Here is a 144,179-nt window from a genome sequence, read left to right as displayed (position 1 = left end):
GACTGAGGCTATGAGGGACGCGGTAGTGAAGGGCTCCGGAAATTTCGACCACCTGGGGTTCTTTAACGTGCACTGACATCGCACAGTACACGGGCCTCTAGAATTTTGTCTCCATCGAAATTCGACCGCCGCGGCCGGGATCGAACGCGCGTCTTTCGGGTCAGCAGCCGAGCACCATGATCCCTGAGCCACCGCGACGGCTGGAAGAAGGAATGAAGAGACAGGCTCAGCCTCACCGGTATGGTGGAAACAACACCCCTATTTAAAGGTTTGGTTTGTGGGGGTTTAACGTCCCAAAGCGACTCAGGCTATGAGGGACGCCGTAGTGAAGGGCTACGGAAATTTCGACCACCTGGGCTTCTTTAACGTGCACTGACATGGCACAGTACACGGGCCTCTAGAATTTTGCCTCCATCGAAATTCGACCGCCGCGGCCGGGATCGAACGCGCGTCTTTCGGGTCAGCAGCCGAGCACCATGATCCCTGAGCCACCGCGACGGCTGGAAGAAGGAATGAAGAGACAGGCTCAGCCTCACCGGTATGGTGGAAACAACACCCCTATTTAAAGGTTTGGTTTGTGGGGGTTTAACGTCCCAAAGCGACTGAGGCTATGAGGGACGCGGTAGTGAAGGGCTCCGGAAATTTCGACCACCTGGGCTTCTTTAACGTGCACTGACATGGCACAGTACACGGGCCTCTAGAATTTTGCCTCCATCGAAATTCGACCGCCGCGGCCGGGATCGAACGCGCGTCTTTCGGGTCAGCAGCCGAGCACCATGATCCCTGAGCCACCGCGACGGCTGGAAGAAGGAATGAAGAGACAGGCTCAGCCTCACCGGTATGGTGGAAACAACACCCCTATTTAAAGGTTTGGTTTGTGGGGGTTTAACGTCCCAAAGCGACTCAGGCTATGAGGGACGCCGTAGTGAAGGGCTACGGAAATTTCGACCACCTGGGCTTCTTTAACGTGCACTGACATGGCACAGTACACGGGCCTCTAGAATTTTGCCTCCATCGAAATTCGACCGCCGCGGCCGGGATCCAACGCGCGTCTTTCGGGTCAGCAGCCGAGCACCATGACCACTGAGCCACCGCGGCGGCTGGAAGAAGGAATAAAGAGACAGGCTCATCCTCACCGGTATGGTGGAAAAAAACACCCCTATTTAAAGGTTTAGTTTGTGGGGGTTTAACGTCCCAAAGCGACTGAGGCTATGAGGGACGCGGTAGTGAAGGGCTCCGGAAATTTCGACCACCTGGGGTTCTTTAACGTGTACTGACATGGCACAGTACACGGGCCTCTAGAATTTTGCCTCCATCGAAATTCGACCGCCGCGGCCGGGATCGAACGCGCGTCTTTCGGGTCAGCAGCCGAGCACCATGATCCCTGAGCCACCGCGACGGCTGGAAGAAGGAATGAAGAGACAGGCTCATCCTCACCGGTATGGTGGAAAAAAACACCCCTATTTAAAGGTTTAGTTTGTGGGGGTTTAACGTCCCAAAGCGACTGAGGCTATGAGGGACGCGGTAGTGAAGGGCTCCGGAAATTTCGACCACCTGGGCTTCTTTAACGTGCACTGACATGGCACAGTACACGGGCCTCTAGAATTTTGCCTCCATCGAAATTCGACCGCCGCGGCCGGGATCGAACCCGCGTCTTTCGGGTCAGCAGCCGAGCACCATGACCACTGAGCCACCGCGGCGGCTGGAAGAAGGAATGAAGAGACAGGCTCATCCTCACCGGTATGGTGGAAAAAAACACCCCTATTTAAAGGTTTAGTTTGTGGGGGTTTAACGTCCCAAAGCGACTGAGGCTATGAGGGACGCGGTAGTGAAGGGCTCCGGAAATTTCGACCACCTGGGGTTCTTTAACGTGCACTGACATCGCACAGTACACGGGCCTCTAGAATTTTGTCTCCATCGAAATTCGACCGCCGCGGCCGGGATCGAACGCGCGTCTTTCGGGTCAGCAGCCGAGCGCCGTAACCACTGAGCCACCGCGGCGGCTGGAAGAAGGAATAAAGAGACAGGCTCATCCTCACCGGTATGGTGGAAAAAAACACCCCTATTTAAAGGTTTAGTTTGTGGGGGTTTAACGTCCCAAAGCGACTGAGGCTATGAGGGACGCGGTAGTGAAGGGCTCCGGAAATTTCGACCACCTGGGGTTCTTTAACGTGCACTGACATCGCACAGTACACGGGCCTCTAGAATTTTGTCTCCATCGAAATTCGACCGCCGCGGCCGGGATCGAACGCGCGTCTTTCGGGTCAGCAGCCGAGCGCCGTAACCACTGAGCCACCGCGGCGGCTACCCCTATTTCAAGCTGCTGTGGTTGCCAACAGAAATGGAAGACTTTCGCCTTCATGCTCAGAAGCTTACAGAAAAATTGCCGTTTACATTGAACCATCACAAAGGTCGCGCAACACGAGGGCCAATGGGGTCATCAGCGCCGGCAGTGTCAAATGCATAAGCTGACGCATTCCTTCCGTTTGTAAGAGCAATGCTACAACAAGCCTTAGTTCTCAAGACGCATTAGTGAACTTGAGTTTCTTAACTATACCTCGAGGATCCTCCAGTCGACGTGGTTATGCTTCTCTCTTATTCGTTGATAACAGGTGCCTTCATAAAATACAACACGGCAACGTGCTCGTGTGGCTCCTGTAAACAGGCTTTTTTCAATTGCTTCGCTTAAAGCTCTGCCGCATCGTGGGACTCTTTCCGACCGGCGGCTTGAGTAAATGCTGTCACTTTCTACCACCCTGTAAAAAAAAAAGATTATCTTAATTACATCTAAGTCTAGAGATTAGAAAATTATGTTTTGCCTAATAAAAATTTTTAGCCGTTTTACTGTTCACTGTTTTCCTTCTAGCTTTTAAGGAAGAATGTTTAACTTCAAGCGTCTCTTAAACATTGTGCAGGTGAAATGCCTGTTCGGATTTCACATGTGCGCGGCGCTTTCCTTCCTGAGCACAGGGCAAAAACAGAGGCAACCGGTAAATACTGCAGTAACAAACGAAGAGAATCAGAAACATTCAAGTTTAACCCTAAGAAGTCAAGTGCTCAGAGACCGGTTCGCATGAAGATCGTTGCTTTAAAACGGTTTTTGCTAGGCTGCTTATGGCAGCAATCGATTCAAAATCTCCATGACTTCATTCCAATGCTATAATTTTAACGAAGCCAGCTCCGCTGATACTGGAGCTTAAGGAAATATTCTTGCGCCCGGATTCGTTCAAACCGTTTTAAATACAGTGCGCTATGTCATACGCGCTCGAAATTCCCGAAACCATGGAGAAATTACTTAAACTAGCAGGTCACATTACCAGCTTTATAAATATTTGTGATTTCTGTGGTGTATCGTAGTATCGACGATACAGTACCGAGTATCTCCATCGGGAATCAATTTTGGTTCGGTGTCTTGTATCGATACCGCAGTCGATACCGCAGTATCGATACCCGAATAATATTTTTGAGAATATCGGGTATCGGTATGGAAGATACTTTCTTCAAGTATCGCGCCCAGCCCTGGCGTGCAAATATCTATGTAACAGCGCTCGTAAGGTACTCGCATATCATAAACCCTGACAACAACGCCTGAATATGCCAGCGAGCCGCTCAGGACACGGAGCAAGCGGCTCGGTTACGCGGGCGCCGATCCTCCTTGGATTGGTTCGTGGCACCGCCGCAACGTGGCGTCAGTTTCGTGAAATTCGTCTATCGGGCCCGCCAGGCCCGATGTACTATACACAAATGCACAACCGAGCGTTGTGCATAGTCACAAATACACAACCGAGAGTGCCGATCGAGCTCTTTAGACAGGTATGTGGACGTCTGTACACCACTGTATGCGAAATACTTCTCTGAAATGCAATACTTTTCAATTTTTGGTTTGAAATTCCAGCAGTTGGAGTATGCTGTCTAGGAAGGGCAATGAAATATGGCAGACCATGTGGTGATGGCGCAGTCATGGGAACATTGCACATTGCCTGCGGCTCACCTTAAATGCCACACCGTAACGATAACTTGCATTAAGGCGGATACTTGGGCAAGTTGGTACATCTTTAAGAAGGAAAAACAGGCACAGAAAGCACCTGCAATGATTTCACCTTCTGTACCGGGATTCTCTATAATCTTTTGTTTTTGTTGTTGTTGTTTAAGTGTTTTATAAGCTGTACGTGTTTGGCATCTGGAAAAATAAGTGTTGCTAGTGAGGGCGCTGTGCCGACGTGTTCTTTCTCGTCCCATGTTTCTGTGCTGTTTTTCCTTCTTAAAGAAAACTTGTATGATTGACTTCGAAAGTGCCAGGTGGGGCCTCAGCGAACAGAGGAATAGCACCTGCTGGTACAACAGGACTTCGAAATCGAGGCCATCTACTAGTCCATGTGATCACCAAGGTTTTCCCCAAAAACGGTTCAAAAATACAGCAACGATTTTCAAGTTTTTAGAAACTCAGATGAACCGCAAAACTCGCATTTCGAATTTACCGCATTTACCGAGCAAGCTTTTGGGTTCATAACTATGCGATGTTTCCTTCAGTTGAGACGAATTCGAAGCATGCTCGCCTCTCATGCCTTCATAAACTCTAGAATTGACTGGAAATGCGAGACCTCGAGCCGGTGGTACGATCCCCCTTCCCCATTCCTTGCCACCCCCCCCCCCCCTTCTTTTCCATCAGAGCCTATCTGCTTCCAAACCATGTTCCAATACCCATCAAGGTCAGCTAACCACAGAAGGCACACCACCTGAAGCGCCCTCTCCCGTCATCCTTAGGGCTCATGGGCAATGTTCTGGCAGCAGATGAAAGCGGGAGTTTAGGGTCGCGACATATTACGACACGACGCCGTTTACTCTTGAGCGAATTCTCAATTTAGCTTTACACGCAGTAAAATGGGCTTCAAGCATACCTTGGGTACATCTTCTTCAATGAGATTACCGATTGTCAATAAAACAAAGCTGCCGCTACTGGTAGTTCCGACAGAGAGAGGGCAGACAGATCGCTTCCTTCACGACAAGGGAGGGGAAAGACTCAGGGTGCTTAGCCAACGTTTCGACAAGAGGACTTGTCTTCGTCTGGGGTTTCAATATGGCCTTCACTGCGGGGAGGACGGCCCGGTGAGGAGTAGAAGGGCGAGAAGTGGGAAGGGTGTTAGAATAGAGGTATTTAAACAAAGCAAGAAAGTGTATGTGAGGGCAATGGGCATTGTTTTGAGACTTTTTTTTTTATTTCAACGCCAGTCACAAGGTGTGCTGACAAAGACGAAATACCTGTACAGCTCTCATCTGAAAACAAGCCATATATTTCGAGTATTTTCTCCCACCATCAAACTTGCAAGGAAAAGAAGCTTCCGAGGCACACATATCAATAACAACTGCGTTCTTTCCACACACACACACACACGCACAAAAAGAGAAACAGCAATAGCTCTTACCGCAGCCTACTTTTAGCAGGCATGTTGCAATTGGAAAGGTTGCGATCCCCTGAGACAGGAACCCGTTATTCGTTGCCGCGAGTAGCGGCTGTCAAGTCCCAACACCATCTCTGGTATTACACCGGTGTAAAGGACATCGATACACGTTTTCTGAGTGCTCCGTATCATCAGAGCTGTTGCAGTCACCCTTCCTTGCCACTGATTAGGAAATTGCGTACCCGCCTGGTCGCTCGCCGCTCACGTGACGTAAATACAGCGATGGCAGCTTCAGACGCTGGTGAACGCGCAACGATGAAAGGCGAGTGGTTCAGCCAACGAGACGTTGACAGGTGAGTTCAGAATGAAAAAGCGAAAAGACTGTGCCCGCACTTCCTTGTCGCTGCCCGACTTCCGCATGGCCTACATGAAGCATTTAACATCGAAGGGTGCCTCTGTTTTGTTTTCCAACGCGTATGCGGAAAATGAATAACGCCTCGTCCGAGTATCACGAGACCTTAGAGCAGCTTCGGCCGCCTAAACGGCGTCGCTCCCCTTCCGACTGAAGTGCCAGCGAAGACCTGCGGGAATCCGGTTCGAATTTTAAATGCATCGTCACGCTTTGAAACACTTGACCCGAGCAGAACGGGCGTTGATGCCACGTGCTTTCTACGGCACGCTTACGCTTCGTACTGACGATATTATTTTGCTGCTGTGAGCTCTTGTACCGGAACTCTTCGGTCGAACCAAGCTGACCTAAAAAGAATGCAAGTTTGGCGTACGTGGCGCGGAAACGTGCCCCTGTACTAAAGCGCAGCTCTATGGTTGGTTAGTTCTTTTCTTGTCCAAAGTGCAGTGCTTGCGTAACTTCTTGGGCACGGATACGCGTGTGGAATGTGCCACTTTATTCGGTACGCTGAGGCGGGGTTCCTGAGCGTAATATGAATACCTGAAGTGCGTGCTTGCACGTTGAGCAGATTTTTCGTCTCAGAGGAAAACGCCTCACATGCAAGGATGTCGTGAAAAATGTTTACAGCCAAAGGATAGATAGTTGGATGACAGCAGTGTCCCCTTTCGTAACAGGATGACAGGATATATATATATATCATAGCGATTGCTCGCAAATATAGCTCAGAATTATTCTGTTAAACGCCCGCAGTGTAGCAAACAAAACAACTGATTTAGAACATTTGCTAATTTTCGAGAACCCTGACTTATTGTTAATAACCGAGACCTGGTTACATGAGGGAATTAGTAACGATAGCATTTTTCCACCAGGCTACCATGTTTTTAGATGGGATAGAAATTCTAAAGGAGGGGGGGTGGCTATTGTTATGAAAAGCACAGTATCTGCAGTCGCTCTTAACTGCAGCCTTTCTGAAATGATATGGTGCAAGGTTTCTTGTGGGAACCTTGTACATTTAGTAGGTGTTGTGTACAGGCCGCTTTCTACATCTCCTGAATTTTTGGATGAATTGCTATTGTTCCTTAACTCTCATGTAAATAAGAACACCAGACTGATAATGGCTGGCGACTTCAATTTGCCACATATTAAGTGGGAAACTTTGTCAACAGGTAATGTAGAAATAAGTAGTGCGAATAAAGTAATGGAAATTATGTTTACTCATAGCCTTAAGCAAATAGTAAAGGATTTTACAAGGGTTACATCAAGGTCCCAGTCATTGTTGGACTTGGTTTTCTTATCTCCTAAAGTGGCAGACCACACTATATCTGTCGAGCCGGGTTTATCTGACCACAAGATGATCTGTTTGAATGTGCGGTTGAACACACAAGTCCGCAAAAAATCGCATGTTTTAATACGGGTCAAAGATTACAGCCGGGCAGACGATACGTCTATCTTAGACGTCTTAGAAGAAAACTTGAATCAGTTTGCAACTGCATCACACCATGAAAGTGTCGAGGAATTGTGGCAACGTTTTAAGGGCACACTAAAATATTGCATTGATAGGTTTGTTCCCACTCGCTCAAAGAAATCGAAGCAGCTCAATCCTTGGATCACTAGAGAGGTCCTTCGTGCCGGACTAACCGTAAGCACGAAGGAGTGAGAGAGAAACCCTTTAATGAAGAGCAGAGGTTTTAGCCAGCGTGAAAAATTCGCGAACATGCCACTCTGCGTGGGAAACGAAATCGGGGGTAGAAAGACGGAAGGAGAGAGGCGCACAAAATTATGAAGTAAATGAGAAAGACTGATAAAAAAAACAAAGAATTAAAGGAATAAAAAATAATTGGCCATTTTACTTGGGCGTAGGTGCATCAACGAGTAACGCTACAAGATAGTAAATGGTGAAGCGCAATGTTATACAAAGGGGCTGACAAAGTTCTTAGCATGAAGAGTGCATAATAATGAGATGTACGGAGATATTGGAGTTTGTCGATGACACCAACGTCGTCTAAACAGACAAATAAAGAGTTTATTGCATGTTTCGGCTGCGTAAAGCAAGCTAAGGGGCCTAACACACAGTTCACTATAGAGGCACTTGGGTGAGGCCATGACAAAGCTAATGCGTTGCAAGGATACGGAATTATTTTTGCCAGCTAGCGAAGTTTACTGTATATTACTTGCTTTTCACGCATCAATTTCGGTTGGTCTCCATCTGAAACTCACTTAAGCGCCTGAATAAGTCCTATCTCTGGTATAGCATATTGCCCACCGGCTAACTTTTATTTCTTTACGGCTTTTAGCACGCGGAATCATTTTGTAAGTCGACACGCACACGGGCGCTTTCTTTCATAATTATTCCTTTTCCCTCTTTTATGTTTGTTTTCTCTTTGTTTTTCAATTCCCCATCGCAGATATATGCAGTCGCCGCGGCGAGGCATCGAACCTGCGACTCCGTGCTCGGCCTTGGGACGATACAGTCGCTCTATAAGCCTTCGCCGTAGGTACGTCTACTCTTCGCATCTTTGTACAGCGATGTGACTCGGGGCGCAACAAAGGGCGCGACACGCTTCTTCCCGGGCCTCGCCGCCGTCGTGCCCGCGCGCCGTCACCGAACAACGGTTTCGTCACGCCTCGGCCGAAGCGATGCGCGCTTCCCCTATACGCGGTGGCATCCTAATAGCACCTTTGGCGCACGTCAACCGCCGGTTGCGTTCGCGCTGTCCGGGCCCGTGTATGCATACGGTGGAAGCGATGCGCACGCAGCCGGTTACAAAACTTGCGCAACAGGCCCGTGCAGCCTGCGCGCGGAGACCAGATTCGTGGGCAAGATTGCAGAACCGACGGCGCGTGCTCATGACCGCCGACCGGCCCGCGCCGCGCTTATAAAGTTGCCGATCCCAAATCACCGTCGCTCACGCACGCGAGCACGCTTGCCGCGCGTGGTCATTAGGAAAGGGAAATATTCCTCAATATGCGCAGAACGGCTTCATGCGTGCGTCGTTTGCAAACGAAAAGCCAATAAACAAACAAAGGGCACTGGCTATTCCCCCGCAAAGAGCTGCTCTTCGATAGCTTCTAAGACCCCACTTAGAAATCACGGACCGATTTCATTCGTTTTCTTTTTTTTTTTCTAAGTTCATCGGAGGAGAAACGACTCACCTACCTGGCGTGGCTTAATGTAACCTAACCTCTATCTGCTGTCATCAAGCTCAGGGCACATCACGAAAGACATGCGCCCCTCTTTGTAGAGGGTTTTATCGGACCACCCGTCCTGCGGTTGTGGGTAGCCTGCGGCGTCTACTGGTCTGCTCGAAGCCATTTAGGTTATGTCAGTCTAGCTTCTCAACGTCCGCGCATCAAAATGTCAGACTCAGGTTAACAGTTCTGCAGCTTGGAGCTCCTCGTGGGATAGGGAGGGTATTTATCTATAATGCAAAAGCTGAGGAACCGGTCTGATGTCTTCACTGCAAGGTATGCGTTGTACTTAACAGTCAGGCTGGAGTGAAATAAATGCTTCTCTAAGCTCTTAGTGATATTTCTCCAACAGTGCAAAATGCAAACGTAAGCCGCAAAAGTAGCGGAAAAATTCACGGGCACTTTGTTTACCTAAAGTGCGGTGAGGCGAAAGCCTTAGGCGCGGTGTTGCTGCTTGTGTCACTGATGTGTTAAGATCAGGGGTGTGCGAATATCGAATTGTTCGAATACGAATTGAATACGAATACTTGATTCCGAATATCGAATCGAATATCGAATAATCAAGGACAGACGCATTTAACCACTACAAAACATTTATTTGAGCACCCAAGAACATCACAGTTCAACTATCGATGCTTAAATGAACACAAAAGGTGAGTGTGGCTGCACAAAAGGTATCAAAGTCTCGAACATTATTCTTAGAAGAGTGGAAATATCAGAAAGGATGGCTAGTACACATCATTGATTAAGGCTAGCTTGCCATCAGCACAAAAGCGCGTTGCTGGGATGAACATAAAAGGTTGTCGTGAAGGAAAACAAGCGACTCCACATGGTCAGGCAGAAGTAGTTCCCTTCTAGCTGAAACGACTCCTCCATCCACAGAAAATGCCCTCTCACGTGGCACTGACCTGGCAAGTATTGCGAGGTGTTTAGTGCACAGCTCTGACTATAGCAGCTGCGCTAGTATAGCCACAAAAAAGCGCACCAGCGCAGTCAGCTACGGCATGGCCCTTGGAGGAAGGAAAAATTTTCCTTCATCCATGCGCATTGCTCTGGGCGCCGCCATGTGGTTATGTCTCTGTCGATAGGGCTTGTGGACCAAAATGAACGCCGGTGCTCACAATGAATATTCGGCTAGATACGAATATTCGCGTCAGGTCGAATATTCGAATGAACACGAATACTAGAATTTCGAATCGAATACGAATACGAATACTGAAAATATAATATTCGAAATATATTCGTAAATTTCGAATATTCGCACACCCCTAGTTAAGATGTAAAGCTTCGCCTCTAAGAGTGAAACGCGACAGCGTCTTGCAACGCTGCCAGGGAGTCCACAGAACGCCATCGCCCGTTCGGTTCTACGCCTTGCTCGTCGGCAAATTGGTTTTTGAGGAAAGGAAATGTATCTCTCTCGCATATCTCGGTGAACACCCGAACGTGGAAGGGAGGAAGATGGGAGTGAACGAAGACAGCGTATTCAGTAGACGCGCATTTGTTCATTCCAAACCATCGAGCTGACATGGCTCTAAACTTGACTAAACAGTTTCGCGATGTATCAGGCGCGGCTCTTAATTTAGAGAAATCCAAAGGCTTTTGGTTGGGTTATTGGGGAACTAAGCCAAGCCAGTTCGGTGGCATATGCTGGGACTGTAGCCCTCTTGAGTACCTAGGCGTTCCGCTGCACCAAGTTCGCAACAGTACAGCCTACTGGGATTCACAAATTGTAACTCTACGGCGGCAAACACAGGCTTGGATGGGTAGGGAACTCTCAGTGTTTGCGAGGGCACAGGTCTGTAACATATTTTTGTTTGCAAAGCTCGCGTATGTCCTTCAAGTCCTGCATTGTGCGAGGAGGAAGGTGCAAGCAATACACAGAATATTTGCAACTTTCGTTTGGCGCTCTCAATGGGAGCCCATGAGGCGTGACAACTTGTTCCTTCCCTTAGAGGGTGGTGGTGTGGGCCTTGTTCACCTGTTCGTGCATCAACTTGTTTCCCGTTTTTTCTTTTTCAAATCGGCAAGCCACCCGTTTCTGGTAGCTGTGCTCATTAGGCGGCTTAGTTTTCATTTGCCTTACTTATTCGCACCGACTGTGCAGGCTCGTGAGGGGACTTTGTGGGGATTCCTTAAGGAGGTTGCTGACACCTTCAATTTCCTCACTGTGCGCTTCTCTTTAGATTACCTGTATAGCCTCTCGAGAAAACAGATGACCAAGGCTCTAACTGAGTCTTTGTTCCCTACTCCATTGTATCGGCAGCCTTATCTGGGGTCTTTGGACATCAGTGTTGTAAAGCGTGTTAGGCGAATGTGCATTCAGGCAGCCGCTAAAACTTTCTTTTTCAAACTACATACAGCGACGCTGCCTGTCAAGACATTTCTTAATGACAAGGGGATGTTTGTACCCTGGAATGTGAATTGCCGTCTGTGTAACGTGCCTGAGACAATTGATCATTGCTTCATCCTATGCCGTGATGTCATGTTCTTTTGGGACATACTACAACGAACTCTTAAGAAGGACATTGAAATTACACCATACACTATTAGATTTCTGCCTGTTGACAAAAACTCTGTCGTGCCTTATGATCTGTTTATGTTGATGGGACTATTCAGTCTTTGGAAAATCCGTATGATGGACAGACATGCCGAGCCACCAAGATCGTCCAAATCTGTGTTTCGTGAACAGTGTGCTTTGGTGAGGAGTGTATATGCTGCACGCGAAGAACCTCCAAGCTGGCTGCCGTGCCTAGATGCATGTGTGTGCCTCCCTGAATTTTGATGTTTTGATGGGGATGCAGTGTTGAGTTAGGGCTATGGCGGGCTCCTATTAAGCAGCCCGGTAACTTGAGACGCGAACCAGTCTGATTGAAGTTTTCCTCCTTTCTACGGAAGTTCTTCCATGCAATAAAGAAAAAAAAGAGCTGACATGGCGGAGTGGTTAGCATGCTCGACTCGCACTCCGGAGACCGGGGTGCGATTCCCGACCTCGACCAATTAGCGATTTTATTTATTTAACTGGCCTGACTATAAGGGTTAATTAGGCTAATTGGGTAATTGAGCAATGTAGTAAACTCATTCCCACTTACTTGGAGCATCACTATACGATGCCTTTAATTGGTTGCATGGTTACTAGCCAAAGTACAATTGGCCGTGTTTGAAATTAGCGCACTGTGACGTCACGACCGTTTAGACCAATTGAAAAGCGTGACATTTCTGTCGACAACTTCTGCTTACAATGATGAGGCATTAAAGGCTTCCGTCTTAAAAACAATTGCTGGGACTAAATACAGGAGTGTATCAAAGAGGACGCAATTGCCTTATGTCTCGCACCCCTAGAACTCTGTGGAACATTAAGCTTGCTTTATCAATTTCTTTTTCTCGCGCTGTGAGCCACACGAGCGTTTCTTGAAGGAGAAGCACCCAATTTGAACCGTCAGTATAGGGTTTTGAGAGGCACGAACAGCATCGTCACGTCCCTTACAGCTTTTGTTTGCATTAGGCGCAGCTCGAGTTACTGCATTTACGAAGCCATTATTCTATGTATCTCTTTCCGGGCGCAGCTAACTACTGCGAGGATTCAAACTGCTCGCGAAAGGTGAGCTATAAACCGAACCATTTGCTTTCGGACACAGCTAATCATATAGTGTGACGCCAACAACTGACACTGAAAGTGAAAGACGAGCGAAAAGTGCTGCACCGCGCAATGTCGCTGCATTGAAACATTTTGGCAACCTGTATGGGAACTGAGGAATGCCATCCTGATTAAAAATATTACAGGCTGGGACCATGAGAGATAAACTAAGAATTTTCAAATTAAGTCCCACACGGGCCACCATTCAACAGCGCCAGGCAGATGGCTGTGAAGGACAGGTGTCCAAGGCTGCTGGAAATATGGCTGGGAAGTGACTCACCACCTCCCGACACACCCACAATGCGGTTATACATGCCTCCCAAGCACACACCAAGCGGTAGCGCTGTTTCTATCACCACAATCAGCTGCGTGAGGAGCATCCGATCGCACTCCCGCCTGGTGCTTTGTTCGCGCACGTGTCTCTGTCGCCAAGCTCTTCCGCCTGGTCCGGTATGTGAGCTTACTGTGAGCGGCCATCCGCCAACAGTCGGTTTACGAGACCGAGTCACCTAGTTCTGGGACCGCAATACCGAATAATCCGCATCTTGTGTCCGCATCGAAAGGGCGGCACTCATGTGCGCTAAATGAACATCTCGATGAAACGGCAAGTCTCGTTTGAAACCGTTGAAGTAAAATCCTAATCAATCACGAATGTTCAGGAATGTCTTTATTAGGAGGTATATACTACAGAGTCGATTTCGCCGCGCTGGTTCTTTTTCTTTTTTTGACGTATACGCTAAGTGTTGCGTCCATACCGGGTCATGTGCAAACCGTGGTAGTCAAAGGGAAAGATGCGGACATAAAAAAAAAAGAGTGGCTGACGTAAACTCACTGTCTAGCTTTCGTCACGCAGCGTGCGATGCAAAACGTGGCGCATGAACAAAGGGCAACTGCCATGGGTTCGTCTGTGCGCAAGGACGACACCCAGTGGTAGTGCCCCCCCCCCCCTCCCCCAGCCCCACGCGTTGCATTCGCATATGAAGAAGTCAGACACCGTTACCAGTAGTAAACATCCTCCAACGGCTTCCAAGGCCAAGGGGCGCCCGAGCCATGCATATATTACATACATCGTCCTGTCGCGTATTTTGACTTATTAGAGGGTAAGCAGTTTTTCGCATTGCTGAGGATATCTATGGGCTAAGTTCACCGTGCATTCTGCGAAAATCAAGAAAATAAGCAAACATACAAACAAACAGCTACTAGATGCGATTTCATACGGCTTCCTTTCTTTTTTTGTTTCTCGTGGAAAAACACGAAACAGTTCGGAGGTGTCATGAAAACGGCATTTGCGCCCACGTCTGGCTAACCAGGCGGGCACCCTCGAGCGCAGTGCGCACCTCGCCTCCCACGCACTCAACCCGCTCCGTACACAGTTACGGCGGCCGTTTTTCTGCCCGCAGCCGGCACGCTCGTTCGTGCTCATTACACGGCGCCATTGTTCTTCCTCCCGCGGGCGCGCTTTTTTATTCTCCGCCGCATTCCTGGCGTTTTCTGGTACGCGGAGAAAGCTCGCAAAGGCGGCCGCCGTTTAGCAGGGAATGAGACAAAACGCGACACGCACGACGACCCCAAAAGCGAACCGCACGAGGAACCCGCACCGCACGGCACACAGCCTTCCCCCCGCGGACGCCCTTGGCGCCCCCGCGCGGGAGAAAGGCGCACACGAGCCCGCGTACGCGTCTTCCGACAAGCGGTTGTATGGTTGGCCGTCAGAGTTCGAGGGTCCAGTGTTTACGCCCGGCCCACGTTCCGGCGACTGAACTTGCCTTTGCAAAGCGCCCTGACGAAAAGGGCTCCGCTCGTGCGCAGAAACGGAAGCCGCGGCATAGCAGTGGTTAGTTGAGGTTATGCCCGTTTGTGGGCGCTCTCTCCCCACACTTGGAAGCCATCTTATCCCCTCATCTTCTCTGGTCGCGGTTTACATTGGGAGGAAACAAAATGGACACGGAAGCAGGATAGGCCGCCGTGCGAGTCGACGCGTACGGCTTCATCTTGCGGGAGCAGCACAAACAGCGACAAAAAAAAAAAAGCCCGAGGAGCAAGAAGAGGTTGCGTACGAGAGGCTCCTATCACGCCGACTGTACTGGTCGTTCTGTTGAAGGAATCAGACTATTCTCTGACAAGCTCGCCGAGCCGCATTTGCAAAAACATTTCGGCGCGTACGCCTGCTTGCGTAACCTTTACTTGTTCAAGGCTCTGCAGCGTGAACTGGCATTAAGGAAGAAAAGCGAAAAGGTGCAGAAACACGAACACTCTGCTGCGAAAGAAAGAAGAAACGAGCGAGACAAGTGACAAACATAACTCTTCCGCGTTAATCGCAACTCTATAAAGTTGCGATTCAAAACCGTATGGAGTGTCCTACGGAACTTGAGCCCGGGTTTGAAGAAATAAAAAAAAAACTCCTTATTTTTTTCCCACTCTGTGGAGCAAGTCAGATTATTTTCTTTATTCCAAATTACGTCGCAGTGCGTAAGTTATCTGCTTTTTCACCAATAACAGCATATCCCGAAGCAATAGACACCACGGTCATCGTCGATCAGACTACGTCATTTGCAGGAGAAAAGCATCGCTTACTGATCTCCCATTCTCAGTCATGTCCGACACGCCAGCCGCGGCCACCTCCCTAGCTCGTTCCCTGTCGCTTCCCCTGCGTTTTACTTCCCTTCGTATCCGCTCTGTTACTTGTAACCGACCATTGCTTACCTGTTCTGCGCACCTTGCATGTTCCGCCTGTCTCAATTCCTTCCTAATCAATTCCGTTCGAGTGCCATTTGCTATAATTTATTCTATAATTATCCACGTTTCTGCCTTAGTACCTCTCAACGTTAACGTTATGTAACTACGTAAGGCTAAAATGACGGAAGCCAACAGACACTGAAGCCAAGGAGCATAGGGGATGTCTTTTTATTTTTGTAGTTTTTATTAATGGGAGATTATAATAAAAGCAGAAGAAAAACAACCACATGCCGCCGGTGGGATCCGAACCACGACCTCCGAATTTCGCGCCCGGTGCTCTACCAACTGAGCTAAGGCGACGGCTGGTCAGTCTTCTGCTTTCGGGGGTATTTATGTGTAGTGCGACTGAACCTTGAGAGTAGAGTTACTGTATATGCTAGCAAAGGTAGCATATACTGTACATGCTACCTGCGGCAGCATATACAGGAACTCTACTTGAGAGTATTCACCAGCGCCACCCTCGTCCATAGCGGCGGACGTAGTACGTCCTGCATTACCGCGAGTACTACGTAGGAACGTGGTCGAACGGTGCGAGAGGAAGGTGTGCGAGAAGCCTCTCATGCTACCTATGGCATCAAGACTGCCAGGTTCGAGGCCATCGGTGAAATATTCACCAGACAATGGAATGGAAACAGCTGCTCGTTATGACATAGGTGTCGGATCGTGGGTTCGGATCCCACCGGCGGCATGTGGTTTTTTCTTCTGCTTTTATTAGTAAAAAATAAAACATAAATAAAGAAGACATTCTCTACGCTCCTTGGTTTCGGTGACTGTTGGTGTCCGTCATATATGTCATAACGAGCACCTCTAAAAAGTTGTATTTTTCAGTTTTTCCTAATAATTCAATTAAACAAAATACAAAAACACTTTGAGTAACTATACAGAATGGTGGAAAACACAGCTGAAGAAGATTCCACCTATCTTACTTCAGAATATTTTTTTTTAATCTTTGGCTAAAGACACTTGGGACACCTTGTATCCCCCTTCGTAAAACAAGGAGACCAGGACTATTAACACTAAATTTTTGGTTACGTGTTTTCACCTTAGTAATGATGCGTAACTCATTACTATACATAGATCACCATGTGGTATTCGCCCACGACTGATAATAACCTCAAACCGAATTTTTTCAACCACCTGTGTCGGTGTCGGCTTCAAGAACCGAAGGATGGCTGTGACGTTAAAGACCGATATAAGTCACATGAGGCATGAAATAAACCGTGATGTAAGCGTTGCTTCGTTGTTTTAATTTACTACAACGCTAAAGCCAGTCTGCCTCAACAGCTTTGCAGGAATCGCAACGAATGAAGAAGAAGCAATTGTATGCAGATTTTTTTTTCTTGCCACACGTGACCAATACTCAGCTTTGAAGTGATTGTCATCATTCGGCCGTTGAAACCGAAAGCCAAACAAATGAGTGAAGAAATTAAATTATAAATTATTTAGTGGTTGTAGGCGCATACCACGTGGTGATCTATGTATTTTAATGCTTTACGCATCGTTACAAAGAAGAAAACATGCAACTGAAACTTTGTGTCTACACAGTCGAACCCGGATATACCGAACTCGAGCGGGATCGCGAAATAGTTCGATATTATACATAATTCTATACATGAAAAATGGCATAAGAGACGCTTACGTGTAACCTAGAAGAAAGAATGCATTGGAGACACCCCACATTTGCCTCCTCACGCGGTTTCACAGCGCTAGCGCTGTCGGCAGGTGCTAAAGGCCGCGCCGGCGACCCGTCTCCGCACGCGAAAAGTGATCGAATTGCGCTGTTAGGAGAAGCGCCACTTTCCGGGGCGCGGCGCGCATTTCGATATATCGAATGGCCGGCGAAATTGTAGTTCGATATACAGCGCAACTTTCATATACTTTTACACAGGATTTCCAAGGAGATAATCTGTATGTTCGATATAGCCAATAATTCGAAACATCCGGGTTTGATATATTCGGGATCGACTGTACTCCTTTCATATCCAGAATATTCAACGGCCAGCTGCAGAAGCACAACCAATAATTAGTCGCAGTTTTTATTTCTTGTCTAAAGGAAAACGAACGCAGACCAAAGGCTGTTATTAAATGTCAGACGTTTCGGCCTCCGCACGGAAGCTTTGTTCACTAAACGGAAAGTGTGAAGCGTGAGGCTTAAGTGCGTCGCAGTAATCGGCGCAGGAATCTTGCGTACGTAAGAAGATTACTGTATTTGCGAATAATCGGGCCAGGCATCTTGCGTACGTAAGCAGAAGATTACCGTCGTTGCGATTTACGCCCTAAACACCCTAAATCGCAAAGACAGTAATCTTGTGCTCACGTACGCAGGATGCCTGGGCCGATTATTGCAACGCATTTAAGCTTCACGCTTTCCGTTTAGTGAACAATGCTTCCGTGCGGAAGCCGAAACCTCTAACATTTTAACAACAATCTTAGGTCGGCGTTCCTTTTGCTTTCGACTAGATGAGATGTCTTCAAACTTTAGATTTCAATTTGCATTTCTTCTGTTTTTCTTTTCGAATAAAACTGATACCCACGTCTACATCAATTCCAGGCAGTTCTTGCGAACTTTTTTCTTACCAGTACACGTCATTGCATGTTTGGTCAAAAAATGAACATTCCACCAAGGGCGTCCGCAGAATTTTTTGCAGGGGGGGGCTCCATTGGTTCTTGGCGCCAGAGGGGGGGGGGTATGTTCGTAGCAAAAAGGCACTATTTGCGGAGTAAATTCATTTATTTATATATAAATAAAAAAGAAGGGAAATACGCACATGAAAGAAAAATTACAAACAGCAAATTAAAGCGTGGCTAGGAGAGATATATTGGAGTTTATCAACGAAGAAACAATTAAAATTACTAAAAAATGCAAAAAGATACTGTCACTTCGTGGAGAAGAGTGCTCAGTCTTGCTGCATACGGGTTCTCGACTCACCCGGATTGATGACCAGCACACAGCACAATATGTTCACAAACACGCAACTACAGTCACTCGTCAGTCTTCCTTGAACAGCAACTGTAGGCGCCTCGGATTTTTCTGGGCGAATTGCGTAATTACACGGGTGATAAATTCATTTCCGTGCTTCATTACACGCTCTCTTTGCACACTCATCATACACATTGATTGGAAAAACGGTTGAACTCGTACGTTGAAAACAAAAGACGACTATATATACAACGGAAACTTATTTACAAGATAAATGCACGCTCGCCGCTTCATACACCTCGCTCCATCTTGCTCGCGCATCCGCGCAGTCGAGCAACCGCACACACACTGCTCGCCGCTCGTCGTTTTCTCGTCCGCTGTTGTGGTTGTTCTCACCTTCGTTGACAACCGGCCACTAAAGACACCGAAGCACAAACACAGAGGCGCGCACACGTGCAAGGTAATATCCCCGAATGCGCACTTTGGGGGTGAAAGGAACGCCGCGCGACTTCCGAGGGGAAGGGACACTCGCCACTCCGGTCGGAAATTTTTTTTGTGTGTTTTTACGGGGTTCAGAGCCCCAAAACGACTCGGGCTATGAGGGGCGGAGTAGTACAGAGTTCCGGATAATGTCGACCACCTGGATCTCTTTACCATGCACTGACATCGCACATGGGCGCTGTTGGGATTTGAGGCCCAGCCAGTGGTGACAGGCGAGCCAGGCAGGCGCCATCGGGCTGCGTTCACCAAAGGCGCTGGTTTTCGGAGAAGACGCAAGGAACGCTGGTGTGGGGGCGCCTCCGGAGACTGCGTCGCCGTGAACAAAAGCAGCTAATCCCCTTTGCCGAAGATTCTGAAAGCGGCGCTTCTACCGAACTGCGCTCTCCCGTGTATCGGAGGAGACAGTGAGCGGCGGCGGCGCCAACTCATCGCCCGCTTGCCCCTGAGCAGCCCGACAAAGCGGGGGTGGACACGGCTGATTTGTCTTTCCCTCCTGAAGAATTCATCGGTGGCCGGCGTACGAACGTATCCGAAGGCGAAAACGACATGCCCTGTGCACTGTTTGCCTCCGTGTCGCTATCTCTCTAGAGATCAAAGAAACAGACACCCATCTCAAGACGGCTCGAAATACATGCTCGCCGGTGCCGCTGCATGTCTGCAACAGGTCGCCCTTTTGTAGAACTAATGATGGCGTGGTTTGACAACGGCGGGACGGCGCGCGCCCGGACGCGGCATTTCGCAGATGTGCCCCAAAGCGTGGAAGCGGGGCTGATTTTACCCTTTTGGCTGAGCTCACCACCGCCCCTGGCGTGCGGCCATCACTCACGGTTCGAGTGAGTGATTTTCCAGGGGGGTGCAGCCGCCCCCCCTTGCCCCCCCCTCCGGACGCCCATGCATTCCACTATTCCGCAGACATATGATTCATGGTATGTGAGGTAGCGTAAAACGGGACAAGGGACAGAGAAAGACGCACACAACACAGGCGCTAACTTCCGACTGACAGAAACCTGGGTGGCCAAGACGAACGTGAACCATGAGGCAAACAGGCGCAAGCGCCCGGAAAAAAATAATTAAAATCAGGTGAAACAGGAACAACGAACAAACGACTCAGCGGTTATTTAAGAAGGCCAGCTCTCTTTTGGACAGGGAGATAGACGGCTTGCTGACACATTTATCAACCAAGGCAGCGATACGCGCTGCTTCAATAATTTCACGAGTTAACTGATCCCGGTGTCTGGGCACGATCGAGCACTTATCCAAAAATGGCACACAACCACACTCCTTACAGTGCAAAGCCACATTGCTGCCAGTAAAAGTTTTCAAGATGTTTTTGTGTTCACGAAGCCTATCATTCAAGCAACAACGAGACTGACCAACATACCTCTTGCCACAGGAGACTGGGATGTCATAAACGATGCCTTCAGTACATTGCGAACTTTTTTCTGTGATTAATGGTGCACTGCAGCTTTTGGGGACGCTTATTGGCGGGCAAAGTTTTTTTGCATAGCGCGCTTAGTTTTTCAGGGGCTGAAAAAACCACGCGAACATTCGCTCTCGTCCCAATTTTCTTGAGACTGTGGGACAGGCAGTGAATGTAAGAAATGACGGAAATTTTGCCTTTCTTTCTGAAGGCACAGGCGGTAGTTGCTCTTCCTGGCGCTTCTTCTTCAGTATGCTTTCAGCGACAGACACACAGATATCAGCTGGGTAGCCTGCTTCGTGGAACCTTGCGAGTTGTTCGTGAAAGCTCTGGCTGATGAGGTATTTTTCAAACATGATGAGGGCATTTTTCAAACATAAATTAATAATGCCTCGTTTTACGAGTTTAGAATGTGCGGATGTGTAGGGGAGTAGAGGTTTGTTAGAGCGAGGTGAATAGCTCCAACACACGTGGTTGTCCTGGAATTTAAAACGGATATCAAGAAAGCGGATCTCGTTGTCAGTTGGAATTTCGTTAGTCAATAGTATCGGTGGAAAACACTCTTGTACAATGGCTAAAATAGCGGATGCAACCTGCTTTAAGCGCGACGGCGTACACTCAACCAGAAAGAGGAAATCGTCCACAAAACAAAGGATTCTCACCACATGTGGGCTGGCAAGCCGCTCTTGGAGGCTCCTGTCAAGAGATGTCAGATGCAGGTCGCTAAGTACACGGGCCAGACAAGACCCAATGCATATTTCCTGTTTCTGGATGTGTGCAGCGCCTTGTCAATTAATGAAGGTGGAACAGAGATAAAAGTGTAACAATTCTAAAAAACTGCTGACGGACAAACCGGATTCATTCTGAAATGACACAGCACCAAAATGATGGATGGAATCTTCGACTATGGTGAGCAGGTTATGATGGGGCAATGAGTAATAAAGATCTTTCACATCGATGGAGAAACCAAGAAGGCTCTTGTCAGAAAGCGATTTCACAGCATTTAACGCTTCCTCTGAACTACGTACTAGATATGGGTCATTAATCGTCAACAAATTTAGTTTTTCTTTTAGAAACACGGCGATTGACTTCTGCCAAGTGTCCTGTTCGGAAATGATTAACTTTAAGGGTACGCCAGCCTTATGCGTTTTTGCGCTGAAAAACCTTATGCGTTTTTGCGCCTGTTTGCCTCACGGAGTCTTGGTCACCTAGGTTTCTGTCAGTCGGAAGTTAGCGCCTGTGTTGTGTGCGTCTTTCTCCGTCCCTTGTCCCGTTTTGCGCTACCTCACGTACCATGGATCACAGTTACCGACTCGCCCAAGTTTCTACCCTCGCAGACATATTCTTCCAGATTATGTCTGCTGAATCATGTAGTGCGTCTTCTGCTTAATTCGAGACCTCTTGAAAGTGAGACCTTTCGCCTTAACTACCAGGAGCTTCTGTTCTCTAAGGGCGCCACAAAAGTCTTGAGTGTCGATCAAGAGCTGCAAATCACACAGATGCAAATCTTGTACGTATACGGCCGCCGAAGCGATTGTCTATTTCGAATGTGAACCTGATGTGTGTTATTCTCTGCAGTGCAGGTAGACATCGGTGGAAACGTATTGGTGCCACGAACCGTGATAAATTCTGGGCTGCCCTCCACGGTTTGCCCGGTCATTGAGCCGGGCAGTGTTTTTTCCGGGGTCAAATGAAAGGGCGCATGCTCTGCTCAGATGCTGTAGTCAGACGCTCACCTCAACGCTCCTCACCGCAGACAAGGGCAAAATCGACGTTGTCGCAGGTCCTTGTAGCTACAGACGCGTAAACTTGTAGGTGTGTCCGGTGCATAAAGAGCTTTCAATTCGAGGCACATCCAGTTTCCTGGTGTTTGTATATTGCGTGGAAAATGACGTCCTAAGTAGACATCGCAGTCTAGCGTACCGCATGCAAGTGACACACAGGACCGTGTAATTTAGAGCTCCACCCTTTTTTGGCCTCGTAATAAACAACGTCTGAAGTTTAAGGCCAGACAACATAGTTGAGCCCTAAAAGATTCCATGACGCATCTTTGGCGCATGCGCGCAAAGCTGAAAGGTTTTACTGGAAGCTGGGAAATCACGCGAATAATTAATAGCACTCCTCAAGTTTCCGTTCAAGTAAAAAAGAGAGAGATATATACAAATATCTAGGAATTACAATATCTAAGAACAGTACAAATATCTAGGAATTACTCTTAACAATCACCTGGGGCACTCATATTTCTGAGATCTGTTCAGCCGCTTTCTCTGAGCTTTGTTTCTTGAGACGTAAATTAAAACATACTCCTAGAAGTATTAAGCTTTTGGCTTACAAAACTTTTGTCAGGTCCAAACTTGAATACTCTTCTGAAATTTGGGACCAGCACACCAAGAAAGATATCTATCAACTTGAGCTCATCCAGAGGAAGGCAGTACGTTTCATTTTTAATAAATATAAAAGGTCTGACTCCCCAACACAGCTCATGAAAGACAATAGCATTCCGTTGCTTCGTACGCGCAGAAAACTTAACCGTATTTCCTTCCTTCATAAAATTATCTCAGGCAAGCTTAGCATTTCTCCCCCTTCATTCATCAAGCCCTCCACTGCTCGAAGGACCCGCCATACTCGGGAGCACTCCTCACAGCCTCTTTTCGCTAAAACAAACTCATTTAAGCACAGTTTCTTCCCTCAAACAATAGCAGGTTGGAACGCACTCCCTGAATCGATTTTTAGCTCTCCTAACATAGAACAGGCGCTAAAAACATTTTTCCTTCAGTAAAAAGGAAGTGACTCTCCTGCATTCAATTTTCAGCATGTATTTCTCTTTGTCGTTGCTATTTTCATATTTTAAGTTCCATTTTTGCTGTGTGTCACATGAAATGTTTTCACGTGGTGCTGTGATTTGTGTTTTCTCATACCCCTCCTGCTTGGGCCAAAGCTGGCCTGCAGTATTTTGAAATAAATAAATAAATAAATAAATAAATAAATAAATAAATAAATAAATAAATAAATAAATAAAAAAGGCGCTTTGTATTCGAGGTTTAACCATCGTCTGTTTTATGCAAAAAAGTGCAAGCAATCGCATGTTTCGCAGAGCTTGGTTGCCTAATATATTCAGCACGGCATTGTAAGGCGCACGTTGATAAGTCCTCCAGTCCTGCACATTCGATTTAAAGCACCACAACTACCGTAGATTTAACCGGTGTGACATATGTCGCATTCCTTCAAAAATGGACCATATATCATGTTTATAACATGTTGGTGGTTCATGGTTCAATTCATTTTGGAAAGGTGTGATGACCTTAATAACTGTTCACCAGGTGACCGATTGTTCTTGTTCAAGTATATCTAACACTGCACTGCAGCTTTTTCGGGCAGGGAGGAAGCGTATTTGTTCTCTTGAACTTTGTGCGCACTTGGGAACCGAAATTCAGTGACGCTTGGATTGGAACATCTACCAGGTGTTTAAGGGAAGCCGGCCACTAATTTTTAGAAATAGGCTTTTTAAGTAATGAAGACGGCTTCTGCGGCAGAATAACACTTGTGTAGGCGGACATCAGAAAACTAGTCAATAAAGTTAACTAGTTAGTCAGTTAACTAATTTCTGATAATTAACTTTTTAACTGTCACAGGAAGTTGGTTACATCTGGAGACTTGTAGCCTGTCGTTAGTAATAGCCATACCAGTTTTTATAATTTCGAAAACGTGACTACCCACGGCGCTGCGGTACAAATTTTGGCGACAATCGTGACAAAATACATGCGCTTTCGAAAAGCATGCAGGCAAAGCAATCCCTCCAGTGCATGTAACTAGTCGAAATAGTCAAATATGTCGAGCCACAGCGCAGAGGATAACTGCATTTTCGAGATTCTAAACTAACGATCGGCCGAAAATCTCAAACTTGAACCAGGTGTCTAACTGAATTAATTTAAACGTTAATTATCAGAAATTAGTTAGCCGGGTAACTAGTTAACTTGATTCACGTGTTCTCTGATGCCAGCCGCAGAAGCCGTCTTCATACCTCAAAAGCCTATTCTTAATAATTAGTGTACGGCTTCCCTGAAACGCTTTTTCTTTGGTGTCTCCCATAAAATGGGCGGACATCGCCGACATATTACACCCTGAACGAAACCGCGGCAGTACGAGGCCATGCAAGTACGAGGCCATGCTGGCCAGTACGAGGCAGTACGAGGCCATGCTCATCACCTCATCACGCACTGGCGTGCCAAACACTAGGCCCCCGCGCTTGCACAAGTGTCGCTACGTAACTCTGCCAGAGTACATACGCGCACGTTTCCTTTCCTCAAACTGCACATGCGCTGTCCGTGCGCTTCACGAAGCGATCACTTCTCGACACGTCCCGCGCGGGTCTCCCGTCGATAGATCAGAAGGAATACTTTCCTACAAGTGGCCCAGTTGATCTTAATCCGCCCACGGATACACTCACATCGGGCCGACCTTAATCTCGCCGTTGGGGGACGACGGCGCAGCGCGGTTTCCTGCTTTCAGCCCAGGCGGCGGCCGACTCGAGCAGCGTTCCGAAGTCACTACCCCGCTTACGCCCGTTTCCCTTCCATCGGCGGCCAGGTGCGCTATGGCGGCCGTCACCGCCGATCCCGCAGCCGTCGACACTTTCGTCGCCGCACTGACGAATGACCCGTGGCTTCCCTGCACGTCGCCTCCCTGCAGCACTGAAGGGTCACCGCACTTTGCAGACGGCGCTCGGGTCGCTTTCCCTCGCGCAAAATTAAAACAAGAAATGCCTTTCTGTTTCTCTTCCTTTCGCTAAGAGGTCCTAATTTTTCTTCTACGTACGGTTTACTTCTTTCGAAAAAATATGGTTCTCTCTTCGTTAGCAGATACTCGTAAAGACCTAGAAACTATCGCCACATATTATCCAGACATTTCGTACGAACTCAATGACGTATTAGACGGTCAGTCTGCATCTTCGACGGAAATAGGTCTAAAGCGTGTCAGACCTGCAAGCCGAGGCTTAAAGGACGCACTGTGGATGGTCATATCACCGCGCAACTTCGTGTTCGGTATCGTGGAATTCGCCGTTGTCTTCATCGCCCGTCCGCAACACTAGCTACCCCGAGCGGCATCGGCTAGCGATGTGTTGGCGGCCCAGTGAGCGAGCGGAGTGTTCTTAATATCAGTCGAGGATCTGCATGTTTAGAACTGGCTGAAGTGCAAGGTTCAGTCCCGCGTTTTCTTATGGGCCGGAAGAAGATGGACGGAAATTCGCTAAGGTTTTGACTCATTTTCGCCTGAGTTCTGGCACTGAATTTCAACGTGCAACACAAGTAAAAAAAGTAACATCGTTTCGTGCTTTAAAAAAAATCCCACTGCAGGCTTAAAGTTCTCGCCATGGATTAAACGGTGCTAATTTAACGGACAAATTTCCGCACAATGACGCTTAGCGCTCGTCTCTCTACGGCATTCGTCGGCAGGGGAAAGAGAATAAAGAAAAAAAAAGCGTTAATAAAAAGCTGGAGATGAACAAAATGAAAAAGACTGCTAATAGCGTTACAAGAAATATGGCAGCGATATTAGTTCAGAAGTCGCGCGAAATGCGAAGCAAAATAGAATAAAGTACGAGACGTGCTGAAGCAGCACAGGCGTTTTTGGCCACCACGCTGATTTTCACGAGCGGCATAAAAAGTGCCGACGCAAAAGCAGCAAAATGATGGAAGAATATATGTAGCCCGCCCGTTCCGATTAAAGCAAATTACTAGTTAGTTCTTCCATATTTCATGGGAGACGTAAGAAAGAAAGAAAGAAAGGAAGAAGGAAAGAAAGAAAGAAAGAAAGAAAGAAAGAAAGAAAGAAAGAAAGAAAGAAAGAAAGAAAGAAAGAAAGGAAGAAAGAAAGAAAGGAAGAAGGAAAGGAAGAAAGAAAGAAGGAAGGAAGGAAGGAAAGAAAGAAAGAAAGAAGGAAAGAAAGAAAGAAAGAAAGAAAGAAAGAAAGGAAGAAAGAAAGAAAGGAAGAAGGAAAGGAAGAAAGAAAGAAGGAAGGAAGGAAGGAAAGAAAGAAAGAAAGAAGGAAAGAAAGAAAGAAAGAAAGAAAGAAAGGAAGAAAGAAAGAAAGGAAGAAGGAAAGGAAGAAAGAAAGAAGGAAGGAAGGAAGGAAAGAAAGAAAGAAAGAAGGAAAGAAAGAAAGAAAGAAAGAAAGGAAGAAAGAAAGAAAGAAAGAAAGAAAGGAAGAAAGAAAGGAAGAAAGAAAGAAGGAAGGAAGGAAGGAAGGAAGGAAAGAAAGAAAGAAAGAAAGAAAGAAGGAAGGAAAGAAAGAAAGAAGGAAAGAAAGAAAGAAAGAAAGGAAGAAAGAAAGGAAGAAAGAAAGAAGGAAGGAAGGAAGGAAGGAAGGAAAGAAAGAAAGAAAGAAAGAAAGAAAGAAAGAAAGAAAAAAAGAAGGAAAGAAAGAAAGAAAGAAAGAAAGAAGGAAAGAAAGAAAGAAAGAAAGAAAGAAAGAAAGAAAGAAAGAAAGAAAGAAAGAAAGAAAGAAAGAAAGAAAGAAAGAAAGAAAGAACATCGAGATTGAACCTCTCCCCGCATAAAGGAAAAGAAGAATCGGATGCTAGCTGGGAGACGATCTCCACATAGCCTGCCAACCAAAGTGATTTGCAGTGGGCTGACGCGGTTGCATGAGAATGGGTCCACCTACGACGGGCGTAATCGCGTCTTCTTTCGAACTCTCTACCGCTGCGGCATCGAATATCGAGGAGCGGACGACAGAGCCGTCCTGTCGAACGAACGCGTAGCCGGAAGAACGGCGCAGCGCGTCCCGGAAGCGGCGAGCAAAAACCAAAGAGAAGAAAGCCCTGCGCTCCGTCCTTTATCGTCTTCCCTTTATTTCACTCTCTCCCCTGCTCCACCTTCAAAAACGGAGCACGAAAGAGCAAGACAAAAGGAGGAAAGTGCTACACAAAGGCAGGGTAAAAAAAAAAAGAGAAGTGAAAAAACACCATCGACAAAAAAGGAGAGCAAACAGTTACGGCGAAAGGCGAGCGACCGGCGAAACGCAGCCGTTTTTTCCGGTAGAGCGCCGCGCAGTCGTCAGCTTCGCCGTTTCTCCACGCGACGATTGTTATAGCTGGCCCGCGGAGAAAAAGCGTGTGTCCGGTCGCCTCAGCCGGTCGCAGACAAACGAGGCAAGCGGAGGCTCCGTGAGCGATCGCCGCTCTCGGTCGGGAGAGCGGGCCCGGCGGAAGGGACGTCCCAGCGACGTGTGCGCCACCCGCTGCGTGGACGACGATCAGGACGATGGGCTGCGCGCACGCGATCGAGGAGCAGTGAGCCGGGATATGCTAACAGGGCCTGCAGCAGTAGGCGCAGTTGCGTGCGCCGGCTCGAAGGGCCCATTCTTTTTGCAGGATGCCTCCAGGCTCGATGACTTCGTTGAGAATTCATGCTTCATGATAACGGAAAGTAGGGACGTGTCGCTGTGAAATGGCGGCCTAAAAATGTTCCAGTATTGTGTCGGCCAAGTGGCCGCCCAGTGGATGCATGGGGCAGCTGCTGAACGGAGGCGGTGACCACTGCGGTCTTACTGTGTGTAGCCATAGGTTTCTTTATCAGCAGCTGGATAGAATCCTTTCAATGGAACGCTCCCGGGTATGAATACGCATTTCCGCATTCCATGCAACGTCCCATATGTGTAGCGCCTTAGGAAATGCCTGTAATGAAGCTCAGTATCAGAAAACTTTCTTAGAAACAATATAAATTAAATTCTATTCCATGTAAAGGCAGTATTTTTCTTTTCTAATTTCGAGGACTTGCTACGTGGAAGATGGGGCTGTCAATATGCTATAGATGGCAGTGGTGGTTATTTGCATCCAGAAACCTCAGCAGGCTCCGGCTCTTGAAGAGAAAAACGTAGGTGGTAAATGCGCCGAAGACTCAGTGCAAGTAAAACACGCTAGTTCACTTCGCACGGATTAACCATGCAGCGAAAGAGCGAAGAAGTCGTTGCGAATGATAAGCGACATAGCAACATTTCAACCAGATGTTCAGAATTCCGAGCAGTTTTGATGTACTGAACGCGATTGTCGAGAACGCATTACGACGCCTGCCCCGGTCGCTCGCGGCGTAGACCACACTCAGTGCCGATACCTGTGTCAGAAGTGTCACCGTGCGAATCCCATAAGCTGTCTTCTAGAGAATTTTCACGGCGTCGGTCAGAGCCACCGGGGTCTTGGACTGAAGACTCCACTATTCTTTGCTTCTACCACCTTCTTTCTTCCCTCTCAATAAGTGTTTATTCCTTCCTTCCTTCCTTCCTTCCTTCCTTCCTTTCTTCCTTTCTTTCTTTCTTTCTTTCTTTCTTTCTTTCTTTCTTTCTTTCTTTCTTTCTTTCTTTCTTCCTTCCTTTCTTTCTTTCTTCCTTTCTTTCTTTCTTTCTTTCTTTCTTACTTTCTTTCTTTCTTGCTTGCTTTCTTTCCTTCTTTCTTGCTTTCCTTCTTTTGCTTTCTTTCTTTCTTTCTTTCTTTCTTTCTTTCTTTCTTGCTTTCTTTCTTTCTTTCTTTCTTTCTTTCTTCCTTCCTTTCTTTCTTTCTTTCTTCCTTTCTTTCTTTCTTTCTTTCTTCCTTCCTTTCTTTCTTTCTTTCTTCCTTTCTTTCTTTCTTTCTTTCTTACTTTCTTTCTTTCTTGCTTGCTTTCTTTCCTTCTTTCTTGCTTTCCTTCTTTTGCTTTCTTTCTTTCTTTCTTTCTTGCTTTCTTTCTTTCTTTCTTTCATTCTTTCATTCTTTCTTTCTTTCTTTCTTTCTTTCTTTCTTTCTTTCTTTCTTTCTTGCTTTCTTTCTTCCTTTCGAACCACCGTCTGTACCTTCCGAGCAGTGTCAGCGGCAGGAAGGACAAAAGTCTCCACCGGCATCAGCGAACGCGAAAGAGTCAACTTCAGCGGCTGCACAAGACACTGCAATAAAAGTTCGGGCAAGTGTTTCTACCTCTGAGATGAAGACTTCTGCGCGACGGCTCAACGACTGCGACCCTGGCGGTGCCAAAACCTTGAACTAAACGACTGGCAAATGCGCAGGCGAGAAGCCAGTTGGCCCTCTGCGCAGACCATGACTGACCGCCGCTGCTTATATAAACATCAAACAATCAATTCGAAATGCAGCCCTTGTTGTCGAAACCATCTGGGATGTCTAATCGAGCCTAATTTGTAAACAGTGATGCAGCGCACTGCGCACAGAATTAAATGCATTGGAAGGCGCACAAAGAAAAACCGAAGAGGTTGGTTTTGCCTTCACGGAAAAAAGCTTGTGTCTTCTTTCTGCGTGCTCAATGGCATCGTAGTTTCGGGAATTTAGGAGCAAAAAGAGGGGAAAAAAAGAAACGAGCCTGCCAGGATTCGAACCTGGAATCTTCTGATCCGTAGTCAGACGCGTTATCCGTTGCGCCACAGGCCCGACTTGGCAGAGCAGTACGAGTAATCGATGCAATGACCAATGTCCCTGGTTACTCCACCCATGTTAGTCTGTGAAAATGAACTTTCGAACTTTTTGCACTTTTCACTGAGGTAGCTCAGGAATTGCACAGACGGAGCTGGCAGCCTGCATGCACTGGTGATGAAGTCTTTAATTTGTGCTAGACCAACCCAAGAAATTGAGCCAAGGCCACAAGGTCAAAGCACCATTCATATGCAGAAATGGGGCTTTCACAGAACGCCCTTATACGCAGTAGAGAACCGGTTGGAAGCGCTCTACCCAATCGAATGACCCACTATACTTGCTCTCTGTCCGAAAAAGCTTGGTAAACAATGTGCAAGTACCATCTCGAGGTCAGAATATCCCTCTAACACTTCTATCGTACAGTCAGCTTCTTTGAAGTGCTTACTAGCAGAAACTAAGCCTAGTGTAGAACTTGGTGTTCCTTGCAGACAAGTAGGCTCCCCAACAGTTCGTACAAATTCAAGCGCAAACAAGAAATTAAGCGTAGCCTTACTTTTTGCTCCACCTGGTCTTTAAAAAATTCCAGTTGATATCTGGGCAGCTCTAGGAAACGTGCCTATGTACTCGTATGTAGTCAAATAAGAGAGTCTAGATACAGAGTTTCTGCATTTGGGGAACAGAACCCACAATGACACAACTGTGTTTGAACTGTATTTTGCACCATTGCTTCCACACTTGAAACATTGGGCAATTTTCGAATAAGATAAGTCTTCTTTTAAGAGCAAAGCCACATACCCCACCTCTAGTCTCTGTATCTTTGCGAACGACCACATAGCCCGGAGGGACAATTTCGAGATCTGAAACGACTGAATGCAACCAAGTCTCGGTGAAAATAATCATATCCGGTTTTAATGCAAGGAGGAAAGATTCCAACTGATGGGCTTTATTGAGAAAGCTAAGTAAGTTTGTCCAAGAGGGTTACCGGCGGCGTCTGCGCGTGGGTTGTTTCGGTGGCTTGAGTTCGTTTTTTTTTTTTGCCACTTCACCTCATCTCATTTTTTTAAAAAACTAGCCATTAACGCTTACTGTACCGTAAGTTAGGTAAACCTTCCCTTCTCGATTCACGGTCCTCTTTAGTCATGGCCCAAAGCTTCTAATTTCCCTGAGAGGACATGAGAAATCACCAATAAAGAATCCGGAACCTTTCAACTTTTAGCAGCATTTAAAAATGCTTGCCTTATCTCGACAGTCGAGAAGCTTCAAAATTGCTAACCTCTTGTGAATTCCTTACTCCTCCAAGGCGGTGAATCCTTACAATGCCTGCAACTTCAAGCTGTAATACATCTTTAAATATTTCCTTGGTTACGATTGTTTTTAGACTTTCAGCCGATTCATTTTCTTGCTCATCCAATCCATAGGCTATATTAGACCTACGAATTCTGTGTTTGAGCTCGTCTACCTTATTTGACAAATATGGGACGTTCTGTTCGAGAGCTATTTTTTCATTGCACTCGGACACCTGCTTCTCAAGCAATCTGATTCCCTCCTTCTTTTTGTGGATTGAGGCTAAGTTTTGATTAGGCGTCGCTTTACCTTTCTTTATTTATTGAATACCTTCTGCGGTAGCCTTTGACTGCTCCGCAGTCGTCCATCATCTGCGCCAAGATTCGTTTCGGCGTCACCGCCCAGTAGTAAAAGAGACCGTATGAAAACGTGCACTGAGTATAGCAGATCGATCAATGGCCGTGGGCACGACCGCGATAGAAAGAAGATATTGTGACTGCGGAAAACACTGCCATATCGTTTTCTCACCTGTACAAGGTAAAGAAACTGGTTGAACTGCATCCCAATACAGCCGCTGAGCCCATTCCCATTTTTAGCTCTGAAGGAAACCACGTGTTTTCTCTGGTTCCATGCTACAAAACAGAAATTAGCTGGACTGAACTTTTACCTGGTACTATTGCTTGGATTTCCAACTTCTTTCCAAAAGTTCTGAAACTGCTGTAGTTGAAAACGGCTAGAGTGGAAGCTTGGGCGAGTTGATTGCCACAAAGATCAGCTTACTAGGGAAATTATACAGGCGTTCAATATACATTCGCAAAAAGAAGATACGTGTGTCAGTGCTGCACCAGTGTTTCTATCTGACAATGAAATGCTTTTCATGTCTGCTAATCCGTAAATGGTGTTCGACGATCACGCTGTTTGAGTGCTTCCTTTTTTCAAGGTTTATTCCTCTTCTCTGTTAAGAAAGAGCATATATTGCCTGGTGTCATGCAATAAACTTCAGTTGTAAGTTAGCGCCCGCCCTGTGTGTTGCCCTGTGTCCCTGTCTGTTTACCGCTATGTGGCAAGTGAAAAAAGCTGCTTTCTTCCAGCCTCAGTCAAGTCCAGCCAGGGTTCGGCTCAAGGAACATTTCTTGGTCCTATAGCGTTTCTTACGTCAGTTAATGATCTGCCTTGCAACGTCACGTCATGCGCTCTTACCAAGAAACGTCCCGTACTTCACACACTGCGTGATTCATGAATCCAACGAAATCTATGTCACATGTATATTAAATACCCCCCCCCCCCTTCCCCGCGGTGGATCAGTGGTTTTGGCATTCGGCTATTAACCCCAAGTTCGCGGGATTGCGTTCCGGTCGCAACAGCCGCATTTTCGTGCAGGCAAAATTCAAAGACGCCCGTGTGCTGTACGATGTCAGCGCATATCCAAGAACCCCAGCTGGTCTAAATTAGTCCGGAAGCCTCCCCTACGGCGTCCCTCATAGCTAATTTGTCCCTTCGGGACGAACAAACCACCCATACCGCATACCACCATCGATTAAATCGGTCTTCGCCTAACCTTTAATCGTGCATGCAACCTTCACATCTATAGCATGCTAAAGCGCCTAGCACTTCTGGCTTCCCTGAACAATTGACGTTAGAGGCGAACTCCTTCCGAAGCTTCTAGCGAGCCTGTGAGGTGAGGTCACAGAGCAAGCTTCATCAGCTTGGCATTCTCAGCAAGCTCATCTTACTCATTTTACGGAACTCCTAGAAAATAAGGCCTTTATAGGCCTTCAGACTGAATAGGCCCGATCTACCCTGGTTTCACCACTTCAGCCATTTAGGAACGCCCTTCTAACTGTCTAATACAGGAAGACGTCGCGCGCATCTTCCACTATACAACAACCTTCACCCCTGTTCCTCCCCTTTCAAGAAAGACTCTTGCTTGCCATGCATCTCGCTCGAACCGCGTTTTTAAAATAAACTGCGCTTTGTGCGCGAACAACCAGTAGTTATACACTTCATTCGGGCAGCGCATTAGGCGCCCAGCAGGTCGCAGGCTTCACGGACCATGATCTTCCGGTGCGGAAGACTGCAGCCAGGCGAGACAAGAGGCAGGGGGAGGGTGGGGGTAATGGGGGCTACATTCTCCGCTGCTTGCTACGCCCAAGCGGAACAGCCGTCGGTGGGAGCGGCTATGCATCCTTTCGCATTTCCTTGAGAATACTACTTTAGACAGCGCATATATGCTCGTGAAGCAGTGCGTCCTGCGGTGTTGTTATGCATCGTGTATTTTTTTTTATCCGAGTTTTTGCACGTTGCGCATAAAAGTGTTTGCGAATCAGTATTCATTTTGTCCTCCCCTCTTCTAATGCCCGACATATGATTCATTAATGGGTGAAATGGGAAGTATTGTAGCATTTAAGAAAGACGTGCTGATTTCAAGTTCCTTTGAGGGAAAAATGATGGGTTAAAAAAAAAACTCATTTTCTTGAATTCAGTTTTTCATCCGGAGCCGAAGGATGCGTGGAACTAGTGCAGTTTTGAAAGAGTGAGTGGGGAAGCCATACGTAAACCTGACACGTTCGAGAACTTACTGCTCGAGGCCTGCACCCTAAATGTATTGATAAAGCGGTGCATGCAGATCACTTTTTAAGGTATCTAGAAATCTTCCTACTTGCCTGTACGCGCCTATCTAGTCGGTCAGAGCAGGAAAAATGGGTGCTGTGGTGGAATTGGCTTGCAACGATTAATCCGCGGAAGAAATGCCTTGAGGACACGACAAGGTCGGTCAGCGTACTTCCGAGTCTAACCTGGCATCGAGGGTTCGAAACCAAGCACTCGTCTTCCTCCCAACCTTCCTGACAGTCCCCCCCCCCCCCCCCAACCTTCCCCCCTCCCCGCTTATCAATACCACAAACTAACTTCGCCCCCTTCCCGGAAATAAAAAAAAAATAAATCTGGTTACGCGCGTGGCATGATGCCAAAGAACGAATTTGAAACCATGATATTCTCAAAAAGTTAAAATTTTTATGTGAGAAACATTTCGGTGTGCGGTGTTTCAGCGTGGACAATTCATTTCAGAGATTTGTTAAGCTACAACTGAGTCTGGAATAATCTGCTCTTTTGGCGCGTATGTGAGAATGCTGTGGTTATTTTTTTAATGCGCGTGTTCGGTTCAGTTTCTTTAACAATGGTATCATTTTTTAGCCTTCATAACATGCTCATTTCAAAGCATTTAATTACAGCAACGATTCAGCGTTTTGGCAAAGGGTTTACGTCTTTACCCTCTATTCCCATTGATCTTTTTTTTTTATTGAACTGCCGCCGCGGTGGCTCAGTGGTTATGGTGCTCGGCTACTGACCCGAAAGACGCGGGTTCGATCCCGGCCGCGGAGGCTGGAATTTCTTTGGAGGAGAAATTCTAGAGGCCCGTGTACTGGGCGATGTCAGTGCACGTTAAAGAACCCCAGGTGGTCGATATTTCCGGAGCCCTCCACTACGGCGTCTCTCATAGCCTTAGTCGCTTTGGGACGTTAAACCCCATAAACCAACCAACCATAGACAAACCTTTTTTTTTTTTTACTTGACAGCGTAAGGGTCCCATTCTGTAGAGCAGCTGAAGTCGATATTCCCGTCGTCGTTGTTTTGACCGAAAAATCCGGATTGGTGGAAAAGGTGGATGCGTCACACGTAGCGCGGTGGATTTGAAAATGATTAAAACATTAGAAAACTCGGGTTAGAAGCTCGCAACATGACTCAAACGCCATTCGGACACGTAAGTATATAAAGTAAATGAATTGCGCTGAAGAAAAAAAATTGGTAGACGATGTCGATTGCGAGTCAGACACGCTACCGCTAGGCCACGCAGGTTTTTTAACTCTTTAGTGCCTTTATTTATCAAAACAAAATACATGCTGCAAGAACCGAAAAGATGGGCCGGCTTACGGAAAACTGGTCTCGTTATAAATGAATTAAGTTTCTGCACATATCCACTCAGATACACACGGCTGAGTTTCCAAAACGGCAATGATTGGTGCTCAAGACGCGCCAAATACACGCAGACAAACGAGGCTCGAACATACGTTGTTGTAATGAAGTATTTCTCTATCTCTAAGATTTGGTTTATTGGTTTATTACGTTTTAATATCCCAAAACGACTCAGGCTATGAGGGACGCCGTAGTGAAGGGCTCCGGAATAATTTCAACCACCTGGGGTTCTTTAACGTGCACTGACATCGCACAGTACACGGGCCTCTAGAATTTCGCCTCCATCGAAATTCGACCGCCGCGGCCGGGATCGAACCCGTGTCTTTTAGGTCAGCGGCCGAGCGCCATAACCACTGAGCCACCGCGGCGGGGCTCTAAAATTTGAAGAACGGAATCACCAAAATACTGACGAATATCTCTGACATGAAAATCACTGAGCTTTGAGCCGGAATCCTCAAAGTACTTTGTTCACATTTAGCCTAGTTCTGCACTTGTACACCATGCGCACGCACTCCAAAATGACCGGTACGTCTCTGTTATCTAGTATTGCTCTGGTACGGTTCTGGTATCGCAAATAGAACTCCATGTGAGACCTGATCAAATGTGAGGCCAGGGCGAATTCTCGCGGAACTCACAAAAGCAGCGCACGCGGAACCCAGTTTGAGAACCCTTGCAGTCTATTAATTATCCTGGCTGTCTTTCAGCTGCATCTGGCGTTTCGCAGGAGTCGTCTGCTTTTTCTTTTAGCTACCAATAGTGCATATTCGGCTATTCAATTCAATTCAATTTTATTTCGTTGGATGCGGTCAGTAAAACATACTTGAGAAACACCTGAGCCCTTAGCCCACGAACTCCACGAAGAATTCGATTTCTTCACATAAACTGCAAGGAACAACAACCACAACGACCTCAACGACACTACACTCTGAGCAATGTATTCAGCAGTAGGAGCGGAGTTCTTATACTAACAAAGGCGTTTTTGTCCCAATAACCCAGAGAGAGTTACGAATAAATTACGAACTCACAGTAGGGTCATTAACACTTGACTAAGTTTCCAATTAAAATGCTCAGGTATAACTACATAACCAGGAATATACCGCGGATTGCTGGTCGCGCCGGCTGCGTTTCTGGTGAGGCGAAATGCAAAAGCGCCCCATGCACTGAGATTTCAGTGCGCGTGAAAGATGATGATGAAAATAGTTATTGTAGTACATGTAGAAGGGTGAGGAAGAGGAGGGCGGTGTCCTTAGTCAGGGACTCCATAGGTGTAAGCTGCTGCCCTTGCTCGTTCGATAAGATGACGTTGATTTCCTTCTTCCGAGCGAGAAAGTGCCTTCTCCCACCCTTCCCGCGTTGGCTGAGCTATAATATTAATGACTCGTTTTTTTTTTGGCAGGCCCATACCATATGGTACCGGTCCGCCTTCTCCCCGCAAAATCTGCATTTTGATTCGATCGAATCCGGTTTTATGGCGCGTAATACATAACGGCTGTGGAATTTCTCAGTTTTTAGTCTGCGAGATAAATCAAATAGTACCAATTAGTCAAAATTAACCCGAAGTTCTCAATTACAGCGCTGACTTGGCGCGGCCACATACACACATATGCAGCCCAACTAGGGGTGCGCGAATTACAATGTTCAACGATAAGCATGGGGCAATGCGTCCCGGGAAGCAAATAATTATTTTTTCTCGTCAATGCCGCGTTAGCATTAAGGCCATTTTACATGTTTCATTACCTAGACGTAAACTGGAATATGCGCCCATAGTATGGAACCTGCATACTCAACGTATCATTAACCAAATAAAGATTACTTCCTTTTTTTTTGCACCCATGCCTTTGCGCTTTGGGTAAAACAAATACTGTATAGTTCACGAAAATCTTTTGTATAGCTTGTCTCCATACGTAGTGCGCGCTCTGCTGTCGGAACAGTAAAAATTGCCAAATGAAGTGATAACTCGAACACACCAGGTCGAAATTGAATACTAATACTGAATACTAAATAAGCGCAGATTGACAGCTCGAGGCAAATAAGGTAGATACACATTCTTGTTTCTCTCTCTCTCTATCTCTTTTTTGTTGGACAAGGCAATAGAAGCGTCGCTGACATACGCTGCGCCGTGGCAATCTAGAGCAAGTACCTGTAGACACCACGTTGTTGTTTCCTACGATGTTGTATTATGGATGTTGATATCAAGGAGTTCGGCGCTGCGCGTGCAGGGTCTGCAATCTGACATCAGGTGGCCAGAACGGATGCTTTTTTTTTACCTAAGATTGATGTAACAAGGGGGGGGGGGGGGAATGCTTTTGAGAGCTGCCACGCACTTCGGTGTCAACAAAGAAGTGGACTACTTGGTGGCCCAAACGATCTCTTAAGTCCATTTTTTTTTAAATCTCGTCCTAATCTCCTTCCATTCCTTTGCTCGTTTTCACAGTCATTACAGTCAGTCAGCAGTGTCCTTACCCGTTTGCTGCCATCCTGTTCAAATCAGCTACACTGACCCCATCCAGAGAGCAGTGTATTGAAAAGCGCAATCCAAACGAGTCGACCATTGCACGTGCGCGCGAACGATGTGCTTCCCGATGGCGTTATGTTAAACGCAAGCGTCTTGCAAATGAAAGGAAAAAAATAAAAAAGACAGCCGAGCCTGCCAGGATTCGAACCTGGAATCTTCTGATCCGTAGTCAGACGCGTTATCCGTTGCGCCACAGGCCCCGACCGTTAGCGGCCTGCAATGGGACGTTGCCAACAACAAAGGTTTACTGCGGTGCCCTTGAATACTGCATTATCGGCGCTAGCCTGCACGCGCAACCTCGAAAGCAAGGGAGACTGCCATATCCAAAGGCGGCTGTGAGTGCCCACGTGCATTTACTAATTACGTACACCCACCATTTCTTTCGCCTGCACATATCTTCTGCGCCATGCAGAGGATTCTCTCGGCGCAGTTGCTGCCACTTCTTTGCGACCCATGCTTGACCTTCGCCTTTTTATGCGAAGCATACTAGCCGCACAACCGAGCTCTTCCTTGCTGCGCCGCGCGCGGCCGCGTAGCTACCACTTGACCTACATCGGCGCACCACGTGATATGACGTCACAACAGCTGTGAAAGCTGGGGCTCAACTCGTGCGCTCGCTTGCGGACGCGCAGCCTCCACCGGCGGCCTAACTCCCGCTCCTTCCGCTAGGGGCGCTGACGTCACAACAGCTGTGAAGATGACACGTCCCATTGCAGGCCGCTAACGGTCGGGGCCTGTGGCGCAACGGATAACGCGTCTGACTACGGATCAGAAGATTCCAGGTCAATTCAATGGAAAAGAAACATAGTGTAGAACTATATCGATTCTGGAAAAGGCAGATCAGGAAAGAATTTTTCTATGATAACTCAAGAGGCAGTGCCCTACTTTTTGAAGCTAGATCAGGGTGCCTTAGAACGCGCAGCTACAAAAAGAAATTTAACGAAGAAGATGACACATGTGCAGTGTGTGGTAGATCTGTGGAAACAATTTAACACCTCATAATCAAATGTGATGGTATCCATCCGGATGTCGATGCAGGCACAGTCACTCTTTCTGAGGCCCTAGGGTTTAAAGATAACAATGGTCATGTAAATAAATCTGCAGTGGAAGTCAGCAAAAAGCGATTGGAGGATTGGTGGCTGAAAAGCAGAGATGTGGCATAAGGTTAGAATAGTAGGAAACCGTAGGCAAAGTTGATGGAGAATCTTAATGAGAATTGCCAACACAGTAAACAAAAAATAATAATAAATAAAGAAAAGCTGAGCATGGTGGCAATTGCCACCACCCCGTTTCAAAGGGGGCGCTCCTATCCATCCATCCTGTGAAAGCTGGGGCTCAACTCGTGCGCTCGCTTGCGGACGTGCAGCCTCCGCCGGCGGTATGCTTCGCATCCTAGGCTTAACCATAAGCTAAGCCAGGCCATTTTTTTTTCCCCAACTGTACGTGCTCCGTATCGTCACAAATGACGAGGAAAACAACAGACAGCGGTCCCACGGGAGCGGTCTTCGTGCATCCTGAGGGGGCCTCAATTCTAAATGTATTTCAGCCGAGATTGGACCTACAGCGATCGCTCACGCCATGACCGGATCGAGATAGAGGCGTCGCAGGTCGTCGATGGCCGAGCGGCGATATCGGCTGACCAGGAAACGTCGGCCGAAAGAGAGCGCGACGCCGGCGCAGTGGACGAGGCCACAAAGCCTCCGCCGCCGAGCATCGGGGACGCGCCAGCGCCTTCGGGCCCGGCCGCGGGTCGGCGGCCCGCTTCCTGAGGCGCCCACGCTGGGGGCTCGGCGCGCGCTTTGGAGAATCCCGTCCGCGGCCACCGTTATTAGGGGGAGGAGAAAGTCCAGCCGGCGTGGCAGGGGGGACCCCCTCGGTGCCGGCGGCTGCGCTTCCGACCGGAGAGGGAGAAAGGCCGTGTTTGGCTTTCTACCGGCGTGCCGGAGGCTCTCAGGTGAGCACGCGAGCGACGAGCAGGACCCGTTCTGGAGGGGGCCAGTTTGCGCGCGCTAGGATGCTCCCAATTGGTGCGGTTTCACTGGCGATTCCACTTTAACCCTGTTTTCGCTTAGGCAGCGCCGCGTCGGCGCTGGAGTCGCCTTGTTTGATTGCACAGTGACGTAACCACAAGTACCATTTTCGGTAGCCTCTCGACACCCGGTTGTTTCTGTGGTAAACAAACGAACAGGCGAGCAAGCCTTACATGCCCCGTAGAATTATCCTGTCTGAAAGAAAAGGAAGAAAAACGGTAAGTTAAAACTGAGAGAAGTCCGCTCAAACTATGTTGTATCGGGCTGAAAGGCGATGAGATCTAGTCGAGCGCACTTATGACGAACCTAACGGTCACGCGGACTGCATTCGTTGCATCCGATGTTTGTAGTATGTGTACTTAAGTACAGTTTCTATGCCGCCTTAGTTATTGCTTTTTTGAGCCTTCACGTTCTTTCCGGGATGGTGTCGCGAGGCTGAGAAACGCTTTTCAAAGGTCTCCTCGTGAGCGTCGATGGCCCTGAGCGAAAAATGCACGAAGAATCCCCTCAGAAGCAACCTAGGTGCCAGGTGGGCTACCTAGGTCAAGTGATCTTGTGACGTCATCACAACCTGCCCACCAGATTGTGAGCAAACTGCCCACCGTAGTCTCACAAGCCCCACCGGTGGCAGCACCTGCCATCGCATGGCAGTGGTGCATCGCTTAAGCACATTACCACTACGCCAGGAGTGATACAGGGACTCCCAGAGATCTATGAACCAATTCTTCATATGTGGGCATTAACTCCTTAACGCTATAGCCACCGCGGTGGCTCGATGGTAATGGTGCTCGGCCGCTGACACCAAAGACGCGGATACGATCCCGGCCGCGGCGGTTGAATTTCTATGGAGGCGAAATCCTAGAGGCCCGTGTGCTGTGCGATGTCAGTGCGCGTTAAAGAACCCCAGGTGGTCGAAATTTCCGGAGCCCGTCACTACAGCGTCCCTCATAGCATAGTCTGTGCTCATAGCCTGAGTCGCTTTGGGACGCTAAACCCCATAAACCAACTAAACCAACCAACCATTAACGCTACCGCGTGATACTCTGAATGCGGAACTTGTGTCCCGTCCAGTTTCTATTTTTATCTTTCTCAGTAATTTTCTCCTTGTCTATGAAATCCACGTACATTTACGTCTCCATGCGCAGCTCGCGCTCGTCCTGGCCGTGGAGTACGGACCTGCACTCACATGAACAAATCGCGCACTGCCGGATATATCCAAGGAGTCTTTACTCCAGCACCTATAATGATGAGAAACGAAATACTTTCTTTTCACACGCCTCCGGAATTATCAGGAAAGAGACAGGTTTTGTGGGATTTGACCCTTCGCACGCACTTGAGCGCTAACATCAAACCGCACCCCGAGGCGCGCGCATTCGATGTAAGTTGTCCCCCATTCGGTAACACTTGTGCTCGTGGTGCAGTTATACAGTGTCCGTGTCGCACACGTTTCTTCCTGCGCCCGCGTTCATTTTCTCGCAGTTTGAACGTCGTGTAGTCTCAAACAAACAGCAAGGGCACCTTATTCCACTCTCACTGATGCATTAAATACAGCAGTCAGGTACCAGCAAGCATCGACTCTGTATACATTCAGGAAACAAGGGCTGCATATCGGAAATTGTGAACCGAAACATCTGCGTCCCGAAAAATAAACAACTTGTGTTATTTTCCAAATTAAAAAAAAATATCAGTGGGATATATTTGTGCCCGTCTACCCGAGGAAAAAGACCCAATCAGAGCAAACTTCAAAATGTGGGCTCCTGATTCTAGCTGTATACGACACGCTCGACACCGCGGTTGTGTCTGTGGCGAGCTCAGTATGCGTTACCGCCGCTGCTATCAGCACGCGAGAACACCCGTTTAATCGCGCACTCGGGCTTTCCGCGAACTTTCTTTAGACGTCGGAAAGAAACGGCAAAAATGATAAAATCTTTTCGCAAACATAGGCATTATGCTGGAGACGTATGCTCTCAACTTCCTCGTTGTTATTTCGGCAAGTTTTACACTTTTAGCAATTACCTCTAAACAGAGAAATGTGAAGTTCTCGATGCTATCCACAAAGTTTGGCATGCAATTTCAGGCATAAACTGACGCATTCGCAACTTACGACCGCTTCGCAGCGCGCGCTGAAACGATGGGGAATTGAAATCTAAGACCTCAGAAATACGGCCCAGTTGGTGAGACATTTAGCGCAACACGAACAGTACAAAGAGAGAGAGAGAGAGCGAAAGGGGCACCGCGAGCGTTGATCCGAACGCAGTGTCTGCGATCTTATGGATCTGTTCGATTCGACCGCATTTGCTGCGCCATGCAGTTCAAGGAGCGAAGCACCTTCGCATTCATTTTGCCAACGCAGCGCGCGTCAGCTGTACTTCCGTATTCGTTTTGCTAAAGTGCACGCTTGGTGCAGCACGAGTTCTCGCCTGGTGTGCACACTCCGATGCGGAAGTGCAGCAGCAATACGGCGGTGCCCATGCGTAGACAGCAGATGTGACCGCACTGCCAATGAAATGGTGGCGGTTCTTTCTTGAAATGAGGAGGTGGGCAGCTGTCCATGGCGTCAGGATTGTACATCTAAACATTCAAGTCGGGCCCCGTAGGCAACATTTGAACGCACAATCGTAAATCCTGCTGAACCTAACGAAACCAGTCAATGATTGCTGAACCTAACGAAACCAGTTAACGATTGTCGTTTAACCTTTTACGAGACGTAAAATTGTATTATGGCTTACATGCATGCATACAGATGGTAAAATTGTACTCAAAATGACTCTAGAAATTGAATCAGATCCTTTTCAAGCCGCTTCGACCACTGGTATTTAGAAAAAAGTTGTACAGATTTAAACCAATGACTTCGTAACAAAAACTCAAATATCGTATGTGCGAAGGTTGCACCGAAAGTAATGCAAAAGGTCGCACAACTTCTTTTTTACCTGACATACACTGTTCAAATACTACATATTTGTAGAGTAACTCTTCTTTTACAATAACATTCGTTTTCTTTTGCACGCAACTAATGGATCTTTTGCAGGAACCAACGGATATTTTCCACTGCATGCAGCTCATGGATCCCAAAGGGAAGCAACGGGCCGTCATTGAGTTTTTGACGAAGAAATCATGCAGGCTGTCCGATATCCACAGAAGGCTACTAAATATTTACGGAAATGGCGCCACTCACAAGAGCAATGTGCTTAGATGAATTAAGAAGGTCGAACAAAGAATACCAGCGCTGAATACAAACCGTATTGTGGGAAAACATCAACTGTGACCACTGTCACGAATCGTCAGCTAGAAGACCAACTGACGTCGGCCCACATGCATCGCTTGTGGTGGAGAATGTATACATTGATTAATAGTTTTTTATTGCGAAAGAGTTGCTTTACAAGCAGGTAGAATTTAAATGACGTATGTCAGGCAACAAAAATGTGCATTGCTTTCGGTACAACCTTCGTATTTATACCACTGTCTTTTCGACCTATAAAAAAATTTGCATAACAACTGAAAACTGCTTCAAGAACTATTATGAGTTCAAAGGCTCTTTTTCGCGCCAAAATGGGCCGAGTCGAACTGCACAAATGCGCTTGCAAAACACACACAGACCACTAAGAACACCTGCTAGCGAGATAAAAAAATACACTGATTGGTTTGTTTGATAGTTCGGTGTATGGCAGCGCGCTAAAATATGGTGCATAGGCGCACCGTTGTCCGTTTGCCGGCATTTGAAGCACGGCGAACAAGTGGTACACATGAGTACCACTGTACGTGGTGCAGGCAGGGGCTTATTATTTTTATTTCCTTTTCGGTTGCCCCAACCTATTCTTTGTCGTATGATGAGAAGAACGTTGTGCTCTAAGCGGTGCGGGCCGGGCGCTATTATTTTTCATTCCTTTTACTCGCCCACCCTAATTTTTGTCGCATGATGGGTTAACATCACCAGCCGGTTTTCAGATACTCTTCAGATGGACTGACCACGAGTCGAGAGGTGCCTCGGGCTTGGCATAGATATGCAGATGGTCGCGTCGGACGACCGCAACCTCCACCAAATGAAAGGGGGGTTTCTGCACAGGTAGCACGGGGACGGAGTTCACGGCGAGCGACACAAAATGGGCGAGCAAAACGGCGGGCAGCGCAGATGATGGCCTGTTATAATGAAACTTCAGGTTTTTTAGTGAGAAGGCCCAAGTTTTGAAAAATCAGTACAAGCTTAAAGACCTATAGGCTGTCGAATACCGAAAGACTTTTCTGCCCACGTACGTAGCATTCGTAAAAAAAAAAAATGGAAGCGTCTGCTTACCTTAGAAACAATGGGTCGAGCGTACGTCTTCGATTCGACCATGCATTTATTGATAATGTCAGGTATGACTGGAATCCTGTATCTCATGGCCTAGTCAAGGCCGCCGGTCGCATAACAGTGGTTACGCTACTTCCTCACGTTGACTATACCCTCCAGTTATGATAACAAACTGAGCGTTTTGAAATTCATTGCGAGGAGCCTCGCTAACAAGTTTCCTGACTTCGTTTCGCTAGTATCTTCTCATCGCGCACACATTGTTGGGGTTACTGAAACATAGTTTACGACAGAAGCAAACTACGCGTAGGACCAGCATCACAAAACATGCATCCAGAGCACCACAAGGCCAGAAGAATAGCGCGGGCCAGGTATACAGAAGTGCAATACAGAGAATCAGAACCACGGATGCGGCGGCCTGCCAGGATAGAGAAGTCATGACAGCAGTCACAGCAACAGAGGGAAAGGTAACAAGAAGCTTGACCATCAAGACCAAGGACGCGATCATAGCCCAAGAAGTTGATACAGCATTAGCATAATAACCCAAGATATCATCGACACGGCACAACAAGCAGCCAGGAATTATGGCGACGTCAGAATCTCGAAAGCAGCGACCAAGATTATTTAAGCCCAGAAGATTAAAAACAGAAGCAAATCATATGAATCCCCGCAAACTGCTCCACCGGGGGGAATACAGCAGCCCACACTGCGGCCCGAGAGCTGGCCGACGGGGCCCTATCAAACGGAAAGCCAGACTAGAACGAAACAGCCCCTAAGCACGTACTTACAGGAACATCGTGAAGCATTACAGACTGGGAAGAAGAGGATATCCACACGGAAGCAAACAAATGAACATTGAAGGGAAAACAACACTACAGAGGCTCCCTACCATGTTTCCCAACCCTAGCATAAGAGCAGGATCAACCGAGACCAATATCCAACCACATGCAAGAACTACCGCCACGAACATCGGGACCTGTACCACACGGTATGGGCATGCCAAGATAACCCGAACATCGCCAAGGTAGACGACCCGAGACCTGAATAGTGGGAGGACACGCTGACCAGCTCTGACCTGGAAACACAGCGACAGATGGTATACGGCCACGCGGGCAGCAAAATCCAATGCGGTCCTGGACTGAAGGTACCGACCACGACGAAAGCCCGTTAATTTAATAAACCTTTGTTCCTCGTTCTGCTCTGGCTTGCATCAAACAGTTTATGACAGCATGAGACAAAGCGCTGTCTTGGATTTCGTTTTTCTCCCCATCCCTATTTTTGAAAATGGTGTTGCTAGTTACCTCATAGATAGTACCTCAGGCCATAAGGAAGTGATTTTCGCAATTTCATCCAGTGTCCCCAAACCCAGTTATGTATACTTTATATATTATGATTTTCCACGCTCGAATGATGCAGCCATGACTGATGCTCTGAGCGACTCTTTTGAGATGTTTTAGCAGCTAACTCTTGTCGGTGATGTGCATGCACTTGTTAATTTCTTCGAAAATATTGCTAAATATTGTATACGGTGTCCCGTTCCCCTCAAAACTAAAAGAAAAATGTTCGTATTCCCTGGATTACAAGATAAATATAGCAACTGTGGCATCGTGTCGCAAGGTTACGCCGTTCCAGGTGGAGCGGTAATCCCGGCAAAACTGAATTATTCTTGGAAGCTAAGGAGAAACTTGAGATTCAAACCAAGACCAGAAAAGATTTCTATTACAGTCCGACCTTGAGCAGATTGCTTTAAAGCAACCGTCGTAAGTTTTGGAAATCTGCACTGCCCGGTAACTGGACTTCGAATACCTTCCTGATTAGCGAGGTACCCAACTATGACCCTTTGTCTGTTGAGTCTGCATGCAATACCTACTTTCAATTATTTACTACAAACATTCTCGAAACTCCTTCCTTTACTTGTAATCCATATTCCTCAGTTGACGATGTTCATGTTTCCAATGAAGGTGTTCTCATATTTTAAACTAAAAAGAGCTGTGGGCTCAAAAAGATTCCCGACTCATTTCTAGATGCCTACGCATTCCTCGATGCAAATGACGCATATGACGCTTTTCTTTTAACTGTTGAGGGCTACATACACAGAATGTTTTCCACGGGTTACTAGACAGCAATCCTCAAAAATGCTCAAGCCATGGCTAACGTGGGAATGCTAAAAAGCGATACATGTAAGTATAAGCTTTACAAGCGTTTCGTGGAAACAAAGAAAATCTAAAAAGCTTTAAAATTATAAGAATAAAATAAATAGCCTTAAAATGGAAGCCAGGAGAGATCATATAAATAATTTGTTTAACGTATACGCAATTAGAAGAACTGAAATTGGCTTAAAACATTTAGGCTCTTTATTAAACACAAACCAAAAGCCCACAATAGATGAGCGAAACAGTGATGGTAAAATATTATACAGTATTGAGCTGGCGAACATATTCAGCAACTTTTCCGCTAATGCCACTGTGGACGCCAATTCAGAGGACTTTTTAAGGTACTTGGGATCTACAGTGTATGAAAGAGCATTTCTAGTCCCAGTGGTAGCGATCGAAGAACGTTGAGAAAACTCCCCAGTCGTTTAAGAATAACGAAAGTTGTGATGTAGATGGATTACAAATTCTTCCAATAAAGCACGTATCTAGCCTAATCTCGCAACCCCTGGCACACGTTATAAATAACGCGTTTACTTCTGACGTGTTTCCCTCTAAACTACAAATTTTAAATTTCAAAAGTAACTTTAGTATTAAAGATTGGAAGAAGGATGAGTTATCCAATTAGTGACGTACGCGTATATCTATTTTGCCTGTATTTTTCCAGTGCATATAAAGGTTAATAAATGAGCACATGATTAGTTTCGTTCAACAGTATAATATTTAAAAAGATTCCCAGTTCGGTTTCGTCAAAAACTGCTCAACTGAAGCAGCTTCACCAACCCAAAAATAAATTATTTTAGAATAATTTGAAAGACAGCGGTATCAGCTTGTCATTTACATTGACTTTTCCAGAGCTTTTGATAACATTATAACCATAAAATTTTACTGCAGAAACTTTATCGTTATGGTTTCAAAGGTAATTTCAAAGAGAGGAGGCGGAGGGTAGCGGCATCCCAGCAGACGCGCGCGCCGCCGCGGAGATGAGGAGGAGTTTCACTTTGCTGTGCTCAACGGAACGCTGGTTGTGTTCGATTAAACGCCCGGTCGCCCACAGCGAAAGCTCCCGGCCGGACTAGGCTAATAATAATGTGACATTGAAACCAGCGTTGTGTCTTATATCACCGGAGCTATCACTCGACATTCGGTTCAGCAGCGTTGAACTCCTCGTAACTTTTTTTCGTGCACCTCTGTTTATTTATCTCTGTGTATATAAACCCTTCACACCCGCTCCATTCCTTCCCCCGGTTCAGGTGGTCGCCCACAGCGAGACAGTTACCACGCCTTTCCGTTGCGATCGTCTCTTCGAAGCAAGGAAAGCCTGCGCCCTTCGATTTTCCCGGTCAGTTCAATCGAAGAGCCAGAATATTTAATTTGAGCGCAAGTCAATTTAATCCGGAAGCCAATGATGTTAACCCACGTGCCAGAAATTAAATGTTTAGCATTAGTAACGGATGTCCGGTGTAGCTTCGGCATAGATGTCCATATCAGCCATGGCACAAAGGGCTGCTTTCACGAACGGCGTGCCTCGGCGGCACAGTGGCTATGGCGTTTAGTGCTAAGCCCAAGGTTGCGGGATCGAATTCCAGCCGCACAGCTCGCATTTCGCAAAAAAACAACGTCCGTGTGCTGTGTTCTGGCAACGCACTTTAAAGAAGCCTGCAGTAATAAACTTTACTGCTTAAATGAGCAGGTGAGAGTCTTCGCCCTAGGCGTGCGGCGTCCTTAGTCCAGGAGGCCGTGGGCCCTGGATGTTTGCCGCATGCTTTCCACCAGCATGAGCTGGACCTCATGGTCGGAGCTGGTTAGCCGGGCCCCCCACTGCTGTTCGTATGGTTGTTGCGCGGGTCGTACAACGGTGTCATCGCACTCCCACACCATGTGGCGCAGGGTATTGGGCACCTTGCAATGGAATTCGTAGCACGTTGGGTACATCCTATATGAGGGCGTTGATGAAGGAGTTCGCCTGTAGTTGCCAGTGAATGATCGCTTCTTCCCTGCACAGACTGGGGTGCAGGTTGGGTAGAGTCGCCTGTTCGGTCTCAGGTGCTGTGGATGCCCGGAGAACGTGTTCTCGGGCCGGGGCGCCGGCCACCACGTTCCACGTCAGGGAATCGTGCCCCCGGATCCAAACAACGTAGATGTCTGGGGGTTACTGGTAGGTGGCCGAAATTAAGAGGGAACCCTCCATTAGTGTGTCTCCCTCTCCGATTCCTTTCGCTCCCTCCTTCATCCCTTCCCTCACGGCGCGATTCCGGTGTCCGCCGAGAGATTACTGCAGCTTTTCATTCCTCGGAAAAGATCTGCATCTGTAGTGGTCGGCAGCGTGTTTCACTATTTTTACCATCGTCGTTTCCTCGCTGCCATTGATCTGAAAGCCTAATTACGCCCCACGCCCTATAATTTAATTCTCGTCTTCATCTTTTGGATATTTTTCGGCCATGTTACCTTCTTCAAGGGCCGTTGTACCTGGGTTGCACATATCGGGCGACCTTGTTGTTGTTGTTGTTGCCTTAGTGGCATGGCACATACCCACGACGGGGGATTGGCCAGGATTCAGTGAGGAGAGCCCAAAGAAGGTAAATTGGTGCCAAGTGTAATCTTCGTCTTCTGCGTCCATTACGGTTCTTTTCTTCCTCTTCTGCTTATGCCTTCCTATGTTTTGTGACGGTAGTTTCACTTCCTAGCAGGGACTCCGGGGCTTTTTTTTAGTGATGGGGCAGTACTTCGAGTCTCTTTTATTATTTTTATCGAATGTTTTCATTCAAATGTTAGTTCAACTTTTCCTTTCTTTATATTTTTCTTATTTTGCATTCCTTAAAGGTGTATTTGTTTTATGTATATATAAATTCAAAATGAAATGGGCAGTTTTATAAAGATGTACCATTAGCATCAAATGAAACACGACCGAAGAAGATAGCTGAAACGTGAACACAAGAGCACACAAATATAAGGTTCTCCAGAAAATACAGAGTGGATTCAATAAAACTTCATGTTATGGTCTTCGCGTCAGACAAGTGAAAACCAAGTGCACTATAGTGTTCATTCTCCTTCAGCTAAAATCTTCTCATTTTGCTATTTTCATTTTCATCGTCTTGTTCGCTTTTCATTTGACGCTAACTGCATATGCATGGCGATGTGTGACGGCATTAAAAAAGTTTCCGCATAGTCTGGTTCAATTTTGCTAATCATGCTAATTAATATCGGTCAGTCACTAAAGAAATTCTGTTGGGACATGATATTGGTTTAGGTTATTCAAACAAAAACTTTAAGGCTGGCTACAAAGCCAACTCAGCCAGACTGCACTTTACATTAATAACGCCCTAGGATTGAAGCGTTCAGCAAAAATCTGGTCCGAGCGCAAACAGTTGGAGACTGACGGGGCGCTGCCCCTCTGGGGAAGAAGGGGCGACCCCCTCCCCCTCCCCCCCGCTCCGGAGTCCCTGCTTCCTAGTAATTTCACGCGATCGGGCCCCGCGGTGTCGATTCTCCATTTGTTTATTCACTTGTTCATTCACTTGTTTATGCATTTATGCAAAAGGTGCATATTACATACTCAGGAATCGCGTGAAAAAGCTGGCTGATCTCTTTGTTTTCGCTATTTTCAATGCCATTTCTTATCAACGTTTTCTGGCTTACGATGCAAGCGCACTCACACATAAAAATGTAGGGATCGTAAGTAGGGCTACAGTAGACTGCCAGGCGGGCTAACGTAGAGGCACCGTGAGTGTGCATGAATTACGCAAGAGCTTCCGCCAATCGGGCCTGTGGCGCAACGGATAACGCGTCTGACTACGGATCAGAAGATTCCAGGTTCGAATCCTGGCAGGCTCGCGTGTAACTTTTTTGCATCCAAAGAGCTCAACGCTTGGAATGTGTTCTCTTTTCTTTTTTGTACACGTACACTAACACACTCGCTTTAAAGATAAAGCCTCGTTGAGCTCCTTTACGCTGTATATCTCCTGCATATATTGACTCGCAGCGGAAGCTATTAACTTACCCCACACTAAACGTAAATTATAAGAGCCTGGTTTCGTACCCGGTTACCGCGACTGAACTGTGTAATTTACGAACATAATGAATATTTCCATTCGAATCCAAAAATATTTAAATATTGCGCAGCCTCATGAAAAAGCGCCGCAAGATTGTTCGCGCCCACATAAAATGTTTGCTATTCCATTTGCATGAATCCACGAAGAGAATAATGAAGGTCATGGTATTCGTGTGCCTCTAGGCAGAGAGAATTGGTGCCAGCGTTCTTCAATCGAAACCACGTTCGGCAATCAGTGAGAAAGAGAAGGGGAGCGAGGAGGGTCGTAGCAAGGAGGAGTTATAACTTGCCGTTGGGCTGAAACGCTAAGGTTGTGTTATGCCCAGAAGAGAAGGATGTGAGAATACCGCACAGCTAGAGAGAATTCCTCGTTCTGTTTCGAAAGCAGTTATTCTTCTCCAAAGGTGCCTTGATATCAACAAAGTAAGACATGAGATAAGATGGACAACGAGGCCTGCGGTACTGGAGCTTTATAAGCTTGCGATTATTACATTGATAGGTATAGCCGGCCAAATATTTAGCTGGCGTGCGCGACGGCCGCTTTTTCTGCGCTCGTGCGCTTTGTGAGGAAGCAAACTTGGGGAAAGCTCAATATTAGGCAGGGGTTTAGTGATCCTCTGCTCAAATTTGATATCTTAGCAAGTTTGAGCCGTCATAAGCTGCAGGAGCACGGAAAACGCGGCCGTCGCGCACGCCAGGTAATGATTTGGCCGGCTGCACATGGGCAGAGCTGGTCATACTGCCATGTGTTTTTCACCTACTGAGCACTGCTTATGAGCTCTTTTTTTTTTTTTTTCAATGCGAAGGATGTGTTTTGTCGAACTATGCATGTCTCGATTAGTTACAGAAGAACAAATGACGTAATCAGACACACTTCAATCAATTCTTGAAGTTGATGGAATGGTGGAAGACCGCTGTGGACTCGCTTTCTTGACATACGCGTATACCAGTCACTGCCATGGCTTGCCTTCGTAGAAGAACGACATCGGCTAAAAAACTTTGGGGGCATTCTTAGCCCCATTCTTAAATTTAAGTTATGCGATAGTATTTAGTTTGCCTGCGATGGTGTCTACAGTGAGTGAATAATATTGCTATTTTCACGCCAAAACTCCCGTTGGAACAGGTACCTGATTCAGGAGGAAAACGGCGCAAAAATACGTGGACAAAAGAGAGACAAACACGACAGGACCCGTTGTCTCTCTTTTGTCCACGTATTTTTGCGCCGTTTTCCTCTTGAATCATAAACGAACTAGCCCAAACTAGAGTTCTTCTTGAACAGGTTCTATTACTTTTATATGGTATGCATCAGTCACCACCTTCTAGAATGTTCGAGTACCTTCATTGGATTATCATGTGGGATTATGCTAATTCTACCCACTAATCCACCTTAATTCATTTTCTGGGGTGGGTCTTCTTTCAAAATTTTTTGGGTCCTTTGGAATTTTTAGGATTGAGCCAACTTCCAAATTTTGGGGGTCCTCAGATTTTCAAATTTCTAGGTGCCCTATGATTGGCCCACTGGTGTTCCCGTGGCGTTGATGACGTCACGACCCTCGCAATTGCATTCACAGATCACGTGGAGTCTTACCACTCCTGGCACAGTGATGTAGCGGTTAAGCGATACGCCACTGCGCCAGCAGGCGACTGTTTCAACTAATTTCATTGCCGCATGCCACAATGGACAGGTATAGCTCCCAACCTGGCGAGCATGTCAACTCCCACATGCCATGGTAGCTAGGTTGTGATTACGTCGTAAGATCACGTGACCTCACTCGGCCAATCAGGGAATTTTGCGATAGAGAAGCCGGAAATTTTTTTCTGAGATGACAACCTACATGCTATTGCATCAAAAGGGGCCGATTGTCTCGCAAGTGGGTGCCATAGAAACATCCTGTGAACAACGGGAAGGTGGCGAAACATTCATGTGCGGGATATCCTATCCACGGCAGTTCAAGACGTATACCAGAGATCCCCATACCTTCGCGGAATGCTACAAGGCATCGTAATTCACAGATACCCACAATTTGTTTTTCGCGGATATTCGCTTTTTGTAGTTTCTGCCGCTGAGGCATAATTGCTTGCAGCAGTCTGGCAACAATAACCCTGCCATCTCCATAGGAGGCATCACTTGCAATTACATCTAGCTCTCACAGCAGACCCAGCTCTTGAGATCAGTTCCAGCTCCCATATAGGGTTTCTCAATATTACCCAGCTACAAGCCACATACGCGGCGCAGTTCGGAGCAGCATAGCAGCACACCATGCCCGCGGTTGCCATGGCCACAGCGTCCGCCGCACACGGCCGTGAACGAAGAAAACGAGCGGCGCGAGAGGCCGGCTCGAGAACGCCGGCTGCGCTGCTGGCCCGATGCGCTGCGCGCTGTTCCTGGCGGCGTGGGCCGCGGCGCTGGCTGTGGCCGAGCCGGCGCTGGACCCGTGGCTCCAGGCGCTGTACGGCCGCCGCCGGCTGCAGAAGAAGGACGTGCGCGTGCTGCAGGCAAAGCTCGCCGAAGAATACGGGGGCAACCAGGCCGCGGCATACGACTACGGCGGTGGCGACTACGAGCACATCCCTGCCAGCAGCCTGCTGGGCCGTATCTTCCACAAGGCTGACCTGGAGTACTACGACGACGAACGCACCACGCTTTACTGCATCACGGTCAAGCCCAAGCCCTACACCACTCAGTCCACAACGCCCGAGGTGATCTGCTTCCCGCCGTCGCGCAGACCCAAAACCAGGACCACTACCACCACCCGCGCTACCACTACCGCCACTGTCGCGCCAGTCGGCAACTGCGAGAATGCGCAGCCGCCACCCCACGAGGTGAGAACGTCGACTACCACAACATCGGCGCCACACATTCACTACGGGCACCCCAGTTCCACTGGTAAACACCACGGGGGCCACCACAGCACCCAGGAGTGCACCACCCACGAGCACCAGAAGACGCACCCCAGCACGCGCGCCAGCACCACCAGGACAACCACGCACAAGACGTCTACCACCACCCCTAAGCGCACAACGCGTGCCAGTACCAAGACGACCACTCGCGCATCGACCTTCAAGAGTACCAGCACCCACGTGCACGTGCCGAAGACAACCAAGGAGATCCCTGCCGTGGGCGAATGCGAAGCTGTTGTGCCAAGGACACTCGCGACGTCGACTTCACGAAAGACAAGTACCAAAGCGGCAGCGACAACGCATAAGCGTGTGACGACGCGTAAGCCAGCCACGTCGCGTAAGGTCGCGACCACGCGTAAGCATGTGACAACGCGTAAACATGTGACCACGCGTAAGCATGCGGTGGCTCACACCACACGCAAGACAGCCACACCTCCCAAGCCCGACGGATGCTTGGGGCCGTCACGAGCAGAGCCGCCAGCAGCGCCCACGGCTATGCGGCACACGCAAGCGACTCCTCCCGGCCCAAGGACGCGGCCGCCCGTTGACGAGTTCCTAGCGGCTTGGGGCTACTTCAAGCACCACAACTCGCTGGACCCTCGCAACGCAAGCCACTGGCGCGAGTTCCACAACGGGGGCGTTCCACACGCGCCGCGGCGCCGGGACGTCGCCCGACGGAACGACCTGGTCGTGGTCGTGCCACCGTGGCTGCGGATGGCGCTCGTGGTGCCCCCGGGGCAGCCAGCTGCGCCGCGGCTGGCCAAGCGCGAGGAGCCGGGGGCAAGCGCTTCGCCCTACCAGGTCTACTGGTTCAACAGCTGGCCGCCGGCCGGCAAAGAGGTGTCTCGGCTGCCGGGCCGCGACAAGGAGAACTTTGTCAAGCTGGCATCTTGGTGGCAGGACGTCATCAAGGCGTATAACGGCCACCATCGCAAGAAGCGCGGCCTGGTGCGCCCCTGATTAAAGATTTGCCGGCCTCCATACAGTGTTGCCTCTGGGGGCACGCCGCGCGCTCAGGGGGGAGGGGGGAACCGCGAGGGGGGGCCCCGCCGAGCGCCCCCTGGCTGGCCTCGTTTCGCGGTGACGTTTCGGGAAGCCCACTGAAAAAGAAAGCGCGCCGCCAGTCGAGCGTGTCTTTGGCCCGCGATGCCGGCGTGCTGACGGACGCCCCATGGCTGCGCTCTCGGTGAGTACCCCTGCCCGCGCGGCTCCGTGACCCCGGCCGGGGCCCACTGGCCGGCCCGCTCTGGCGTCACGAACCCGCTCCGGGCGCCGCGACCGCGGCTCGCACCGCTGGTCGCAGCAGGAAGCGCGCACCTCCGATAGCGCCGAATCCAGAAAAAGACTCCCGGAATCTGGCCTGCCGGCGCGCTCGAGGCGAAACATCCGGGTGCCGTATTTTTAGCCGAGGGCCGCCTTGCCGATGCCGTGTACTGCACGTCGGTGGCGGGTGTGCGCGCTTCCTGACGCTGCCTCAGCGACAAGACCCGGCGCCTGCGAGAGTCGGAATGCTCCGATATTCTGCCCTCGTGAACGCGTCCTGCTCGGCTGCGTTCCGCGGCGGGCCATCGCCGCCGGCCTGGGAGGTCCCCCCATTATTTGCCCACAAGGGGGGGAGTGGCCGCCGCGCAGAGGAGCAGCTTGCGGCGCGCCCCTTTTACCAACCTCGTCTGCCCGGTGCTCTCCGTACCGTAACTTGGACGCATGACGAGCGAAGGACGTCGGCGAGTGTTGCCAGTGGTCGAGCAGGGACACGGGGACCTGGTGAACCGTTGCCCGGCCCAACCACTCGGGCCCCTATTCCTGCTCCCCCACTGCCACAAGGTTACGATGCGAAATCGGCGTAGCCTGCGAGGGAGGAGGCTCCAAATTATCCAGACCGGCCATGGCCAAGGACGATCCGGCGCAGTCAGTGCATGCGCGGAGGATTCCCCGCGCACAATGCCCGCCGGAAACGCAGGCCACAGACGGATCCCCCGCTCCGGGCGCGCAGCTGTGATTGGCGAAGCGATGCATGGTAAAGCCCACCACAGCCTCATTCAAAAACGCGGCCAGGCGTCAAGCATATCCACTGCGTGTTGAGATTCGTCAATGGCGCCGATACTGGTTGTCGCGAGACGGATGTACCCTCCATCAACTCCTTGTGACAGAGTTTTACCAGAGCGGTAGTGCACGAGCAGTCATATGACTGAAGTAGTCAGTGAAAGTCGTCCTCCTCACCTGCCGCCAGCGAATTATAGCTCCGATGAATTCGCCGATTGTTGTCATGGGATAACATTTCGCTGAATTTTTTCTCGCCGTTTTGCGCTTGGGCTGTACTGCAGCGAACGATGCACACGGTAGCATAAAAGCCTTGAAGTTACTCGTTTCATAACTAGCGCGTGACTATTTTGTAGACGACGTTGTTGGATGTTCAAACGGTTCCGAGCTGGTACTACCTTGATAACATACATTCCGCCCTGCCTGGGAAGGTGGTGAACGTCATCTCAGAGTTGGTAACTAAATGCCTGCGCGATATGTTACAGCATGAGCTACTGGACGAAAAACACGGCTCACGCAAAGCTGGGACATGTTACGTATAGTCCTCCAAACAAAAGATGTTTTTATTATTTTTTAATAGGACACACAAAGAAAACACTTCACACTACGTTATTTTTTTTTTCGTGCTTTGTTTCTTTCATCTCTACTATAACTCCTCCGGTACGCCTTAGGGTAGAGTTGGACGACAACGTTTGGGACGTCCGCAGTTAAGCAGCAGTCTTTTCTCGATCGATCCGTCCAAAGCGTAACCAGCGTCATTGATATCTGCGTACACTAGAACACTAAGCACGCACAATGCACTCGGGTCGTTCCTTTTTCTCACTGCATGTTTTGTCACGAAGCGTAAACGCAGCACCCGGTTTGCCAAAGCGGTGACCGCATCTCAATTAGCGTGCAGCTCTACATGACAGCCCGGATGCGTCTCCGTATTGGCGTCTCTTCTCTGTCCGGCCAAGTGTCACCTGCACAGAAGAGCGACGGAGCCGCGCCCCACCGTCGGAGAAGCCGTGCTCTGTGTTGTGTTTTCGTGCTTGTCACCGCGATGTGCTGCCTTCGCCACTGGATACCTGACTGGTCCCAGCGCTTCGCAGCCCGCCCCACTGCTGGGACACCCTTCGGCCGGTGTATTACACCCGTACGCGTACCTGTGTCGCGATGCGCGACGCCTTGCTTTCTTCGAACGCTAGCACGGCAACGTGTGGCCTATGGAGCAGCGTTCGTTTTGCGAGGTGCGCCACAAAGTGCTAGGCTGTGACGTGTGTATACGGTCGCGGTGACTGACCCACACAGAGCAGGAGGTAGTCTCGTTCAGGACATCTTTTCTTTTTGCATGCGCCGAAGCATACTGATATAGTCTTTCAGCACTTTTGGTGTATCCTCGCGACGCACGGCCCTTATCATGGTGGCGCCTTATTCATTTATCGTCCGCTTCAGAAGACACTGCTAAAATGACGGATGGGCGGAGATATGTGCATCAAGATTTCACGCGTTAGCCGGAACATAGCAAATCAGTGCTAATGATAGGGGATCAACCTCAGGATCATGCGTCACGGCAAGCATCAGCTTCAGAGAACACAGGTGAAATGACGGGTGGGCGGAATTAGTATGTGCATAAAGATTTCGCGGTTTCTTCATATTCGGAGTGGAAGGAGGCAAACCCCGTCTGACCAAGTCCAGCCTGTACAATAGTAGTTGCGGCGGTACTGTAAGCCAGCTAAGTGGAACATCATATAGAACGCGCGTTAGCCGGAACATAGGCAAGCAGTTATCGACGAGGGGATCCACTTAAACAGGATCGTGCGTCACAGCAAGCAGAACAGCAATGTCAGCACCATAGCCTTCCGAGTGGTGAACGCTGGAGCCTGTGACTGTGTGCTCCAGTACCGATGGCGAGAAGGCTATACAGCCGCCAGTTGTGTGCTGGCTAGTGCGACTCAGCGGCACTGAAACTTAGATTATACTGTAGCGGCAGGCATAGATCATAGCCGCTATAGACTCCGCGGGTAGCAGCGGCCCGCAGCCGCCGCACAAATGTTTGAATATATGCCGGGACATCGGACATATGCGTTCCTCCATTTGAGTGTCCACGGTGAATCGGCTAGAGAAAGAAATTCATCTTTCAAATTCAGCGAGCCGCAGCTGTGTCCCAGCCAGAGAAAAGTAGCTAGTGGTTAGACGCTTCGTTTCAAACGGTCGTACACAGATAATTCGGGGAAGCAGAGTTGAGTAGCGTTGAACTTTCGAAGGCGCCGTGTATACACCAAACGACTAGGCGGGGCGAAATTTATAGGGAGTCGCAATCACGGGGTTCAGAGACAGCCTCCTGAGGAGGTATCACAGAAAAGGATAAGTTGTCCATCCGTCACAGTCAGTTTATCGCGCTCAGAGCCACTCGGAACGAAGAGCGTATCACAGGCTTGAGTGTGTACGAGAGCGCACCTCCGAGAGTCAGCTTCAAATCACACGGCCACGCTGCCGCTCGAGCATCCCGGGACCGCCAACGATAATGGGGCTGGCGGGACGAGGCGCACCATCTACTCTTTCAGTGGCGTATACACACACGCGCGCGCGCGCGCCAACGGCGCAGGGCGGGCAGCGATCGGGAACAAATTACGGTCTGTATCGCACGTTGGTTTGGCGTGCGGCAGGATGTGTCCGTCTCCCCGCCATTAGGCGTACACGCTTCGCTTCCCGTCTGGCGGCCGAAATTGTTTTATTCCTGGCAGCCCTGTGGCGGCGTGGCGGTCGTCAATGGGATTATGGGCGGCCGCTGCTGGCACACCTGTAGCTGGTGTTTACAAGCGTCGCGCGAACACGTGTGCGCCCCGATACCGTGTGCCGCCATAATGTGTCAGTGAGAGAGCTTCTCGGGGGAGCGGTTCACCGCGGCGAATGGCTGCGCTGTCTTGTTTGGGAGAAGCAAATTGAAACGGCGCCTCGTATACGTCGTGCTGTCAGCGGCAGCCAGGCATTTGACGCCAGTGCGGGAGGACGTTGCACGACGCACCGCGAACGAGTGAATCACACTGAGTGAACCACGGCTACTGCTGAAGTTTGGAGGCTGAGGAGAACATATTGTTAATGTGAAACGAGCAGACAGAGGTGCGTGGCCAGAAAAGAAGCTGCGTATATCAGAGTGCTCCACTGAGGGTGCCCGCTATACGCACCAGCTATTCCTTCTCTTTGCTCAAAAGTAACTCAACGCCACCACTAAGCCCTGTGCGCTATAATAGTCGCCCGCATATCGCGTATACTTGTCGCTCGCATTGCCCACTCTTCCGTTGTAAGCTGCGCAGGCGATTATTCGGGTCGCACAGCAACAAAGCGAAGCTAGTCGCGTCGTCCGGCGCCAGCCCTCAGCTTCAGATGCACTGGAATGGTAGCACAGGCGTTGATCCTTCGTACAGCCCCAGTGGGAGTAGCTCCTGAGTACTGCCAGCTGCAGCGGCACAATTAGGCAGCCGATGACGCCGGATGGCCGCATCAGCTTCCCGTATTATGGGACGTCATAAACGGAAGCCACAAGGTCAGTCATCACTGGCCTCATTATTACATTCCATTTCTATACCACTCAGGAAGCGCCTATTCGGGGACCATTAGCGGTCCGCTCGCGTACAGCACGCGCAAGTGCAAGGGGCGCCTGAAGGGTCCCTCGTTGGTCATGAAACAGCGAGCGAGCAATGCTGTTTCATGACGAACGCGTGTCGTGCCTTCCGGGTATACATTGCAGGCGTGCCGCTTCTTGCGGAAGACATCGGAACGAGCAAACATGTCAGCTTCTTGGCACAAACTTTTCCGACAGCTGAAAATCGTGGTCCCCGCTGTTCCTCAGGGCGTCCCCCAGCCCCTTTTCCCATGAGCTCAGTCCGCACAGGCAGATAAGATGTGGGTGTGTATACAGATAGCGTTGGCACTCGACGATTCGCCTTCATTCGAAGCCGCGCACTGTGTCATCGCTCTGCGTGACGTGTTATCCGCCCACGTGGTAATCAAATCAAATTAACGGTCCCGCGGTATCGTCAAACTAGTACGAGAAAGTGATAGTGATCGGCGTTTTTCTTTTTTGCCGACCGTGTGGTTGGCTGCCAAGCGAACCGTGCCCGCGAAGTCGACATCTTGAACCGCCGAAGGTTGGCGTTGGCGGCGAGACACTCTTCGCCTCGGGCGAGCGCACTCCTTCGGCATATCTTCCTTCCTCCGCGACGTGTCTTCCTCGTTGGACCAGGCCGCCAGCAACACCCCCACTTACCGAGTGCGCTGGCGTCGCTCAGGTAACCGAGCGCCCAACACTTCCAGGCAGGATTGGAAACGCCGAGAATGGACACTGTTTTATACTAGGCGGTTAGATTCGAAGTGACTCCAAATTGCTCAATTGAACCAGCCAGCATAAGCTGTCTCGCATCACTCTGTATTTGCAGGACCCACAATATGACCGCAGAAACGAACGCTGCCATGCAGTCCATTCAGTATGTTGTATTCGCGAACCAATAGGAACAAAACAACAATCAGCCAACAGTGCGGAAGCGTAGGCTTGCGAGTGACAGGTGCACGTGAGCTAGCTGTCTTCATGAGGCGCGTATCGCGCCGCCCACGCGCTATACACAAACCATGCTCCCGGCTCCAATTTGACAGCTGATGCCCAAGTGCGCCGATAGGCAGCGGCGGCAGCCATTGCGCTATAAAACTGATCGCTAGTTTGTAGCTGCTGCTATTCCTGGCCAAAGAAGAGCGGCGGCCGCATTTCGACGCGCCGGCGGCGAAATGCCGTCCTCGCGCTGCCGCCGCTGCAGACGTTGGAAGCATTTTTTCGAAAGCGCCCGAAGTTGTGCCCACGCTGAAGCCGTCACTACGGCGCCGATTGGTTTCACTGATTTCGCAAGGTAAGAAAGCCCAGCCGGCATCTATAGTGAATTTGACAGACCTCTCGCAACCGCACAGTTCCTGCCAGGGCTCTGAAAGACAGCTGGTCAGCATACCGGGAAATAAAGGCTATGCAAACCTATCATTAGCGGCCGACAGCCTTTTCACGAAATATACACCGTTGTCAGCGGCTCTTCGGTGGGACGGCTCCCTATTAACAGCAGGCTACACAGTTCTGGCACGCGACGATTAAAGTAAACCGCTTGTAAGGGAGAGGGCGAAGGCTCAGTCACTGTGAGACGCGCTGAAGTTTCTAAAAGGTTAGTGACAGGAATCGCAATGGTTCCCTCTCTTTTCCTCTAATCATGGCCGCATTGATCGAGCTTTAATTATGTAGGCTCTTCCACGTGTTTTGATTGCCAAGCTGTACTTAAGAATGCCGCGCTACGAGCGGACGAGGCCATGTTCTACGCAAAATAGAGATCTTGTGCTCCCATCGGCCTGAGCTCGAGGAGTCTGTTTAACGAAACTGCAAAAAGGCACTGTAAAAAAAGAATCAAACAAATGTTATGAAAAAAAAAGTTGCACAGAGTGAACGAATGCGTCTCGACGACGAACTGAGTTAGTGAGTGAGTAATTTTCGTTAAAATGGGGCTGGCACGAAGGCCTGGTTGCAGAAGAGGACGAATTATGCGCGGAGCCTAAAATCTCGCTCCGCGAGTGCCAGCGTCGGGGAAACACCGGATGAACCAGCTCGGAACTACCTCCGTGGCCGTTTATTGGTGAAACACGAATTCTGCTTGCTCTGCGTCGTGTCTGCATGCGTCAGTTTGCCGAGAGCGCGTACGGGAAGCCCAGGAAAGGCTAGCACTTCCGGAAGCTACATCACGCCGCGCAGATTCGTGAAAGTTACTCCTTCTTGGCCTCGCTCGGGAGGGGGGGTCGAGATGAAGCGACGTGCTGCAGGGGTGCTGAAACCCGACGCGAGAAAAGGCGGCTTCGCGGTCGCCTGCCTCCGAGCGCCGGGTCGAGCGTCCCCCCTCTCGGAGGACATTTGGAGCGTGCTCGCGCGTCAGCGGCGAGACCGCACGCACTCCGCGTCGCAGCGACGGCGACCGCGTTTCCAGAGAAAGATCGCGTTTTTTTTTTATCCTGTTTATTTCCACGCGGCGCGCCCTGGGGGTGGGGAGACGGCGTTGAATATCGGCGCCGGGGGGTTCCTCCACAAGTAGTACGCACTAACATGCGCCAGGCGCATGTTGTCGTTCCGCGCGGCTGATTCGGCGGGCGAAAATCGCCACGGAAGTGCGGCGGCTCCCTTTATGCGACCGCTGCGCGACCCATAAGCTCCTCCGTTCCTGGTTCTTTTGAACGAATGCGTCGGCGCACGCGCTGAGAAATGCTCGTGCCGACACGAAAGGATATGTGAGGAGGGCTGCGCACGGATGATGTTTCGTGGTGTCTTGGCTGCGGACGACACTCGAGCCAGAGTTTTAGACCCCCCCGACGACGAAAAACCGAGCCCGCCGTTGGGTGTTCAGGGCGCGATGCTCTGGAAACAAATGCACGTTTTAAGCCTGAGCAAAAGTATACGATGCAGCTGCGAGGCAAAAAAAAAAAAATTATTTCGGCGCAGTCGCGCAAGCCAGTGGCACGAAATGTCTGTCAGTGTGAAGGGACGTGTACGCTCTTCCTGCTGATGTCTCAATGAGCTGTGTCACGAGGCAGCGCGACGATAGGCTTGTTTCCGCAAGCTTTTCTGGCCACTGTGCTTAATTATAATATTAATAATTTGTTTATTTTCAGAGAACATAATACACATTCAGGCCTACCAAAGCCAAGGAAGGCTTGAAGGGCAATGTCTGTCAGTTGGCAGTTACATAATTAGCAAAAAGGGGGGGGGGGGGGGTCCAAAATTTGTAAGAGACCGCAAAAAAAAAAATCAACTCAACACGAAGGGAAAAAAATACAAACGTAACTAAAGGTTGTCGCAGTTTGTCTTACAAGTTTTCGGCTTGTTAAGACAAAGGCATCGTCAGGCAAGCTGTTCATTACCAAAGGTACGAAGTAGGGCCGTACGCGTTCTCCGTACTTGGTCCGCGTACGAGGCAAAGTAAATCGTACTCGTGGGCGGAGTTCTCGTACTGGAGTTTACAAAAGACAAAATTCTCTATTTTCAAATATATTTTAGAACAACTGTTAATCTATACAGGAGATCAAAATTAGAGATGTGCAGGTGCTTGTATTACATGTACACAGCGTTTCGATCGGAAGAACGGTTTGGACGAACCGAAGAAGGAAGATACTCTCTCGGCCATTCCGACCTCGTCGGCGTGCTTTCCAGTGGATGTGCTGGTCCCCAGCAATTGAGGGCTGCAATGCAAAAAAAAAAAAAAACGAAAACAAAAAACAAAAAAAACAGGACGTCAAACTGTCAAGTCTGAACAAATCTCTAGATTCGGGCCGGACTGCATGAGCTCGGCCCACATTGCGGTGCCTGATGAAGAGCTGGCTTGTTATCGCCGAGTAGATTATACTTTTGCCTCGGACAGCACATTTATATGAGCCTTTGAACAGCTGAAAGTAAAGCACTGTTGGAAGTTCAGCGCTTGTGCTCGTCTACTCTTCCGACCTTCGTCCCGTTTTCTGCGCTGCAGTTATCAAGACACGACAATTCGCTACCTTAGTTATCGTGAAGCAGGTAATGCGGTGTTCGTGGAAATTGAATCGTAGGATAAAGCTGAGCTTTTATACATATTATCAGCCTCGAAAGCTCACGGAATGTACGTGTTCTCAGAACAACAAAAAAAAAATTGTTGCGCTGCCTCGCGATCCAGCCGCCTGATAATGTTATCAGCTGATGAAGCATGCTTGTTCCCACATGCCTTCAGACATTTCAAGCAATTGGCTTACATCACTGCGTCGATATAATATTTTTTTTTTCCGTACACCTGCTTCCTGTAAACTTTTGTGGCCGATAGTATATATATACGTCTCCACAAGTGACACCAGTCAGTTTCAGATCAGCAGACTTTTTCCTACCGCATATATACGAGAGGAGTGGGGTTTTCCATTGCACCGCGGCAGCTTGTGTGCATGAAAGGTGTGCACACCATGCACCAACATGCACGATTGGCGGGGTTCAACCTTTTCTTTACAAAAAAAAAAAGCAGAAACACAAACTAACTTGCTCACGAAATTGCCTCGCGACTGGATTAACTGGTAAGCCACTTTCACTCGAACACATGGAGCGAGATATTCATACAAACGAGCGTCTCGTGAACCAGCATACACCGCCGGGGCGTGTCGATCCACTCCCGAACAAAGGCACGCTGCGCGCCCTTCCGCGTCTCCCTGGCACAGGCGACTGCGCGACGACTGGTGCATACGGGCGGCCGAGCCATTAGATCGCTGAAATGAGCTGATCGTGACCGGCGGCGGCAGAGAGGGGCCGGAAGCTCGAGTTGATCCGAATCGGAAACGAGGACCGCACCCTGTTGCGCCGGACCGTTTTCGACGAACGGTGCGACTGGTGCGAGCATGCGTGACGCGCCCCGAATGCTTGGCTGACCAGATATGAAGAGCCGCAATCGTATACCAGATTTTCGTGTACCATACAATCGTGCGCCCTATTGTCGTGTACCAGATGGTAGTGCACGTATCATATGCTCTTACTTTAGCTTCATAGCGTTTAACGTCCCGAAGCGACTCAGGCTGTGAGGAACGCCTTAGTACTTGGAGGGCTCCTGATAATTTATACCACCTGGGGTTCCTTAACGTTCACTGACATCGCACAATGTTCGGGTCTCTAGCATTTCGCCTCCATCAAAAAGCGACCGCCGCGGCCGGGATCGAACCCGCGTCTTTCGGGTCAACAGCCGAGCCCCATAACCACTGAGCCACCTCGGCGACCGTGTATCATATATCGTATGGTCGTGTACAAATTGATCGTGAACGAGGTGAGCTTTTCTACGCGTCGAGTTAAACTGCAGCATTGCCCAGCGAAGATGCTTGCGCTCATGCTGTATTACGTAAGACGACATCGTGCAGTGCAACTTCGCGGAGAAAATAATTGGCTAATAGTTCAGCAAAACGCGGTAGAAGACTGCAAAACCGGCGGTATGATGAGTCTCGAAAATTCTCATTTATTTTGAGACACTTCGGCAGCCCATTCGACGCCGCTTTTGCGTCGTTTTCCCCACATACCTGCTACTTTTTCTTCCGCTGATGCGAACCGACACTAGCACAGGCTCCAATGGTACGGAAGCCTCTCACAGTCTGGCAACCATGTTCTCTGCTTTCGCGGTCGCTTCTTCTTCGGTGTCGTTCATATTTTTGTTGGAAATTAGAGGAAGAAATCCAAAACAGCACTGGAACGATTCACCGCGAGGAAGGTCTTCGGTTGTGTGCGGTACAGTCGGTGTGCGTGACACGAGAGCGCACCGCGAGCTCCCCTTGAATTACGAAGCCTTCCGTGACGAGAATCCGTGTTTCGGGACGTTCTTTCCCTTTAGCCATTTTTTCTTTCTTTTCGCAAGCTCGTGCCAGCGGCGCACGCGAGCGTAGCTCGCGAAGTAAACGGACCGCCGTGAACCGCGGCCGCCTCCGTATGCAGCGAACAGAAAGCTCCCGCGAGGCCCATTGCCCCCGGAGCTCTGCCTCCTTACTCACTCGCCGTCTACCGCGAACCTCGCCGCAGTGTTAGCTGCCACTGCATCATAGCTCGCGCACGTCGATGCATTGAGCCGATAGCTATGCCGCCCGCAGTGCAAAGGGCTCCGTTGCTCGGCAAACCTCGTAGCGAGTCTATAGACTTCGATGCTGCGATAGCGCCGAGCAGCAGCCGTTCACTCCATCTCGCGCACTGCGAAAGCGCTTTTTCTTGTCATTCCCCGGGGTAAAGAGAGTAAGTGGCCTCTGCGCAGTGGCCCGTCCGCCCGTGCCGACACCGAAACGCGACCCGGAGGAACGGCGGCGAGCAGCCAGGGCGAAGTGAGCAAAAAAAGAAGCCGGGCATAAAAGCGCGCGCTTTAGCAGCGTGCGACGACGGCGGCGATGCCGCGGCGCAGTACTGGACGTACTCCTACAGGGCGGTAGCGCCCTCGCCTCGTCTGACCGGCGTTTTCCGGTTGCGATCGCCTAATTTGAGGTTAACGGACGACGCTTTGCATACGCGCCGGCGAGCAGGGCGTGGCGGCACGCGCTCCCCTTGCCTCCTTTTCCCTTCGGCCGGGCTCGTTTCGACGACGGGACGCGATGTACGGAACGCGCGGAGACGGTTTTCTCCTTCGATGCGGCGCTTGGTTCAAGATTTCGCTTTCACACTGACCGAACAGGCGACCGCGGCGTCGCGTACCGTTATATACGACGACTTGCTTTGTTTTTTCTTAATGGCTTAATTACAGTCGTTTCTTATGCGCCTTCTAGTATGTTTTGCGTCGTGACTCCCCGTAAACCTTTTTTTTTTTTCAGTCCTCGTGAAAAACTACGCTCCCGTGGAAAGCGATTAATACCTGTGCCATATTCTACGCTTAAAGAAGAAGTCTTTTTACTCTCTGCGCCCCAACCTAGCAAGCGCCTTTGCTGATGAAAACAGCAAAAAAAAATAGAAAAAAAGTAATACTGCATGATGTTTCCGTTGCGACTTCCTTGCTGCGACAAGAAAGTCGTACTGAAAATCCTTACAAGTGTTATAGACAAACGCGCCGACTGTCCTTTTCCTCGCACGCCGTTCAAAACGGTGTGCTTACATTCCTTAACCTCCTTTTACCAGCTTCATCTATCGAACTACTCCCAGTGATTCAACCCCTACACGTTGATATCCACATGCGACGCAGGCTACCTACCGCAAGAAAAGCTACCAGCCGCGTATCTGCGTTACCTTCGTCACCAGCTACATAGCTAACATGCTATTTTAAGCGCGCTCAAGTTCCACTTCATCTCATAAGTTCTACTTCGTCACTGCCGTCCCGGTAAGTGCAGGCGCGGTGAAATAAGTTCTTTCGCATGTTCGCATGCTGTCGATACACGTGAACTTTGCGCTCCTTATTTAGTAAATAAGTAAAGTATTCGGAGTTAACCGTTAGCTCGCGGGACACGGGCCGGGCGTGTCAAGCCACCACCACCTGTCAAGCAGGCGCACAAAGGTGACACTGACACGCTCTCACATAGACGCAGCATGCCCATGTTCACGACGTCGCCCGGCCGTCGATGCACTTCGATGACAGGACTACGTTCCGTTCACTTTCGTTCAGTTTAATAGGGCGATCCTATTTGCACCATGCATTTCCTCAGTTTTTTAGGTGGAAAAAAAAAAGGGAGCCAGTGCGGTTTTCTCACACAAAGCTTCCTGCTTGAGGTTGGGGGGGAGGGTCGCCTTCCTAATCCTTAAATCTGGCTCTTCGGCGTCGACAAATTTTCTCCGCTCACTGCCCTCCACCGAAGCCATGCAACCTCAAGCTTGATAAATCGCTGAGATGTAAGAAAGTTAACTGCTTCTACATGAGTTGATGATGATAGGCTAATTGCCCTAGGCACTCTGCGCAGCTCAGTGATGACTCATTTATCTGGCATATCACAAGTGGGGGATATCTTGTACCAGAAGTGAACACTCGGAATTTTCGCCGAAGCTGAAGAAAGCGGCACGAGCAGGTCTGATGTTTTTGAATACTGATCAATTGGTTTTTTTTACTTGCCAAAGCAGTTGGGCAGTGAGGTTTATCGTAGTGGAGGGTTCCGAATTCACTTTGACCGCGCGGGTTCTCTTAACGCATGCGAAATCTCAGCACACGGCCTTTTTAGTATTGTCACGTTTCGAACCCGAGAACTTATAGGGCTCAACAGCCGAACGCCGCAGACACTGAGCCGTCGCAAGTGGCAGTACGAGCCGATCTAAACTGAAACTATGCGCAATGACATGAGGCGCACTTCGACATTATTTATATTGAAGCAAACGCTGCATATAATATGCAAGTGCGATGAGCGTCGCCGCTTGATGTGTTGGTTGGCAGTCCGGATTCACGAATGACGTAGCAGCGCAGTGCACTATGATTCAACGCGCCGCGCATTGTCTCCCTTCCCTGAATCCAGCGTAACCAATATCTCCGCCTATCCGCTCACAAACTTGTCCTTTCTTTTGAAAAACAAAAAAAAACAGACCTCTTCAGCACCTGAGTTGGAACGAGGCGCGATTCCGCCTTCAGCCTCATTTAACAGAGCACATCGCTGCTGGGAACGTGCGCAATCTAGTCATTTTGCGATCTTGCATTCTTCGTTGATTCATTCTTCGAGACTCGTGTTTCGCAGACCCCCCCCCCCCCCCCATCCTCCCCTCCCCCGGCAGAGAACAAGAAACCTAGACTCATTTGTAATGCATGCCTTAAGATGTGTCCCGGCAGACAGGGTGACCCAGATTACCATCCAGTGAGGCAATTGTGAAACATTCACAGTAGAAGTTTTCCCGCTCTCATTGACCCAGTGTGATAAGTGAACACCTAGAGCAGGTTTTTTTTTTTTTTAATGGCCCTTTGCTAATGAGTTCCTCGTTATCGCTCGCCGTGCCGATTGGGCAATCCTGGAGGTAGCGGTGAAGCGGCGAGGCGTGGGCCAATCATAGCTGGAATCGAAAAGAGCTGAAAATCATATTTAATAAAAAAGAAGCGCTCAAAAATCCTTCCTCCGTAATCATGGATAGTGCCCGCCGTGCTTCGTGAGAACACGCACGCGCACAAATAAGCTTCGTTATGCTGCGTGCACAATGAAATAGAAATCCTCTCAGCTTGAATGCAACGGCTCGACCCAGGAAGCGTCAAGGTTGAGGACGCATTCCCCACCACGAGCCTCGACTCGTCTGCTCTCGTTACGCCCCTCCAGCCGAAGTGGACAGGGAGCAAAAGCCCAAAGGGTCCTGGCGAGCCTGGGCCGAACGAAGGCGAAGGTCGCGGCGGGGCGGCGGCGCGCGCTCTCTCTTCATTAGCCACGTTACAAGCCCCCACTCCCCCTCTCTACCCGCGCAGCAGCGGCCGCCGGGAGAGTGGGGCTCCACCGGCGGCGCTCGCTTTCCTGCTTCTGCGCGCGGGGAGGAGGAGGTGGAACCCGCATTCCGGAACGTCGGACCGTCATCACTGGGGCGCGAACGGCGGCCGACGTAAGAAAAAACAGGTTGGAATAACAGGAGGAAGTGCGACGCCGGCCGTGCATCTGACAGAGCGGCGAGCGCGCGTTTATTTCTGCAGCCACTTTCGGCTGCTCTCCCCACTCTGGGCGATCGCACTGCAGTTCCGCGTTCGAGGCAGCCGAGCGCGTGGAAAGGCCCGGCGGGCCGGTGCCGGCCGCATCCGCGCTCGGCCCGCCGATGGTTTATTCAAAGGGCCACGGTGGCTGCGGGGCCGCTTCGAAGGGCTGGCGCGGGAATCGCTTTCCGTTCCTGCGATTTGGAGAGACCGCGCCAGCCGGGGAAAGTCGAACGCCCGTTAGACGGGCGTGTTTCTTTCCATCTCCTTCTGCAATAGCATCGTTTCCCGCTCAGTTGCTGATCGCAAGGTCTACGGTTCAAACTCCGAGAGTCGTATGGTTTCGCTTTCACGCATCGGTGAAACAAAAAGCGAAAAAAAAAAATCGCGTGCGAACAAACTGTTAGTCGCCAGGAAGTCCTAATAAATCCTAAGCGACTGCGTATGGAAACGACGCACTGGAATGGTAACAAGACCAGGCGGGCATATGGGGGAGACCCCCTCCCCCCCCCTCCCCGCACGCACGCGCGCGCACACACACACGCACACGCGCACACACACACACACACACACACACACACACACACACACACACACACACACACACACACACACACACACACACACACACACACACACAAATCCGGCTCTGAACAGACACCCTACGCCTATTCCTCTCCTGTCGTGCAATGCGGTACGACGCAGCCAAGATTTGTCAGGCCGTGTGAACAAGGCGAGGAAGTGGAAGGGAGGGGGTGGGGGGGAAGACATCGAGTCCTTGCGTTTTCGGTGCGGTGATCGCGTGTACGGCACGTGTGTGCGCATCCTTGCTGCAATTTATCAAGATAAAGCTGCGCTGAAGAGCTCAGCTGTACCTGTGTCATCACTGGCTGGGTGTAATCAAAAAGCAAGAAAACAGGTGCGAAACGGGGAAATACAGACAGGTAGCCGCATTTGCACACACAATGCGACCGACGGAGCAAAAACAACGAACAAGACAGAAAACAGCGTCATAACGCACGAGGGAAGCAGCAGCACGCCCGCCTGCCTGTTGCACTACCCGTCGCTCAAACTCGACGGCCGGGGCGTCGGTGGCTGCAGAACGACACGACGTTGCAGGTTCGATTCTAGGCTGGATTTCGACGGAGCAGGAAACGCTCCGTGCGTTGACGTTTCAGTGGACGTCACGGAACCGCGAATAGTCGAATTTAATCCGGAAACCTTCGCTACGCCGCCGCTCAAAGTACACGTGCAACGTAAGAACAGAATCCCGCGCTTCTGCGTCAGAGCGACGGCGAAGCGGCATTCTCGACGAGCCCACTCATGCCCACCGCAGCGAATGGCTGGAGTGGGCCATGGTGGGCGGTGCCGAAAGTGACAGCGCTGGCAAAGCGTGCGCCCCGCGTTCCTTCACGTTCACTCGCGTAACGAACGTGCGTCTTCCAGGGATACGCGTGCGCATTCATGCACGCGCCAACGGAGTCGCACGGGTCGTTTTCACGCGTGACTGGGCGTTCTGACTTACCAACTCGGAGGTTACTGTTCCCATTTTCGACGCTTTTCGTTGTCTTAATTATGCGCCAGACTAGAGCCCGGTCACGAAGTCGTCAGCAGCAGAGATTAAAGGCCAAGAAAGATTGATGACTCATTAAATCGATTTTAGGACGTAGGCGTGAGGTATGGAAGACCCACGTCCGTGCCACGCAGCGCGAAGCCGTAATATCTTGCGACCGGGAAGGTGTGCCTTTGAACGTTTCCTTTCCCCGCAGGGGCTACGTACGTTCAAACACCCAAACTACGTGAAACGTGGCAGCGTTTTAACGCGGCGCAGCATGGCTGTTACTCTCGTACGCCCGCTGAGCTGAAGCGTCTAGCATGCGCGGCGCACGGAACCTCGCTGCCTGCGCACACGCAAAAGATATCGGCTCGGTCTTCCTTGTTAGCACAGACCAGCCAACCACGCTCCTCCCCCCCGCGCAACAGAGGGCCGAGGAACAAGGCGTTATTAATCCTCGGGGGCCCGCGTTTCGCGAGCTTTCTCATGTGCCCGCGTGTCCACCAGCCCGTCCGCCCCCACCGTCAGGCGCTGCTGCACCTCGGCAAGCGACAAGCGCGGGCATACACGGCCAGCGGAGACGCGACCACCTTGCCGCGGGGACAATGGGCCCTCCCATCGCGTAGCTGCGACAGAGGCCGTCGTGGTCATCAGCGGACTACCCCACCGCTCCGCCCCGCCGCTCTATCTGATGCTGCTCAACCGAGCGTGACCCTGCCGCTTTCGCCCGAGCCGTTGACCGGCCGGCCGCGCATATGCATATGCATACACGCCTCTGCAGCGGCGCCAAAGCGACGTGGCAGCGGCGGTCAGTCGTCGACGTCGTCCGGCCGTAGCAGCGTGTGCGTACTCGAGAATGGCCGGCGTTTCCCCGCCGACGGACGGACGGTGGCACTAGAGCCGCGCCGACAATGGGAGATAAGTTCCCGACAGCGGGGGAGCCGCCGACAACCGCAACCATTGTTGCGGCCGCCGCAATCCTCGTCGTCGCCGGCTCCTGTTTATCCTCGTGTACGACGCTCACTTGGGAACAGCAGTCTACCGGCAGCGCTCACTTTATCTCTCTCTCCTCCGCTTCGATTCAGGTTGCCGCCGGTGAAAAGCAGCGCGACAACAGTCACCGATGTCCGCACGAGTGCGAACAGCGTTGTACGTTGTAAAGACTGAGGCGCGTCCGGTTCTTAAGCACGCAATCTTCGTGCCGTCGGATCGCGCGGGCTGCAGCAGGCTCTGGCAACATTAGCGGCGACGAACGCATCGATGATAGATAGTTCTTAATTGACGACGCGTATCTCAGTGTAACGCCACTGCGGGTCGCGGCGACGGAGCCCTGCCCAAAACCTAATTGCCTAACCCGTTTCCCCACCCATGGGTGTATGCCAGGGCACAGCGCGGCAGTGCAGGTTACTTGCGCTCTTGAATGTGTTCGTTCCTCGCGTATCTATCCCACTTGTCCCTCGACCGCGATATCACGACCGAGAGTCTGAGAGGCAATCAGTGCCCTTTATCCAATACTATCTGATCCGTACCTATTATGCTGACCAAAGAAATAAGGTTATAATCGAAGCCCAGTGTCCAAAGCCTTGTGCGGCCACCTGCGAAATCATGCTCGATCACTTTGCTCGCCCTGCAGTCACGGCAGCCAATGTCGCTGCAGCAATCAGGCTGGGGCATTTGCAAGAATGCAGGCGCATGAAATGAAAGGAAGATGCAGTGCCTTGCACTGGCGACAGATACAGGGGAAAAGGAGAGGGGGGGGGGGATAGTTGGGTCGGCTTTGAGCGGACTGCCCTGGACGCTAACTTACTCCGATGGAAAGGGTGAAAAATGGGGTAATGGCGGGTGTTGATGAGGACAATGAGGACAGGCGTGTATGCATCCATGGGTACCGTGCTACACAGGAAGGTAACGCAAGACTCAAAGGGGACAGCCCCGCTGCGACTGGCGTGTTTGGCTGCAGGGGCACATAGTACGTGGCAGTGGTAGTAGTTGTAATAGTGATTTATTCGTGCGTAAGCACTAATCCGATGGGTGCCAACCCCGAGCAAAACCGTCCGTTGTCTGTTCCCTTGTCTGTCCGCAGCTGGCCTAGCGCGAGCGCTCCATCCCGCAGCACTGCCCGCTCATCGTCTTTTACGTAGCATAAATCCGTGCTTTGCTTTCGCACTGATTCGAATGTGTAAACATTCCGTGCTTTTTCTTCTAAATAAAAATAAAACCAGGTCATCGGAAAGGCAGTTTCAGTTCGCTACTTGAATACAAGGTATGCTGAGACAACAGCCAGTGCAATTGACTGCGCGAACGCGCACGTCCAAACCCGATCCGACCAGCACGACCGGGATTATCAAGCACCCTGTGCACGCAAATTCCCCTAACAGCTTCGTAACTCAGCCGAAGCGTAACTTCCGCCATTTCCGCAACGGACGATATAGTAGCACATTTTAGCGTGTAGGGGCTGGCGAATCCCCATTTTGTGCTACTGTGAACAATTTTTTTTTTCGCCCGACATCGTATGTGTCAGACATTAAGCACCCTTCCCTTTCATATCTACGCTTTGTATACATTCAAGAAATAAAGCTTTATCTTAGCTGGCGAGTATTTCCGCCTACTCCTCTCCCCACCCCCACCCCGGTTTCCGTTCTCTACTCCACCCCAGGCATCCACGACTTAGAGGAGCCGCTATTTGGCTCACCTGTTGGATTAACTTCCCAGAATTAAACCTTAACGAGAGCAGTTTGGTTGCCCCAGCGAGGCACGTCGAAACGGTGAGACGATGATTGCTGCGCCGCTCCTTCGCGAATCTGGGCCCCGGCGCGCGCCCTGAAATGCAGTCTCGAGCCAGGAGAGTCGCAGCCATGCGAAACCGATCCGCTCTGCACACCGCAGTAAGGCACGCCGACCGGTCACCGAGCGCTGCCCAGGCGCGAGAAGGCTCGCCCTCCTCGGTCCCCCTCTATGATCGAGGCGCAAATTGGCGCGCTGGGCCTACAAACAGTTTCACGGCTGGGTGACACGCGGTCGCGAATCGCCCCCACCACCGCCCCGATCCCTGGCTGCGAACCGCCCCGTGCGGCCGACGGCGAAGGCACCGGGAGACACGCTACAAAGTGGGCAGCCGGGGAAGCGGGCCAGTCCCAAACGTAGGAGGAACTGACGCCGCGCAGCTCCGCCGACCCGTCGCCGTTGACGAGCCTTTATCCTCAAACGCAATACGCGCGGTTATATTGTTTCCGGGTACGAGGCTGCTGCTCCCAGGAGGAAATCCCCCCCGGGGCGCCAAATCCGGAGGCCGGCGATGTACGCGGCCCCTGCCGGAGGACGACGCGGGTCGCGAGGACCGCCACGCTCGGTCGAGCGTGCTGGCACTGCGAGCTGGCACTGCGGCGGACAAAGGGTCCGCCAAGGTGCGGGGAACAACGCTTTCCCGGCGCCGGAAAACCGCCGCTAATCGGCCCGCCGATCCCAGCGCGCGGACGCTGGTGCTCAGGGCGCCCTCCGGGGTCGTGAGGTCCCGCCGGAGGTCGCGCGCCGCGGTCAGAACGCCGGCCCTCGCGCGCGACCGCTTCCTCCAGCGCTCGTCTCGCTACACTTCCGGCTTGCCGGCCTCATTGCGGCTCGCCAGAGGCGCGCTTCGGAAAAGAAGCAAAGTGAGCGAAACAGATACGGGCGCCCAGCCACCGCGATAGGATCGCGGAAGTGATCAGAGGACGGCTCTGCGGCGCTTCGATCAGCGACGCGAGGGGAATAAGGCGTCAACGCTTTCTGGAGCATGACAATTTTCGGCGTGCGACTCGTCCTCTCTCTCGTCGTGGCGGCGACAACGCGCACACTGCGCCGGAGGCCCGACGCGGCGCACGCGATGGCTGTTGCACATCGCGCGGGCGCCAATTACGCGCAGACAATGGCACTTCTCGGGTCCGGCGGACCTTTCGACGAGTGAACGTCCGAGCACTGATCCGACGCGGGGGCTGAAAAAGAAATAGGGACAAAAAGTGAAAGCTGCGGCATCAATACCGGCTTCGCGCGCCGGTTTTGCAAGAAACAAAGAAAACCAACGAGAACGGAAGAGATGAGAGCGGCGAAAAAGAAAAGGCCGCGTGGGGCCTCTCGACGAGTCGTGTGGCACGCGCAACGCTTTGCCCCCAGCGGCGGGTCACGCGGGAAACCAGTTCCCAGTCGTGCACCTCCGTTCGGCTGCGCCCGAGGGGTCCCAACGGGGGAGATTTCGCTACTTTTTTCGGTTCCACCTCCCCCCAACCTCCTTGTGTGCCGACGCAGCCAGCGAGAGGTGTGCACGCACAATCTCCCCGCTCTGTCGACGAAGCCAAACGCCGCGCGGCTTACCCGTATACTCACACACTCACACACACACACCAAGCGCGGAGGGCGACAGACCGAGTTCGTGTCGTCCGTGTCGCCGACGGTTCTGGAAAGCGCGGCACGAACAACCAAAATGAGGCTGCTCACGCGTCCCCAAACGCCGACGGGTCGCACGATGGCTGCCGCGATCGAATATGAGTACGCGGGTGAGCCGTAAAAATTACGTTGCTTGCTCGTGCGATAGTGACAACCACGTCCAGAGTTCAGGTTGGTTGTTACTGCTGATAAATCAGTGTCCTCTGGCTAACTAACTAGTGTCGCTCGGCGTACACCGGCACCGGAATCTTGTTTCGCTACAAAAGAGAGATATCCAACGACTCAAACACCTTCCAGAGCGATCACAAAGACGCCTGCTTCGGATCTGTCATTAGCCAACTGTTATAAGGCAACTACGTAAGAGACGGTCGGAAAAAAAACCAAGTTCATATATGTAAAACGACAGAGCGAGACAGGTACTACTGGTTGCAAATGAAATGCGAACGGCACAGTTAACAAACACAAACAGCTCGAGAACAAATACCAACGGGGCTCTTGATCACTTTATGTTAGCAGCCACAGCACATGGAAAATTATAATTAACCACGCAAGCGTTCGACTTGACTGAATTGTTGGCGGCGTTTCATTTGCCAGCCAGTATGCACATCGGGAAGCTGGAAGGAATCGCGCCCAATGGTCGTCAGAAAAGCGCATGCGCCAGCACCACGTGTCCAGCACCACGGCGTGGCGACGTTTTCACCGGCCATGGTAGCCATGGCCAGCTACAGGCCGGCACAGCATCCGCTCCTGCCATCGGAATGAGAAGTCCGCGAAAGAAGCCAATAAAGGAACGGCGACGATGCATGGGGCTCGAGCCGAAATACAGGAACGGACGGTGATCGATAAATGACGTGCAAATAGGCCCCGTGAAGCAAACGTCTGCACATAAGGGCTCAGACCGGCATGTAGAGCGCGTTATACATTATAAACAGCATTCATCAACCCTGAAGCGACGTATCCGAACTTGATGCATGCAGTTGACTTGCTTCGCAAGCCAGGTGCTTAGTCTCCACACTTTATTTCCAGATCATTGGTGGAATTTCACGTAAAGTGCAGAATGTACGACTAAAACCGGTATTTTGGTGGGCGCTAAAACTGACCGTTTTCGCTGTTCGCCAATTGATCGCGACGAAGATCCTTCTAAATCGTGTTCAGTCCTAACTCATACCAGTGTTTGGTGCTGTAACGTGGCCTTGTCTAATTCTTGTCATACAAGTCGTTTAGTAAAGGTCCTGCTAAATCAGTACAAACGTGCTAATAAAAAAACCCGCACGCAATACGAAAAACGAGGGAATACCACTCGGCGATATCCGCACCCCCCACTTTTCCGACGTAACCCGCATTAAAAAGCAATTACAATGGCGTGGTTGATAGGTTATACTAGAGTACAAACCGACTTACGGGATGCAGCTTTCGGGATCCGTCCCGCAGTCGCAGATTTGAAGCACGCCATCACTTAAGGATGGGAGCAATCTATATGCTCGAACTTGACCAAACATCGACTTTGTCCGCTCTTGAATGCATTCGGTGGCTGTCTGTGCGCCGTTAACGGAATTCGGGAATCTTAAATCGATAAACTTACTAGGTAAGAACTGCAAGTTTTGTTTTCAAACACTAGCATCTCAGGGGAATCCTCAGGTAAGCACAGATATCCGCGAAACGTAACTATCAGGGACGAATAAAACGAAAATTTCACAACTGAAAGGTGAACGATCAGACTAACAAGGTTTTAGCCGAGGAAGCTTGACGCTTGCGTTGTTAGCTGTCACTTCGAAAGTGCAGTGAGTACACTCTGGGAGTGATAATTAACGGCGTTTATATTTGTTCCCTTTTGCGAGTTTTGTGTTCGCGTTCGAACTGCATTTCATTCGTCCACAACAATTACATACATCCGTCTGTGCAAACATCCATGTTGGACGTTTCGGGTGTCAAATGAGTATCCGCAAATTGATATCGCGAGTTTTTCCGGGGCATTCGAGAATTCAATCCATGGAGGTGGAAGAGAGATTTGTTTGACGGCATATCCTTACGACACAGAAAGCGGAGACCACGGCAATTTCTGCAGCGGTACAATTAATGTCTGGACATCCCATGATAGAAATGAATGACCCCTGTGTTAGACGGATATTCATAAACTTCACGTGAATATTTGACAGAAGTTAACGCAGGTTGTAAATAGCCGATAAGCTAAAATATATGTTTCGAATAAAAGATATTTGCTGCACGACATGTTAGTTGCATGCAACCTGCCGTGCTTTTTCTGTGCCAAAATTTATTTGCATGAGTTCGCGTTCTTTCCGAACAGTTAGTTGGCTCTAATGGAGGTGTGAAATTTCGTTTGCGCTATGTCCACCAGGCCAGAACTATGTCTATCAAAGAATGCTGCTGTTTATCAGACTACGCGTAAATGGTTGTGGGAGGCTCAAAATGTGTAAGAATGTATCGGGCTTTATTTTCGCCACAGGAACCAAATATCTGTTTCAGCGCCCAGTGAAGGCGAACAATTACCTTTCTGAAGTCACCGCAAATGATGATTGCTCTGTAAGGCACCAGCAATCGTATGTTGAGTGCGCGAAAAACGCTCGATACCTTTGTCCTGTGGCCGTACCTACATCGGCCAAACGGGAAGATGCCTCAACGAAAGGCTCATGGAGCACAATAACAACGTCATGGGGGCTTCTGATCACCTAGGTGTGCACTGCCGTGATTGTAAGCAATGCAAGGAACATGGGTCCCTGTTAGCAAGAATCTGTATTCTTCATGATACGCTGACAGATACGCCAGAGAGAGAGCTGAAGCTGCAGAGACTGCGAAGAAGACTGTGTCAGTACACCATCGTTGTTTTTCAGTGAAAAAGAACTTGTTTTCTTAGGATTGCAACGCGACAGTTGAGTTAGAAGGTCTTGGTTTGTTTGCACTCGGCTTCCACATCACCGCACTAATTTTTTTTTTTTTTGCGGGTCTCATGTATAGGCCACGTGCGGGTCGCTGCTGCTGCCGGAGATAGCGTCACTTATTGTTTTTTTTGTGCTTGAATTTCCTATGGATTTCCTCGATGGCATTCAGGGATCTGGAACGGATGTCCCGCGGACGTCCGATGGATATCCACAATTACATGGTTTAACAGATAAACCGCGTTATGCAGTGCCGAAGCATCACATAACAAACATAACACCCTAAAACTGAAAGATTGCCTCATTCTCAAAATCCTCCAGGGCCCATAAACATTCCGTCTGCCAACTAAGTAAGATCAAGATCGTGCGCTGTTTCTATAGACATCCAGGGAAATCTTCAGTTGGATCCGAGTTCATGTGTTTCTCTCATTCACTTTTAGATCTCGGATATTACAAAACGAAGCTTAACAATGATGCAACACGTCACAAAATCAAGGTGCTTTGCCCAGACGCAAGTTCTTAATGCACATTTTTCTCTTCGCGATTATTACGACACTGTCTTCTCCGTACAGAGCAGCCGGTTACAACGCGCTAAAACGTCACGTCTAGCGTGGCGGCTCCAACAAGGCGTTCGGTAGACAGCGGGCGAAGCTGTCCCAGGCGCACACGGAGTTCCTTTCATCTGCAAACACTTCGCGAGCTACAACCCGGTCACAGCGACCGGTTCTTCGAATCACTGGCCACCACCTCATCACGCAAACGCGTTCGCGCGCCCACTGCCAGCCGGTATCTTTAATGTCGGCCCGGTCGCGTTTCCACCGAGCATGCGAAGTGTGCATAAAAGACGGCGGCCGGGAGCGCACTCGGTCCGCGCAGGGACACGCACAGTCTCGGCGGCTGCATAGCGTATGGCGGGTCGTACTTCCGCCTGTGTACAAGAGAGATCGATGTAATCGCTGTGCATAAAGCCAGCCGCGTGTGAGGCCTGTGGTGGGCAGAAAAACAAGCTCGGGGTGGCCTAGACGCAGTCGCAAACGCCTCCCCGTTTCTTCTTCTTCTTCCGGAAGAGCCGTTTTTCGCTTACTTTATCGGCACAATTTACGCGCGGAACTTGGGGGCGGTGAAGGGAGAACCAGTCTGGCGCGTCGTGCGCTAACCGCCCACTCCCCTCTCCCCTGTGTTTTGGAGAGAAGAGGTTGGCGCATAGCGCAACGAGGGATGCTCAATAGGGATGCGCTCGCACCACCGCCATGTGCGCATTATCCATGCCCCCCCCCCCCCCCCCCCCCCCGAGGCTAAAAGCGAAACGGAAGCGGAAGAATTAGAAATCTTTCGCACACGGGGACGACCTGCGTAACGCGGACAAAGATTTAAAAATAGAGCGGCTTTCGTATTACGAGGATGCGAGCAGACGTTTCTTTTTTTTCTTCGCAAAAAAGTAAAGAGAGAAAATCAGAGGAGGAAGGAAAGGAGGAAGGGGCCGGGCTGTGTTCGGGTGCTCGTGACAGTGGTTTTACGCGCTCGTTGGTCGATCAACGAATACAGGATAGGACAGCTTGCGAATCATCTTTTTCCATGGCGGTTGTGCAATTGTCAGTCAGTTTAGAACGAACGAGCGGCGATGTGGGACCGAGAGGGTCGGATAATCCGCGGCGACGAGTGCCAGACAACACGGGTCGAGCAGCGCTGGCGAAGAGGCGTGCGCGCCTTTAGCCGTGCGTGATTTGCTGCCATGTTCTACGCGTTTCCGGGAAAATGAAGCATTTTCGAAAAGCACGCGCGCGCTTGAACTGAAGTACATCACTCGCCTGGAGTGGTCCGAATGTTCGGCAGTAAATCTCTCAGAAATTTGAGGACCAGTCCAGCGGGAAGTATTTGTTGGACACGCGGAAGTAACACACGAAAAGCTGCGTTCGTTAGCGTATGACAAGCCGTTTCATTGCAGTTACAATTCAGTTTCTGATGTAGTACGTCACCTTGACCGAGGTAGCTTGCAGACCACACGAAGCGAAGACGCTGGCGAGCCTAGCACGGAAGACCTCGGAGACGGGACCATATTACAAATAGCACTAAAAACAGCTGTTTTTTTTTTTTTTCCTACGATTTTTGTCGCTGTTCAGTCCTCTGCTTCCTTCTCATTAATCGGCCTCGGCTTCGATACCGGAGCTGGCGAATGCCATTGCTTGGTTAGCTGTCAGACATATGACGTCACAAGACGCGGCATGCCAACGGTAAAAAGGGCAAATGAGAGGTAATCTGAAAAAAAAAAAAGAATCATTACAAAATAAAGCCACGCGTTATAATCCAAGAAAAACGCCGGAAACTTGGCTGGATCCCTGGGCAGGGGTAAAACCCAACACCTTGCATCCGAATTGCGTGAGTTCCGCTGAAAAGAAAGCGCGCAAAGCTGCGACTACAAGCCCGCTCGGGTTGATCGAAATGAGTCGGCATGCCGTTCGGCCCTGCAGCAGTGGGGCGCGGCTGCCAGACGCATTTGTCCCGCCGCGCACGCCGCCAGCCTGGTGCACACTGCGAACGCGTAATCAGCTCGCGCCGGCGCAGCCACCAAGTCCTGCCGCTCGTGCGTGCACCCAGCGGGAGGGTCCTAGTTTACTCCGCACTCGACCCGTGCAAAGCGAACGCAGGCCCCCTCGACGACTGTGTACGTATGTGGACCGGATCGCCACAGCGGGTCTGAGGAGCACGCGCTATTTAGCGCCGCGTGCCTGGCTGGCCCTAAAGAAGAAAATAAAATCCCAGATCTAATAAAAACCGGAAAAACATCAGCGCCCCTGTTGCGGTACAAAGAACGCGGCGGAACGAGTAGGGTTCGAGCCACGCTCGGCGTGCCGTCATTGGATCGTGCCGGGACGTCCCGCCGCGCAAAGCAACGCACAAACGCTGCACCACAGCGTGTCGCAGGCGCACAGACGCGCGCATGCGGTCGCCACGAGAAGGCACGGGTGACAAAAGCAGAGCAGGTCGAGCTGCACCCTTAGGTAAGCGGCGATTATCGAGTTCTCGTCGCCAGTCTGCGCGGGGGCATTAGACGTCCTTTCGGGGGGTGTGACGCGGCGACCAACTTGCGCGCGGCCGCGACGATAAGAACAATGACACGTCCGATGCTGGGGGCTTCCTCCGCGAAACTAAGGAAATGATAATAAAAAAGCAACGTTCCTCTTCGCCTTCGATCGAGGCTTGGAATCTGGCAGAAAACGAGTGTCGCGGGGGCAAAGGAGCGCGCGGCAGAGGCACCAGGAAAAAGAAAAAGGAACCTCCTCAAGCACCTGCACTTGATAGTAGAAGGGCTGCAGGCGGCCTTTCTTTTTTTCTTTTTTCCGTTGGGCCTGCGACGACGACGAAAACGGAGAATAAACGTCTCTGCCGCCCGTTATCCTGCGCCAATGTTATTAGGAAAAAAAAAGTTAAAAGGAAGGAAAAGGGGGAGCCTCATTGCTAGCGGGAACGGGACGGACGTACCCCGCGGTGTGCGCGCGCGCCCACCGAAGCCGGAGAGTCTCTCATTGCTGTCGCGGCCGACGTTCCGTTTTCCCCTCGGGGAGGCCCGCCAAGAACGAGCAGCCTAAAATAAGAACCTTCGACGTGTATCGGTGCCGGGTCAAACCTAAATTGCGGAGGACGCTACAAGCGCACGCGTTCGCCGCCGGTCTCTGCAGCATCGCGCGCGAAAAGCTTGTCCACGTGAGGAACAGCGAAGAATACATGTTCGGTTTTATCGTTTCTTTTCTGGAGCATCTGACTGCGCGCCCCCGGGGAGGTCGGCGACGTTCCACCGCCGGACGCGCAGACAAACCTAAGAAGGCACACGCTAAACTGGCTTTCATCTCATGCATAGCGAGAGCAAAACGCTAATGGTTGTTGCTGCATACGGCGCACGAATGTCGCGACTGCGACAACTCGTTGTGGCCGGTAAGGTGCCAGCGCGCCCTGCTGACCTTAGCGTACAGCGCCCCCACGGCCAGGGCCGCCGTTCCGCCGACCACAGCGATGCGACGCTGACAAGGGAATGCAACCGAGACGAAGCAACACCGCGGCGGGACGCGATTCGATCCAGCACGAAACGCGTTTTCTGTCGCGCGCGAAGCCCAGAGTACCGCGTGGCCTCCTGACCTCCGCGAAGAGACGCAACGAGGCGAAGCACGACGGGTTCCTCTCTGTCCCCCTCGAGACTCGGCAAACGAAATCGAAAGTATACGGGCGCGGCCGGAGGAGCCGACTTGGGTTGACATCACTCACGCCTACTCCAGGGATGCTGCTGAGTGCGCCGTTTACTTGTCCGCGCCATCACACTCCACTCATGATTGATCTCATTGTTAACTAAGACAAGTAACCTAGTGGTATGGGTTGGGGAACTTTTATATCCTTCCCCACCCCGTACCACTAGGTTACTTACCTTAGTTAACGTTGGTTAGGGAACTTTTATATCTTTCCATCCCTCATAGCCACTCCGGCTATGAGGGATGGAAAGATATAAAAGTTCCCTAACCAACGTTAACTAAGGTAAGTAACCTAGTGGTACGGGGTGGGGAAGGATATAAAAGTTCCCCAACCCATACCACTAGGTTACTTGTCTTAGTTAACAATGAGATCAATCATGAGTGGAGTTAAACCCTTGGGACGTTAAACCCCCATAAACCTAAACCTATATCTTTCATTTAATATGCCCCATCGTATTCTACGTCAGCCGGAGCTTCTGTACCACCAGTACACACTCCGCGGCCCATATACCAGCTATCCCAACTAATGTTATCCAAATATTAAAAATATACCAAGGCATACTAGGTGCAGGTAACTTCAGCCATGTTGTTGACCCCTGTAAGAGAATTTTGCTTTGTTGAAAAAAAAAAAAAAACCTTTTCACCTATTCCGCTCCCGGCAGAATTTAAAGTGCCAAATTGTAGAGCGTCCCAAAAAACCTCCAATTGATCATATTTTTATTTTGATGCGTGCTAGAGAAGTTTTTTTCTCGCTGAAAAGACAGCGCGCGCGAAATGAAACTTCACATGATCACGCGCTCGCGCGCCACGCTACCAAACAGCGAATTCGCGAACGTAGCCGTGTTCGATGATGCAGCCAGCGAATGTGATAGGGCGAAAGCAATGAGGTGGGCTCCGCGGCAGAACCAAAATGACACCCGCCACCTGGCCGCGTTCAGTACAGAAAACCGGAGAAAAAAATCGCCACTTTCAGAAGCAAAACAATGCGTCGGAACGCAAAGACGCCACATGCAGACGTCAGACGTGAGACAACGTCCGCTCACTAGGAATGCAAAGTATTTCGGCCTGCGTGTAGCTAAGGCCGGCGTTGTCCGGAGAGCTATCGGTTTATGGGGTTTAACGTCCCAAAGCGACTCAGGCTATGAGAGACGCCGTAGTGGAGGGCTCCGGAAATTTCGACCACCTGGGGTTCTTCAACGAGCACTGACATCGCACTGTGCAGGGACGTCTAGAATTTCGCCTCAATCGAAATTCGACCGCCGCGGCCGGGATCGAACCCGCGACTTTCGGGTTAGCGGCCGAGCGCCATAACCACTGAGCCACCGCGGCGGCTCCGGAGAGCTATCGGTGGCGGCGAAAAAGTCTGCTGGCATTTCAAAAGCCGAATTTACCGCTGCAAATGTGGAAAACAAATAGCAAGCGATACAGTGCCAGCCAGCCTCCGATAGGTTCCTACCTTATCCATGCAACCGCGAGATTGGACCAAGCAATTTCGGTGCCGCGCTTTCCCACTTGTGCGACGCCAAAGTCGGAAGCAGCACCACTGGGAAAGGCGTCCTAGTTCTACATGCGGTATATCTTTTTTTTTCTTTTTAAATCGCGCTTTCCAAACTTTGGAGTCGACCAGTACGCGAATCGTAGTCGCTGCAAGGCGCAAACCCGGCTACAAACGCAGAAAAGTTAAGGACTCCCAAATGCCGGTGATCACCGGTCTCGACATTTCAGAACGAAATAAACGAGCTCGCGTTTCGCAAAACAGCTCTTTCTACGGGACACACTCGTGCAGCTGCGCAGTCTCCAGTGGCAAGTTTCTCACCGCAGCACCGCTGTGTACTGGTATGTGTACTGGTTCAGCGCGTAATAAGTAATAACGGCACGCGACGTGATCGGTCGCCGCTCGGATCCCCGGCTTTGGTGGTTGACCGGAGCGTGGGCACCGGCCAATCGCAAAGCGAACAGCTCTAATTTGGACCCGCCTGATGGCTAGAACGCTGCACGGTATTAGCGACAGAAAATTGGCAAACACGGAGGTACGCGCCTCACAAGAGGTGCGGCATGGTTCTGCCTTTATTGACTTTGATTCCACCCTCGAACCATATATGATACCGACACGAGCGAAATCTTTCCATCGACGTGTAGTTCAGGTATAGTGAACGGTCATGCGCAGCGCATATGCCACGCGAATGGAGAAGGGGGCACTATGCTAGCGTGAACACATTCACCATTAGAGAAAACGAAACTACAGATACAGAATTAAGTGAAATTTCGGTAAGCGCTATTAAATGAACATACGCCGAAACAAAGACATTGAAGCTCTGAGACGCCCAGAAATAATGTCCGCAATGCATACAACAGGTAACGGAATGCCGGTATTCATATATCAATGCGGTGAAGGCACACGCAAGTTTCTTTGCGCCGCGCACGTGTGGTTTACACTCCACTTTTTAGAATACGAGCTTCGAGTACAAGTAAACGAAAGTTGTATATTTGCTAAAATGAACGTTTTGACACATGTAACTGTCACAAGTGCCCCCGTTTGTTTGCTTTGATCAACACAAGCTGTCCAATTACTGTTCAATTTTGTCTTCCTCGCATTAAAGTGTGATCAATTTTGAGTTTGTGCCCCTCCCATAGCTGCCACAGCCGAATCTCAGCAATTCGAACTCGAGGGGACCAAAAATTTGTTCGAATTATGCAGAGTTCGATTTAACGGCACCAGATCGCGCTCCCCTTTATTTAAATACATGTAATGTTCACTGGACCAAATCGTCAGTTCGAATAAACCGATACTACGAATTCGAATTACTGACAATAAGCAGAAAAACGCAGCTCTAAGTTAGGTAGAGTTTACGCACTCTTCCAAAACTTCAATGAAAACGACCGTAGCTTTCAGCGCTGAATGTGAATCTGCGGGCCAGCGGAGTGTGAAAAGCCAGCTTGAGGAAGGCCTGTTGGCATCGCGTACTTTCCACGGAGCAGTATGTTTTCTGGTAACAAAAACCCAAGACAGTCGCCCATACGGGACCTCGTATTTGGTGCCTTAAATGTGTAGCCTCAATGCATAACGCAGGCACGGCCTGACAACTAAAATGGTGGTATATCTCGCGCAGGTGAAAGCCCTCCTGCTAGTGGCCCTAGCGGCCACGGCGGCGCGGGGCCAGTCGGACTTCTCGGACCAGGCGACAAAGCAGTTCCTGGGCATGCTGTTCGCGCCGTTCGGCAACAAGCCGAGCGCCACCGCCGCAGCATCGGCGCCGCTCTACGAGGCCGTCTCGCGACCGTTGAGGAGCTCGACCTACCAGGAGGAGCCCGAGCATCTCAAGCCAAGCTACAGCCTTACGCCGCCGCGCTCTTACCGGCGGCCAGAGTCGCCGTACCGGGCTCCGGCCACCAGCTACCCGCGCAGCAAGTCACGCTCGGGGCCCTGGATCTCGCCCCCCGAGGAACACTGGGTTCCCCCGCCCAGCCACTGGGAGCCGCAGCCGTGGAACCCACCAAAACCCAAGCATGGCGCGGTAACTATCAAGATCCGCCCTGCAGCGCGCGAGGAGGACCACCACCACCACAGCCATTCATGGGACGACCACGGGCACAGCCACAGTCACGGCCCCGATGGCTGGCACATCAAAAAGAAGCCCCACTACAAAACCGTGGACGCAAAGATCCGCATCCCACCCGTCAAGTTCCGCCTGCACGTAAGCCCCAAGATACGCATCGTGAGCGGTACAAAGGATCCCCTGGAGAGGCCACCGCCGCCCGAGCCTGAGGAGCACTTCCCGTGGGAAAAACCAAGCACCGGCTGGGAGAAGCCGACCTGGAAGCCGCCTTCCGGTTGGGACAAGTACGCAACTAGTGGATGGGACAAGCCTCACTCCAGTGGTTGGGACAGGCCCCACTCCAGTGGCTGGGACAAGCCCCATTCTAGTGGCTGGGACAAGCCCCACTCTGGTGGCTGGGACAAGCACCATTCGAGTGGCTGGGACAAGCCCCATTCGAGTGGCTGGGACAAGCACCATTCAAGCGGCTGGGACCGATACCCGCCCAGCGGTTGGGAAAAGCCTACGCGGGGCTGGGAGCGCCCACCATCCGAAGGCTGGGAACGATCATCGTCGGGGGGCTGGGAGAAGCCAGCGGCTAGTGGCTGGGAACACTACAGCTCTAGTGGCAGCTGGCAATCACCCCCGGGCGGCTGGAAACCGGACACAAGCGCGTGGGACAAGTACGCCACAAGCTGGGATGATTCGCACCACAAACACTTCAAGCCTCATCACAGGCACTACCCTCCAGACTACCCGCGCTATGACCCTAAGTTCCGCATAAAGGTTCACTCGCACATTGTGACCGATCCTCCTCCGTCGACGACAACCACCACCACGGAGGCTCCAACGTCTTCCAGCCTACGAAACGAACCTCCCAAGCCAGAGGAGCGAGCAGATAGAGTCGACACCACGACCGCTCTCACCACTACGACAGAGCTGACCACAGCCGCAACAACGGAATCCACAACAACCGAGCCCACCACAACCACGACAGAGCTAACCACGACAGAGTCAACCACAACAGAATCGACCACAACTTCTACGACTACTGTTGAACCAACAACATACAGTGAGAAAACCGTACCACCTACAACACCTACTACTACCACCTTCTACAGTGTGGACCCCTCACAGGAATTCACCACTCCTGGTGGCCTTGAGCGGGAAGCACCGACAACTGGCCCAACAGTAGAACGTACCACACAGAGTCCTGACGAGGTCACCACAAACCCCACAACGTACCGCACTGAGGAAACAACCACGGCTATGACTACAGCAGAGACAACCTTGATGAGCACCACTTACACGGAACCTTACGAAGAGCGCGATGGCATGACACCCACAATTTTTCCAGAAAAAAGATCGCGAGACCCATCAACAACAACAGAAGCAAGCAATGAAGACTATCCTGGAAGTAAAACCAGTCAGGAGAAACCAAGCAATGAGGACTATCCTGGAAGTAAAACCAGTCAGGAGAAACCAAGCAATGAGGACTATCCTGGAAGTAAAACCAGTCAGGAAAAACCAAGCAATGAGGACTACCCTGGAAGTAAAACCAGTCAGGAGAAACCAAGTGATCCTAGGTTTCACACAATCGATGATGAGCGAGCATACAGGAGGGACCATGGTCATGAGGCCAAGACCACAACAGTTGGCGAAGAGAGAGGGAAGGTTGTAAGCACCACACCCACAGCTGCACAGACCACACCAACAGAATCAGAAGAGCACAATGAGGTCACCATGCATAAACCAGAGAGTAGTGCAAAGCCAAGCAAGGTTGATAGGGATTTGCCCCTCATCGCTGATCCATCCAGTCCCGAGGAAGTATCAGCTACTGGACTGAATGCATGACTAGTGTCGATGTTGGTGGGCGATGGAGAAGCAAGCCACTGGCACACAGTGCTAGGTTCAGTGGCCAGAGCAGTCAACGAGTACAAGAACTACTACTGATCACTGCACCACAAGTGTTCTTCCAGAGTCCTCAGCAGGAGAATGGAAAGCTGAGGGGACAGAAATGCCATACATTCCCTTGTGGTGCGAATTTGCTAGACTGCCAGCTTCTCACAAACATCACCACCAACATCGAGAGCTCCCTTCTTGATGAAGAGACCTGTGTCTGTGCAAGGGACCCAATCCAGACACCTTAGTCCAGACATGTTGACCTGTCAGTCTGCTGTTTACTCCCTTGTTGCAGCTGACAGTGGATAATTTTTTAATACTTTTCTTTGTTACTGTAAATAGACATGCAACATTGCTGAACTCCAACACGGAGTTCTGAATTAATGTTATCATTCCAGTGTGCCTCTTGGGACAGGTTGTGGAACTCCTAGTTACTCAAAACGTACTGCCATACCAGAAATGCAGCGTGGTTGGAAGCTGCTACGAGTGAATGCCTTCATGGGTCTGTGCGTGTGTGTGTGTGGTGGTGGGTAAAAGGAACATGCAAAAGGTGTTTCCCACAAATGGTGCTGACATTGCTAATAAATTCCTTTCATAAACTTTTGCAATACTGTTCCTTCGCTTGCCACAAGCCTGGTTGCGAAGTGGATGTTTATGTGCTGAAGTAGCACTAAGGGCTACCGGGTACTGTAACGGAGAGCTCTGGTTTGTGGAAATGGGTTCTTTAATGTGTGCCTAAACCTGAGGGGGCATGAGCAATTTTTTCATTTTCCTTTAGCCTCCATTGAAACACAGCTGCTACCAATGAGAATAGAACCCTCAACCAAGTGCTCAGTAGTAGCATACCAGGGTCACTGCAGCAGCTGACACGAGCCTAGAAACCAATTAACATTCTTTGCAACACTGCACCATAAAATTCAATATCTTTATTTTGCAACAAAGCACAGTTCTATGAAGCTGAATAAATGCCATCTTGTCAAGGCACAAACACAAGGGCACTCGCAATGAACAATTGCAGAGAAAGCAACCTTAGCTTGATACAGTGTAGAACAATGCAAGAGATGGCAGAGCTTGTGCGTAACAGCCGTTGGTACAAATGAGGTGCATAGGATTAGGAGTAAAAACCAACATGTGATTAAAACTGCATACCAGAGCACCATGCTTTTCCTCTGAAGTTGGCATTGACTACCAAGGCCACGAGTACTCGATTGTCTCAGCCAGAGCACACCCTGTGAACTGCACATCTGGACTGCCTAGTCTATTCAACACACACAACAAACAACACAGACAGTCTCTCAGCACATACAATGAAGTTGAGCAAGAAAGGTAGCAAATGTAAGTAATATGACATCAAAAATTACAGGACTAAGCAACACACTTGTCACCTAAAACAAAGAACCATTAACAGGCTTGGTTGCTACTATCACAGCCAGGGTGTATCAGTAAAGGTACAGCAGTCAAAAGAGATCTGTTATACCCAAAACAAAAGCAAAAAGTTAGGCATTAAAGGGGCCCTGCAGCACTCTTCGAAGCAATGCCAGCTATTCCCAAGGCAAATTCTCCATGTTACATTAATTCAGAAGGCGGAAACTACACTGATAAGTGTGCATAATTGGAAATTATTCAATAAAGAGTTGAAAACAAAATAAAGAAGCAAAAATGTTCAAACTGAATAGTTTACAAATAATATTTGCTATCAGACAATTCACGTTGCACTTATTCACAAAAGAATTAGACCACTTTAAATACTGAAAAATGAGCATCTTCATATTCGTAATATGAACTTATGGTCAAACATCGTGGCATTTACAAACGGTGCCCACTAGACCAATTTACAGGATCTTGCACAAGTGAGATGAATGAATTTGCTTCTCTCTCAAAGTAGATTGCCAGCACATAGCAGGAGCGCATGTGTGATACTGCTAGGCCTTGCATAATATACCTGGTTGCCCTTATCCACAAGAGTGTCCCAATATTACCTAGAGGAAAAAGTGGCGCTGCAATAGTTCATCCGCCATACAGCGGTACAGGGAGGTGAGGTTTTATATTTGGCCTGGCTACTGCTGGGCATAAAATGTGCATTCAGCTGTAAAAATACAACTCTTCTCAAGGCAAACCTGGAAGAAAAGGCGTAATAGTTTCCATAATGGCTTAACAGTGAACTTTCATTTACGTTAATTTTACTGATAAAGTGAAAAATGCAGGAATTAATATGCACACAGAGAACATCGCAGTGCAGCTACTGATTCTGAGGCAGAATCCACATTTTTTCAGCCCAACGCTAGCCAAGCCAAATATGAAACCTCATCTTTCCGGCGTTCACGTGCTGGATGACGGGCTCTTTAAAGGTGCACTGAAGAGGAATCTGAACTCGTCTTTTTGCCACGGGAACTCGATCTACATGTTCTGAGCATTCTTAGAAACTTCGATTTATTGACCTGTGTGTCCGATTTCCCTAATTAAATCGAATTAATGTCCGGCTCCTGCCTTTTTTTTTTAATTCTCCCTCGTACGGTGGGCGGAGTTGACTAATGCGCGGAGTGCCTTTCACCCAGTCCCATGGCGGCTTGCCGCTTTGCCATCGTCGGAGTAATACGTAGTAATCCGCAGAAGCAAATAGTCCGTGCGTATTTTTATTTCTGCGGGCTTATTTTGCGGCGATATTATCAGCGAATGAAACTATTTATTCACGGAAACCTAAAAAACAACATAAAGCGAAAGCAAAGCCTCCACGGAGCTGGCTGAAAGGCACTCCATACGTTGGTCGACTCCGCCCACCGTACGAGGGAGAATTCAAAAATAAAGGCGGGAGCCGGATGTTAATTCGATTTAATTAGAGAAATCGGCCACACAGGGCAATAAGTCGAAGTTTCTAAGAATGCTCGGAACGTGTAGATCGAGTTCCCGCGGCAAAAAGGCGAGTTCAGATTCCTCTTCAGTGCACCTTTAAGAGACTTTGCTTTGATGGTGGTGCCACTCCCCCCCCCCCCCCCCCCCATCTCCTTAAGCCACAGAGGGAATTATGAGAAAAAAAAACCTGATGACAAAAACTGAAGTCACGTGATGTTTCGAAGGTATGTCCCTATATGCATCTAATACAGCACAGTCTTGCATGTCATGCATGATGGTGCCTTACAGCATACTTTCGCTCTCATGCGTATATAGTCTGAGTGCTGGAATTGTGACAACTGCAATGAAATTCCTGTCCACCAGTGATGCGATGCTCAGAATACAGCAGAACAGCACTAAGGTATGCGCTTCTTAAGCAAACCAAAATATTAAACAACTCAATATTGGTGTGAGGACCAACATTAGCAGCATTATCACATCCTATTCTCTGCAAACAACAAACAAGACTCCTTTATTTAGTTTGTGCAGCCAGGCCCCTTTAACGACAAAAAACAAACAAACAATACAAACATGAGTGAACATAGAGAATGACTGATCATTCATATGACTTGGTCCCAGTATTAGGAGGCGTGTAGCTGGCCACAAAATTGTGTTCAGTGCAAGGCAGTTTCAACAGTGAGCCCCCAATTCCACAGCTATAGGGCTCCAAGTCACTGAAAGAACAAGAAAAGTAAATGCATCATAAGCAAAGCAGTGCAATGTACAGCGACTCGCTAAGCAGACTATGACACTTCTTCCACTGAAGCCTTCAAGCTATGGCAAATGATGACCAGCTCCGACCTGCAGCAGCTGCAGTCAAGTCATGGTGATGTGTTGGGTTTAGAATACTCCAGGCATTTTCTTCGCTGCAACAACTTATAGACATCCTGTATTAACATACCTTTCCCTCAGAAAACGATAGCCATTGTGCCATGAACAAAGTGCCCCATATATCAGTAGAACCTCAATGATGAGTTACCCACCCGTACAATTTCATGGCTTATATCTAGGGCCCTCCTTTCTCAGGTTTTGTAAGTCGGGCGATATTTTTACAGCTAGAATTTGGGTACAAATCAAGTTATTCAACAAGAAGCTCCATAATTCGTGTTTTATAGGGTCATACTTGTCAGCCAAAGACAATATAAAAACTCATTTTTGTACAGAACACTAAAATGTCTACTTCTTGCACATTACTTTGCAAACAATGTACCGAACCCGCAGGTTACACTGCGGAACTTTTACAAAACAGATTTTTTTTCTTCCATCTCCTGCGCAGCACTTCCACATTTTTGCAAGACTTGCCTACCTGTGTTTGTACACTACGACAACATTCATTCAACGTCAACGCAATCTTTTCGAACGCAGAGGAGCTTTGGAGGACATTACGTTAGTACTTCAATTTTATTCACCAGACATTTCTGGATGGTTTCCTGGATAAAAGCTGCTAACGCAGTGATGCCAATAAGAACCCTGGATAGCAGTCATGTTTTGGATTCTCTCTTTTGGAACATATACTGTTCGATCTTGGCTTGAAATTAAGCACAGTCACAAATAAAAAGCACAAAAATAAGTCTAAACTGATAGTGGACTTCTCAAACACTCCTGCAATAAATATGCTAAATTTCGTGCGTTGTCTTCAGCTTTGTGCACAGCAAAACAAAGTTACCTAGGAAGGTTATTTTCGGGTGGAAATCAAGTTTAATATGACTAAGAAATCGTTTCGGTGTGCAAGAATCTGGTAAAGCCAAAAACAAAAGGTCCTATTTATGTTCCCTCACAGCACAGCGCCCACAGACATGGACGCGACTTTTGAAACTTTTCTAAGCGCCTAGAGCTGTCTTCATGATGTCAGTGATGCCAGCTACATTTGAAATCTCATCTGGGCAGAATAGTAAGGCCATTTCACGCCTAGAAAAAAAAGGATCGCTTTTCAAAAACAAGAAATAAAGATGGACATTGCGAAGTTTAATGGTACGCCTAGGAAGTGCTGTGCGGTGCTGTAATTTTTTTCTTCTAGGGTGCGTAAATATAAAATTATTGGTTGTGAAGCGAATACGAATAATAATAGTTGTTTGCAAATTGATTCTAATATTTTAGCCCCAAATAATTTCGAATATCAGTGCACGTAGTTCTAACTATAGACAAATGCTTTTCCACAAAGCACAGCTATGAAAAGACAGAGATATTGCAAGAAAATCTGTTTTCATCCATTATCGGCATAACTAACTGTACCTATAAATGCCGAGCAGGCATTAATATCTCATTCACAATCATTTGAACACCTACATTCAGTGAAAAAAATCTATTGTTCCAGTTTGGCAATGCTCCGTTTTTGTGTGGTTTAACGTCCCAAAGCGGCTCAGGCTATGGGGGACGCCGTAGTGGAGGGCTCCAGAAATTTCGACCACCAGGGGTTCTTTTAACGTCCACTGACATCGCACAGAACACAGGCCTTTAGCATTTCGCTTCCATCGAAATGCGACCGCCACGGCCGGGATCGAACCCGCGTCTTTCGGGTCAGCAGCCGAGCACATAACATTGAGCCACTGTGGCGGCAGTCTGCCTTAATGCTCACATGACAAAGGAGTCACCTGAATGCTGTCATGAAGCATTGTACGGTGGTAAGGTACCTCCATACTGGAAGAGTGAAGTTATCGGCAGGGCAAAGGTGCAGAGAACTTCTGGCAAAACGCAACAAGACGGCTCGCGAAACGAATACTAGAGCAGCAACTTGAGATGTAATGAGAATGGAACTATCCATTCCACGCTCCCTCACGACGACACATATCCCGTTTAGCCCTTTGCATGGCGCCAGCTGTATGCGTGTCTAACATGCAGGCATACAAGTGATAAAATTGCATTCATAATGACTCTCGAAATTGATTGACATAACTTTCAAGCCGTTTCGACCACTGGTTTTGTAGAAAGAAAGGGGTACACATTTGTACAAATGACTTCGTAAACAGACACCAAATGTGGTAGATGTCCACATCTCACTCTTATAAACACACAAGAAGACCCGCAAAAGAATTGAAAATTACTTCAAAAAGTATTATCAGGCAGTTAACTGATGAAAAAGGCTCACAACCTTAACAATTTTTCAAATTTTATTTTTCCTGGCAATATGGACCCCATCAAACTATACACCTGCCTTGGGAGAAACGCACAGAACACTAAGGAGTCTCCTTTGTTTGGTAGTTCAGTAGTATTCAGCACACAAAAATATGGTACGTCGGTGCACTGCTGTCCATTTGCCGGCACTTGAAGCAAGTAAAGGAAAACATGAGTCCTGCTGTCCTACAAAGGGTTAACACTCATGTACTGGTTTCACTGGACTGAAAGCCTCACGATGGGCCCAAACGCTGTTGTGAACAGAAAGCATGAAAACAATACCACACCTGTAAGCCTGGCCCGCATGGAGAGTTTTTTGCACAAAATAACACGCCACGGGTGCTTATCATGTGTGGCATGTTTTTGCGTGCGAAAAACGTTCAATGCTTTAGATTCAAGGGATTAGATGCTGGGGCATCTACAGCACAGGCTGGCTTCAACCCAATGTTTCTGCCATACGGTTTATTTTTGTTCTCTCTAGCCTAATACGTAATGTCTAAATTCTAGCTAATGAAAACTGAGAATAATCATAGCGGTCACTGCGAAACAACCACAGCAGTGTACGCAGGCCGCACCTTTGCCCTTTTTGACACTCAACCCCAGCCAGGCCGCCTCTGTGCGAGCCGCGTCTTTATCGTAGTATCAAAAACAAGAGAATCGCTGCTAGGCAGGCATGCAGCTAGCTGTCTGTTGCATCGCGGGATGATGCAATGATGTGTCATGTGGTGCTGCACTTCGTTATCCGACCCACAAATGCACAGGGCCCACATAACGGCGGCTCTCGAAAACCATCAGCGCACTGATTTTATACAAGGCCCAACACTACTGTGTGCGGGCTAGTGAACTGCCGCAAGATACTGACTGCCCTTTGTAAATGTCACAGTGTTTTGCTGCGATTTTAGATGAACAGAAAATTCACAATTTCTAAATTCTGAAGAGGTTTGCATAGTTCGAATAGTGAAAGTGCAGTACTAATCAAATAGAATGGAAAACACTTACAAACATTTAAAACATTTACAAATTATTCGAAGTGTCGATTATTCGCATGCTTCTACTTTTTCTTCTCTCACACGGCAGAATATTTTCCTAAAGCATACTGTAGCAAAATTTTATTTGCGCAAACAGCTTCAGCTGATAAAGAAAATAATTAAATGGGCGTAAATGTTTTTTTGAAGAATAGGGTTACTATGTTGTGAGCATAGAAGTGTGCACCGTGCATGAATTCTCCACGTTTTTGAGCCATTTGTGTTTTGTGAAATAGAAGGTTCCATGTACAGGCGCGGACAAAAGTAAACAGAGCACACAACTGTCTTCGAGTATTTTTCATGCGTCACCTAATTGAAATTTCCAGCAGTGGTGCGCGCATGCTGGTAGCAGAGGTTGGTGGGCTTTCTTGTAGACAAACAACGCTTCTTCATTACCAATGGAGGAAGCGTGATTGCATTTCGAACGCAATAGCGTGCTCCGTTTACTTATGGCCGCGCCTGTACACACACACAAATGTTCAGTTGCATCTTGATAGGGGAACATAATGGGTTTCTGAAAGGTGTATGCTTAAAATCGTGAGCAACGAAAATGTCTCAAGTTGCACTGCAATTCTTCCAATTAACAGGTTCCCAAGGACGTTCAAAATTTCAACTAATTCTGATCGCATGATATGTTTAGTGACCAAGAGAAGATGCGCCAACACACAAAAGGGCAGAACGCGTGCAGTGGTAGTCAGCCATTGTGGCGACTTCTCTGCGGCGCCAGGTGCAAGGGAGGGGAAGGGGGGCAAAGCATCCGAAAATAGCGTATAAACGCGTGTAAGGGCCGCACCCGTGTATGGGCCGCACCCCGTTTTCCCGAAGGATATGTTTTAAAAGAAATAAATCCGTGTAAGGGCCGCACCCGAACTTTCCATGACACAGGCGGGAATAGCCTCCTAAATGCACGCGCCGTGGCCTCCGCGATCGGCTTTGGCTGCGAACAACGGTGCGCTCGATCGCGGAGCGCTTGATCGCGGAGGCCAAGCACGCGCACAAGAGCTTCCAAAAACCGTCCATGGATGGCGCCCGAGGCCGCAGCCATCATCATCATCGTCAATTTTTTTCTCTCCCGCGACTTCCCGCTATCTAATCGGCATCAGTATCGCCAGCTCCAGCCTTTTATGGCGGATTAGCGCGTTCGCCGTAGTAGAATAAATGCCGTTTATTCCCTGATTGCTGTGTTTTTGCTTTAAAAAAATTTTTTTTTTTCTAAATCGCGTGTATGGGCCGCACCCCGAAAATTGGCTCCCGAATCTGGAAAAAAAAGTGCGGCCCTGCGTTTATACGGTAACACTGGTGTGTGAACATTTCAGTGGAAAGCGCCGCAGAGTTTCTGAATTTTATTTTACAGTCAACGACTGAATTTTCGGACACCCAAATTTTCAGACATGCCCGATATTTCGGACGTCTTCGCGGTACCGCCACGAGCCCCATAGAATCAATGTATAAAAACATCTGTAATTTCGGACGCTCGAACCACCCGCCGTCCAATTTTTCGGACTTTCTGATGCCACGGAAGGTCCTCGGAAGGTCTTTTGACTCCTCACGCAGCGCTCTTGCGAAGGAAATCGACTTGCAGCCGAAGCATATCACCGCTTTGAGCCACAACTAGCCAAATCTAGCCGTCACGCACTGATTTGGTCTGGCCACGCTGCCAATGTTCACCAGCCAGACGCTTTGAGCCACAACTAGCCAAATCTAGCCTTCACACACTGATTTGGTCTGGCCACGGCGGCATAACAGACTGGGGGGCAGACGCGTCAGTGTGGAGCGTGCCGAAGAGAGGCGAGCAGCCGGAGAAGGCAGAGAACAGAAGTACCGTGGAGGGGTCCCAGGCTCCAAGACCAGATAAGCAAAAGGAGCAAGGTGTAGACCGAGCAAAGCCAGGCAGTGGTAGGAAGGTTTGGGTAGTGGGTAGCTCAAATGTACACAGAGTGAAGCGAGCACTACTTAAAACAGTAAATTACAATGAGCAGGTGCAGGCCGAGAGCATTTCGGGTGGGTGCTTTAGAGAGGTGGCAGAGCGGGCCAAAGCTAAGCTGTGGGAGAACATGGAAGGAGAGAACCTCGTGGTCCTCCACGCAGGGGTCAACGATGTATTGCAGGAGAAAGGGAAGTACCTGGGAAGACAAATACAGGCAGGGGTAGAAAAACTTAGGGCGACCTCCGAGGCAGTGCACATTGTTCTGTGCACAGTCCCGGAGATCAGGGGACGGGGCCCGTACATTGAGGACCAGGTTATGAGGGCCAACTCAGCAATCAGAGAGCTGGGAAAGTCCCTCAGGTGCGACGTGATGGATGTAAACCGGGTGATTTATGGAGACAGGAATTCTCCCCCATTCTGCCCTGATGGCATCCATTATGGCGAACCAGTGGGATGGCAGGTTGGGAAGAGGATAGGCCGTAGGGCACTTGCTTTTTTACAGGCACGCAGGAAACCCCTGCAGACCACGGAGTAGGCAGCAAATGTGAAGGGAGGGGGGGGGGGGGGGGCAGGACAAGGGCACGGCAAACGAAAAGGAAGCAACCTCTCAGTGTTGGGTTCATTAACATGCAAGGGGGAAGAAGTCGAATTAAATGGGATGAAATCGAAGAACAACTAAAATCTGAAAACATTGGGGTATACAGGGTTGCGGAAACTCACCTGAGAGACATGGAAGAACCGCCACACATTGCAGGTTACACTTGGATAGGGTGTAACAGAAAAGAGAAAGACCGTAAAGGTGGAGGCCTAGGGGCATTAGTAAATGGGCAAGATTGGGAAAGAGTAAGAGAGAACTGCAGAGAGCATCTATGGCTCCAGGGCATAGTGGGGAGTCTAAGAACAATAATAGGGTTCGTATTTAAAACGGAGTGAGTCGAGTGAGGAGAATAAAGGGCATTTCGAATGTATGTCTAAAGACATCAGGGACTTAGGCTTGCATCAGGAAATAATCATCTTGGGAGATATGAACGCTCACTTGGAATACTTTGACGGAGCTACAGATACAACGGGGAAGATGTTACGAGAATTCTGCGATGCCCATGATCTAGTAATGGTTAATACGGAAATAAAATGCGACGGGAAAGTAACATGGGTAAGAAATAATTTGCACTCAACTATTGACTATTGCCTAATGTCACACAAACTGTATGACAGGTTAGGGGACATGAAAATTGATGAAGAAGGTATGAAAAGCCTGGGAAGCGACCACAGAAGAATAAAAATTACATTTGGTAGCGCAATACCAGCGGTAGGAACTCAAGGGAGGGAAAGCAAACATAACCTCACTGATGCACAACTGCAGGAAGTGTCTGGACACATTGAAGACATAGTATCCAGGCAGCCGGATAGGGAGTGGACATATGATGCCCTAGTGGGGGTTTTTCAAGGGGAGTTAGAGAAGGCCCAAAGAAAAAAAGGGAAGAAGAAAGGGAAGACACACACCAAAAAGCTGGTGGCACAGGGAAGTGAAGGCAGCCATAGCGCGATGACAGGAGGCATCCAGGGAACACAGATTTGCAAAGAAAAGGGGGGCCCCACCAGACGAAGTGGATGCAAAATGGAATGAATACCTTGAGAGCAAAAGGGAGGCAGCGACATTGGTCCAAGCCAAAATAGGAAAGGCAGGAGTCCAGTGGATGATGGAGGTAAATAAGAAAGATAGGAATGCTGCAAAGAGGTTTTGGGAGCACATAAGGCTACAGGGGAAGAGGACAGAGGGCATCCAACACACTCTGACTACACAGGATGGAAAAAGGGTAGAGGGAGAGGGAGCACAAGAATTTATCAGACAAACAATCGAAGCAGCATTTGCAGAGCCTGTGGCGGATGGACTAGGGGAGAGCAGGGACAGCAATGGGGCAGGGGAGGAAGAGCCTAGGGAGAGAACAGCAGGGGACTGGGACAGAATAGAAGGCAAGGTTCCCATCGGAACAGCGACAGGACCAGACGGCATACCTATGAGATTAATTACCATACTAGGCAAAAAAGCAAATTGAAATTACGACAGATCATTGAAAAAGTAGTAGAGGGAGGAGACGTTCCAAAAGACTGGAAAGTGAACAGGATGAGACTACTAATACACAAAGGCAAGGGAAACAGGGACAACATTAAATCCTACTGACCAATTACGGTCACATCAGTTATTTACAGGCTAGCAATGCAGATGGTGAAAATGAGAATGGAAGAATGGGCATAGTGTGAGGAGATCTTGGGAGAGTTGCAGAACGGTTTCCGACAGGACAGATGGTTGGAGGACAATCTATTTGTCATAACGCAGTGTATAGAGCTAGCTGAGGCAAGTCGGAGGCCTCTATGGATGGCTTTTTTAGACATTAAGGGGGCATATGACAATGTGAATCAGGAGAAACTTTGGGACCAATTGAAGGGATATGGTGCCGATAGAAATCTGGTTGAATATTTACAACGTGTATATTCAGACAATGAGGTCGCAGTAACCTGGGAGGGAGAAACTACAAAACCAGCTAAAATTAAGAGAGGGCTAAGGCAGGGCTGCCCACTATCACCCCTACTTTTCATGGTATACGTGAGCCAAATGGAAAAGAGATTGGAAGAGAGTAGGGTAGGAGTTGACGTGAGTTACAGTGGAACCTCGATTATACGACGTTCAGGGGACCGCGCGAAACCGTCGTATAATCGAAAATCAAGCGTGATATTTTTTAACGTCTGAACTTCATTGTCATCTTTTTTTTTTTTTTCGGAACACAAATGCAGCACATTTTTGCCGGCAGAGGGCTAGTCTTCAACAAACAAGATAAAATGGCCCTTGAGGCTGCCGTGAGCAGCGGGGCAGGGGCTCGCGCGGTTTTCTTGATAGGCGGAAAGATTAAGGCGCCCCGGTTATCGACTGGCTAAAGTGTGCCTACCGTATTTACTCGATTCTAAGCACCCCCTTTTTTTCACGATCGCGATGCCCAAAGTGAGAGGGGGTGCTTAGATTCGAAAAATCTAAGCTATCATAGTTTAGGGAATCATATCATAGTTAAGGGAATCATAGTACCGGGCCTCACATTTGGAAATGCAGTCCTGTGCATGAAATCAGAAGTACAGTCAGGGCTAGAGGTCAGACAAAGAAGTGTAGGAAGGCTAGTCTTGGGAGCCCATGGGAACACTCCGAATGAGGGAGTCCAGGGAGATATGGGTTGGGCGTCGTTCGAGGTTCGGGAGGCAATCAGCAAACTGAAATATGATCAGAGACTAACCCAAATGGAGGAAACAAGGTGGGCAAAAAAGGTGTACAAGTATCTGTACATGAAAAGTATTAACACAAAATGGACTAATAGAACCCGAAAGCTAAGAACGAAGTATTTACGGGTGAGGGATCGGACGCAACAAAATACTAACGTGAAAGCGGAGGTAAAGGAGACTGAAAGAAAAATGTGGAAAGAAAGAATGCAGGAAAAATCGGCTCTAGGCATATATAGGACACGAAAACAGGACATCAAAAAAGAGCGATTATTCGATAATTCGCGGGGCAGTTCACTGCTTTTTGAGGCTAGGACAGGGACTCTGAGAACCAAAACGTATAGGTCCAAATTTGAAGAAGTGGATATTTTGTGCTCTGCTTGTAAAATGGAAACGGAGACCATAGAGCACTTGGTTCTGAGGTGCGCAAAATTCCGCCCAGCCCTCCCAGAGGGGGCAGCAACAGCCATAGAGATAGCGCTGCGATTTACTGGGGAGGACGGGCGAGTGGATGGGAAAAGCGTGACATTGACGAAGGGGAGGTTGGAGGATTGGTGGCGGAAATCAAAGGAGGGGTGAATTTGGAGGGGAAAAGGATAGAGAGACTAGACATTGTAAGGGCGAAAGGGAAAGAAAGGGAAAATAAAAATAAATTAACAATGGGGGGAAGTATAGGCTAGGTGGCGAAAGCTACCACCCGGTACAAAGGGTAAAGCGATTATCATCCATCCATCCATCGCCGCCTCCGGAGTTTTCGGAGGCGTCGCGGCATCGTTTCGTTGCGCATTTTGGCTAGCGTAGCGTGTTGTTCTGTTGTTGTGTGAAGTGTGCTCTGCGACGCTAGGCCTAGGTGCTTCGACGCTCGTCACGAAACTCCACTGTTCTCATCTTGAGGATTTCGCTTGCCTGCGATGGCCCCCATTCCGTCTTCGTCGTCCTTGCCGATGGCATCGAAGCACGGAAAGCAGTACCGTCGGTTAACGATGGAGAAGAAAGCCGCCGTTATCAAGCAAGTTATGAGCGGCCGATCGCAGGCTGACGTGGGCAAGGAGTTCGGCATTTCTAAGCAGACCATTTTGGATTTCCTGAAGAACAAGGGCAAGATCTTGGAAGTGGCCGAAAAACCATCTGGTGCAAAAAAAAAGAATGCAAGCCAAGGTGTTCATCCGAAGCTTGAGGAAGCTCTCGTCGTGAGGCTTAATTCTATGACTGTGAAGCGGTTGCCTGTCTCGGGCTGCATCTTGAAAGAAAAAGCGGAAACTCTCGCTGTTCAAATGGGCATTGAGGATTTTAAGTTTAGTGATGGATGGTTGAGGAACTTTAAGCATCGGAATGACCTCAAGTTCAAGAAGATATGCGCTGAGAGCGGCGCCGTCGACAGTGCAGTTATTGAGCACTACCGCAACGGAAAACTTCAGGCTTTGTTGCAGCAGTTCTCTGCTGACAACGTTTTCAACTGCGACGAAACTGGTTTGTTTTATAAGATGTTGCCGGAAAGAATGCTCGCTTTTGCTGGTGACCCATGCCGTGGTGGCAAACATAGTAAAGAACGGCTGACCGTTCTTGTCGGCAGCAACATGTCTGGCAGCGAGAAGCTTCCCATGTTAGTGATCAAGAAGTCAAGGAACCCGAGATGCTTTAAAGGGGCAACCCTGCCAGTGTTGTACGAAGCCAACAAAAAGGCATGGGTGACTCAGCAGTTATTTGAAAGTTACGTCCGCAGGTTAGACAGGAAGTTCGAACTTCAGAACAGACGTGTCGTGCTTTTCATTGACAACTGCGCCGCTCATGGTCACATCAAGAACTTAAAGGCTGTCCAGCTGGAATTCATGCCACCCAACACGACTGCAATCCTCCAACCGATGGACCAAGGCGTCACCACAATCTAAAACTTTTGTACCGTTCACGGGTACTGAACCGCATGGTGCTGTGTGCGGAAAACGGGAACTACTTCCTACAACGTTGACCTTCGGTCTGCTGTTGGAATGCTTGCGGACGCATGGAAGGCAGTGAGGCAAGACACAATTCGCAACTGTTTTCGCCACGCGGGCTTCGTACACGCCACAGAGGCAGACTTTCCTGAAAGCAACATCGCGGTTGACGTGCGTCCACCCACCCATGGACGACATGATCAACGACCTCCGCTCTGCTGGAGTTTCCATACCCACAGAAATAACTTTTGAGCAGTTTGTTGACGCTGACAACGAGCTCGACTTCTGCACAGAACTGACTGACGAAGAAATAGTCCGTCAGGTTGTGGAGGATTCAGAAGACTCCGATGCTGAAAATGAGGAGCCAATGCCTGCGCTGCCTACGAGCACCGAGTTGACGCGAGCGTTGTTGACGCTTTCATCGGTCTACAGTGCTGACATGACCCTTGCGCAGATCGAGGCGAATATGATCGCATGCAAGTGGAACGCCGTCCAAACAACAATCGGCCAGTTTTTCAAGCCACTGCAGCAATAACACCGGCTGCCCTGACGACACACATAATAAACCGAATAAACCGGCAGTCTGCTGCATACAGAGCTTTTGAATGCCTTCTTTCTTAGCCACTTCTCTGATGCTTTGGCAAAGTTTCGGAAGCCTGGTGCTTCGCCCTTAACCCTCTAGATCAGAGAAAAAGAAGAAAAAAGGTGCGTTTTTTGCATGCATTTATTTTTTCGGACTGCCTGAATTTTCGGACGTTTTTAAGTTCCCTAGAGGGTCCGAAAAATCGGTCGTTGACTGTACCACAAAACATGTGGTAAAGCTGATGGTGTCACAGCTGGCCATTGTTATATCTAATACGTATATTGTTAAAAGCAGTATTGTTATAAGTGGGTTTGACTGTACATGGATTACCATGTGGTATTTGCCTACGACAAATAAATTATTATTGAATTTCCTCTCATGCCATTTCAGTTTCATTAACTGAACAATGGCTGTGACGTGTAAGGTGTGTTTAGGTATGCGAGGCATCAAAAAGCAGCAATATAACCACTGATATGCATTTCTTGTCACTCCAGCTCTTGGAAGTAGGCAGGTTAAGCACTATACTGAATTAAGACTAGGTATCAGCGATAAGCTGCCCTTCTTATCTTAAAGGGGCCCAGAAACACAATCTTAGTTAACTGTTTTGCCTGTTGATTGCATACAGTGAGTTATAATGGTGCTATTAGCGTCGGTAATACCGCATATATTCCGTTTTTTAATATTTTAATGTCCTCCCAAAAACAACTTCACGGCTCTGATGGTGTCGCCACACAGTGGCGGGTTTTTAGCAGCGGATATGACATCACCTGGTGCGAGCTTGATGATCGGACAAACAGTAAATATACTGCAAATTGTGTGAATAAATAGAGACACATTTTGTCACCTGTCTGCGTTTTATATTAGATCAACAAAAACAACTTGTTTGTCTTAGATAAAAGTCCTGCAAAGCAAGTAAAATAAAAATACACCACCAGGGGCGCTCTGGCATGGAAACGACGCTGCCAGTCTCAGCAAGAACGAGTTACAGAGAGCAGGCAACCATGGAGTACAAACTTCCGCGACGTGCTCTGGCTGGCTGTTTTGATTGGTTGAGCCAGGTGCCGTCATTGGGAGAGCGAAATAGGAGTGGGAAGCCCCGCCAAAATCGAGTTGAGGGCAGCGTTTTGTTTGCTTGTATTTTAAAATTTCTTCACTGAATAACTCCCGTTCCTGTGCATCGATTCCTGTAATTCTTTTTAAGTCAGCATCTGTGTGACATAAAGAACCCACCTGAAGTATGGCCGGTATCCCCCCAAGCAGTGTTTCGCAGCCCCTTTAAAAGGCCTGATCGGTTTTATGCCACAGTAAAAATTCCAGATTAAGCACATAGGTGGAACTAGATTTATGAATACTGCAGCAAATTTCATAATAGCAGATTTTCTTGCGTGGCTTGCTTGTAGAGAAGACAAAGCTGTTTTTGGTCTTTCAATTTTTAGAGATGCAATTCTGAGCTGAGGCTTCAATGTACCCAGCCTTCACACACTGCACACACACATCACCCTTCAGGAGAATCAGCAAACGAAACAAACTGAGTCACATTTCATTTACCTGAGTAATTTCACAAACAATAAGTTCACAGGTAACACAGAAAACAAATACCATGCAGTGTGGTAATACAGCTGAACCTTGCTATGAACGTAGCATGCAAAGCAAAGACATAAAACTCACTTTGAACTTCCCATTGCTGTGTGACATCCAGTCAATACCCTTGTTGCTAGGAATGTGCTTAAAGTGGCAATGGATACCGTAGCTGCAGCCAGTGGTTCTCCAGAAGTAGCACTCATTGCCATTCACAGGTCCAGACGGCTTGGGTCTTGGCTCAGTTGAGGCACCGGCAGCTGCAACTGTCAGGTCCTCTCCTCCATTCCTGAAATAAATTTTTGAAGTGAGCAATTCAGTACCCAGATAGTGCTTGCACTTGCACTACTGCAAATGAAAAACAATCATTTCATGACAAAGAGCAACTCAATTACTGTGCCACTATAAAAAGTATGATAATTACTGTATTGGCCCAGATATACAGAAGAGCCTTGTTAATACGTTTAAAAACAACGCGAGAAAAACTTCATACCCAGGAAAATATGTACCGTAAAAGAGGGAATTTAGGTCGGACCAGAACATAGGTCAACCCCCCAACTAACCAATTCGAAAAATGAAAAAAAAAAAAAACTTTCAATGGCAAAAGTACTGAGACACACCCTTACCTTGAAATAAATGCAGCTCAACAGGTTGCACAATGGTGACAGTATTTATTTTCATTTAGATGCTGCTCGTATGTACACCTGGCCAATTTTTTTAGCACTATCACGCAACGATCGACCCGAATGCTTGTCAGTGCCTTAACGGCACTGAGCGGCACTGCCAACAATATTGTTGGCATCTATTTTAGTCTGAAAATTCGAACTTTTAGGCTCCGCAAAGTCCGAAATATCGGTCGTGAAAATGTACACGTTCCTACGAGGTGTGCGACGGTTCCTCAGCAAAGCCCGAAATATCGCGGAAGTCCGAATTATTGGAGTCTGAAATATTGGTCGGCTACTGTAGTAAATGTGATAGCACCCACTGCTTAGAACTACAGTCCAGCCCAGTTATAGCGAAGCCACTTACAGCGAAATAGCAGTTATAATGAACAGATTTCAATTTCCCGTTCCCATTTTTGTATTTTCAATGTAATTTTGGTTCGGTTTTAACAAAGCCAATAAAAGCGCGTCAGCGGATATAGCGAAGAGATTTCGTGCCAACCCAAAAATAATCTATCAGTTGCAACATTTACACCTTTGCAAATTTTTTGGCGAAAATAACGGCAGAACTCGGCTGACGGCAACCTTCGCAGCGGCGTCTGCTCTCCCACGAAACGAAAGGTGGCTTCACTGCATCGCTTGGCACGCAACAGCACCAGGCCCATGAACATGCGTGCTCTTTTCTGACACCAGGAACAGAGTGGCACTGAGCTCTGGGTGCTGGGCACGCAGTGCGTACACCTTGCGATTGTCTATGGAGTCACTGCTTTACAGTACTTGCAAGAGAAAAATGTAAAAACAAGAAAGCCGGTCCATTACTTGGTGTTGGCTCTGCTTTGAGTGCAACAGATACTAGAATTGTGCAGCACCATCATTTGGTGCTCGGAGAACTAGGCCCGCCATGAAGACTCGGTTGAGAAAATGAAACTGGTGTCCGCTGCTGCATAGAGACGGCTGCTCCTCACGTGAAAGGTGAAATGCCAAAACAGCATTGTTGCACTAAACTGTGCACTTACCGAGGATACTTTGATGTGTGTGGAAACAAGGCATGTTTTAGCTTCCTTTTTATTTTATTCTTACTGCACTCAAAAGTTTTAATGAACACCAACAGTATTGTGGGGTACGATGTGCAAGTGCAGCAACCTGTTTACAGGTTTCGCTTTCTGCATCATTTTTTCACAAACCTTACCAGGCGATTTGTGTTCAGATTACAATACGGAACAGATTCTTTGTTGCCTGTGATCAAATATCAGGAGCAAATTTAAATTTTGTGGATTTATTAACTGTGGTAGCGCATAGTCTGTCTGATGTACACACACCAACACTTAAATGACGAAATAGATGATTTGGTTTATGGTGTTTAACATCCCAAAGCGACTCAGACTACGAGGGACATCGTAGTAGAGGGCTACGCATAATTTCGACCACCTGGGGTTCTTTAACGTGCCTGACATCGCACAGTACACGGGCCTCTAGCACTTCACCTCCATCGAAATGCGACTGCTGCAGCTGGGATCGAACCCACGTCTTTTGGGTCAGCAGCTAAGCACCATAACCACTGAGCCACCGCGGCGGCTTGAAATAGATGAGGAAAATTTTGACAGCCGGCTTATGTGTTGCTCAAGCATGCAAACTGGTTGCAAAGAAGGGCTTTCATGAATTTACTGGCAAACCATGGCCATATACTCCCATACCAACCTCGATCACTTGCCCGTGCACTATGCAATGTCGGTGCACAATAAACGGATACTGAGAAAATTGAGAAATACTGAGAAAGCACCACATCTGCATAATTAAGATTATGATCGTATACAGTCATCTTTTAGCCAAAGGCTACATGTCTGACATTTTGTGACTAACCACTGGGCCACACTTGGCACACTCCAGGCTACAAGCTGGCTGAAATGACATCACGCCTGCTCTCAGCAGCACTGTAGACAAGCTGGCCTGTGCCTCACACTTATGTCCAACCTGTAGTCTGTGCCTGATCCAACCCAATACCTCAGACAGATTGGCCAGTCAGAGTTGCCCTCTGAATCCACCTCACGACATCAATACGCAGGGTAGACCAACACCTCTGTTTTAAATGTGACCGAAATGAACATGCCAGAGGCATTTAAAGCTAGTCTTTGATAGCTGTAGCCAGCAAAAGCATAAGCAGGTCTGCCTAGGAGGCAGTGCTGCCCATATGAACAGAGCATGCAAAAGTACAGAAGACGAATTGTCAGTCTACAAAGCTGGATCGAGTCAGGGCACAATCGTATTTACTCGCATAATAGGCGCACCCCCAGTTTGGTCGCAAGAAATCAGATTTTTTTTTTAATTCCGTGCATAACAGGCGCACCCCGAACTTGGCACTGTGATCAACACTGTATTTACACGATTGCAAGCCGATGCCTTCCCCAAATACGGTATTTTCCATTCTTTGGTACAGGTTGCCTGAAACAATCATGGCAATGGCGCTAAATGTGGAAACAAACAGTGCGGTTGCTCACCTGCTCTTTGGTGGCTTGTCCATAAAGTTGTGATCTGGAAAACGGATCAGGAGTGCTTTTCCACAAAGCATATGGCCTTGCAATGCCTCCATGGCTCTTCCAGGCGACACCTTGTTGCCGTAGTTGACGAAGGCACAGTGCCGGTCATGCAGGATTCGAATGCTGTGAACGTCCCCAAAGCTGCACATAGGCCAATGGCCCGTTGCAACATTATACTTCCAACTCAGAGAGAAAAATCTTCGAGCAAGGCTGAACATTTCTTGAATAATCACTACAGTAGGCTGATATTAATTCCAACTTCGAGGAACCAGACATTTTCGTATGAATCATTAGAAGTTGGATCAGAAGTGTACGTTAATATGATCCAAAACTAAATGCAATTTTCTATACGGATATCTATGCATACAAAAAATATTTTTGATATATTTCTCTATGCAAATGTAGCTAAGTGCTATAGCACAACACAAAACATGCGCGAAAGGCAGTGATATGTTTACACAAGTGTGGTTCAAAAGAAGTTAATAATGCGCTGGTTTCCCAATATGTAAGACCTTAAGGAACTGGAAAAAAAAGATATGAATTATTTGAAGGTTGAATAGTCGATCAGGTACAAAAAAAAAAACTTCCAGAAACAGTTTCGCACCGAAGCAAGTTTGCTTGATGAAAAATAGAAAATGGTCGTCTGCTTTTCTGTGAAGACTGCGTGGCAATGACGATTTCTAGGAATTCCGTCAAGGCATACAAGCATGCCCACTGTCGGGCATATCAAAGCAGAACTGCTCCAAAATAGTGTTACATTAGGCGGTGCATGCACTGATATGCGCATAAGGAAGGACGAAGACGCAGCTCGTGAGTTTTGAAGGAGACGACGGTCGAGCAGTGTCGGCTGGTGCCTGCAGTAAACGCCTGTCGTTTGAAAGCCCCGTCTTCCGTGTCCGCTCTCTGCAATCCCAAGCGGAACTACCCCGTAACATCTTGGTGGAGGTGCGGGGCCACATCCCCGCCACATCTAGGTCCTGCCACCACCGTGTTGTGGAAAGTGTGTCAGAGCAAGTGGTACGAATGAAAAGTAGTGGTTTTCCCGACAACGTCATCTCCAGGGCAGGAGAAAAAGTTCTGAGGTGGGTTAAGACGGAGACCAACGGAAGAGGCCATGTTGACAGTGAGCGCCGTAGACCGGCTGTCATTCCGTACGCTCACACGCTTTTCCATGGGTTAAAGAGCGTGGCAAAAAGGTACGATGAAAGGGTGGTGTTCTCGGCACCTAAGAAGCTCGCTGCAATTTGCCCACAAGTGGACCAAAAACTGGCAGCTGGTACCCACAAGAATCAAAAGGCTTGTGCAACTAAACATGTGTCGCCTTTCATTCTTTGCAAAAAGGGTGTTGTATATCGTTTGTCAGTGTCTTGCGGTAAAGAGTATATCGGGGAAACAGGGCGCTGAGTAAACGTAAGACTCTTTGAGCACCGCAACTTACTCGGCAGTGACTCGTGAGACAACCTACCCGCACACTGCCGGGTTTGCAAATGAACACCCCTTTTCCCGAAAACTAATGTGCTTTTTCGCCACCAAGACAAGGTGACACGGGAGCTGATGGAAGCCTTCTTTATTAGAAAAAAATGGCAAACAGTGCGTCAGCGAACCTTCAGTGGCCTTGTCAGATATGGAATTCAGATACTTGAACAACCGGGTGCACACGCGCGCCACTCTTGTTTAGATTTTCTTTCACGCCATGCACGTAATCTGTTTCCCCGAGGTTATGATGTAAGCAGTCCTAGGTGGTTACTGTATATATTCTGTTCCGTTTTTCTAGTAAACTGTAATCTCCCTCTGTTGCGGTTATTTTGTTGTTACTACTTTGTAATTTTTTTTTTATCTTTGTGCACTCCTGCCTTGACCGCCAAAGGGCAGTCGGCAGTATTTATGAAATAAATAAAATAAATAAATAAATAAACCTTAGTTGCGAGTCAGCGCTTGTAGTGTCTCCCCTCTCGTTCTGTGTTCTCCGTCTTAGTTTGCGCTGTTGTTCCACCAAGAAAATTTCAAACATTACATTGAATTCGTTAACTTTCTGCAATGGGCACACCAATAACATTTGCAAAAGTTGACTGCATTCTCTGTGTTCATTCACAATGGGCACACCTGTTCACAGGCTATGTTCCCGAATAGCATCCTGGCATAGTGACTAAGCATTTTTAGTCAAGGTGAAGTCTGTTGGGGTAGAAATGCTGCAAGTTATCACACAATGCCTCCAAAAACAACCTCACACATTTCAGAGAAGTGCACGCTAAAAAACGACAGAGCAAGCGGTATTTTTAACTATGCAATAGAATCCCAATGATACAAACACAGCTGATGTGAATTTCAGGATGACACAAATTCATGAAATTCCCCAGCTGGATTACACTGGAAACAATGCTCAGAATTTCAGGTGTTCTGAACACACTCATGCGCCACTATAGAAGATGCGAATGCGCGAGCAGCAACCGCGCCTTCGAGCACTAATGCTGCCTGCACATCGCCGCACCTCATGGTAGATATCATGATTAGTGAGTGGTGGTGCGCGGCCCTAAGTATACCCCATCAGCCCTAAAAAGGTCTGCATGAATGCATTTCCCAAACTGATTTTGTTCATTTTGGACAATATGAATTTCTGAATGGCCCAAATATTTTTCACCACCCCCTGAGGTTCATATGATCGAGATTCTACTGTAACTGGCAAAACTAAATCACAAAAGCTATGCCTGGAATATGGGCCAAGTGGTGTAAGGTTAGGTCTCCATTGTAAATTATTGGCATTAAATTGACAGCTACATCACAGCAGAAGCAAAAAGACTGTACCGTCGGAACAAGGTCATCAGCATCTTTTCCGTGACTTCAGGTTTGATGTTGCCAACCCAGAGGGACTGGGAACCTTCCAGGTTGATTGGGTTCAACTTCATATCGGGCTTGACAGCATCTGGCCCAAAAAGCAAATTGATGGCCTCCTGGACATCATTGTTGCCTTTGGTCACCGACCACTCTGCCTGCTCCAGGGTGAAGCCCATGCTCTGAAAAACCAAGGCCAGGGAATTTCCCATTAAGATGGTGCAAGAAAGGAGAGTATTTTTCAACATGCCAAAGCAGACTTGCATGCTTACAAGTGTATAGAAATTCAGTGCATCGTACACATTGGTAGAGTGCAGTACAGAGCTCACACCTGCTAAGAGCAAAAAGTCAGCACATGGATGATGCCATCAACAATGCCATCAGCTGAGCAGCATTGGTGTTAATAGTGGGACAACATGCATATGGTGGGCAAGCAGGCACTCATTTTTTAAAGTCCCATTCGTTGCACCAAGGTCAATATGCATGGCTCTTGTGTGAGCTCAATGGCATACTGAGCACAAGCATAAAAAAATTCAGCAGAGACACTTAAGACAGTTTACGTGTGGGAATGCGAAAGAGTTAGTTTTTGCATGGCCGAGTTTCTTTCATTAAAGTTCTTTCTGCGAGACCATTTGTCTGTCTGATGCAACCGACATGATGCGCGACTACGAAGGAAGGAAAACTCACTATCCGAGCTGCATGCCAAGAAAATATGCCAGAAGTCACGCGCTTTTGCAAGAACTACTGGGAGTCTTTGGCTAAAAGTGCAGCCAATAGCAACGCTAGGCGCAGCGTCGTCGTCTGCTGCAATGCCTGCTGAACATGCGCAAGCGAGCTGAGACGGCGGACAAGTAATAAGAGGGGGGGGGGGAGCCAGCTTTAGAAAATGTGACGTAACCGCCTCTACAGAGTTCTTTCCTTCCTGGCTGCAAAATAAACTGGTTGCAAAATACTACCACAAGCCACCCAGCCCACCGGCACGATAGGTTGCCAACTGCGGAAACATTTTAGTAGGTTGAAAACTGAAAACCTGAACTGTTCTAAAAATAGTTGTTTTCCCGTGACCGTGTCATCTTCTTGGCGCAGCTAGGGCACAATGATGATCAATTTGCCGCTTTTGGAGCTGACTGGAGCAACAAAATGTAGCTGTATCAGAATGGCGAAAATGGCAGCTGGAGCACCACTGGTCCAAAAGGCAGCCAAAGCCGTAATGCACATGTCACATGAACAACTGAACAAGCAGTGAAAGAAGGGGGGGCCTCACCATGATCTCAAAAACACAAACACTGTGCAGTTCGCTCTTGGCCTCAGGGCAGTCAGGATCAATCTCAAGCACCTTCCTGAATGACTCAGCAGCCTCACTGTACTTCTGCAGGCCAATCTGTGCCTTGCCACGCCGAAAGTAAGCCTTGGCCTGTTGGGGCTGCAGACTGATGGCCTTCTCAGCATCCTTCAAGGCCCTGGGCAACAAAGGCTACATTAATGGCTTTGAACGCAGGGCTGCTGCACATGTAGACTACTTTTTTTGTGAAAAGCTGTGGCACTGTATACTGTATTTACTCCAGTAATTTGCACACTTTTTTTTCGCTAAATTATGCTTCAAAAGAGGGGGCGCGCAAAAGGGGGCGCATTCTTTTTCGGCATGCCATCAGAAGCCATTGGCATTTATCTCGGAACCAACAGTAACATGAAGCCCTGTTGTGGGCAGTGCAGGCACTGAGTTGACAGCAGTTTACAAGTCACGAATGTGAGCACTGTAACTACAGCGTACCGAGCATGCCATCACGCATTTTTTAAAAACTCGGCAGGCTTTCATTTTTGCTGAATGAAAAGGGCTACCACATCAGAAGCACCTGGGTTCGGCAATTTTTATGGCGCTTGACAACTTTCCAATTCACACTTGAGCATTTAAGGGGGGACACTGGTCTTGAAAAAAAATTTTTATTAATGAAGTCACAGTTACGAAATCTTCAGGGAATATGTATTTTTGTGTGCCGATTCTAAAATGTCATTTAATTTCATGTAAAACAATTCCTTGAGCACTTATGCACTTTTTATGCTAGTATTTTGCAGAGAGTTTTGGAGAAAATTTGCTGCGGGAAACTGGCTGAAATGCATGCCATTGGGTTCTCTTCACACCAAGGAATACAATAAGGGTGAAATTGTCTTCCTGCCTATCATAGAACTTAAGTTATAGAGTTTTGAAGTTGTCGCTTCAGAAATGAGAAGAAAAGTGTGTATTCCTGTTTATGAAGTGGCAGCTTCAGTACCCTATTACTCAAGTTCTATGAGAGCCAGGATGATAATTTTACCCTTATTGTATTCCTTGGTGTCAAGGGAACCCAATGGCATACATTTCAGCAAGTTTCCTGCAGCAAATTTTCTTCAAAACTCTCTGCAAAATACTTGCATAAAAAGTGCATAAGTGCTCAAGGAATTGTTTTACATGAAATTAAATGACATATCTAGAATCAGCGCACAAAAATACATGTGCTCTGAAAATTTCATAACTATGACTAAATTAATAAAATTTTCTTTTCAAGACCAGTGTCCCCCCTTAAAGCCATGTTTAAGAAGTTAATGTTGACTAAGTAATAAAGAAGGCGGATTGAAAAAAATGCTGACCGGTACTTAATTCTTAACAACGTTCACTTGATCCCAGTTCAGAACAACACTTCATTTGTTTAAATTTTGAGCCATTTTAGCTAGGATGTCCTATATATCACAATGGTGGTTCAACAGCGCAAGCAGACACAGACAAAGAAAGAGACAAAGACACACACACTTGGTCTGTGTCTGTTTGCGCTGTTGAACCACCATTGTGAATCTACACCAACTAGCCCAATCTGCAGTTCCTCTACTGTATATCACTGTGGGCACCCAGAAAAATGCCCTCCCTCACTTGCAGGTTTATAAGCAGAAATTAGATCTGTAACTTCTGTTGCGTAGACTGGTATCGAAGCATTCCAGGCCGACAATTGGCATCCCATGTCGAAAACCACAGGTCTGCTGTAAAAGCATTTAGAATCGTGCCATCCCAAGTGCTGCCACTATTGTGAGCAATGAGAATGAAGTATTGGTATAGCGAGTCACAAGCTCCAAAGAAAGTATCCCTACTGCTGTCTGCAGGCTTCTGCACAGGACTGTTGTGCAGATCCATCTTGTTCGTTATGCAGACTAGCATTGGAGTGTCAGCCCAGCAGGCTGACAATCAGTATTCCATGTTGAAAGTCCAAAATTTTGTTGTGTGAAAGCTGTAAAGTCAAAGATTGCTTTTCAACCCATGTCATTTCTGAACCATCACTGTTCACTCTTTTGCTATATATAGCAGTAAAAAGCAACCATTACCGCAGCGTTGGCCTAACGGTTTGAGCATCCATCTTGCATGCGGGAGGTGCGGAGTTCAATCTCCAGTGCAAGACCGGGTGCCCATTGGTATACAATGGTTACAAACTTCCTCCTGCCCTGGTGCTCAGGCTCAATGGGGTGAAATGCTTGTAAAATGGGTCTGATTCCATCTTGTGCAAAGAAAAATACCTTGTGTAGGTGCTCTTTGGCCAAAGCTGCCTTTGGGCCATTAAAATTCAATATCATCAAAAAGCAAGCATTAAAAATCGCTCGCTCGCACGCACGCACACACACTCGCACGCACACACAAAAACATTTTAAAGTGGTGGTCTCCTTATACAGTAAGTAATCCCCACTCATATTCCCGGGTGCTGCATTTTCCCGGTTGCTACAATTCTGTGGCCAAGTCTCTCTGTAGCTTCTACAGAATCATATGCAATACAAGCTCTAAAGCTACACTGCAATTGGGGGTGCATTCCTGCATGATATGCTTCAAATGCCACCCCAGTTGCACGGTCACATGAAAAACCTAACACATGAAAAACCTAAGTTCTGCTGTATTCCACTTCACAGCACACAAATAGTAGCAGAAGCAGACAGCCGTAGCCCCAGTACCACTAGAGCTCCATAAGAGGTTCAAAGCATGGGGCCAACTGTTTTTTTATTTCCTTTTTATGGATTTTCATTAAACTTTTCCCACGTCAGTAATGCTTTCAAACAAGCGCACAAAAATTTTGGCACTATATCTGGATAACTTTTTATACAAATTTTCTCTCTTCAGCACCCTGTGAAACGCCTGCAGACTAGATAAAATGTAGTCGAAGACTGGGTTCAACATTCACTGCCTTTCTGAATGCATGATATGCATGATGAAATTCTAAGATATTTTTTTTTTCCATGACAAAAATTTTTCAATTTACAAAGCAGTTGGCACAGACATGTCTAAACTGTAAAAAAGATGTCACACAAGATATCTACAATTCAACAAAATGAAAAAGCAAGAAAATGACCACACAGAGTGGAGCTCTGTGACCGCAGTAAACAAACAGGGTCAACAAAGTAGACAAAACAGTCGTGGAGTAATTTGCTGGACAAGGTGAGCATCTACTAGTCAGAAAAGCGGAATAGAGAAAAATTGATTTTTCAAACATTTCCACAATTTGCAATGCCACCGCAGTGCACAAAACAATTTTTCTGGAGTATTTCCTGGTGGATTTCACCAATGAAACTTTGGGATAGCATAGAAAACGAGGTATACGAGCAGAAACATTAACTTTAAAGAAAGAGAAGATTTTTCGGCCATTTTTTGGGCACATCAGAGTCTGAGAACAACCTTCAAGCTGTAGACCTTTTCAAAAAGAGGTCAATGGGCACTGGGCTGTGCTCGTAGTACAGGAAAGAGGTCAAGATTAAGCTCCCCCACATTCTCCCTACAGCCCAGAAAACTGGTTTTCCCAAGGGTCTATGAAAAGGTCTATAGGTTCTAGATGAAGTTGGCTGTTTATCACACATACGTGGTTACTTCCAACTGCAATATGTAGCAGAACAGTCAAGACATCAGTAGCAATGCAGAAGCAAAGAACAAAGGTCGATCGCATGTGGCCAGAGCATTCAACCGCAACACATCAAAAGAAACATGTTCTAGGCGCTAAGAACCACACTCACACCAACGTGCCACACAGAATCATGTTTGATCAATGGAAAAGGATATGTATATAGAGCAGGAGCTGGTGATGTCACATGTATCACTTAAGATGATAGTGATGAGGTAGCGCTAGCACTAGGCTACTTCAGGAACTATACAAAAAAGTGTCGAATTAACCATTCTAACCAGTGGACTGCTTCACCCGTTCGCAGAATTGTGTACATATAGTGAGCAGACACTTCCTGGAATGTGGCTCCTCTGGTCAGGAATCACAACTGTCGCCATGCCCTCAGCAATAGAACACCCCAGCAGGTGGAAAAACTCACTTGTCATAGTTTCCCAGCATGGTGTAGCAGTACGACCGGTTCCCAAAGTAACTGAAAGACAAGACATAAGGAAATACCTTATAACAACTGCCATGACATGGCAATTTGCTTATGGGGAGACATTGTCGAAACCCTGCATGTTGAAAAGAATGGTTTTGTTTTATGGGTTTAATGGCCCAAAGCAACTCAGGCCACGAGGGACGCCATAGTAGAGGACTCCATGTAACTTTGACCACCTAGGGTATATGGCACTGACATCGCCCACTGCCTCTAGCATTTAGCCTCCACTAAAATGAGACTGCCATCAAAATGAGACTGCAATATACAGTACTTAAGCGGTTTTTGGTTAGGGCACACTGCCACTTTATGTGTGCGCATAGTTTTTCCGTGGTTCTGTGAAGTACGCCTTAATAAGATTTCGCTGGAGAGAGCCTAACAGAGCTTGAGGTGAAGAAATGCATAAGCTGACCAATTTCCACGTCTGCTGCACAAAGTTCCTGGAAACTGCTTACAGCACAACTCAGTCATGCCCTCTAAAAGCAGTTTCTGTGACTTAAGAAATGGAACAGAAGGAAGAGAAAAAATGAGCAAAGCATTAACCTCTGGTCTTGTGGGTACAACTTTATAGCCTGGGTAAACAGGTCAACAGCTGCCTTGTGACGGCCGACGTTGCACATCTCGTATCCTTCGCCTGGTAGAGAGAGAGAAAAAGAGAGAGAAACATAGCTTCCCCATGAGATGGCTTGCATACGTTCATAAAACCTTAAAAATTCAACCCAATACATACCAAAGGAGAACATGTCAGAAAAACTATGGTCGAGCCTGAACATATTTGAACACAGATATATAGAATTATTGGCTATATCAAACACAGATTATCCCCTTGAAAATCCTATGTAAAAGTACAGGAAAGTCGTGCTGTAAATCAAACTACAATTTCACTGGCCGTTCAATTCAATGAACTGCGCGCCCCGTCCCTGCGAGTGGCATTTCTGAGAGCACTCTTTGATTACTTTCCGTGCACGGAGATGGGTCGGCTGCACAGCCTTGGACACCTGTTGATAGCGCTAGCCCAGTGAAACTGCGTGATGAGGAAAACGTGGGGTGTGCTTGAGGGTGGCCTTCAGTCTCGTGCACTCATTTTCCAAGCACTACATCACTGTCATGCGTGTGAAGCCAACCTAACTGACTAAAGCCTAGTGGTGACCCTTGCGTAGTATATTGCAGAAGCTAACTGTACTGCAATATAAATAAGCAATTATTTTATTTATAGTATAACAGTAACATGATTAGACCCCTTATGACAGGCAGTGGATAATTCCAAATCAGCATCCGCAGAGGTTTCAATGTGAAGCAGGTTAGACTTAGCAACACCTTGCAAGCAGTGTGCTGCCTGGACCTTCCAGGTGGTATTTCGCTGCAAGAACCATGTATCTACTATGGGCGCAATGTATTCTTGCTTGGAGGTTGAAGGTAACCTTATCTATTGGCATTTTTAATCTATTGAATGATCGATATATCAAACTATTTCATGGTCCCTTTCTAGCTTGATTTATCCAGATTCAACTGTATGTGCATTCCTCATGGAAACTGACACACCAGCAGCTTCTACAACCATACTTTTCAGATGTAGTCAAGAGTAGTATGCAAACGTAAAATCTCAAGCTCCATTGACATTATTCCCATACTAAGTTCACACAGTACTCTCAATTTACTCTACATGAAAACCAGGGTATGTGAAAATGATTCCTACTGACTGCACCAAAAAACAATGTGCTAAGTTGCACAGCAAGAATGAAGGGCAACTTGCCAATCAGTTCTTCAAATAAAAATGATAGAAACCATTTCAAGCAATAAAAACTTCAATGCCTGCAGAACTCAACGAGGCATCAGCCACTAACATGCAGCGATTTTCAATGACAATTAATCTTGACAGACATCGACTCAATGGACATTTGTAAATGACCACTGGAATCTCAAGGGCTATTAAGAGCAGCCTTGCACTTGCTACACAAGGAAAAGAAAAGAACGGATACAAAAACTCAAAACAAAGGTCTGCCTTGATAGACCATGCTGACACATCCGAAAATTTTTTACTCTCATATCAAAAGGTCACCTCCAGCGATTGAAAAATGTATAAAAACCAATGCCATTCCTATTAGGCATCATGCCCCAGCATTTCACCAGCTGTCGTCTCATTGTGCTTAGCAATGACCGGTAAGTAGAAATTCCCCACCAGCGCGGAAATAATAGTAGCTGTGGATGGAACCCATACCACAAATTTGTGGTAGCTTTCATGAAAAAACAAGAAAAAATGAATGCTTCTAAAATAAAGTGCCCACTGTCGTATCCTGTGGACTGAGCCAGAGAGAGTGAAGCATTTGAACAGCTGTTTACAACGAACTTTCCATTAACAACAGCAATTCAACTAATGCCCTTTGGCTTACAAACTGCCTTATTCAGTGTCCTTGCTGAATGTAACTTACCTGGTTCACAGTGTCTAGTGCCATCTGTTGGATCACACGCATGGTTCTCAATGATCACTGACATTCACTGCGAATACTCCTTGAACCACTGACTCAAGGGGCATTGAGACTGCCCGTGTGACAGGGGTATTACATGTACCGTCGTTGCCAAAAGAAACCAGGCTGCTGTGACCAGGCAAAATTCAGGGGCACTTTGACTGCCTAAAGTGCGTAAAGGCGAAAGCGTTTTCCGCACCACTTTCACTGCTTCTGTGGCACTGGTGGCGTCACATATAATTGAGTACTAATTACTAAGTGATGACAAATCACTAATTAATGGTTAATTATTGATTAATGCCTGAATACTAATTAACTGCTAATTAATTGCGCTTAAGCTTCGCTTTTAGGAGTGGAACGCGACAGCGTCTTGCAACGCTGCCAGGGAGTCCATAGAACGCCATTGCCCATTCGGTTCTACGCCTCTCTCGTCGGTAAATTGGTTTTTGAGGAAAGGAAATGTATCTGTCTTTCATATCTCGGTGGACACCTAAATTTCGCTGGAAGGGAAGGGAGGAGGATGGGAGTGAGCGAAGACACCGTATTCACTAGACGCGCCTTTGTTCATTCCAAACCGTCGAGCTGGCATGGCGGAGTGGATAGCATGCTCGTCTCACACGCCGAAGACCGGGGTTCGATCCCGAGCTCGACCAATTTCCTACTCGGTTTTATTTATTTATATGGCCTGACTAGAAACGTCAATTAGGCTAATTGGGTAATTAAGCAATTAACTAATCTCAGTCCCACTTGGAGCATCACTATACGATCCCTTTAATTGGTTGCATGGTTACTAGCCAAAGTACAAGTGGCCCCGTTTGAAATTGGCGCACTGTGACGTCACGACCGTTTCGACCAATTGAAAAGCGTGACATTTCTGTCGACAACTGCTGCTTACAACGATGAGACATTAAAGGCCTCCGCCTTAAAAAGCACAGTGGTGGTGGAGCAGAGATGCTGCAACCACTAGCTGCCCTTGGCTGCAGGGATAACTTGTGTGACCATCCCTGTCCTCCTCTGCATGCTGAGTCTCCTGACAGCATGAGAAGCAGTAATGACAGCCTGGTTGTTTTTGGCATTGCAGTGGCATGCAGGAAATGCTGCCCTTCAAATTCTTGCAAACTTTGCAGCCTTTTTTTTATTATTTTTTCTTTCCAGTCACCAAAGCATCCACCAGCACTTTGGCACAGTCATTCTTCTGCTTTGTAACCCTACCTAACTTATTTTGCATTGCTGCTGTCATGTTCAAATTTCAAAAGCTTCCAAGAAATCTAACAGGCTTTAATGAACAGCAACTTTCCAGCGAATACAATTGAGATTAGTGTGAAGAAAATAGCCATAAATAGATTCACAAGCGATGCTGCCATTTTACCAACTGAACACACAATTTTTAGTGCTTAGCACTCCTGGCTGCAATCACGGATTTTGTCGATGTCTATCCGAGGTCACTCTCTCTCTCTTTCTCCGCGAACTTGAAGCGCAAAAGAGAAGGTGGCGACGCACGCGTCACGTGGCACAATGAGGAGGTTGAGCGGCCACACAGCTGTAACCAATAAGTTGCGGCCGTTTCGGTCATCAGTGGGCAGTGCTGTACAAGCGCATGTTATCCGAACTGAGCTAGTCGCTCACTTGCCCTCAACTTCAGGCTCTCTACCCTCGCATCAGTCACCCCTCAGCCTTCACGGACAGCAGACATGTACGCGTGGTGCTCCCTGGAACTCGGCTCCGCACTGCTCGCCACATCGTGAAGCAGCTTGTGCTCACCTCCGCGCCTTAACGGGCACTCGACTTCAAGCCAACTTCCTTGTTCTCTGATTACCTTTCTTCGCCCTGGGGACCTTCTTTCATCGCTCTAGATCTGGCGATGCCAAAACTCTAGAGCACCGGCTTTGCTCATGCCTTGCATACTCCTCACATCTCTCTTTCCGTCCACTCTTTACTCATTCCTTCTTGACCCCTTATAATCCCATTTTTAATACCAAAGCAAAATGAAGCATAACAAAGTGTAAAAATGCATAGAAAAAGTATAGCAGGCAGGGCTAAACAGTGCTAGCGTACCTACTTTGCATTTGATTAACTATGCACATCGGCTGTAATTTTTCTTACATTTAGTCAAGCCACAAAAATAAACACAGCAAAGCAAGATAGATTTACACAAACACACACAAAAGGCAGATTATTAAAGAGCCTTCCAATTGCATCATATATATTTAGAAAGAATATGCTACCCGTTGAAAGAAATGTCCAGTAAAAACTGTCTATCAGAATTCCACTAAGGCAAACGTACGTGCCAGCCTCCGGCTCCGAGTCATGACATCCTCTCCAGACTTCTTGGATGCTTTGGGAATGACCCCACCGGAAGCAGAATTCGCTCCCTTTGTTTTTCGGCTCAGTGCCATTGCCACAAAAGCACTGTTGGGGTCCAGCTCCTGCAACCAATTCGAACAGTGATGCAATGAGAAACTTGTCAAGTTACACATGCTATTCATGCATGCATGCCCAGCGTATTACCCAGATGTTCACCATTCTGCATAACTGCATAACCTGCATAGCACACACAAACACCAGTGGGTATGCAAGTATCCACATGCAACTAGAACGTAACCCTTTCAAATGCTAAGTGCACAGTTATGTTGACAGCTATTTAAGAGTGTACTAAGCCTATTGCTAATTTCTTTGCTTAACTGAAATTCAATGCCATTCGTATTGTAATTGGGGCACCTTTTCCATTGTGTAGTGAACAAAGTAAATCATCATCGTCATCACTATCATCAGCCTCGCTTTGCCCACTGCAGGACAAAGACATCTCCCATATCCCTCCAGTTAATCCTGTCCATTCACAGTTGCAGCCACCTTATCCCCGTAAACTTCCTAATCTCATCCGGCAACCCGACTTTCTGATGTCCCCTGCTACACCTGCCTTCTCTTGGAATCCACTCCATTATCCTTAACAGTCATCCTGCCTTCCCATTACATGCCCTGCCCAAGCCCATTTCTTTTTCCTGGTCCCGACCGCCAACTCGGCAGCATGCGCTTCCAAATAGCCATGTTGGCTGATTTCATCACTTTATTTTAGGTTTCTGGTGTTACATAAAGCTTCAAAAAAGTAAATGATTGCACAATCCCCAGAGCACTTATCTGATAAATCCCAGAGGCTAAAAGCCAGCAGCAATTTAACACCCAAATTTGTGAACGGTCACAAATGTGTACAAAATGTCACGATCACAAAAGTGTACGCTCCCTGCTAGCAGTGCGTTCAGCTGTTCCGAGCAATACACAGCCACATTTGAAAATTTGAAAACTATTCACTACTATTTCTACCTAAAACCAGAGAATGTAGTGGACTATTTTCACCAGAACAAAGGACATTTTGACGCCACATTCGAGTCCATGTGGTGCTCTGACCTCTGTCAACTGTGGCTCAAAAGGCCCCACTAAGCCACCATGTTGTGCTGATGACAGAAGCCTCTAATTAGCTACTCAAGGTGACCTTTGCTGTAGAGTTGAAGGGGACGCGTGCAGGAAACTCGAAATCAAGTTTTTTTGTTTGTTTTTTTGTGATAACCCAGACGATGAAATGAACCAAGATATACCATAGAATGAAGGGTCACAATTTCAAATATGCATATCGTTCAAAATTTTCAGAAAACATTTTACAACCCCTTTCATCGTATTCCTAAAATTTTTCAAGGAGTATGCACACCCACAGTCAAAAGTTTTATGGAACGCAATATTAGCAAACAAAATCAGTTTCATCACAGTCTTTCCATGCATCCTAGAATGCATACATGCAGCCTGATTGTGATATTGCGAATTATCAAGTACACTTTAAATCTCAAGGCATACACCTTAGATGAAAAGAAATGAATTCTTTTTCACAGAGTTTTCACACAGTTTGCTCACAATCCTGTGGGCCGGTTGTGATGACATCGGAAGGTCATGTGACCTAGGTGCCTGCCTGCCACCTAGGTAACCGGTGGGTAACCGGGGCAGCTAGACGGACATTGGCAAAATCAGTGAGTGGGGGGTCTCAGTGCTAGTACACAAAAGAAAAATGAGCTGCCATATGAGCAAGAGCAAGAAAAAACGAGCAAGGAGGAATTGAGCTACAGATATGGTGGATTTTAACCCTTCTAGACAATGCTTTATGGCATTTGCAGTTATTCCGAATTTTATCTAGCATATTTCTCAAAACTTACTTTTTGCCATTCCTTCCTACGAGAACAATACTGGTTTTAACCAAGGATTTACCATCTGACAAGAGCAATAGGCTTCTTGATTTAGAACTGAAGTTTTTGTGTGATGGTCGCGTGCGTTGGAAGTTTGGTTTTGGTTTTGTGGGGTTTAACGTCCCAAAGCGACTAAGGCTATGAGAGACGCCGTAGTGAAGGGCTCCGGAAATTTCGACCACCTGGGGTTCTTTAACGTGCACTGACATCGCACAGTACACGGGCCTCTAGAATTTCTCCTCCAAAGAAATTCTAGCCGCCGCGGCCGGGATCGAACCCGCGTCTTTTGGGTCAGCAGCTGAGCACCATAGCCACTGAGCCACCGCGGCGGCGTGCGTGCGTTGGAAGTATACTCCCAGAACTCAAAAGGCACTTCTACCAGACAAACCTGCCCACTCGAAATTGGTAAAGTGCAGCATTGCGAACCTTTGTTTCACAAATGCACTTAAAAAGAGTTGCCTGCATGTTATGCACAAAAGCCTTTCCGAGTAGGTGAACCGACTAACAGCGTAGAGTGGTTTGTTGGGCGAGTTGGCTTACCATATTGAAATATACCTGTGCTTAAAAGACATAAACTGAAAGATAGAGACACACACACACAGACTAACAGCTTCTGGCTTTCCGCCCCCTCTGCTGGTAGCAGTTGGTGAAAGCTTGGCAAGAAAATTGAAGAAGGTGTCAGCCAAAAGCTCAGCTGAAATAAGGTATATCGAGGCGATTCCTTACCTTTGCAAAATTTTTCACGGGCTGAAAAGAGTGTTGCAAAAATTCAGAGTGAATATAGTGTTCTCAGCACCCCCACAAGCTTTCTGGTGCCGTGATGCAGACGTAAAGGTCTGCTCCGAGGCATGCTTCTGTCATCCACATTTGCCTTGTAGCCTGCAGCTTAAAGCGATTTTAGGTTCACACAGATGAGGTTCGCGAAGGATTAAAGCAGCTGCCACGAGAACAGTAAGAAACCTTAAAAAAAAAAGTTGTTGGTAACAATGGGCTATGGCCCACGGCATCCTCTATAGATTTAAGATTTACGCTGGTTTAACATCCCAAAGCAACTCAGGCTATGAGGGATGCCGTAGTGAAGGGCTCCAGAAATTTCTACCACCTGGGGTCCTTTAACGCGCACTGACATTGCACACTACACGGGCCTCTAGAATTTCGCCTCCATCGAAATTCGACCACCACAGCCAGAATCGAACCCGCGTCTTTTGGGTTAGCAGCTGAGAGCCATAAATACTGAGCCACTGCAGCGGCCGTACTGAAGTATCCGATCATAGCATATTTTAGAGAGAAAAAAAAAAAAGTTTTCTTTTTCATCTGCTTTAGCACTTCTGATTGGTATAAAATAATATGGTTTCTAAGAGAGACCACTAATTTGCTGTTCGCATCTGCTAAAAAAATTTTCTGCCACAAAGTGGCCGCACAGCATATTTCGGCCCACCCATGGTGTGGCTGGAGTAGGTGAGTGTATACAGACTCACGCCACATGAACTATAGTACCAAAGAAATACTCATGCTCCCACGGTCCAAAAATATAAAATTAAGTACCTCGTCTGTTTCTTTTTTCTCGTCTTCTGAACTGCTTTCTTCTGAACAGCTGCTCCTGAAGACAACAGTGGTTGGCACGTAGCATGAGGCAAGTGTGCAAAAAAAAAAAGATGCAGTTGCACAGCAAGGTGAGTAAGCAGAGAAAACAGAACAACACAGTGAATGCACAAATCACTAAAATTTGTCGCAAGTGACTGACAATGAATTTTAACTCGGGCAAAACACTTGCCTGTTCTCCTTCACAGATGGCTTCTTTGACTCCACCTTCCCCCGTTGCTTGCGGCGCTGGAAGACAATGTAGGCACATTCAGTGATGCTACTGGTAAACTGCAATCTTGAGCAATTTTTGGAGCATTAAAATTTCCAATCTATAGCACCCTGGAGCACTTTGGTGCAATAAAACATTTGTTTAGAAGCACTCTGGAGGATGCAGCATGTAATTTCCAAATCTCTTAGGTTCCAAAACAGCACTAGAAAGGTCTGAGTGCGATGAAAAGATGTGCTACACGTTTATGGTTGGTTTATGGTTTATGGGGTTTAACGTCCCAAAGCGACTAAGGCTATGAGAGACGCCGTAGTGAAGGGCTCCGGAAATTTCGACCACCTGGGGTTCTTTAACGTGCACTGACATCGCACAGTACACGGGCCTCTAGAATTTCTCCTCCAAAGAAATTCCAGAGAACTGCACCCGAGAGGTCTTTAATACAAAGTATTATGCCACATGAGGAGACACCTTTGAGAAGTATGTCATATAATGTTTAGTTGAACAGCCAATAAACTGCATTTACTCTCGAGCACAGAAGCTCAAATGTGCTGTGACTCTTCACTTTTCTTCACAAAGCTTAAAAAGCTTTATTAGCCTCCTTCACATACAACACCTCTCCGGTCTTTCATTTATGTCAGCCAGTTCAGTCAACTTTCTTGCACACTTGTGCTTGCCTCACTCAGAAGCAATTAATCAGACTTAGACACCTCCTTATCCTTGTGAAAAAGGCCAGTTTTGATCAGTCCCTGTGTTGTTTGAAGCATCATTGGCATTTCTGTCTGTAGCATGCAAAATACCTGCACTAGCCCCGAACGATGTATAGAGCTTCATTTTTTAAACCAATGGCAGAGCGTCGGGTCACCATGTTGCACAAGTGAAACGAATGCCGAAGTCAAAAACAGCAACTCCATGCAGATGTGCCCATTTATAACACTGACCTGGCACGAATCAGATCGAAGCGGCAGTTAAGATTGAATAGATTAAAACTCCCTGGACGCGGTGCTTGGTTGCAATGAAGACATAGGTGTCAGAAGCCCACGTGCGGGAATGTGCCACGTGGTCATAATCTTCATCGCGAATGTACACGAGCGTCAAAAATATTCCGCACACAACGCGAGAATGATGGGTGTTACATGTATGTGACAGTAAGAAGGCAAAAATCCTCCATGCAAGCCCAGCATTGCCCTAAGTCGCAGAAACTTCGAGCTCACTGCGAGGCAACCCAAGTTAGGTGTGAATGTCACGGGACGGATGCCGAGTAGATGGTTGCTAGTGCGTTATCGACACTTTTTGCGTCATCGACACCATGTCCAAACTTTCAAGTCTTTGACTACACCCATATATTTTAGCCTGGATTCACGACTTCCTCAAACCACTCCTAGTTCCCCCTAATAGGTGGCCTTCCTTCAAAAACTCATAACTTCCAGAGTATCACAGGGGGCAGTTTATTTTTTTTTTTGTAATTTTTATTAATCACCTCCCTTCTAACATCTCATCCACCACCCACCTGTTTGCTGATGACTGCATTATTTACCGATGTATAAGTACTAAGGACGATCAAGCTGCTCTCCACAACGATCTAAAACAGTTCTCATATTATGGAAAAATAAATCAAGCCAAAAGGTCTATAGAAGCAGGAGGCTCTATCTAATTGCTTCCACTGCAAGGCCAGAGGAAGCTTGCCTAAATATATAAATTTTTATGTCCTGACCTTTTGGCTTGGATGACAACACCGCTAATGACCAATGCTTTACACGATCGCCCAAGTCCAGAGTCAACACGAATACCGAAGGCACGCAGGAACATGGCAGATACACAGACACATGGCCGACAGGTCACATGAACCAGAGTGCAGAAATGTTCAGTTTCAGCTTTGGGCTCACCAAAGTTCTTAGTGACTCTTTGCTGCAGACATGGTGTGAAAGTAAGCGCAAAATGGGTTTTGGAGTAGGATTTGCCATTTGGTGTAGTTAAGCGCAGCAGTTCCACCACTGCTGGTACTTTATGTACGATCTTGAAATGCACCAATTGGTCCAGCGTTATTGAACACTGTTTCTTCCGCATGCTAGAATATGTGTTATAGCATTGCTGTCAGTGTGGATGAGCACAGGCTCGTTATGTGCATATGGTAATTATATGCTCGATGTCAGAAAAACACAAGTAAGACTGGTAATATGTGACAGCAAGAAATTTGGTACAATCTATTTTAAATGTACACAGAATGCTGAACTGAAACAGAACATAAAATACTTAGCTCACTCTGCTGAGAGAGGGAAAATGTGGGTGCAGAAGACAGTGGCACCTTTGGTAAACAGTAACAGTGCACACTGCAGCCCAAATCAAAACGCAAAGAAAAACTGTTCAAAAATATTAGGGTGCCCTATCAGAAGGTAGTCCAGAAACATACCACGAAATCAGGATGAATGGAAATGAAACATGGATATGTTTTATCTGCCGTGTGAGGAAAGGGTGCCGTTACACTGCGAGCTGAAAGCAGTTTTGTTGGGAAGGCACACACAACCGAGACCACTGCTCTGTAAGTAGTCACTAAACACGAGGAAAGGAAGCCTAGCCCTCATGCAACATGTTCTGCTGATCCCCCAGGGCCCATGGCTTTGTTCATGTATGTACAGTCAGTGTCAGACTTCAGCAGGGTGCTTGATCAAGCAGTGCACTGCTCTGCAAACAAAGCAACGCCTAGCCACAGCTCCCAGATTCAACAGGCAACACTTGTGCAAAAGTAGAGCATGAACATGTTACCTGAAAACCATTAGCCGCAGTCTAATTTCGCTTTATACAGCCTCCCACACACTCTTCGCAACTGCTGCGCAGAATTCATGTTCACGCTACCATCTACACAAAGAGAACATGCTCGCTCCTCCACTAAATACCGACAACCCCACATGCTTAGATAGCACTCATTCCAGATGGCTCCAGCTACAGGCAGGCGGACAGCAGCATACGACCACTGTCTTATCTCTGCAGTGCCAATGCGCTTCTTAGTTATTCATAAAGCTTACTTTTGAAACGTCAATACACTACTACAGTTTTCACCAAAACGAGACAAAACAAAACCAAGGATACCTTGTGGTGAGCCACATCCTACTCTGAACCAGTAATGGTACCACCATGAGAGTTTCACTATACTTTCAAATTGCCTTCCAACCAAAGCTCCACCCATGCAAGATTGCAAAGCCCAGTAGCTCCCTTACTTTGGCAGTCTTCTTGGAGGCCTTCTTCTTAGACTTCTTGTCCGGCAACTTTTCTGCAGAAGAGGCAGGTACAAGAGTAGCTTCATTTTGTTTTGGTTTTTCTGCGACCACTAGCTTCTTCAATGGTGCAGCAGAAGTGCCAATAGAGGCTGTCGACACACATTCCTTGGCACTTGTACCAACACCTGGTAACACGTGGTGCTCAGTAGATAGCGGCTTTTTCCCTTCGGTAGATGTAGATGCAGCTAGCGGCTCCTTGTGCTGGGTAGATGCAGATCCAACTGCAGATGCAGATGCAGCTACAGCTGCAGCCACAACTAGCAGCTCTTGGGGCTGGACAGATGTACCTAGTAGCTCCAGTTTTTTGAAAGGGTCAGGTGGAAACACAGAAGTTGCAAGTGGATTTCGTGGCTTCCTGCACAGAGTAGATGCGCGTGCACATTGGATTTCTTTGCAATGCGTACATGCAGATCTAGCAGGTTTAGGTGATGGCCCATTGCACTGTGTGGATGCATCTTGAGCAGTAGCTTCCACGTTCAACTCCAGATCTGTGAAATAATGTTCACTGTTTCATGTCCTGATCAAACACCCTTGAACCAAAGCTACACCAAAATTCAAGTGGCACCTACCTTCTAGCTCAAAGGCCTTGATGAACACATCCAACATTTCACGCTGAAAAATTAAAAAAAAAAGAACAGGATAGAAATAGTGCTCAGCATTTCGCAGTGTTTACCGAGATATTTTTAAAAATATATAGATGCTCTATTAGAACGGCAAAAAAAAAAAGAATAAGGCCGGCACTATAAAACAGTCATTTTTAGAGATATCGCTTTCAGTGCACCTGTCTTGTGGATTATGGAAAGCAAAAATAGAGAAAAAAATTTTTGAGCAAGCGCTTCCTGTCAATGTTAAACATTCTTTGCCAATAATGTGGACTGAGATCTATTAGAGAGCAGTTTCCTGCAAATTACTTTCAAAACCATCAAACAACTGTGTTGCTGGGAGCTATGATGTTGGTCCTATCATCATTGCACTGCTCTTGTCTTATACCTAGAGCTACACTTCAACACCACTTTAACAGCCAAATATAGGCATAGACCATGCAATTGAATGCAGTGAAGATATCAAATTTGGCCGAGTGGACTCCACATGACGTGCAGGAATGCTTCACAGAGTTGCACAACGCTGTGCCAAACACAGTCCCATTAGAATGGATGTAATTTATTTAAAACTACTGTTAAACCCTCAATGCATGAGGCGATAATTAAAGGTGACATGCAACACCATATCTTCGCACGACAAGTTGGTAGCCACACAACCACTTCCATCTCAGCTTTTCCATATTACAGTTTCAACTCCACTTTAGAAGCCAAACATGGGCACAGACCATGCAATTGAATGCAGTGAGGATATCAAATTTGACAGAATGCCTCACTATTGCGAGAAGCTATGCCAAACACTGCGTCACATTAGAAAAAAGGTAATTTCTTTAATCCACACTTAAAAGTGCACTAAAGAGGATTCTGAGTGCGTATTTTTACAGTAGGAACTTGATCTGCACGCTCCGAGTGTTCTTAGAAACTTCGAATTATTGTCCTGTGTGGCCGACTTCTCTATTAAACAGAATTAAATGTCCCGGCTCCCACCTTTTTCTTTTTAACTCGCCTCCAAAAAGAGGAGGAGTCAGCAAACACGTGGAGTGCATTTCAGCCAGCCGCGTGGCGACTTGCCGCTCTGCTATCAACGGAGTGACACATAGAAATCGGTAAAAGCAGAGTGTCCAAGCATTTTTTTTATTTTCGTGGGCCTAATTCGTGGCTATGTAGTCTGCGACAAACTATTTATTCACTAAAACCTAAAAAACAAACTAAAAGTGAAAGCAAAGCCACTACGCGACTGGCTGAAAGGAACTCCATGCATTGGCTGACTCCTCTATTCAGAAGAGAGTTAAAAAAAAAGGTGGGAGCTGAGACGTTTATTTCAAGTGACTAGGGAAATCGGCCACACACGACAATAATTCAAACTTTCTAAGAGTTCCCATGGTAAGAAGACGATTTCAGATTCCTCTTTAGTGCACCTTTAAGCCCTAAATGCATGAGGCAATAATTCGAGGCAACATGCCACAGCATTGGGCTAGTAGCTCCTGAACCAGTGTCGCTCACTGCATCACTCAGGTTATAGGCTTGCACCAAGTTTGCCGATTGCCCAGAAGCAGCTCACGAGACTACCTAATACAGGAAGCTTCGTGGTACATAACTTCCAATCTAGCCATTCTGCTAGCGAATTTTGCTTTTCTAGCACAGTTTCAGAGAAGAAGCTGCCGATGCTCGCTTTGTCATGAGCTATGCATCAAAAAAGTTGAGTGAAAGCCTGGTAGGAGTAAGGGAACAAGAAAGAATGTTGTGACATATGTCTAACATCTTATAACTCTATGCATCACATAATGTAGTTAGGCGCTACTACGCTGTGTTTCTTAGAAATGCAATGTACTGCCAAAAGGAAATTTTCATCACTTTTATAGTACTTTGTGCTGTTTAGTTTTAGAAACTGGGTACTCGCGCAGTTATACTTCACTGCTAATGCGAGACGACTGAAAGTTGAGTTGGCAGCAACGAGCATAATTGAAAACAGGCCGCTCTATTGCCAAGTCACATTGCTTCATGCAGGTGTTCCAGCAGCAGCAGTATGCGACAGCCATCTCCATCGTACGTCGTATTGCAATGGAAAAGTCAACTCATGCAGTTATTGCTTTAGTCCCCTTCGAGGGTCATGACAGGAAAAAAGTACAAACAATGTGAATAAAACAAATACATTCTAGAAGTTCAAACATGAGGCTTCATGACAATAAAAATTTGGGTTAGAATAATGACAAATATAATCCACGCTAATCGTGTTGCATGAATGTAAGCAAATCGTCCATAAAAATTTTTTTCCCCTCTGAGATGATGGTAAATGCAAGTTTCTATGTAGAAATTCTCCAGAGACAGAGACAGCGCATCTTGCGTGTGCGTCGAGAGATCACACCATCATGGGTGCTAGACCATGACAACACTCCATCGCACACGTCACTTGCTCTCAGGGAGATTTTGAACGGACAAGGCATAACGAGGCTACCCCCGCCACCATACAGCCCCGACCTCTCTCCCTCTGACTTTTTCCTATTTCCAAGGATAAAATGCGCATTGATAGGGCACCAATATGACACAGTGCAAGGCATTCAAAGGGTTGCAATGAAGGTGTTGAATGAGATTTCAAAAAAATACTTCCAAGACGCCCACAAACAGTGGGACACTCGCTGGGCTGGCTGTGTCGATACCCAAGGTTCTTGCTTTGAAGAATACTAGGCGTACTCATAGATTTTGACAAATAAAGAAATAAAGTGTGTTTTCAATACTCAAGTCTCCTTAATTTCAGGGCAGACCCTGTACTCCAGCACTGGTTGAGTGAATGTTTTGCATGCCAGTAACCCGGAGCCCTTCGTTGCTTTTCCCAATTTTACTGTCAGAAAACAAAGCTTTTTAAAAGCTACTGATGACACTTTCTACATGCATGTGCCAGTTTATGCCAAGTGCAATAGTTATTCTTAAATATTTAGAGGGACCACAAAATGGCATATTTTGAGGAAGGAAAAGCACACAAGCGATCAGTATTCCATCACTTGTAACTGCACTGCAAAAATTTTTAAGCTAGCTTCATTAACACCAAGGATATCGGTGACCAAAACTGATGTTCCTCCTCACCTCCCTCAACTCATACATGCCAACACGCCCGAAAAAAGTAAAGAAAACATGTCAGGACTGTGCTCCTCGATGCCTCCTCCCGGCCACGCTACGCCCATGAGAAGGCTCGCCCAGACTGCCCACTGACATCATCAGGATAGAGTTTGAGCGGTGAGGTGTCGCCCTAATTGGTTGAGAGCTACTGCTAGTAAATAACAAGGTTCATGCAAAGCTATTAAAGGTGCACTGAAGAGGAATCTGAACTCGTCTTTTTGCCGCAGGAACTCAATCTGCCCGTTCCGATCATTCTTATCAACTTCGATTTATTGCCCTGTGTGGCTGATTTTCCTAATTAAATCGGATTAACGTCTGGCTCCCGCCTTTTTTTTTTAATTCTCCCTCGTACAGTGGGCGGAGTCGACTAACGCGTGGAGTGCATTTCAGCCAGTCCCGCGGCGGCTTGCCGCTCTGCCATCGGCGGAGTAATACGTAGTAGTCCGTAGAAGCAAATAGTTCGCGCGTATTTTTATTTCTGCCGGCTTATTTTGCGGCTATAATATCTGCGAATGAAACTATTTATTCACGGAAACCTAAAAAACAAAATAAAGCGAAAGCAAAGCCTCCACGGAGCTGGCTGCAAGGCACTCCACGCGTTGGTCGACTCCACCCACCGTACGAGGGAGAATTAAAAAAAAAGGCAGGAGCCGGACGTTAATTCGATTTAATTAGGAAAATCAGCCACACAGGGCAATAAATCGAAGTTTCTATGAATGCTCAGAACGTGTAGATCGAGTTCCCGTGACAAAAAGACAAGTTCAGATTCCTCTTCAATGCACCTTTAAATTTGACTCAAATACAAAGTCCACCTCTACAGTTCTGTTGCATTAGAATATGAGCATCAAAACCATTTCGCGGTCCCTTTAATAGTGCTTATATTCGTCAAGAAATAGTTACTGCACACTGGAAGGTAAGTGGATTCTTTCTCCTCGTAATGTGTTTTACCATAATCTACCTGAATTCCCCATTTCTGACACCATGCACCGAAAGCCTGAAAGCACTGGTTAATTTAATGAGGTCATCCATAGAAGTCCCTGGTACATAAACTAAACAATCCCCAGCAAAAAGTTAGAACTACAGGCAATTTGACAGCAGCCGCTATGTTTTTGATATAGACCACAAACAGCAATGATCTAAGCACAGACCCCTGTAGGAAACCAGAGTACAAACCCAAGAAACTAAATTCAATAGCATCCATACATGCAATCTGCTTACTGCTAGTCAGACATGCTCCCATCAATTTCAAAACTTTATCATTAATTCCTGTTCCCCAAAATTCAAAAAGCAATTTACTGTACAAAAATTCAGGGGGGCACTTTGTTGACCTAAAGTGTGGTGAGGCGAAAGCCTGAAGCGCGGTGTTGCTGCTTGTGTCACTGAAGTGTGGTTAAGATGTTAAGCTTCCAGTGGAACGTGGCAGCGTCTTGCAACACTGCCAGGGAGCCACAGAACGGCATCGCCCGTTCAACACTACGCCTTGCTCGTCGGTAATTTGGTTTTTGAGGAAAGGGGATGTATCTGTCTCGCATACCTTGGTGGACACCTGAGCCTCGCCGTAACGGGAAGGGAGGAAGATGGGAGTGAATGAAGACAAGGTATTCCCTAGACGTGCCTTTTTTCTATCCAAACCAGCGAGCTGGCATGGCGGAGTCGTTAGCGTGCTCGTCTCGCACTCCGGAGACCCTAGTTCGATTCCCCAACTTGACCAATTTCCTACTCTGATTTATTTATTTATCTGGTCTGACTAGAAAGGTTAATTAGGCTGATTGGTTAAGTAAGCAATTAACTAAACTCAGTCGCACTTACTTGAAGCATCACTACACCATCCCTTTAATCAGTTGCATGGTTAGTAGCCAAAGTACAATTGGCCCCGTTTGAAATTCGCGCACTGTAACGTCACAACCGTTTCGACCAATTGAAAAGCGTGACATTTCTGTCGACAACTCCTGCTTACAACAATGAGGCATTAAAGGCTTCCGCCTTAAAAAATCAATTAATCAAAGACTTAGACTTCTGCAAAGCCTACGCAAATTATGTCAACCTGCTGATAGTCACCCAAAGCTTTGACAAAATCCCTAATGGTATCAATAAGTTACGCTGTTGTCAAAAGCACTTGGTGGAAGGAGAGTGTAACAGTAATATGCTTTGCAATGAAATACTCCATGAATTTGTAACAACCTCAATTAGGGACATAAGACAACAGTTATTCATCAGCATGTGGCTACCATTTTTAAGTATAGGAATAACAGGCCCCACAGCGCCAATCTTCCAGCACAGAACGTGTTTATAGCGATTTTTGAAAATGAGAACAAGGCAGAAAGACACCCATGAAGCGTATCTTTTCTTCAGGAAGCTGTCAGTATTCCATCAGGACTGCTAGCCTCCTTCGAAACCAAAGCTAGTATTCGCTGCAGTATGCCTCCCTGTTTGGAGGAAATGATGTCTATGAAACTTGCCACTTCTGCGTATACAAGGGCGTCACCATCGTTGGTAGTCCCCACCAGACCTCGTCAACACAGCTCCAACTTTTTCGACTTTTCATTCAAAGTTGTTTCAAATGTGATCTGGTTGACTTTTCATTTCATGATAATTCCGAAAGTGATTACCTGACAAAATCCCAGGGTTCGGTTACTTCATCAAGATGCCAGGGTTAAGTTACTATCTTTCAGGCACAACAGTTAGAAAAGGTAACAAAACGCAAACCATTCACGATGCTTCGGTTTGCCAGAAATCAGTCTATGTGCTAACACACAAATGTGTCGGCACAAAGCAACAACACTCACTCCTGTCAGCCTTTCTTCAACGGAGTCTCGGCCTTCGGTCAATATGATGTATGACCTGCACAGCCTATCAAATTTCTGCAAGAGGAAAGAAGAAGTCAGAAAGTATGGGGAAGTCACCACAAGCAAAGTAGGCCTGAACAGACAGGCGAGAAAATGAAAAAACACACCCACCAGGACAGAGCGCTGATCACCTTCATATTTGCTTGGGTACCACTTAAGTGCTAGCTTCTGGTACCTCTTTTGTACGTCTTGCAGTGATGGATCTGTAGTAACAAAATTAACAGATAATGTGGCCACCTTAAACTGAAATACGGCTAATCACATTGTAATGCAATAGTAAAAGCTTATTTGCTTCCATGCACAAGGAGTAAGACACCAACAGAAGCAATAAAATTACAAAAATTATAAAAGAGTCTGTAATATGCACTACTGCAATAAAATAAGAACAATAAACTTGTACTTGATATCAACTCGGCGCACATGTAAGTGGATACTGTAAACTTCAAACACATAACATTACAAAGCCAAAGCAATTACAGGTCTCGAGGCAAACTTTTTGAAACAGGTAAACTGCCACAGACCAATAAACTGTTAATTGTGCAATTAAAAACACCTCACTTATCCAATATAACACTAAAAATCAAACAGTTCCTTTCCTTTTTCTGCCAAAAGTGCACACTGCTGCAATCACAAAAGGGCAAAATTAGGCAACCACCTTATGCCTCCAACCCCTTCCCTATGAGTACTTCACAAAAAGTGCATTCAGAATATAAACATGATTCTAGGCAGACATTAAACCTCGGCTTGAGTATTACGCAGTTTTAGCTGAGCGTTTTTACGGCCAGCGGGGCGGAGCGAGCGAGCGGATACACCAGCGGAGACGCGCGCGAGAAAAGAGTTTTAGCTGGGCGGATCACCCGTCTTCTCGAGCGGACTAGAGTAGAATTGCTCTGCTGCTCCACCTATAGGTCACAATTTGAGTTAGAGTGAAAAGAATATCAATTAAGCCTGCTAATAATGAGCTGAAACTGTTTAGTAAAGAAAGATTCTGTGTTTTAGGTAATTATTGGGTATGTGTTGCGTTTTAGATGCACAAAAGGGGCTGCGATCTTGAATACCCATACACGCCCGCGCGCTCTTACGCACGCTCGCGCGCTGCCTACCGTTCCGCTGGAGAGGGCTTCCCAGCGGGCGTAAGCTTCGCTCCGTAAAAACGCTGGCCGGCCCAGCGACGTGCGCATGCGCAGTGGTGTCTGCGCTCGTCCGCTCCTCTCCGCTGGCCGTAAAAACGCTCAGCTAAAACTGTCTATTATTTGCACCCCTTCCTTTCCGAGAATACAAGCCGAGGTTGTGCTGACGCCTTTTACGCATGGAAAGCATATGCGTCTCGCACGCTAACGTATGCTTGTGCTAGGCGAAGAATTTTTTGACTACGCCTACGCCTTTTTTGGTTTCAGGTGATACTTGGAATGAACAAGCTGTAGTATCCTTTTCTTTGGAGGTCTGGGAAAAAATAGTCACCATATTCGCTTCTACAACACCACGGAAAGCTGCGATCTGCACTCAATGCAGCAACGCATCCATATCAGCAGCCTCTCCGGTCCTCAATGAGTCGTCAAGACCTCTTTGACCAATCGCAGGTTGCAGTGCGCCCCACGATGTGCACCGTGGCGCAAGCCGAATATTTCTGCTAAAAAAAGCAATTCGCGCTTGGCTTTGACTTATTTGGGTTCGATAATCGAGCATACAGCATGAAAAACTATAGGACGTCGCCGCCAGCCCGATTTTCGCAAAAAGTGCTTCAGTGTCCCTTTAACAACATGCTACATGCAAGGGCACCTGCAAATCACCAGAGATCTCTGCCAGTCTAGAATGTCTGCCCGTACAAATGCATTCAATTAAGAGCTTATGCAAAAGTTACTGATACAAGGATTTGGTTCATGCAGATGCATGCATGCAGATTTGCTCATGCAAGTATCGCATGAACCAGTCTGCACATGTTAAATGATTCAACTGTTATTCTATATACCCATCTGTTCATTGCTCATTTCTTTGTATACCGGATAATTATTTAAAACTCAATATACACATTCCACATCTACAGAAAAAAAAAACCTTTTGTGGGATTAAAATTCTTCTAAAGGAACAACATTACTTCAGTTATAATAAGCTGTGACACACCTCCAACATTTTTTAAAAATTTTTTGGTTTGTTGTTTGGTTTACGGGATTTAACGTCCTAAAGCGACTCGACTCAGGTTATGGGACGCCGCAATAGATGGTTCCAGATAATTTTGACTGCCTGGGCTTCTTAAACGTGCACTGACATCTCATGGTACACGGGCCTCTAGCATTTCACCCCCATCGAAATGTGACCGCCACAGGTAGGATTCCACGCCTTTCGGGTCAGCAGCCAAGCACCACAACCACTGAGTCACTGTGGCGGAGAAGCTGTCTCTGCTCCTTCTTCAGGGGTGACTTCAGGCTGTGGCTAGCGTCTTTAAAGGGCAACTGTAGCACTTTTTGAGAATTTCATGATATTCAAGGATTTAAATCTATGTAGGCCGTAGGTAAAGCATGCCAAGTGTTTTTGCACTAGCATTTAAAATAGTGACGTAATCGACGATTGAATTTTGCGCTTCTCCTCAATACACCGGAGGAGTGCAGGAAAACGCAGCGTGACGTCACGGAAGGTATGATTTCAAATTACCGCTGTCGTCAGCCACACCCAGCCCTGACTTGTTAGACGCTGCCAAACAACTCTCGGCAGGGTTCGCCTTCGGAGGCGTTGTTTTTTTTCCTTCAAAGCAGGCGTTCGTGCGTTGGAAATGCACCGATACCTTCGATGACGTCATCATGCGCCCCCCACTTGGCGTTGTGCGCTGCGGAGAAGCTTGAAGGGTGTCCCGATTTTAATCGGCGATCACTTCACTATTTCTAGTGTTAGCCCAAAAAGACTTCGCATGCTTTACCTGCAGGTTTCACACATTCGACCCTCTTAAGCTCGTTGATTTCTAAAACCTATGCAGTTTCCCTTTAAGTATACATCATGGGGCAGCAAGGGGCCAGAAGAGGGCTTCGCTCTTTTAACGTTCTCCATATCTCAGATCAGGGGTGGATTTATGGATCACTCTTGGAGGGGGTGGTTTCATTTGCACTACGTTTTTTTGTTGGGCTCTTTTCATAGAGAAAAATGGAGGTCAGCATGGTTTTCCTATCTAAAATTTCTCACCTAGAGGCCAGAGGGGGGTAACACCCCCTCACCCATAAATGCATCCTTCTCAGACCTCATAAAATTCAATCTTTGCATATTTGCATACCATGTGACAAGCAACTAACATTCTTCAGTAAATTAACATGCCAGAACTAGGTAACAACTATCTAAAAATTTTCATTACAGTACAATTCAATACTTTCATTAGTTTGTAGCAACTACTGAATTAAAAAGGTGTTGGGTTCTCTCTAATCAAATTGTGGAATTCTTTGTTCCTTACAGCATTAACTTAGCATCATCCTTGCTTTCATTTAAATGCAAATTTTGCTCATTCATTTCTGACTGACATTTCTGAGCCTTCGATCTCTTCATGTCTATTGTTCTGCATCTGGAATCTTGAATTATTAGCGTGTTTAGTTTGGTTTGGTTTATTAGGGTTTAATGTCCCAAAGCGACTCTGGCTATGAGGGACGCCGTAATGAAGGGCTCTGGAAATTTCAACCACCTGGGGTTCTTTAACGTGCACTGACATCGCACAGTACACGGGACTCCAGAATTTCGCCTCCATCGAAATCCAGCCACTGCGGCCGGGATCGAACCCGCGCCTTTCAGGCCAGCAGCCGAGCGCATTGTAATGTCTTAATATAGTTACCTAATACTTTTCTTTAACTGTCACTAACATTTTCCTAATGACATGTACAGCTGCCCAATTTCCCTTTGCATTTCATTTTAAGAGGTCCCTCTACAGTGCCCAACATTAGGACCTATTCCTGCATCTTTGTGTCTATTTTTAAGCTTTATACATTTTTTTATAAACTTAGAAATATTAACCCCGCTTATTCTGCACTGAGTACCGAGACTTCGGACAAAGGTCCAAAGAATTCAGCTTAACACAATTCATTTTAAAGGGAGTCCATTACACTTTCTAGGAGCAACTTATGTCCATAAGGCTACTCATAGATTTTTTTTTTTTTGGGGGGGGGGGGGGGGGGGGGGGGGAAGCAAGTACATCTGAAATAAAGCAACCCAAAATGCCCTTGCTAGGATGTAGCACAGGATTTTATACTTCCAATCTCTTGTAAGTGTTAGATGCAATCACTATACTGTGGAATCAAAGAGCCAGCGAGGGTACCTTAAATTGAAATGCAGGTTCAATTGCAAAAAGCAATGCAATCAGATTTATGTTTCACAACTCAACCCACAGCTCTAAACAATGCCGTATCCACCGATATTTGGTAGTTCTGCAGAAGGCCTGTGGTGGCACTTAAGAAACAACAAGTCATAACCTGCTTTTTTGCTGCTATTGTAGGCTTTGTGCTCAAGGTACCAAACCAAAAAAAAAAAGGACAGGTTATAGAAGTCGCCAGAATTCTGTGCCAGTTTTCTGTTTCAACAATGAATCCTGGTAGCTTAAATATCAATGTAATACACAAAACCTGTTCAATATAACCACATATTGATATAACTTATAACTGCTGTGAAAACTTACTTCAGCTCTGAACGCATTCGAATTGATACCACGAGGTTATTTTTAGCGCGAATTCTTTTACACCAAACAATAGCACCGCTGTACCAAACCTGAATGCTTGAGTAAAATAAAAAGAATGCAAAACGAAATGTGCCTATCAGCTCCTTTTAGGCACCCTCCAGACTGTGTCCACATTAACATATAATTCTGTACCTGCTCTGCTGGCAATGAGACAAAATTTCAGAACATCGGCATTAAATGACTTATGAGTATTTTTTTGTGTGTGTGTGTGTGTGGCAAAGTGACATCAATCATGTATCACGTCAGCCGTACTAAACACGTACTGTATGTGCAGACACTTCATTACGCGAGCACTAAAGAACCTCTGACACTGATACCAATCCCAGTCCTGCAGAAGTTCTGCATTCGTACCGTGACCACGGCATTAGACACGACTGCCCAAGACAATTTTAAGGCGACTGAGTATTGCTAACGCGGCGACGAAGTAAACAAGGCGGAAAGTTGGGCTAGTTGGTGTGTCATAGTTAATTAAAAGACTAGCGCATAAAGATTAGATTAGCGCTCGTCTTGTCTCCTTCTCTGTCTTTGTCCTAGTTTTATGCGCTAGTCTTTTAATTAACTATGACGAAGTAAAACGTCAACAGTAACAGCATCAATGTGAGAACTGCAACACATGAAAAGAGGGCACATGACATGCGGAAACCTAATGCACAACGAGCATGCTGCCTTAAAGTTACCGGCGCAACTTGGCAGCTCGCAGTAAACTGAAATTGACTGAATAAAAAGCAAACTTGTTTAGCCATAAGCGCTTTCAACATATACATTTCAGGCGCTTACAAAAGACAGACTAATGCAGGGGATGAGGTACTGCTGGAACGTGTTCCAAACGCCAGCATCATTAGGAGACAAAAACTGTACTACGTCAGAAACTATTAGCCTGAAAGCTGCAACGAAAGCACTTGTACACTCACTTGGGTCCTTGAGCTTCAAGATGCTCAAGGCTTCTTCTTTTGTGACTGTCATTGTTTGGCGTTCGAAAGGCCAAGTCAGTCTAACCTTCGAAACTACCTCAACATCCACTACGTTCCATTATTGGCAACCTATGTATCAGTTAATATGGCCGAAATTGTTGACAAAAGTGCCGCTGCAGAAGGTAAACTAGTAAGGGGTGGCCGCCAGCGATAGGATACAAACAATAACGCTAATCAACAGCAAGGTTACACGTTACAACGTTCTTTTATCTCGCGCCGACTAAACTCTACCTCAACTGAAAGCATGGCTCGAGCAGCAAAGCGGCAAAGAGAACAAAACAACTGCCATAATATTTTGAAGAGTGAATGCGCCGTAGTTTCGAAAATCACATTTTTGTATCTGAATCTATTGTCCTTAGTGAGCTTAGAAAAGTAAATTTAATTAATTAATTTACCTTCATAAATACTACAATCTTTTACAAGATCTAATTAGGGGTAGGCATAGAACCACTGACACAACCCCTGCCACACGGCAAATTTAATGTCATTCCCATCATAGAGTTTCTTACATAAAACTCTATGATTCCCATCGAATGAAGTTCCCATAAAGAACCCCAGGTGGTTCCCATCGACCACCTGGGGTTCTTTAACGTGCACTGACATCGCACAGTACACGGGCCTCTAGAATTTCTCCTCCAAAGAAATTCTAGCCGCCGCGGCCAGGATCGAACCCGCGTCTTTTGGGTCAACAGCCGAGCACCATAGCCACTGAGCCACCGCGGCGGCCATTCGCGATGTCTCGCACGAAATGCGGCTTTGTTATTGTTGTCCACCAGGTACGAAGTTCTTTCAGCACGGCCTTATCTCCGTGATCTGCGGAAGAAAACAACTGATTTCGTTTCCCATTTGCGGTCGCTCTCGCCCTACCATAAGCTTGCCGTCCTGGTTAGCTCAATTGGTAGAGCGACTGCTTCGGTGAAGCGGTGGTCCTGGGTTCGAAACCCGGACCAGGACGAATTTTTCTTTCACTGCGAAGTTTCTGAGAAAGCTGTATAGCTTTCCTTTGTAGCCGTATGGCTGCGCTCGGGTGGATGCCAATGAGTAATTACTCCCTTATTATAAATCAGGTATGTGCGTTTATTGCGCGCTGATCTTATACGCAAAGAATTAAAAAAAAAACAGCAGTCTGCAACACGGTGCACGGGGGCATGTACTGATTCACTTACCAATTACAACAGTGAACAAAATCAGCTTTTTAATATTTGGATGTATCAAACAAGTCAGAAACATCAAGTTCATTGAGCCTACAATTTCGTCTCGTGGTTAGTTTCTTGTTTAGGTAAAAAGAAAAGCTTTACCAGCAGTCTGTATTTTCCAACGAGGATGTGGGCGGAGCTTCGCTGCATATGGAGATGTATCCGACTATATATATAATTAACTGCAGCCTATGTTGGTCACATATGTGGAAATAGAAGGGGAAATTAATGTATACTGTTGTTTGAAGCGGTAGCCAGAGAGCCATTCGAGCTTAATAATACAGTCGCAATTAGCGCTCAAAATATGTTTTCGACTAGCGGCGGAAAAGCGCTCTGATCGAGTGAGCAGACGACATTTGATAACAATGCGCATTATGTCCGAGAAACAAAGATGAAATTGCCGTTTTCTTGACATTAATAACACCATTTTGCAATCAAGCTGTGGCCAAAAAGCCGTGTTTGATCCAAAAATTTTCATTTGCTGTAAACGTCCGTCTCGAAATATAACAATATACTTCACATCACCTTAGTTATTAACCAATACACTGCTTTCATTAGCTGCAATACTCATACGAAGGTCGTATAAACAAAACTCCGAAGTGGAAAACATTGACGACGCGCTGTCGTGGCGTCAACAAAGTACGTCGCTGAGGAACACAGGTCATGGTGCTGAAACGCCTTAGAACCTGCCGAACGCACTTCAAGGGGCCGCCAAACACATTCTCAGTGCATTGTTTTCCCTGTTGGTTGCACAGAATGAGTTATAGGATGCCATTAGCGTTGGTCGTACCGCGTATATTCCGGTTTTTAATATTCTAATCAGCTCGCAAAAACAAATTCATGGCGCTGATGGTGTCACCACACAGTGGCGGTTTTCAGCAGTGGATGTGACATCACCGGGAGCGAGCTTGATGATTGAACAAACCGTAAATATACTGCAAACTGTGTTAATAAATGCATATACGTTTAGTCATGTTTTGGGGCATGTATTAGATCAACAAAACCAACACTTGCCCGCCTTTCTGTCATTTTTTAAGAAATACTACCTATTTAACCGCACTTTTTGCCTATAAATGCCTAAATCCGGCACTTCGGTTCTCAGTGCCGTTTTTCAATTTGTGCCGTTTTTCAATTTTGATACATCTGTCTGTATGGTGAAAGGCGCGCGCCGATGCACGCACAAAAGGCGCGGGTCTCGCCAAACATTTTTCTCGAATTGTAACTTGAACGTAGTGTAGCAAGAGGCGGGTTTGGAAAGAGATCTGACATAGATCAGTGCAAACTTCTCAACATTGATGGAAAGGATGACAAAGTTGGAAAAGGCTGGACTCTCAATAGATGAATCGTGGAAGGTAGTGGCAGAAGTATCAGCAGCACTTCGGGAACTGGGGGGAAAGGACGCTACTGCTTCTACGAAGATGCAACAATTGGTAGAAAAAAATAGACGCCTAGAAACAATTTCCCAAATCAGAGACTTTCTACGCGGAGACGATACGGCCACATCACCTGAAGGCCTAAGCCTTTATCAACTCTCATGTTTTAGGTTCGCGCCACTAATTTCATGCGGTGTCAAAAGAAGCCTGTTAAAGTACAAAGCTATGCTTAGCGAAAACCGAAGGAGCTTCAAGTTCGAAGAACTGAGAATGCGCTTTACTGTTTCAGTTGAGGACTGCGTACGCTCTGTGCTTGACTTACAAATCTTGTACTTATGAATAAAGAGTGATTCAAAGCGCTTATTTCTGCTTTACAGCGCCTATTTCAATATTTTTTAGAGCATAGATGCCTGCCTATTTCGAGGTTCTTTAGTGCCGAAATTTCCGGGCCCTTCCTATAAGGTAGACGCAAAACATGTCCGCATGCCTTGTCTTAAAAGTCTGAGTTCCAGTGATTTTATTGCGTCTTTCGTTGAAGAGTTAGATGTAAAAGAATGATTGTATGAGATAGAGGATGACAAAATTAATGTCGCTGAGCGCCGAGTTTGGTTGATGTGGAGTAATCGGTTAATTAATTGAAGGCAAAAAAGTCAATCAGCCGTCGAATAGCCACGGGCGTCGATATAGTGGGTGGGCGTCAAAACAGCCTTGGATGTCGAAATTGTGGGAAAATACGCAACCAAGCCTGATGAAGGTTTGAAATAAATTGAAGGTGATTAATTGACGTTAATTAATCAAACAAAAAGCTGTGGTTGATGTGGAGTAATTAGAGGCGGAAATTCAATTAGCCGTCAAAATAGCCACGAACGTCGATTAGTGGGAGGATGCCAAAACAACCTCGGACGCCGAAATAGTATAAAACGAAAAAAAAGGCGACAAGTGTGGAACAGGCATCAATGCTTACGCATTCCTCCAATGCCGGATCCCGCAGTGATCTCTAACGTTTTTTTTTTTTTCTGACACTCGATCCTTTATCCTAAGACTTGTTATTTACAAGAACAAGAAAGTTTTCCACGGTTTTCTGTAGCTGGCGTCAGAGATCTACCGTAGAGATGTTGCTTTGGCGGAGACTGCTTGCGAGAGGCGTTGTGCACAGCGTTGTATTGCAAGGGCGGCTTCGCTCTACCGATCACCGCGTCACTTCGTTCGTTGCACCCATTGGGTGGCTGATTCGAAATAACCGCAGTTAAGCTCGGTGAGCGCAGTTAAGCATAACCGAGGTTAGACTGCCCAAGTGACTGGGGTAACGCGAAGCGTGGATCAAAGCTGTTCGCCGGCTGGACGATCACGGCAACCCTTTGGAGCCGTCACGTCAAGACTGTGCGGCAATCACTTTGTGACAGCTACGGACGTGGTACTGAGCTTGAATACGTTCACACTGTACGAAGAAACCTTTTATTGATGGGCAGAAAAAGCCTGGATGTCACGGCTGCACCCAGGCTTAGTCCCGACGCTTTTCGCTTTTCTAGGCTACAAGGCCAAATAGGAGAGTGCTTTGAGCCGTATTCAGTGCGTGCCTGCCTCGCCTTCGCCACTGACTTCGTACGCAGCCATCATGAAGACAGAAATCCGCCAGGTACTATAGGTGCTGCCCAGGACACGCCATCCTCGGCAGAACTAAGGGAAGCAGGTCAAATAAAACGTATTCCGCAGCGACCACTGCGCAGCAGGTCTCTCCATCCGGCGCAGTACGCTACAAGTCAGGTTCCAGCGTTGTACGCCAGGTAGCAGCACAAGAAAAAGAAAAAAAAAGATGGATTGGCAGAGAGATGCTGGAAGTGGTAAGGCCGGAATGCGTCTACTCAGGGCAGGTAGTGACCGCAAATCCGGATCATGAGAGGGACTATAGAAGAATAAGAATGGGACGGAGCACATTTGACAGGTTCTCTCAGATCATCAATGGCAGTTCACCGATATCCGTCAAGAGGAAAGTATACAACAGCTGTATCTTACCGGTACTAGATCACCTATGGGGCAGAAACGTGGAGGCTATAATGAAAAGGGTTCAGCTTTAGTTAAGGACAACGCAGCGAGCTACGGAAAGAAAAATGATAGGTGTCACGTAAAGGGATCGGAAGCGGGCAGAGTGGGTGAGCACTCCTCTTCCACTGGATAAGGTAGTCAGAAGAGTGACAATGGATAAATATTTCTAGTACGTCATTAGATCTTCATCAGTGAACTTACGTGTCCTCCTCGAAAAGCAGGAATAAGAATATGGCGCTCGACCACATCTAGGTTATCGAGAGATGTCTGCTATTTCTCCCGACTGTAGGAGTTGAGAACTGTCGCTTCTCGCCCCTATTGCTCTGCGCCGCGGACGGTACACTTCCCATATGGAAAGTTCTGCAATTCCACTGCCAGATTACCTCACCTTCATTAAGAACATTAATCACACAACCTGGACTAATCTAGAGGAATCCTTGGGCAGCGACCACAACATCATAAGTCTCTCTATACCAACTGTCAGAATCAGAAGAGCTCTGGGAAATGTACACATCACGGACTGGACAAAATTCAGAGACTGCCCGCCGCCAGAAGGAGGCATTAAGAATATTCAAGAGTGGACTCAACTAATCAAAGATGCCCACTCAAGCAACACTCGAACCATCCAGCGGACCGTAGAAGCACCGGACGTAGATCGCCACCTATTGCATCTATGGGAGGCTCGAAAAGGCCTCACTAAACGCTGGAAAAAGCAGCGTCTCAATAGAAAACTACAACTACGAATTGCTAAGATTACACAGCAAGCGCAAGCCTATGCTATACAACTATGTAGACAAAACTGGTCTGAGTTTTGTGCTTCCCTGAAAGGCACTCTAAGCACAGCCCAGACATGGACCATCTTAAGATGCATGCTTGACCCGAATAAGGCCAAATCAGTTACCAGCCGAACTCTCCAAACAGTTGCCCATAAGTTTCAAGGCACAGACCAAGACCTCATAACAGCCATGCATCGCAAGTACATAGACCACACCCCTCCATGCACCCTGACCTATGAAGGACAACAAAATCCAATCTTAGACGCCTCCATAACGGTATCTGAAGTTTATGCTGCAGCAAGAATAGCTCAGCGGAACACAGCACCGGGCGGAGACAAGGTTACCAACGCTATAATTCGAAACCTCAGCAACGACCATCTGAAAGACCTAACAGAATACATTAACAAGGAATTATGGGAGAAAGGCCAGGTTCCAGCTGAGTGGCGCCATGCGGACATCATTATGATTCCAAAGGCCGGGAAACCCCCGGCAGTAGAGTCCCTCCGCCCAATCTCCTTAACCTCCTGTCTGGGCAAACTGTATGAAAGAATCATACACACCAGACTGTCACAAAGTGCGCGCATGACTTATCTTTCTTTTTTCTTCTCCGACCAAATT

General features: G+C 47.8%; 2 protein-coding genes and 3 non-coding genes across 6 annotated transcripts; 2 read left to right on the top strand and 3 right to left on the bottom strand.

Annotated features, from left to right (window-relative positions):
- Nucleotides 1–29,544: 29,544 nt before the first annotated feature.
- Nucleotides 29,545–29,617, bottom strand: TRNAR-ACG (transfer RNA arginine (anticodon ACG)). Its single transcript has one exon. It is a non-coding gene; the product is annotated as a tRNA-Arg (tRNA).
- Nucleotides 29,618–37,497: 7,880 nt separating this feature from the next.
- TRNAR-ACG (transfer RNA arginine (anticodon ACG)) lies at nucleotides 37,498–37,570 on the bottom strand. The gene has a single exon. It is a non-coding gene; the product is annotated as a tRNA-Arg (tRNA).
- Nucleotides 37,571–49,596: 12,026 nt separating this feature from the next.
- On the top strand, nucleotides 49,597–49,669 carry TRNAR-ACG (transfer RNA arginine (anticodon ACG)). Its single transcript has one exon. It is a non-coding gene; the product is annotated as a tRNA-Arg (tRNA).
- A 4,236-nt stretch (nucleotides 49,670–53,905) lies between these two features.
- On the top strand, nucleotides 53,906–87,054 carry LOC149349940 (uncharacterized). Its single transcript, XM_089578920.1, has 2 exons — nucleotides 53,906–53,973; nucleotides 84,132–87,054. The coding sequence occupies exons 1-2, from the start codon at nucleotides 53,959–53,961 to the stop codon at nucleotides 86,409–86,411; spliced, it is 2,295 nt and encodes a 764-aa protein (XP_089435046.1). The 5' UTR covers nucleotides 53,906–53,958; the 3' UTR covers nucleotides 86,412–87,054.
- A 2,374-nt stretch (nucleotides 87,055–89,428) lies between these two features.
- LOC149349939 (uncharacterized) lies at nucleotides 89,429–138,478 on the bottom strand. Of its 2 annotated transcripts, XM_089578918.1 has the most exons (16): nucleotides 138,114–138,478; nucleotides 132,612–132,703; nucleotides 132,441–132,515; nucleotides 126,511–126,553; nucleotides 125,882–126,429; nucleotides 122,634–122,689; nucleotides 122,405–122,459; nucleotides 121,586–121,606; nucleotides 118,918–119,059; nucleotides 114,712–114,802; nucleotides 114,112–114,162; nucleotides 110,057–110,252; nucleotides 108,766–108,974; nucleotides 105,925–106,104; nucleotides 102,858–103,056; nucleotides 89,429–90,022 (listed from the first exon to the last, which is right to left on the bottom strand). In XM_089578918.1, exons 1-16 carry the CDS (start codon nucleotides 138,163–138,165, stop codon nucleotides 90,020–90,022), a joined length of 2,013 nt encoding a protein of 670 aa, XP_089435044.1. In that variant the 5' UTR covers nucleotides 138,166–138,478; the 3' UTR covers nucleotides 89,429–90,019. The 2 variants fall into 2 exon arrangements, with proteins under 2 accessions (XP_089435044.1, XP_089435045.1); XM_089578919.1 differs by lacking the exon at nucleotides 121,586–121,606.
- Between the last annotated feature and the right edge of the window lie 5,701 nt (nucleotides 138,479–144,179).

Source organism: Amblyomma mixtum, chromosome 3 (assembly GCF_055824585.1).
Source record: "Amblyomma mixtum isolate Tamu chromosome 3, ASM5582458v1, whole genome shotgun sequence".
NCBI lineage: Eukaryota > Metazoa > Arthropoda > Arachnida > Ixodida > Ixodidae > Amblyomma > Amblyomma mixtum.
This window is presented reverse-complemented; position numbering and strand designations above follow the sequence as displayed.

What these genes read in the sequence shown, in the direction of transcription:
- LOC149349939 (XM_089578918.1), bottom strand. Translation starts at nt 138,165, where the DNA reads ATGACAGTCACAAAAGAAGAAGCCTTGAGCATCTTGAAGCTCAAGGAC. An exon ending in CTTGAAGCTCAAGGACCCAA is followed by an intron (nt 132,704 to 138,113) that starts GTGAGTGTACAA and finishes TTGTTACTACAG; the next exon opens with ATCCATCACTGCAAGACGTA. An exon ending in TCGGAGCCGGAGGCTGGCAC is followed by an intron (nt 114,803 to 118,917) that starts GTACGTTTGCCT and finishes TCTCTCTACCAG; the next exon opens with GCGAAGGATACGAGATGTGC.